This window comes from Coffea eugenioides, chromosome 6, assembly GCF_003713205.1.
Source record: "Coffea eugenioides isolate CCC68of chromosome 6, Ceug_1.0, whole genome shotgun sequence".
In the NCBI taxonomy this organism is placed as follows: Eukaryota; Viridiplantae; Streptophyta; class Magnoliopsida; order Gentianales; family Rubiaceae; genus Coffea; species Coffea eugenioides.
The window spans coordinates 18,524,796-18,656,798 of NC_040040.1; the positions used below are offsets into that span (position 1 = coordinate 18,524,796).

Below are 132,003 nucleotides of genomic sequence, written 5' to 3' on the forward strand. Positions count from 1 at the left end.
GATTTTGGGCCACGGTGAACAAAGGGAGACTTGGGGGGCCAGAGTGCAATTTTAGAAAGTTATTTTTGCAAAGCACATTTCTACAATCTGTTCATGCAAGGCTACGGTGAGAATTTATGCAACATCAACCTGCTACCTTCTCTAGTTCACTATCAATTCGAATATGTCACTCACAAACATCAGCTTTTTGAATCAAACAATCGCAAGACACACTCCTAATCACCACCCAAGCCAAATATTACCCTTTTGTTGCAAGATCAAATCAGAAAATCTGGTTTGGTGACAGCTAGCAAAAACAAAGGGGTAGCAGTGGTTTTCAAAATAACAAAACAAAAATGCAGCGAAAATGTTTAACTCTTGTTTGAAGTGCCGAACCAAAACATTCAAGAAAACATGCTAAAGATCAGATCTTGAATTTGAACAAAATACTAAACATGCTAATCCAACACCACTTATCTAATCCACCTTTTCAATATAAGACCAATCAGCAGGTTGGATGGCTGAAACTTGGTGAGCAATTGCAGAAAAAAGAAAACAGCAAAGAGGACTGCAAAAATTTTATTCTGCTGCAGATTTGATGCTCATCAAAATGCAACCAAAATGGCTTAGAGCTCTGCCATAACTTCAAACAAACTCACAAGATAAAAATCTTAGGCACAACCATAATCTTGCAATAAAAACTCAGTATTCACAGCAAAACAGCCTCGCAGATCATCGGATGAAGGAAACTAACAGCTTTCATTCAAAAATGGCAGAAATGAAACAACAATAGCCAAACTGAAAAACATATTCTACTAAAGGGAAATTGATACGGGTCAACTTATTCACATGCTAAGTGTAGAATCCTTTGAAAAGAACATACAAAGCCATGAGAAACTTTTCTTTTGAGCAACAAATATTCTCTGCAATAATTTTATTCCCAACCGTGGCTTTCTTCTAATTCATCATTTCAAATCTATTGCACAACCACAAGGGAAAAGCAGGGAGCTACAGCATACCATCAAAACCCAACCTCTTGCATAATTGCCAAAAATGTCAACTACCCAACTCTAGTAAACAAAATTTCTGGGATAAGAACACGCAAAATGCAAGCAAAATCGTCTTCAAGCAAGACTGTCGGTTAGGTATTTCGTCAAACACCACATGAGCATAAGAAATTTTAGCTAATCTCTCGCTCAATTGATGTAAAGCAGCACCCAAAATTATCAGAAATCCCAAGAAAATCCAACCAAATCAACACATAAAACACGTATAATCATAAAATTATGGGCCATCAACAGGGGAAACGCAACAACCAAGTCATGGCAGACCCATTTGAAAAACTTTCCAAAACTTGTGATCAAGGAAAAAAAATGAAATACAAATGAAAGGGATAACTTACGGTGGACTGCTAGCGGCGGTGCTCTTCTGGCAGCAGGACTGGAGGCAGTCGGGGATGGCGGTGTCCTTGAGATCGACTGAGATAGGCAGAGTAAGCCTTAGCGTTTGATTATAGGGGGTTTTCCGGCGGCTTGGGGGGGGCTTAAGCCCCCACCAGCCCCCCCTTAAATCCGTGGCTGATTGCACAACCACAAGGGAAAAGCAGGGAGCTACAGCATGCCATCTTAGCAAAAACAAAACCCAACCTCTAGCATAATTACCAAAAACTTCAACTACCCAACTCTGGTAAACAAAATTTCTGGGATAAGAACAACGCAAAACGCAAGCAAAAATCATCTTCAAAGCAGGACTTTCGGTTAGGCATTTCGTCGAACAGCAAATAGGCACTAAAATTTCACCGACTTTTTTTGCTCAATTAAGGTCATTTTCAGCCCCAAAAGTTTGCCAGAAACACAGCAAACAGTCCAATTAACACATATAGCATGCGTATTAAAAAATCATGAACAAACAACCGAAAATTGCAACCAAACACAGTCACGGCAGCCTGTTTCAAAGGCTTGAACAAAACTGAAGTTTTAAAGAAGAAAAGACAGCTTACCGTGCTCTTGCTTGATGAAAATTGGCCGGTGATGATGGTGGATTCGGTGAAGTGGCGGCGCTGGCGGTGGTCGACGGCAGTGGTGATTCTGGTTCTTACTCTCCTCTGCCTCCGTTTTGATTTTTCCCTAGCCCGAAGCTTCTTTCTTCCTCTTGTTCTGGTTCCTGCTCTTGTCTTCCTCTCAGAAACTCCCCGAAGTTCTCCCTTTCACTTTCGCGTCTCCCTTTTCTCTAACCCTAGCAGTCCATTTTCCTCTTAGTTTTCTGCTTTGTTCTGCCGCCCCTTGTCTTTCCTTTGCTTTGTTCTTTTTAGCCCAAACCTCTCTCGGCCTTCTCTGTTTTTCCCCACCGAAGCCCCCCTCTCGGTTCTCTCCTTTTTCTTCTCCTTGTTCTCAGCCCCTCTGTTTTCCCCTTGCGTTTTTGCTCTTTTTTCCTCCTCTGCCCGTCAGCCGCCACCCTCTTTTCCTTTTCTCTGTTTTTTGTTTTCGTTGAGCTTCCCTCTCCGTCCTTTTCCCTTCACTCAGCCGAAGCCTCTCCTCAGCCTTCAGCCGCTAAACTTCCCATTTTTTCCTTTCAATCTTTCTCTTTCTTTTTCTTTAGCCTCCGATGAAGCACCTCCTTTTTTTCCTTTTCGTTTTCCACGGTTCCTTTTCATCCGCCACCCCCTTGGTTTTTCTTTTACTCTGTTTTTTCCAGCCGTCCTCCCCTCTCGGTTCTCTCCTTTCTTTTTTCTCTTTTCGGCCACCAACCAGGTTCCCCCCCTACTCAGCCGCCAAACCCTCCTCTTTGTCTTGCCTTTTTTTTCAAGCCCCGTTGCCCTTTTCTTCTCTTTCTTTTCCTTTTCAAAATATCTATCCTACAAGTGTCTAGACACCTCACCATCTAGGTGAGGTGAGGTGTTGTCAAATGCAAAAAGGGACACTTGTCTCTATCCATGATCCCCATTTGTCATTATTTTTTTTTTGCTTTTTCTTTTTCTCTTTTTTTTTAGTACGAGACAAAAATAAATAATAAAATAAAATGAATTAGAGCAAAATAAAATAAAATAAAATAAAAATAAAAATAAAAGCCCTAGAATTGAAACAAATAAACCTATTAAATTAATTAAACAAAATAAAATGAAAAAAACAAAAATTTGGTGTCTACACATAGTTTCAATAAAAATAATCATTTTCCCAACATTTGAGACCAATCATCATGTTTTTTTTTTATTTTTAATTTGGTTTGAAGCATAGATTTTATTGCTATAGTATTATTCTTTATTTTTTAGTACAAAAACACAAATTTTCGTCAATATAGGTGGCAAAATTTGTTAATTACATATAAGTGAAAATATACTTTTATAATTTGCAAATATTTTAGCCCTGCAATTTTTTATAATTGCAGCACTAAAGTACATCATTAATTGAAAATAACGAAAGTCAAATTCTATGGTTATAACAGACTTTCATTAAAAATAATCAAATGCTATTAATAAGACATTATTGTTAAGTCAAAATCAAAGAAAATTTAGTGATGACATAATGTTATCACTAATTTATTCAAGATTATAATGACAAGAAAAGTCATCACTAATTAAATTGCTAGTTTTTAATATTGTCAATTGCTAGTTTTTAATACTTTTGTGAAAATATTGATAATGGTTGAGAAAATTTTGTTACATTACTGCAAGTGATAAATGTACTTTTGTTCTTTTTCAAACATTTATTTTAATGTTTAATTTTGTTTAAAATTATTGTACTAGTATAGATTTGCAAGACAAAACTTAAGTTCTCAATAGTTAAAAAATTCATTACAGAGAAAACACAAAGTAGTAGTTGCAAAATGTGTATAAATTACAGATATTTTGTTAATTGCTTTGTAGTACTTTGTTATTCCTTTGCTAATACTACTTGGCATGTAGCACAAAGGATAAATCTGCCATAAATTTCTTATTCCATTGATAAAAAGACCTGTCTGCCTTATAACTATTGTAATGAAAGATATATCTTTAGAATTTATAACAAATTATTACTTAAGTTTGAGAAAATTATAAAATATTTATGCATAGTTTATCAAGATACCATTCGCAATTTCCTAATAAAAAAATAGGGGCTAAATTGTAAAAGCTAGGGTGCCATAATAGAAATAATAAAATTGGTGTATTACATATGGGGGTTAAATTGCAAAAGTTAGAGTGCCATAGTAGAATTAATGAAATTGGTGAATTACATATGGGGCTAAATTACAAAAGTTAGGGAGTAATAATAGAATTAATGAAATCGGTGTACTACATATGGGGCTAAATTGAAAAAGTTAAGGTATCATAATGGAATTAATGAAATTTATTACAACATTTGGGGCTAAATCGCAAAAGTTAGGGTGGCACAGTAGAATTAATGAAAGTGACTTAGAAATAAGTACTTTAAACAGTGACGATTAATTCTTGTCACTAAATCCGAATCGGTAGAGTGACAGTGACGATATTAGAAGTTGTCACTATATAGATCATTTTAGTGACAACTTTTTCAAGGTTGTCACTGAAGACTTAGTTGCTTTGAGCAATTATGACAACTTTCCTTGTCGTCACTAAATAACCACTTTTTGTGACGACTTTTGTCATCACTAAAAAATGTTGTCACTAATGACCATATTTCTTGCAGTGTAGTTTGTGACGAAAATAACGGGTCGTCACTAAACATTTAGTTGCTTTGATGCAATTGTGACAACTTTAGGTGTCGCGACTAAAGAAACCCCCTTTGTGACGACTTATTGTCATCACTAGAGAATGTTGTCACTAATAACCTTTTTTTTAGTGATCAGTGACGACAACAAAAAGTTGTCCGTAACTAGGCCAAGCAATAGTGATGATGTTTTTAATGTCGTCACTATTGTGTGTTCCAAACACTCCCGCGCTCTTGCTAAATCTTGGCGGGATTTTACTAGTGACGACTTTTCTAAGTTGTCACAAATGAGTTGGCTCCCATTAGAGGTTTGTGACGAGTTAGAAAGTCGTCAATAAAGGATCCATTTTTGTGACAACTTTTTTTCGTCACAGAGAAAAGTTGTCACTGATGACCAATTTTCTTGTAGTGGATGACTTTTTCACAAATAATTATGAACTTGTAAATAGGGCAAGTAGGGTCGTATTGTGAGATCCCGTAAATTTTCTCAGTTTCTAAGTTTTATTTTATTTAATTGTATGCTTTTCTGCATTTTCTTTATTAGAAAATTTTCTAGATAATTTTTATGAGTAAATATAGTTTTTAGATGATTTTTCTAGTATCGGTTAGTTTTTGAGAAATTAAGGACGTATATCGGACGTGGGACCCGCTAGTGCGGAAAGTTCGGTAAAATTCGGCCAGTTAGGTTAAGTTTTGAATACTGGGTTTAATTTATCGGGTGTTATGAGATAATTAGAGGATACCATATGGATTAGAGTTGAGGAAACAAAGGGATATGCATGCATTAAATAGGGTGACAAGTGTCACCATATGATTAAGTCTTACTTTTGACCACTATTCACCTTTTACCAAATAAATCAAAAATTGATCCAAAAATCACCCAAAATTTGCAAGCTTGTGGCCGGCCCTCTCCAAGGAAGAAAGAAAGGAAAAGCTCTCCAATTTCTTGCTTCAATCTTGCTCAAATCCAACAAACCAACCGTTTAATCTTGCATTTACTCCATAAAAATCATTAAGTGAGTGGTTGTGAGGTGATTAGTGAAGTTGTTTGGAGGATTAAGGTGCTAAGTTGTTCTTGTTCTTGGGTTGTTAAGGTGAGTAACTAAGGGACCTTTCTTGCAACTCAATAATGCTTAATTATTGACATGTGTGAGGTGAAATGATGATTTTAGGTGTTGTTTCATGACTTTTGGTAGAATTTGGTGCATTTTCTATTTAATCATGATTTTTTCTGTTTTCATATGATTACTATTGCGTGGCCATATATGATGGTTGGAAATGATCTAGAATGAATCTAAAATGCGTAAATTGTGGTGGTTTGCGAAAAATTTCCGCATTGAACGGAAAAATTCGAATTTAGGGTTTCAATTCAATCATTCTGCCCGGTATTGTTCCTCATAGTTAGAGGCTGAATTAGCCTTGAGTTAAAACATGAAAGTTGTAGGGAATGATATTTTATAGTTACCTGCAAAATTGCAGGCCAATCGGGGCAACGTAGCCTGTGAAAAGACTGAAATACCCCTGCTGCCCTGTTTCTGTCCGAACTTGGTAATCAGCTTTGGTAATTGGTTAATTTGATTGGGAATACGATTGATTTGGTTATTGATGTCTTCTTAAGAAATATAGCCTGGTATCTTAGCTTTTGGATGGCTTTGGAATCACTTGAATTGGACTTAGGTAACCTGACTTATGATGATTTAACCAAAATGTGGTTTATTAACCTGTTTATGCAGTTCTGGTTTGGTATATTGATCTTTTGACCTAGTTGCACTACAAACTGGACTGAGTGGCCTTCTTCAACATTGTAACCCTATCTTTTAGTTTCGAAACAGTGTATAGTATACATCCATCCGATACTCGTAGTGTCAGTTGTGCCTAATACGCTTAATGGCGTCAAAACTATTTTTAGGTCTTAGAGCTTAACTTTCATTTCCGGATTTTCCTTAGCTTACTTTAGTACTTATACGTGCTAATGAAGCCTTATTTTCGGTAGTATGTGGAAATTGGTTTATAACTTGTAATCGAATCTTATTGTGCCTATTTGAATATTTTAGGGCGTGACGGTGATTCAAGACGCTCTTTGAGCGGAAGTATATGAAATATCATTTGCTTGCTTGGTGAGTATACTACTGACTTGTTTGTTTACAATGTGGCTTTGTTATAGTTGAACTTGATGCCTTGAAAGCTTATTTGCACCGGTGAAACTGATTAAAGTGAGGGTGTACTTGATCGCTCTCACCCCTTTTGTATTATATATGATTGTTAACTGTGGTACTTGAATAGTACATGAAATATTGGATTGGGTGTCGTATGGACGAGTATCCAACGGCTATTACTGTTACTACTGAGCTCAACCCCATTGGTAGTTGATTGGATCGAGCCGGCGAGAGTTTGGTCGTGAAAATTGACGAGTCATAGGGACTGTTATATGGAATCCTGCAGTATGAGACTCTCGATTCTGGTATACTCGAGTATTACCAAATTTACACTGTTTGGAGTTCGGGCCCGGTAGGGGAATGTTGGGTGGAAGGAATGGAAGTAAAGTGGAGCCTACGGTTGGTTACTTTGTAAACATTAACGGAGGGTCAATGAAGTCCGATCAAATATACAAGCGAGGAAAGGGGCTCTTGAGAGCCGTCCATATCCTTTTACCCGTTTTGTTAATGTGTGATCTGGGTTTACTTCTTATTGAACGCTTTATGCCTATATGAAATTGGTTGCTTGAGTGATAGTAACTCACTGGGCGTAAACTCACTCTATTCCTTTTGTTTTCCTTATAGGAATATAAACACTTTTGGAAAGTCCATGAAAGTTGGTTGCCGAGTTGAGTTTATGTGAATGAAATTTTGAATAGCTCTTTTTGAGCAAACTCTAAGCGCATTTTGATCCAACCAAAAATGTCGAGTTGTAATTTGCAAACCGTACTTGTATAAACTTGTTGGACAACTTGGGTATGCCCTTTTGGTATGTAAATGCTAAATTTCAAGATGTATATGGTTGATTGATACTTGGTTGGATTTTGACATGTCGGTTACTATTCATGGCCGACTCTGTTTTCATTTTTTTTTATTTATAATTTTGACTTGATTAAGCGCGCTTGTATGTTCCGGAACGTTTAGACCGTATTGAACTGTCCCGTTAGTCCTTGTGAGAGTTAGGCAGGCAGTCCGCGTACCCCCTTTGGTTCGCCTTATGGGAAGGTGGGGCTGTCACACGTATCCTCAAAGATTGGGAATATTTGTTCTCTTAAAAAATCCAAAGTAACACTGGGGGTGTTTTTATATAAACGATAACAATTAAAACAATTGAATTAAGAATAAAATAACCAACTAAAAATTAAATAACAATTCACTAAAATCAAAGTAATAATAATTAAAGATCTAGCCAAGAAATAACTTCAGCAATGATTCACCTAATTGATCATCGATGTACAAGCATTTCCAATTATTTATTAATAAATAAGTTATAATTGCCAAACAAGCGATGACAGTCAACCCCTCCTTACTGTGTCGGTGATTAAGGTACGCTCGTTGATCACTATTTTAATTGAGAAATAATTTTAGGTACGCCCGTAAGATTTAATTCTCCAATTGCATTACGTATTAGAGGAGCCCTATTCTAATCAAATAACGCACTACCAGGGTTATTTCAGATTAGCCCGCGTATTCCCCTGACACAATTCCAATCATGCTAGTTGTCACTATTTCAGAGCAATTAAATAATTACGAATTTAATGCCCTAATTGACAATAGATTATCCAATCAACTAATTATCTGAATTCAAGACAATCAATTAATCGAACAATCATAAGCACTGTAATTAGAGAATATGCGAATACTAATAAATAAAAGGAAAAGAGAAAATTAAATCGATCTCACAATTTTTAGACGAATCAAAGCATCCGTTGTTCCTTAACTAGAAAAGAGAATTTAGCTCATATTTCATGCAAAAAAACCCATCCAAAATTGAAGCAAAAGTCGCGGCCATTGTCTGCGTTTTGGAAAGCCCAATTCGTCCGAGCAATTGAAAGCCAAACGAAAGTTACAGGGAATCAATCAATGTTTCAATTGATCTTAACATACGAGTGAATGAAGCTACCAAGAGCCTATGCGAAGAAAAGTCAAAAGCTAAATCTCCATTCTCCTGACATGCATAAGAAGAAAAACCCAACAAGAGATTCAAGGGAAAAGTCAAAGAAAAACTAAGTTAAAGGAAAAATGATCTCTCCTCCCCAGCAATTACGAAAATGGGCAGAAGTTTTTCTTTGCCAACAATGTCCCTGGGATAAGCTCTGTGACTTGGACTTCTTTTCTATAAAATTGGCACTTGTTATCCTATTTTCGTTCTACTCTCTGAAATAAATGCAAAATACTAAAAGTGAGTAGAATCCAACAATTAATCCACATCAGGTCAGGTAATAAGGGAAAATAATAATAAAATAAATGATAAAATTGCAACCTATCAGAAACTGATGTGTTCAGCCCCAATTCTTAAGTTGTCAGATTTTAAGAAGGCCTTTGTAGTAGAAAAAGATGCCAGTAGGGGAGGCATTGATGCAGTCTTAATGCAGGAGGGGCACCCTATTGCCTTTCTGAGCAAGGCATTGTCAATGAAGAACTTAGGTCTATCAGTTTATGAGAAGGAACTTCTAGCTCTGGTAATGGCAGTCACAAAATGGAGACACTATCTGGTTGGGAATCACTTTATCATCAGAACTGACCATCAGTCATTAAAGTATCTACTGGATCAAAAACTGAACATTGCTCTTCAGCATTAATGAATGACTAAATTGATGGAATTGGACTATGAAATACTGTATAAGAAGGGATCTGAGAATCAGGTGACAGATGCTTTATCAAGGAGACATGAATCTATCCCTAAACCTCCACTTAATTCTTGTTTAGCCATTACTACGGTTAGACCTGGATGGATTGAAGAATTGCAGAAGAGTTATGAGACTGATGCACATTGTAAAGACATAATGGCCCAATTGTTGCTAGATCCTAGCTCTTACACTGACTATGCCTTGGTAGATGGAGTACTGAGACACCAAGGTAAAATTTATTTAGGAACTACTAATAATACCAGGAATCAGGTCATTCAAGTACTCTATGCTTCAGCAATAGGTGGTCATTCTGGACAAAGGAATTGTTGGCAGAAGATAAAAAGCTTGTTCTATTGGCCAGGTATGAAACAGGAGGTGATAACTTTTATTCAGAATTGTGATATATGTTAGAGGAACAAGTTTGAAAATGTTCCTTATCCTGGATTGTTGTAGCCAATATCAATTCCTAAACAAGTTTGGTCATATATTTCTATGGACTTCATTGAGAAACTGCCAAAATCACAAGGATATGATACTATATTGATAGTGATTAACAGATTCACCAAGTTTGGTCACTTTATTATGCTTACTCATCCATTCACAGCAAAAGTGGTGGCTCAAGCTTTCTTAGACAACATATACAAGATACATGGATTACCAGAGTCCATTATCACTGATAGAGATAAGATCTTCACCAGTGGATTCTGGAGGGAACTCTTCAAGGTAATTGAAACTGAACTGCATTATTCATCCTCTTACGATCCTCAGTTTGACGAACAGAGTGAAAGGCTCAATTAGTGTGTGGAAAACTACCTAAGGTGCATGACAAGAGAGTTGCCTTCACAGTGGAGCAAGTGGATGGCCCTGGCTGAGTAGTGGTACAATTCTTCCTATCATTCCAGTATTAACATGACTTTCTTTGAAGCCTTGTTTGGGTATAAACCAGTGCCTCTGCCATTGGGGTCATACTTGGATTCAATAGTACCTGCAGCTTCCAACATGATCCAAGAGAGGAACAGGATCTCAAATTGCATTAGGGAAAACTTAGTTAATGCTCAACAGAGAATGAAATACTTTGCTGATAAGCACAAGACTAAAAAGGAGTTCTCTGTAGGTGATTGGGCATTTCTAAAGCTTCAACCCTAGAGACAGCAGACTGTTGCAGTTAGAAGATGTCTAAAGCTATTCGCCAGATATCATGGTCCTTTCCAGGTAGAGGAAAACGTTGGATCAGTAGCATATAAGTTGAGGTTACCAGTAGGTACAAAATTGCACCATGTGTTCCATGTGTCATTACTTAAGAAGAAGTTGGGGCCAATTTAGAACATTTCACCTAAGCTACCAGAGTTAGACACACAGGATCAGTGTCCATTGCAGCCAGAAGCAATCTTGAAGAGAAGAGTTATTTTGTGAGATGAGAAGCCTGTCATTCAATTCTTGACTAAGTGGAATCATTTGGACTATGAAGAAGCATCTTGGGAGGACAAATCCTTCATTGAGCGACAGTTTCCTATATTCCAGACTTGAGGAAAAGTCTATTCTTAAGGGGAGGAAATTATCAGGAAAGGGAATAATTGTAATAAAGGCTGGAGTGATTAGATTTCAATGTAGGAGCAAAACGGTGTAGTTTTGAGCATTAGCTGTAATTAGGAGAGGTTAAGTCGGCTAATAACCAACTGGCAAGGTTGTTAGAGTTTGTTATATATAGTGGGACCCACAAGTGAGAATAACAAATTTTTGGCAATAACAATTTCATTCTTTCCCTGTCTAAATCTTCTCTAATTCCTTCTCTCTGATTTCCCTCCTCCTATTACTTCTTCCTTTTACTTCCCTTCATCATCCGATCCAATTAATTCCAATGATTCACTGTAGTTCCTGACATAGGGGTACAAATGAGTCGAGTTGAATCGAAATTTGACCTAATCGAGCCAATCCTCAATTTAGTTTTATGAATCTCGGGTTCAATGATCTCAAAATGTAATGCTCGAATTTTAAAAAATAATTATTTTTATTTTTAAAAAATGAATAAAATAATAATTTTCTAAACAAATAATAAAATATTATGGATATATATGTAATTTTACCATTAAAATAGCATATATATATATATATATAATCGAACCGGTTCGCGAGTTGAATATCTTTGAACTCGAGTTTGACTTGATCATCTTGAATTTGATGTTGATCGAGCTGGAGTCGATCTCAAATTCGACCTATTCAATTCGTTTGTAAGCTTACTCCAAAGCAAATTTTTGTACCCATCTCATCATGCTTACTAACTTACCCCAAAATCAAGGACCAAAAGCCTGACGAATTAAATACTCACGTTAAAGCCCCAACTCGTCTTGACAGTTAAATAAGACAATGAGCCCACCAAAACAATCTGGTAAGATTTAGAAACATGATAGTGAAGTTAGAACCTAGAAATGGCACAATTGTGAAGTTAGAAGTGACTCTGATAGTTTCATTAGCAAAGAAACTTCTTGGTTAACTACACAAGGCCAAATAAATACATATTTCACTTCAAAAAGAACAATATAACTGAGCAAGTTTACATGTTTCTCCATGGCACCTTTCTACCCTAATCATTGATAATCACCATTTCCCTGAATCCTTGTCGATCACCGCTGTTATACCAAGTTCTGTTACATATTTTATGTTAAACAAAGATATAAACGAGTATAATCAAGTTAAAATAATTCTAGCTTTTTGATAAGTGAACTTAATTTGTTTAGTGGTTAAGTCGAATTCAAGCGAGTTTAGTTTTGTGAATCCAAACTTTGAGTTTAGTCCTTGTAAGTTAAACTTTTTCACATACACATCTTGAATTCTATACCGAAAATTAACCAATTTTATTGGTCAAATCCATGGCACAACTGAACAACTGCCCTAACGGTTTTCATTTCCCCCAGGAACTTCATTCGTAAACCATATATATATAGCATAATACTCGATGAAACTTTACATTTACTGCAGGATCAACAGAACCCCATTAAAATCATCTCCCTATCTCCCTTTTCCTTTTCAAGAAAATAGGCAAGAATAAAAAAATCCAGTTTTCAGGTCAATCAAGAAAATGGAGAAAGAGCAAGAAGGTAGACATAGAACAGAGGAAAACAAAGCCCCTAGCTCTGGCTCAAAGAGTCCAGAGATTGTTCAAGTCGGAGTTGAAAAGAAAGGCAGTGATGAAGCTTCTTGTTCGTCACCATCTCCACCGCAAGAATCTCTGCAGATGGTTTTCAACGACGGCCAGGGTGGGACGTACAAAATCCAGGCTTTCATAGGAGATATGCTTCCTTTGGAACAAGTCTACAGAGCAGAGTTCATCAAGAATGAGGACAATGAAGACGATCATAGCAGCGGACAAGTTGTTCTTGTAGCTTTGAAACTGAGCCTTCCAGCGTATTCATTCGTCCCTGCAGACGGCGGCTATAGAGAAGGGCCCGCCTACGACGAGAATGATATCCTTTTTGGGATCACACGGGAATTCTATGAGAAAAATCTCCACTGTCAAGTCATGCCGTTCTTCAATCTGGGCTCCCTACGCTACATCATCTCAAGAACTCCCCTCAAGAAATTGCCTGAAGATTGCATTGCTGTCATATTGAGAGAAGTTCTGCGGGGCCTCTCCAATCTCCATCGCTCTAAGAGATACCATTCCCAAGTCAATGCGGGGTTCATCTTTGTTGCCGAGACTCCGAAATTATCAATCAAGCTGTGTAATCAGGAGACGAAATATTTCCACAATCCTGAAAAATACTGCCCAAGAAAGGTGTGGGATGAAGGATGGTCTTCAGCAGCCTACCCGGACAGGTTTCCGGTGTCGCTTGATCCTACTAATAAAACTTGGACATATCCACCGTTTTTTGAACCCAAGCTGAGAACGACCAACATATCTGCTGCAGCTGATATTTTCAGTCTTGGTGTTACAGCCATAGAAATGGCTTGGGGGCCTGTGGATCCTTCTTATGAGCAAAAGAATGTAAGAGTCAGTACTCCAGAAGAATTCCTGTCGATAGTTGAATTAATGCAATACACCAGCTATGATATCCCGAGTGTGAGCGATCTCTACCTTTATGGTTTGCTTGAACATCGTAATAATCGGCAGCCAAGCAGTGATTTCACTAGCACTACTGCTCTAGAAAATGCTGCTGATCAGACTGAGGCGACAGTAGAAGAAGAACAAGGAAGGATGAAAATTGTTATGGAGGCCGTCAGTGAAGAATTTAAGAATCTGCGCAAGAAAATCAAGAAATTCATTGGCCGTGGAAAGGCAGAGGGAACGCATGAAGGAACACCCGATCTCGCTGATGAGCGAAATTATCAGGTTTCAAATTCGTTCATTAAATTCGTGAAAAGATGTGTAGTTGTTGAACCTGTGGAGAGGCCCTCAGCTGAGAAGCTACTGAAGGATGCATTTTTCAAGAAGTACAAAAAAGTACCTCTGCAGCGCTTCGCAGATGTCGTTTTGAAGAACATATAAGATGATTTCTGTGCTCTTAATTTTTAGCTACTGGTAGTTTCTCTGACTGATGCAGGAGTGATTCAGTTTTCCGAGCGATGGTAATTAGAATTGTACTCAGCGTAGTAGTAGAATTGGCCCTTTTCATTCAGTCAAATCTGATTAGATATCATGATCAAGCGTTTAAGAGTAGAAATTGGCAGGTGGGAATTGGCAAATTGCCTCGTCCACCCTGATCAATTGTAAGTCTCCTCAGGAACTACTACTACGATATATGGCAATAAAAGTTGTCTCATCATACAAATTAAAGTGGTCAAATCTCCTCGTGACAGCATGCAGATTCTTAGCTTACAGAAGATTCAATGTGGTTTTTCCTGAACATAATTTGCCATGCATGCATACTCTAGATAAGAAGCATATACCAGTTGCACTTGCATATTCAAGAAAATGCAAACTTGTACTACACCACATCAGTTGTATATATTTCCTTGTTTTGGTTCGTTGCATGGGATGTCCAATAACGACCCATATGCGAGACTTGAATGCTTCAAGGAAAATGTAAAATGCATACTTCTTGTTTTCAAACGGCCCTAAATATGGTGCAACATTATGTAGACCATCCGGAGAAAAAAGACCTAAAATAAATGCTAGAAAAAAGTAAAGAAATGAAGGCAGCTATGGACATTTACGAGCAAGTAGTTCAAGCTGTTCCAAGTTGAACAAATTCTTCTATACTTAACCTCAATGAACAAATACACATTACAAAAAAAAAAGACAAAAAAGAGAAAGAAAGGAAAGGTTACAACTTACAACCTAGAGACCAAGAACAAAATAATGTTCAGAAATTCATGCCCAGACACCCCCCCCCCCCCCCCAATTTCTCTTGGGTCCGTTTGAAATGTGAATTTGCATGTAACAACAAAAATTTGAAACGAAGAAATTTCAGATTAATATACTTTAAAAATCTCCAGTAGTCAAATTTCTTGTTTGCTAGATAAACGAAACATTTAATTTACGTGAAATGGACTGTCTAAAACAACATCCCTGTTGATGCTTTTAGGAGCAAACCACAAACTAGTACAACATTTTCTTCCAAATAGCCTACCCACCACTTCTTAGAGGAAGAAAGGGAGGGGAAAGGGATTTTTTTTTACTAAAATATTAATCTTACTCCTGTTTTTTTTTCCTGAGAATTACTTGGACTTGCATCTTTTGGTCGGAAAATTATTTAAAAATAGGTTCTGGTCAAAATTGATACATTTGGAGGACTGTTTCATGTGAGGGATTATGAAAGAATCACTTCAAATTAAAGGTGGTCAGCGACCATTTTGATCATTTTTCCTTATCTTATTATCAGTAATGTAATTTGTTACTAATAATGTTGTTCGCTAGTACAATTTTAAGCTTTGGTGGCTAAAACCTCAAAAAGTAAATAGCCAAATGCTCACAAAATATGGGTTTGATATAAAATCAGAAACTGCAGTCACAGATTAATCCATTCTTTTTTGTTATGTCATATAGTAACAAAGAATAATATATGTTGTAAGTGTGGTGATTCATGCATAGTAAACTCGTTACTAAGAAGACTATAAAATAAAGGAGAGTTGAGACATGGTGATTTTTGGTCCGGTTTACTTGTAAATATTGGCTATATTAGGGTCAATCATTGTCTTTGGTACCGTAGTTTTTTTATGGTCATTTACTATTCTGAAAAGAGCAAATTATCTGAATGACCACCAAACTTTTAGAATCGTTGAGTTTTAACTATTGAATTATTAAAAGTTTGGTTTTAACTACTGAATTATATAAAGTTTAGATATCGAGCCATTAGATTTAATCGTTAAACATGACGGATTTGAGTGTTCGCACGATTCACGAGACAAAAGAAAGAGGCATAGCTAACGATTAAATTTGACGGAACGACCTAAACTTTAAACTTTAGATAGTTTAATGATCAAAACCAAACTTTTAATAGTTCAATAGTTAAAACTCAACAATTCCAAAAGTTCAGTGGTCATTCGAATAATTTGCTCTTCTGAAAATGTTGATGTTGATGTTGATTTCTTTTCCTATTTATGATTATTAGAAAATTCTATGGATTTTCTCTATGCTAATTTCCGAGCATTTATTCTATTGGAGCTACTTTGAAATGGTTTATTCAAGTATTTTTGCCTTTTCCATTTATTGCCCATTTGGGACTCTTTTAGAAATCTCGAAGACAGAGGATGGAGTTGACCACGCAAAGATTGGCCACCTCTCCCCGGTAGATTAAGATAGGATAAGTTATACAATTGTTATCGTTGCCAAAAAAAAAACTTAATGCCTCAAAATATGAAATAAAACTATGAAAATTAAACAATCCCACTTCTTCTAATACTCAGAACACGCTTATAAAATTCCTAATACCCTGAAATTAAAGGCGCCTTTTTGGCTGCCCACACATGCATAAATTTCATCTTATGATATTTTCTTGAGAATAAAATGAGAAATTATAAAGGAAAGAGGAAAATCCAAAATTACAAGAATTGAAAGGCTAAAAAAATTGTATTTTAGAAAAGTGATTTGAATATTTTTTAATCATTTAAGAAGAAGATATATATCTGCAATTCCTCTTTTTTAATTTCAATCATTAAGGTAAAGATTTTTGTGGGAAAGAGAAAGAATTAAATAAAGAAGAAAGAGAAAAAGAAATAAAAGAAAGGAAAACAAGGTAAATAAAAAGTCAAAATAATGCAAGGACAATTTTGTCCTATAGGGGGTTAAGTGAGCAAAATTAAAGGTTAGGGGGTAAACTGAAAAATTTGGTATACCTTAAGGGGATTAAATGTGATTAACCCTAATTAATAAGGAGAGGTATAATACTAAATATTAAACAATAAACATATTTAGTAATTAGAATTTAGATATTGGTAATTTGGTATATCATTCATGTTTGAACTATTGATATTTGAATGCGTAACTTGTAACTTGCAAGTATTAGTGTACTCTAAAATTATATTACATATTTAACATAAAAATTCATATTCTCTATTCACTAATCTTAAGGCTTTAAGCATAGACAAGACAACTAAATAGTCTAAGTGAATGCATGTGAATTGCAAATCAACGTATTAGTGTATTGGCTTTCACTATTAAAAGCAAATTAAGAAATTTGCATATTTTTCCAAAAAATCTATATAAGAAATAAGAATAAATGTAAGTATAATGTATTACATACTTTGTAATTTATAAGTAAATAAGTGACATTGTGTATATAACTACACAATAACATAAGTAAGTAAATAAGTTGTATTTTGATTTGAAATAAATTATAAGTTTGTAACTTAGTAACTTATCACTAATTATTTTAAATTGTAAGTTTGTAACTAATATAATTTATCACTAATCGTAATTTGTAAGTTTGTAACTAATATTACCTATTATTAATCATTATAAATTATAAATTTGTAAATTATTACTAATCATTGTACAGTCTAAGGTGTATTTTAGTTTATATTAATCACTTTTTATTTGTTCCTTAAATCATTGATTAAGGATTCAAGATATAACTAGGTATAAGTGATCAAATAAATACCAATTAAACCACAAAATGATTAGAACATGAGTAATGTATTAAATTATGAATAAATTTGGGGATCAAATCAGTAATAATTTTTAAATCATTGAGGAGCATAATGGATGTATAATAATTTAGAGCCCCAATTTGCAAATTAAAAACTACACAATCACTGCCTTCAGGTGAATTTGGATCGGAGACTCGCAAATTAACTCATTCCCAAATCCCAAATCAATCTGAGAAACAAAAACGAAGTCTTCTTCTTCTCCTCTCTGGGATTCTGCCTTCACAGCTTCACTCCCAAATCAGTCTCTTCTCCGCCGCACTCTACGTCTCCACCTCAGTCCTCATTCGACTCCAGTCCTTACTTCACCAGTTCACCTTAACCATTAGCTGACCTCAATTACCGCATCCATACGCCGTGCTGGTTCATCGCTGCCAAAGCCAAGTGCCAATCGCTGCTCATCTCTGGTTCATTGCCGTGCTGGCTCACGTAGGTAAGTTCGGTAATTTTTAGCATTTTAATGTACTTTTGGTTTTCTTTTCTGGAGAAGAAAATTTCTGGGAATTGTGTAATTGAACTCGTATGCATGATTGAGTGGCTTTTGGGATGAAAATGGGCTTTTGAATGTCGCTTTCGGGTGAATTTCTGGTTGTGAATGGAGCATTCTCTTGTAACTTGTGAAAGCTAACAATTTTAGTGCCTTAAGTGGTATGCCTTTCGGAGTTGATGGATGGAAGGAGGCATTATGTTGATGTTCCTATCTCGAGAGCGTTAGTAGCACTGAGCATTAGGACAGTGAGATCTCTTAGAGATCCCTCAACCAATTCACTGAGCAAGTTTTCTCCTTTGGTGGAGAATCTGAACTGGGAAACGAATTCAAACAATGCAATTACTTTGGCTTTTGGAAATAAGCCAAAAGAATTTGTCAATGTTGAAACATGCATGTTTGATTTTGAAGACCGGAGGCTAGATGATGAAAGGGATTGCCATGGAAATGGTCAACAGCTGTACTACTCGAGAAAATCTAATGCCGAGTTAGTCTCACATGAAGATTCTTGATTTTAATGAATTCGGTTAACCCGAATTCATTACCAATTCGAATTTGAAAGCGGTTTAGATTTCTGTAAGTTTAATAACCGAATTTACCGAATTCATATACCCGAATTTACCGAATTCATATACCCGAATTACCGAATATGCACCGTTTGCTCACCCCTAGTGGTAGGGGAAACTAGCAACTTAGTAAAAATGTGAAACAATATCTATGTGCTAGAGCTTACATTTGGATTAGTTTGGCTGGCTATGTTTAACAAGAGCTGATGGACAACCTAAACTGCTGATCGTGTTTGGGACTCTACCTAGCCCTTGATTTTGAGGCTTTTCCTCAATTGCATTGGTAAAGAGGATTGTTTTTGTTGTATATCCTTCCACAAGCACTTCATTTCATTAGTAATTAGCTATTATCAGAATTTTGTTTGAGAAGTTATTTTGGTGATGAGAAGTTGGCAAATTTACTCTTCATGTAAGTATGTTGGTTATGCGTCCATTGTGATATCTTGCTCAACTTTGGCATCATCAATATCTGGTTATATTATTTACTCAATGCTGTTCTTCCAGAATGATACTGGACTCACAGAAGAAGTTTTGAGTTCGATTTTTTTGTTCATTTCGTGTTTCATGTTTTTCCATTACTACTGACCAGGAAATGGTGATATTTTATTCTTATTTCATGACAGAAGTTTCTCCTCCGCCGTCTTTTAATTGTTTGTGATTTAATTGTAATTAAGGAGATAGACAAATTCTTCTTGTAGTTTCTATGACGTTTTTGTCTTTTTGGCATGTAATTATACGATAAATACTGTAATATGTATGTGTTATAATATGCATGCATTACAAATGGAACTGTGAAGAAAAGGCTATTTGTGTTTTCTAGACAACCCTTGTTAACTTCATACCTAAAGCAACTTACATGTTATCTTTTGAACATTTTTATCTTTAGCCTACAGATAATAAGTATGTCCTGCACAGGTGTGTATGCATCCCATTTTAAAATTCTTTGTTTTGAGTTGTACAGCAAAATCTTAATTGTATCAAGAATGGTTGCCATTGAAATGATGGCACTGCAGCTCCTTACAGATGTTTTTTTAAGAGTCAAAAGTGCATAAGATCTTAGCAATGAAGTGGAGTTCTAGCTAGCTATATGCAGTAGACACTTGTTTAGAATTTTCGTAATTGAAGTATCACTAAGGCGAAGAATCTTTCTCTGACAGTTAAAATGAAGCATATTCTGAAGATTCTGGCATTGCTAGTGGCTATTTCTGCCTGCTGGATTGGCCTTTTACAAGCGTCAGTAATTCCAGAGAGCTATACGTGGTTGGTGAGCTTCTTCTTCTTATCTTGGTTATTTCTTCACATATCTTCATTCTCTTTCTCATATTATGGGATTTAGCTGACAAATTGTCTTTGGTACCCAAGTTGCCGCTCTATTTCATTGTCTCTCTAGGATGCTATGGCGTCTTAATGGTTGGAGTTGGCCTGATGCAATTTCCAACTTGTCCTCAAGAGGCACTTCTCTTACATCAGGTATTTTTACATTATTTATGTTCACTAGACAAGTTGCGGATCATGCTGCTCTTGTGTGGATTATAATTGGCAACTGGTGGAAATCGCCAGCTTATCCCCCCAACATGCCTCTTTCCATTCAGGAAACCTAAATGAGGAATAAAATATTACACATCTGCTCTTTTTTTTTTTTTTTGGCTGAAGAAGCTTGGTTCCGGGGGCTGCAAAACAAGCAAATTTAGAGTCAGATGTGTAAATCAATGAAATTGTCTTTTCTTTTTCTTTTCGGATTTATGATATACAGTTTTTCCTCGTGTAGGATATCCTTGAAGCCAAGGACTTCCTGAAGAACAAAGGGGTAGATGTTGGTTCCAATTGATTATCATGCTGGAGTTTTAATATCAGATAAATATGAGAAGTTTTAACTCAAAGGAGTAAGCAGGCATATCAATTGAAGAAAGGAGCAGAGATTTTTGAGTTTCGCTGAATCAAGTTCTAATATTTGACTTGTCCTAAATGCATTGGTCCATGATAGATTTTGGCAGCGCAGTATTTGGTTGAGCTTTCTGTATGATCCGCCTGGTCATTTTCAGATGCCCATATGGATCATTTGGCTCTCCTGCCCCTTACTTGAAGCTTTTCTTGCTACTTCTCTATGTTAGACGTTTTTTTTTTCAAGGTAACAAAATGATTTTTGTTCTGTATTGTATACTAATTTGAGTTGATCATGAACTCTCCTTCTCATAAAATGCTTACTCCTTGCCGATGTTTTGTTTGGCAGAGTACTGTGTATTATGATTGCCAATAACAGAAATAATTGACTCAAAATTTTCATATTTATCAAGCCATTGCCAGAGCTAATTGTATGGTACTTCATCTGCTAATAATTGAAAACCATATAGCTCATAGTTTCGTCAAAATTCAATAGGAAATTGTGCATGTCCTTGTGATATAGGTTGACTTGTAAATTGTTAACACAAAATATGAAGATTGTGACTGTAGCCTTTTTTTTTTTTTTTTTTTTTGCAAATATGGTTGTTTGTCATGATGGTTCACTTTTAAACTGATAATTTGGGTCAGGTTCTAAGCTACAAATATAATCACATTACACAACAAAATAGAATTCATGCATATGTGTGTGCATAAATACTAGTACACATATCAGTTGAACTTCAAAAGAAGAGTATTTCTACTTCATTTGTGCTTATATGTATATTAATCAATCTTTAAAAGAACTATTCTATTTCTCTAATTTTGAAGTTGGTCAAATTTTATACCCCTGAAGCATTACATCAATGAAACCAAAACATTCTTTGGAATCACATATTCTACAAAATCATATTGTAAAATTCATTTTATCATAATTATCATCAACTAATTCCCTAGCTTGATTTATTAAATTTTTCCAAAATTTTTTTTTATTACAACAAGAAGTATATGTTCTTTCAAACACTACTATTCTTTGTTTGTGGTAAATTCTTGGATGGATCCAGTCTTCCACCTAGATATAGACCAAGTGGAATTAAACAGCTACGCTGCTCCTAATTTTATTTCATGTTTATTGGAGTAATTTTTATTTGTTTATTTTGGGTTTGGAGATCTTTATAGGGTGAGATGGGAGCTTTGGACTTTGGATAAAAAAAAAAAAAAGCAAGAAGAAACCTGGCTGTGAAACATTTTATTGACACTTGGATGTATTCGTAAAAGAAGGGGCAAAAAAAAGGGATAATTTTAGAAACCTCCATGAGGTTTGTAATTACTTCACTAGCCTCTCCTGAGGTTAAGATTTTGGTAACAAAATTAGTTCAGGTCATAAAAAAAGTAACATTAAAATACTACTTTAAAAAGATATGAAACTTTGATTCCATAAATATATCTTATCCATGTATATAAGTTGTATTAATAAAAAAATAAAAATAATTAAAAGTTAAAAACAATTAACACACATATATTTACTATTCAAAAAGTCCATATTCAATAGATTAGACAACACAAATAAGTAACAAAATTACACTAATTATCAAAAGATTCAGCAAAACAGACCAATCATATCTCTTAATATGAGGTTTGCTATAATTTTTGTGATTTTGAAAAGAATTTTTTTTTAAATTTTACTTTTCTTTTTCGCTCTTTTCTCCTTTAGTTCCACGAAATTAGTTCACAACTTTAAGTGTTTAAAAGAAAATTTGGTCGTGAAAATTCTTTTCCCTTGTATTTGTTTTTCTTCTACCAAAGGCCCTCGTGCTTGTTTTATTTACTGTTATTATTAGCATTTATTTTGCAAGGTCCGGTAGCGACTCTAAGCATTTATTTGTTCAGTCCTAATATGTGACTGTGGACCCTTCCTCCTCCCTCCTCCCAGCTGCCACCGCTGAGCAGTGCAGTCCAGTGCAGGGTCTAACATCTCAATAAAAGGTAACCCCCTCTCCCCCCCCTTCCCTCTCTGTATTTTCAGGATAACATTGGTCTTGTTTTACAAGACTTTGCTTCTTGAAAGGAAGAAGAAGAAGGGAAAAGAAACAATTGAAAGAAGAAGGAGAAAACCCCCCTGATAAATTCAATCTTTCTAAGCAAAGATGCTTTTTCTGGATGTTAACTAGTTGTTATTAAGTTTTCTGTTTAATTTTAACAGAAATAAAGTGAATGGTTGTTATCTTTCTGCCACTGTCCCTTTCGAGAGCTTGAATTTCTAAACTTTACCACCATCTTGATTGAATGTATGTTGATTTTCTCTACGTAATCATGTAGCTACTTTTTTTTTCCCACTTGTTAATTTGTGTTTGTATTTTTTTCCCCAGAGGAGGCTTGTTTTTTCTTGTTCCTTTTTTTTTTTTTTTTAAATTTGGGTTTTGGGAAGTTTCTGGTGGTGGGGAGAGGGGGTGCGGTTGGTTGTTTTCTGTGGTTGTGGTTAACCTGAGAACATTCATTTCCATGTTAATTTGATCCTCTATCTGCATTTTCTCTATGTTACCTTATCAGACTGTGCTTAGCTAAAATATTGACGTTCTATTTCATTCATTCATTCATTTGCATTAGCACATGTCTTTTTGACAATTGTGCTAATCATTACCAAAGTATGAATCTTTTTAGGGATGGTAAGTTGTTAAAGTATGTTTGCCTGAATTTGCATTATTAGGTAATTATTTACTTTGTTCTGATGTGATCACGTGGATCTTAAGTCCATTTGTATCAGAGCACAATCATTTTTAATTTGTTAAGATCCAGCTCAAATGATACCCCAAGAAGTAATTGAATTCATGCACTCACTAGCCATTTCAAGAATTCTACAACCATCATATGGTGATGATGAATGATTGTTTTGTTGTTCTGACATGACATGTTAAACTTAGAGTTTTCTGTAAGACTTAGACATTGAAGGCATTTTTTTCCAATAATCACCTGTCCTAATTTGGTTAACTGTTTTTCCCACCTGCACTGTCCATCTTGTTGAAAAGCCAAGCTTAAACTTTAGGCTTTGGTATTCACAAATATTATCCATTATCAGACATGAGGCTGGAGATTTAAGAAATTTTTGCATGCTAGCTAGTCACATCATTAGAATAGTGCTAGACATGTGGAAGGCAGTGGTATGAGTGCAATAATATCTGAACATGTTTTCTTCACTATTATTTTCTTTCTTAAGATCTGTCCAAATGCGTGATCTTTTGCTGGTTTAGAAAAATTAATCGCTTTTGACATGAGAAGATTGGTTCTTATTGAACAAGATTCTATAAGATAAGATTGTTCAATGAACTGTTGTTTTATTCATCTTTGCCTTAGAACCAGATAAATCTAGTAAGTTTCATAATGGATTATGATTTTATTACCGGCACTCAACAGCTGATAATTTGTCACCTTTGAAATCCTTTATGTTTTCTATTTCCTATTCGGAGAATATTGGTGTTAGTGCATTTTTCACTTACAGATAGATGGGAAAAAGTAGGGTCTTTTCATATAAGTTAACAGCTTCCTAAGGGCTGAGGCTCTCTGCAGGCGACCAGACGGGTTAGAGAGAGCATGGCTGCTGCCAGTGGCTCTGATTTATCTTCAGAAATGGAGGTGGATGCTTTTAGACGTCTTTTCCCTCTGAATTTTCATGAGCGCCATCTGCTTAAATCTATTAGACCTGATGGCAGGACCCTTGGAAAAGCTAGAGATACAATCATATCCCTTGGTCAGTCCAGGTTTTATTTGCGTAAAGCTTTCTAAGATTTGCGGATATTACTATTTTCACCTAATTGCAATTGGTTTTGTTGTAGGAGCTGTTACATCGGCAAACGGATCTGCACTAACAAAGATAGGCTGTACGGTAAGTTCTTATGCCACAGTGCTAACATGTTATTTTATTTTCTTACAGTTTAGGTTTTTGACGTAGAATCTAACACACGTCACTTGTTTGATGCTTAGACCATGTTGGCTGCCATTAAATTGGAGGTTATGACACCTACAGTGGAGTCACCGGATGAGGGATGCATAGGTTCCTCTTATAGCCTCTTATCATCCTTAATTCTTTAATGGTTAATTGAATACTTAAACGTGCAATTTTGTACAGCTATAGATTTTCATATGCCCCCAATATGTTCTCCTATTGTTCGGCCTGGGAGGCCAGCAGAGGCCGCTCCAGTTGTGGCAAAGCAGTTATCTGACACTATTTTGAGGCAAGTCATGGCAACACCTTGATACCTGCAATCCACTCCTTTTCTAATTGATAAACTACTTCCTCTTTTAACCTAGTTTTTACGTAGTATTGGATAATGATTTTGAATTGCCCATGTAAAAATGCATTTTCTCTTGTAATCCATTAGAGATTGCAAGAGGTCTTACACACCGTAAATTGCAAGCTTAGGTATTTGTGGAAAAAGTCAAGCAATTAAGCTTGGTGATTAGTATTTCAGTGCGTCGTTAAACGTTTCTTTTGGTAACATTAGAAACTTTTGCATTTTGTACCTAATACAGAGTGCCAGACCTCTTACATCTTCATGCATTCTGTTTCTGGATATCTATTTTCTTGTCTTTGCTGATTGTTTGGTTGAATAATTTATAGTTCTGGCATGATTGATTTGAAAGAATTGTCTTTGGTCAGTGGGAAAGCAGCTTGGATGGCTTACCTGGTAATGAATTTTGAGCTGCAACTGTTACATAACCTTTGTTTTTAGTCCCTTTAATTAGTCTTGTGTCGAACTGAACTTTGTTGTGATTTCCTTCATGAAGAAGTGTATTCTCAGACTTGTGGTTTAAGCGAATATAACCGCTTATTTTGCCAACTTATGATGGCACAGGACATATATTGTTTGGATGCTGATGGGTCCCTTTTTGATGCTGCATTGCTTTCTGCAGTTGCTGCCTTTTCACATTGTAAGTTTATCTCTTGATTTCCTATCCTGATTACTTATCAAAATTTTTCAGTTCTTCCCCATTTTCTCCCAGTAGAGTAATGACGCAAGAGAATATCTGAATGAGTAATAATGGGAAACAACCCTTGCTTGATGTGTTCACTCAACTTTTTTTATTTTTAAATTTTTTTCTGTCTTTCATGTTTGTCAACTTCAATTTGTGATTTGGCTGTGTGAGGAATTTAGTTTAATCATGATAGGAACTGCCATAAGTGTAGGTTTTAATCCCCCTAATTCTTTTGTTCCTTGAAATATAGCCAGCTTGCCCGCACTCAGCGTTGGTCAGATTTTATACATTTTATTGCCAAGTCCTGGTTCTCCTAGATATTTTTTGTTTGCTCACCTAGAACAGGGTCCTTAAATATAGTAGCCTTGGGATGAAAGTTTTCACCCACTGTCTCCTGCAATTGTTTTGCTCTTACCTACTCTTCATCTTCACACCTTCTGATATGCACAAAAGTTGGTTTTTATGGAGCTGGTGTTCACTAAAAGACGAGATTATTCATCTCTGTAATTGGATTGGATGGCAAAACTGAGGCTTCTGGTATTCCATCATAATTCTTGCATTATAGAAGATTGTGCTATGTAATTCTTGAGGTTCACATGCTACCTGCTTGTTTACATGACTTCCGTTGCTTGCAGTGCAAATTCCTGTAGTTTCTCTGAATGATGAGGGAAGGATTGTGCTTATTTCTGAGGATAATGGGGGAGGGAAGTTGGAGAAGGAGCCAGTCAATAAAGAAAAAAGGAAGCTCAAGTTGGCTACAATACCATTTTCCTTAACTTGCATACTTCACAAGAATTACATCCTGGCAGATCCTACAGCAGAGGAAGAATCCATAATGGAGACACTTGTGACTGTGGTATTGGATTCCTCCAGTCAATTGGTTTCTCTTTACAAACCAGGTGGACCAGTTCTTGCCCAAACGTCAGCTATTCAGGTTAGGCTACATCGCCTTGAGACGGGAAATAAGATTCCATAATGTTTCTGTAGCATGGAAAAATGTTTAGCTTTCTACTCATTTATTATGGCCATCCCTCCCACCTGCATATTCATCCTCTTTCCTTATACCATGAGAAACTGCTGATGAAGCTCACAACTGCAGGATTGCGTCTCATTAACAAGACAGAGACTGAAGGAACTTCAAAAGATCTTAAATGAAGCAATTTCTGATATGGAGGTGGACTAAAAGCAGGACTAATTTATGAATCCATCGGTATCTAGGTTTTAATGGTATTCGTTTCTTCATACCCTTTAGTTTCCTTGGTTGAGAATGAAATGAGCAGCAAAATATCACAGAGGACGGTGCTTTAGCCAATCTTTTTGCAGGGATTATAGTTGGAGAGGAATTAGACAAATAGCAATTTCATGGTGAGCTTGTAAAGGATCCTTGTGACTGAAACTTTTCTTGACCTTTTTCTAATTTTGTTCTATCTTCATGTCAGATTTACTGATATTTAGATAACACACATTCACCCAATTTGGCAATCGGTGATGGTAAATCTGAACGTTTGTCTTTTCCTTTTTTTTTTTTTTTTTGCACAAAACACGTGTGAAGAAATTTGGCACTATGTTAAGTTTTTCCCTTTAGTGCATTCAATAGAAATGCCCAATATGATTATTAACCACTGATCCACATTTAGCATTTGAGAAAACTGCAGCTTTCTTTAGTTCTTACAGCATAGTAACAATTTTCTGATATCTTGCAAGAAGGCATTTGCATTTTCTTCCCCCCGACCCGAAACCTGCCAAACAAATAAAGGATAATGCAGTGGTGAAAGTTTGTGTAAACTTTTTGTCAAGAGAACGGTCTCCTTCAGTCAAATCTTATCTTTTCCTTGATCGAAAGAAAAGAAATACTATATGGACATTATGTTTGTTTTACAGCTATATAAAAGTTTCTTTCATTTGTAATTTACTTTTTTTTGAGTAACAAATCTAGAATATCAACTAATACATAAACTCTAGAATATTAACGAAAACACGCTAAATTTACATATGTGAAAGTTTCTCTTTCTAGAAATTTAAGTATCGCAAAATATTGGATCAACGCGACAAAAGTAAGGGTGGGGAATGTTGAGGAGGGGAAACTGCCCCCCAAAAGTTTGAAGAATTTAATTTGGGCAGCTATTTTTTTGAGAAATTGTACAAATATTAAGTTCCCCACCCTCACACCCCTTCCCCCCCCCCCCCCACGAAAACCTTGATAAACTTGAGGATGAATTACACCATTAATTAAGTGGTTTATTTTCTAAAAAATTGTTTTGAAGTTTAAATTTTTAGAGATATTTAATATCTATCATTTCAAGTTCTATATTACATTATTATGGTAATAATTTAATATATTTGACTTTAATATTTATATTTTTAGCTTAGTATTTCCTTCAATTACTTGTACAAATTTAGCTTTAGTAATTGCTAATCTTGAGAAAGAAATTTTTGTACTAGCCCTTAATTTAAGAAAACTGAAAAATGTGTTAGGGACAAGGGAGAAAATGGGGGTCGTAGCATGCATGAATCTTAGAAAGCTTAGACAAAGGTTAAGGGAGCGGACGGCCGGGGGTTTGAGTCAGTGATGCAAAAACTGGAGGATGCTTCATTACTATTCCTGCAAAATACATACATTTCAATCGGCAAATGCACATCTGTACATATGCCACATTTTGTTTTTGAGCTTAATTTTTATCATAAAAAGCTCTAGATTTCTGTTTTTTTAATTAATGGACCTTTTTTTTTTTTGGTAGATTGGCATATGGGGGATGCAACTAGTTTTCGTCATGCATTTCATTTTTTGCAGTCCCAAAGTCTAAATCCTAGTTACACCAATTCCTTGCAGGTTAAAACTGTGACTCTTCCCGACTAAACTACATACATGGTATTCGAAAAACTTTTGCTCTTTTGTTCTTTGATTTATCCCCCGTCTCCATACAAAGACGCCAATTCCTACTGTGATGAAAAGCATATGGAATAAAAGATCAGTTGATATGCTTGATTCTTCTGCAAACAGAAGCCCATCTCAGAATATATATATTTTTTTGGGGTGAATGGAGGAACCAAAGTAGAAGTTTTTTGTTTGATGATGCCTTCTTTGCCTGCTAGGCAAGAGGATAGCAAGTTACAAATTCTGTCTCGGTAGGACATGTATTTCTATTACTATGAAATTCATAAATGAAGTAGCTAGTCAATGGTGGGAAAAATCGAAGACTTTACATAGTACTTTTTTATCGGAAAATCAATCTAATATATTTCGTACCCCTTGTTCAATGAGAAATGGGTCAAATTCTACAGGATAATGGACTAATTCACCTGTAAGTTTATCTTGAAACTTTTTTTGCCTTTGGGGATGGTCTCCTGTGTTCTTGGTATCATTCCTACGGCACATCACCCATATCAGGTAGAAATGTCTTAACTAGCCGGCAAAGCAATGGAGGAATGCTTCCGAGTTCCAATACTAATTACCCCATTTTGGGTGACAAATGGTCGGTCTCCTATGTAGTAGTACATTTTACCAAAGAAAAGGAAGTAAAAGTAGTGCATGAATAAATTAACTCCTTCAATATTTGTGGACAAAACGTTTGAGTGTCAACTAATGCGTTGAAAGATCATAGTGTTGACGGGATCAAGCTTATATTTCTAGCCAATTTCTTGAGGATTTATTCAAACATGTATGGAGTTTTTTTTTTTATTTTCATATTGAAGGAGACATGAATCGACCTAAATTAAATGCATTTGGAGGAAAATCTGTTTAGGGTTTTTAAAAGCTAAAGACAACAGTAAACAGACTTGCATGCAAATAAGTTACTGTAAATTAACTACATTCTTATTAAAAAAAATAAACACATTTAACAAGTACTACTGGACACCCGTTAGCTAAAACTCTTACAGAAAATGATTGGCATGCAAATAAGTTACTGAAATGAAAGAGAAATAAAAGGAAAAGAGCGAGTATATCAAGACTTAAATTGACAGTTAGATATTTTAATCTAGTTATTATAACATTTTTGCTTTGACTTTCAAATTATTTCCTTCGCGTTCTCCCTTGTAAAGTTTAAAGTCTCTTAAAAAAAAAAGACGATTTCTCCAACCAAATCTCAATCTTCAATATGAATTTACTTTCAACAATTGCTAAGGACCTCAATCCCATGGCTTCCGATCAGGCTAATTCGAATTTATTCAACAATTATAAGTATTATTTACATCAGACTATACATAGACACTAAAGTAATAAATTGATATTAAAATAGTAAATAGCCATAATAAGTATTATTAATTTGTTTCTCCGTGGGATGCAACATAATTTCAAACTTTCTTTAACTTTCATTTTCACCATGCAAAATACAAGCGGAGAGGTATTTCCAACAATTATCACTCAACTAATGTCTACATTTATTATTTTAATATATAAATCGTCTTGCACAATTGGTTGCCACAAGTCAGCACGCTACACAAATTAATCCCGACTAATTTGAAATCAAGAACCCTTCTGAGGGGTAACTCTCCTAATATTATTTTCTCTAAATCAGTGGGAAGTGAATCATCATTGACTTAGACGAGTGCACACTCTTTTGAAATCACTTTTATAATGTTTGGCTATATATAGTAGCAGATAATGGGAGGTTAAGAATTAAGGTTTGAATCATTGACCTTCCATCCTATCAAATCTTACAGGGTTTGGTGGTGACCACTGAACCAAGCTCAAACTTTTTATCACTTGACCGAATGATCGTTATTATGATTCTCAACCGTGTCCTTGTAGCCGTCAAAACTAGGAAGCAAGGTAAACTGAAAAATGCAAGACTACTTTTTATTTTTTTTCACCCTTTTCTTTTTCTTATGGGCATTTAGTGTTCTACGTGTCATTGTTAACCTGCCATGAGAACTTGGGAGGTTGGACCCATAGGAAATATCAATTTCCTTTCCCGCAGGGACACAAGGCTAAAAATCAGAATCTTTTCAAGCAAAAAGACCTTCCCTTCCTCAAGGATAAAGGATAAGTAAATGTTCACTCTATAATGACAACAAAAAAGATTAAAAATCTAGCAATCTCATCTGTCCCCCTCCTCTCTCTCCTCATCATAAACAATCCAATCTACCCCTCTCATAGACCTGTACTTCTTCCTTAGGAAATCCAAACTGGCCAATAGGAAGCCAAGAAATTCATCAGAACAAGCCCAAGAGATAGACAGAGACCACATTACATGCAGACAATGTCCACTCGCTAGTACTAGGTCGATCTCCCTAAATTGGCCTGACTGAATTGAACCTCAACCTCAGAACACGCACTCCCAAGTGGCCTACGCTGTTTTCCACGTGTCCTATTGTCTGACCACTAACAGATAATAACCAACTTTATTTCCTTTCATTTCTTCATAAACTCACTTCTCTCCACATGAAGGATATAAGCTCGAAGCCTTCTAATTTATTCAAGAAAACAGAAAGAAGAAGCAGAAGCAGAAGCAGAAACCTTCTTCACTGAATAATGAAAACGCTCTCATATCTGAAAGAGGGGGCAAGGTACATTTATTGATTCCTCCCCCGATTTCTGTTTCATTCTTTTTCATTCTGTTTGCTATTTTAGCATAGTTGTGCTTGTGCACGCATTTAGAGCTACAGTGTTTCCATTAAAATTCGTGGGCTGCTCTGTTTTCCTCTGTGCATTCAAGAAAATTAGGGAGCTTGAGCAAAATGGCTTCTCTGATTTCTTCACCTTTTCAAATTCCTAGCTCAACAGTTGACCAACTTTCATCAATTTCGCAAAAGCGTTACTTTCTTCACTCATTTCTTCCCAAGAAATCCAGCCCAACCAACTCAAACTCAGCTTTGAAATTCAAATGTGCTGCAATTGGCAATGGATTATTCACTCAAACCACCCCTGAGGTTAGAAGAATTGTACCTGAGAATAACAAGGGCCTCCCCACCGTTAAGGTTGTGTATGTAGTTTTAGAAGCTCAGTATCAGTCATCCCTTACAGCTGCAGTTCAAACCCTGAACCAGAATGGAAAGTTTGCTTCTTTTGAAGTTGTAGGATACTTAGTAGAGGAGCTTAGAGATGAAAATACTTACAAAACTTTCTGTAAGGACCTCGAGGATGCGAATATTTTTATAGGATCATTGATCTTTGTTGAGGAATTAGCCTTGAAGGTAAAGGCTGCGGTGGAGAAAGAGAGGAATAGGCTTGATGCAGTTTTGGTGTTTCCATCAATGCCTGAGGTTATGAGACTCAACAAGTTGGGGTCTTTCAGTATGTCCCAACTCGGGCAGTCAAAAAGTCCCTTTTTTCAGCTGTTTAAGAAGAAGAACAAGTCCTCCGCAGGATTTGCTGACAGCATGTTGAAGCTTGTGAGGACATTGCCCAAGGTTTTGAAGTACTTGCCCAGTGATAAGGCTCAGGATGCTAGGATGTATATACTTAGTTTGCAGTTTTGGCTTGGTGGTTCCCCTGATAATTTGGTGAATTTCTTGAAAATGATTTCTGGTTCATATGTGCCTGCACTAAAAGGGACAAAAATTGAGTATTCTGATCCAGTTCTGTACTTGGACACTGGAATTTGGCACCCATTGGCTCCTTGTATGTACGATGATGTTAAGGAGTATCTGAATTGGTATGGTACTAGGAGGGATGCTAACGAAAAGCTTAAGAGTCCAACTGCACCTATCATCGGGTTGGTTTTGCAGAGGAGTCACATTGTCACCGGTGATGAGAGTCACTATGTGGCTGTGATTATGGAACTGGAAGCAAGAGGGGCTAAAGTCATACCAATATTTGCTGGTGGACTTGACTTTTCAGGCCCAGTTGAGAAATATTTCATTGATCCAGTCACCAAGAGGCCCTTTGTGAATTCAGTGGTTTCATTGACTGGTTTCGCTCTCGTGGGAGGACCTGCAAGGCAAGATCATCCCAGGGCAGTTGAGGCGTTGAGAAAGCTTGATGTGCCTTACATTGTTGCGTTGCCTTTGGTGTTCCAGACTACGGAGGAATGGTTGAACAGCACTCTTGGACTGCATCCAATCCAGGTAGCTCTGCAGGTTGCACTTCCAGAACTAGATGGAGGCATGGAGCCTATAGTGTTTGCAGGCCGAGATCCCAGAACAGGCAAGTGACTTCTCTTCTTTATCATCATATCTTTATGTTTTGGTTTCAGCTCGAACGCCAAGACCTTGAAATTTGAATTCTCAAGCATTTTGGTTTATGAATTAGTTAATCCTGTTTTTGGTTCTTTATGCTTGCAAGTCAAGGATTGCTAGGCGCTTATAGTTCTTACCTGAACCTTAATTATTGAAGTTCCTCTCTGAATCTCCATCTGCAAATGTTTAGGCTTGTATTGGTTTACGGTAGTACTATATACTTTAAGCAAATGATGTATTAGCGTACTTATCTTTGTTTGCACTTGTCACAATACCATTGCAGGGAAATCACATGCTTTACACAAAAGAGTGGAGCAGCTCTGCACTAGAGCAATCAAATGGGCTGAGCTTAAGAAGAAATCAAAGGTATGGTCACCCTTGCTTCTGAGTTTTATGCGAGTATTTTTTTTTCTTTACAGAGACTTTGAAGAAAAGTAACTGTCGTAGGCCTAATGGCACCTGAATTTTTGCTTCAAGCTCCCACATCTGAAATGTTACTGCACTCTTCTCTATGAATCAATTATTTACGACAAGAGAATTTTAGGTTAGATTTCTGGTTTAAATATTACATTATGTCTGTCAAATTAGTGCAGGCCATAAAACATTTTACCTTTTCGGTAAGAGTGAGAAATGGACTGACAATCACAAATGCATTTTTTTTTCCTTTTTCCTCTTTGGTAAGAGTGACTAAAAGTAGTAAATTCGAATCTTATGTGCCTTGTCTTTGTTTTTTCTGAAATTACGCCAAAATAGGAAGACAAAAATCTAATTTTAGTACAACTAAGAACAGTGTATCCATGATTCCTGATTAGCAGCTCGCTTAGTTGGCCTACTAGTTCCTATTAATGTCATTATATGCATAAAGAGCAATGGGAGAGTTGCAGCGTATGCTAGATAATCTCATATTGCTTCTTAAATATGTACAGACAGAGAAGAAACTAGCCATAACCGTCTTCAGCTTCCCCCCTGACAAAGGCAATGTTGGAACTGCTGCGTACCTGAATGTCTTTGCTTCCATTTATTCTGTTCTCAAAGACCTTCAAAAAGATGGCTACAATGTTGAGGGCCTTCCAGAGACCGGTGAGGCCTTGATTGAAGACATAATTCATGACAAAGAGGCTCAATTCAACAGTCCAAATCTTAATATTGCTTACAAAATGAATGTTCGCGAGTACCAGAAGTTAACTCCTTATGCAACTGCTCTGGAGGAGAACTGGGGTAAGCCACCTGGCAATCTGAACTCTGATGGAGAAAACCTTCTGGTGTATGGAAAGCAGTATGGAAATGTCTTTATTGGAGTTCAGCCGACTTTCGGCTATGAGGGTGATCCAATGCGGCTTCTATTTTCTAAATCAGCAAGCCCACACCATGGATTTGCAGCTTACTACTCATTTGTCGAGAAGATATTCCAGGCTGATGCAGTTCTTCACTTTGGCACTCATGGCTCCCTTGAGTTCATGCCTGGAAAACAGGTGGGCATGAGTGATGTTTGTTACCCTGATAGTCTCATTGGGAACATCCCCAATGTCTATTACTATGCGGCAAACAACCCATCTGAGGCCACCATTGCCAAACGTCGGAGTTATGCTAATACAATTAGCTACTTGACTCCACCAGCAGAATATGCAGGGCTCTACAAGGGACTCAAGCAGCTCAGTGAGCTTATTTCCTCTTATCAATCCCTAAAAGACACTGGCCGTGGTTCTCAAATTGTAAGCTCTATTATCAGCACAGCAAGGCAATGTAACCTTGACAAGGATGTAGATCTTCCTGAAGAAGGGGAAGAAATATCAGCCACAGAGCGTGACCTTGTGGTGGGAAAGGTATATTCAAAAATCATGGAGATTGAATCCCGGCTTTTACCCTGTGGGCTTCATGTCATTGGTGAGCCTCCATCTGCAATGGAGGCAGTAGCGACGCTAGTTAATATTGCTGCATTGGATCGCCCTGAAGATGGAATTTCCTCTCTTCCATCCATATTGGCTCAGACGGTGGGAAGAGATATGGAGGATGTATATAGAGGAAGTGACAAGGGTATCTTGCGTGATGTGGAACTGCTTCGACAAATAACTGAGGCATCACGAGGAGCAATAACTGCATTTGTTGAACGAACCACTAACAAGAAGGGTCAAGTTGTTGATGTTGCTGACAAGCTCAGCGCAATTCTTGGCTTTGGCATAAATGAACCATGGGCCCAATATTTATCAACTACCAAATTCTATAGAGCTGACAGGGAAAAGCTTAGGGTGTTGTTCCAATTCGTAGGCGAGTGTCTGAAGCTTGTTGTGGCTGATAATGAGTTGGGAAGTTTGAAACAGGCTCTGGAAGGTAAATATGTTGAACCAGGTCCTGGCGGGGATCCAATTAGAAACCCAAAAGTTCTCCCAACTGGAAAGAACATACATGCTTTGGATCCCCAAGCTATTCCAACTACTGCAGCAATGCAAAGTGCAAAGGTTGTCGTTGATAGGTTGCTTGAGAGGCAGAAGGCTGATAATGGGGGAAAGTACCCTGAGACTGTTGCACTTGTACTCTGGGGTACAGATAACATCAAGACATATGGTGAGTCATTGGCTCAGGTATTGTGGATGATTGGAGTTCAGCCAGTGGCTGACACCTTTGGACGAGTGAATCGGGTTGAGTCTGTCAGCCTTGAAGAGCTTGGAAGACCAAGGATTGATGTTGTTGTGAATTGCTCTGGAGTGTTCAGAGATCTCTTCATCAATCAGGTATCAGATCTTGGTTCTTAATTTCATCTTAAAAATTAAGTTTTATTCTCTAATATTCTATTTTGAACTGAAGCAGTATCTCAATTTAATAGAGTAGGGTCAACTTCAGAAGCATCTTTGTTTTTCTTGTGCATTTTCTTTTGTTTTATGTCCTTTTAGTTCCTGCAGTGAAATGCTAATTATGATTTCCTCTTTTTCCTTCACAGATGAACCTCCTTGACCGAGCAGTGAAGATGGTTGCTGAGCTAGATGAGCCAGAAGACCAAAATTATGTGAGGAAGCATGCACTAGAACAAGCTAAAGAACTTGGGATTGATGTTCGCGAAGCTGCAACTCGTGTCTTCTCAAATGCCTCAGGCTCCTATTCCTCCAATGTAAACCTTGCAGTCGAGAACTCTTCTTGGAATGACGAGAAGCAACTTCAAGATATGTACTTGAGCCGAAAGTCATTTGCATTTGACTGTGATGCTCCTGGTGCAGGCATGACTGAGAAACGGAAAGTCTTCGAGATGGCTCTTAGTACAGCGGATGCCACATTCCAGAATCTGGACTCTTCTGAAATTTCACTAACAGATGTCAGTCACTACTTTGATTCTGACCCAACCAACCTTGTACAGAACCTCAGGACGGATGGGAAGAAGCCCAATGCATATATTGCTGACACAACTACAGCTAATGCACAGGTAACCATCTGACTTGTTAACCTGGTGTATTTCTTACCTGCGAGGCATCATTCAAGCTGCACAAGATTTCTTGATCTCTATGTATTAACAGCCCCCATTTGCATCTGTTCAGGTACGTACACTGTCTGAGACTGTACGGCTTGATGCAAGAACCAAGTTACTGAACCCCAAGTGGTATGAAGGCATGCTGTCCAGTGGATATGAGGGTGTTCGTGAAATTGAGAAACGCCTGACAAACACTGTCGGATGGAGTGCAACATCGGGCCAAGTAGACAATTGGGTGTATGAAGAGGCTAATACCACGTTTATCGAAGATCAGGAGATGTTGAACAGGCTAATGAGCACAAACCCGAACTCTTTCAGGAAGTTGGTTCAGACATTTTTGGAGGCCAATGGACGTGGATACTGGGAAACTTCCGAAGAAAATATTGAGAGATTGAGGCAGTTGTACTCCGAGGTTGAGGACAAGATTGAGGGCATTGATCGATAAACATTCAAGCAAAGCAAATGACTCTTGATTGCACATAACTCTGTCAATCCTTTACCTCTCAATATCTGCCACTGGTTCTCTGACTCTCCAAGGGATTTGCTTATGGACTACACAACATCTTGTGATGCGAATGTTCACCAATTCCCCACTGTATTTTACATTCATTTTTTGGGGTTTTGTTGTCATTGTATCGAGTGATGAGATACTGGTTTCGTAAATGGAAATTTCAACCTTGCCATTCGCTTGATCTTTGTTATTGGGACTTGGCTAGTGTGATCATACATCTGATACCCCTTTTCCCCCCTCAAATTTTAGGCTTCATATTAAACTAAGGAACAGTAAAGTTCTTTCACTAGTCACCGACAAAAGAATTATGCACCCTGAGCAAACAAGTTCTTTGACTAGTCACCAGCAAAAGAAATTCTGTACTCTTTAAGAAAATCCAATATTCTGGTGACTTGGGGTAAAGCAGTTTTAGGGGGAACTTTTTAAAGAACAAAATTATAATTTTGCTGCTAATTTGGGTAAGTGGATTTGGGGGGATTTTTTGTTTTTTGGGGGGTAAAAGAAAAACACCTAGAAAGAGGGGAAGAAAAAAGAAAAGATATTCCAGAAAAGCGGAAGAAAAACTTGTAAAGAAAGGGAAATAAACCAAAACATCAGGAAGAATTGAACAAGAAGATCTGCTAATCAAAACAGAGATCCTTTCTAGGCAATAGGCATAGGTCCCTTCAAGCTGATGCTAGAAGTGCACTGGCGAAACTGTGTGCCTCTTCTTCTAATTTTGGCACCAAGAAGATTCAATTTGCGGTATATCTCCCTACAAGTGTCAAATGCAGAAACGACGAGGAAATACTTCAAAAATAACCATTTAAACACAACCTTGATCAAGGGGAAAAGGTGCCAAACAATGTAAGGAAGTTTCATTTCTATGAATGTTAAGTACATGATTTACAAATTGGGCTGTTGAAGGAACCATGCTACTTTCCGGAGAAGAGGAAAAAGACGGGTAAAAAAAAGAAGCACGGCCACTCTCCATGACTTGGTTTTTTGTGTCAGTATATCTATCGCACAGGTAAACAATAATACATGAAAATCTACAAAAAGAACCCTTCACCCCTCCAAAGAATGGTACAAAAAAATTGCAGAAATTGGTGTCTGACATACTTATACATGTTTATGTATCTCTCCCTCTCGCAAGGGATTCGAACAATAGCAACTGCTTTCCGTTAGACTAGTTCCATTAACAAAGGGTCACCAGCTGCCATAATTCTTATCAATTTAATGAACTCTTGCTCACTTGATATAGTCCATGGATGAACTGCAGCTACTTCAGAGGAATAGAGCATTGTCAAATTACTAGGTGGCTTTTGCTGATATTTCATTGTGTCAAACACGGGGTCAAAATTTTGCTGAGAGTCCATTGCCATAAAGAACATGGGTATTGCAACCTTGTGATGGATATCTAGATCACCAACGAGATTAACGAGATCCACGAAGTCGGCAACAAAATGGTGAGGGACATAGAATAACTCAGAATTGCATATTGTCAGACTCTGCTCACTCTTCACAGATTCTTTGTAATTGACTTGAAGATGAACTGGCATGTTGGCAACTACTTTCTTTACCATGTCTGCTTGCTTTGCAAACCAATCATTGTCCCCAGTAGCTGAAACTGTGGTCCAAGACTTGGAAACCTATATGCAGTAAGTTATGGACATGGAAAAGGTGAGAAACCTACATTTACATTTAGTGGTTAAAAAAATAAAACTTCCCCCTCCCACCTAACATAGATTACACCTTGCAGCTCATCATAAGAAAAAGAATCACAGTAAGCTCATTCTTTCTTGGTGAGGAATTACAGAATGTAAGCATCAATTGATTGATATAAGATCTTTACATCTCATATACCTTATTTGTAATCCACAGCTTAGTCTTGTCTGCTTGCAGCAAGTTCCAATAGTTAAGGATTGTATCATCCTGAAGGAACAGAAAACCATCTGTGCTACTATATCTTTCAAACAATTTTGGCAAATACCTGGAGAGGAAGCAGGAGTATTATCAGAACACAATACAGAACTGGAATCGTCTTAAAAGAAAATGATTAGCAGTAACAGCAAAATCAGACGCACATCAACCTGAAAGTGCAAAAGGTTAGCTTTAAGAGAATACTTATTTGGAAAGCAAGTCTTGTCCCAGTGGAATTATAGATTCGGCATGCGAGGAAAAGGGAAGGGGGAAAAAGGCCATATTGACCAAGCACAAGTACCAGCGGAAATAGAAGTTCTTCCAAACAAAATATGCCAAAACAGCGCTTTCATCAGGTCAAAATCTCAGATAAGACATGGAACCACTAATAATACCCTACACCCTGGGTGTGTGTACGAACATCATATGTTCTGCAATATTATTTCAGAGAAATAAGAACTTTATCTATACATACTCAATGCATGTCCAGTATGTATGTATGTTGTGGTATAGGTTAAAGGAAATAGATGGTGAATTTTACAAGCCAAGATATCCACAAGGAGAAAATTTTCCCAATATTCTATGCGCTACTCAATATTCATTCTCAAGATTTTTTCCTATTCTACTTTTTCTGCTAGGAGCTATTAATTGTCCAAAAACCAGTATAAAGTAAGAAACAATTGACATATCCTCACAGCTTTGTAGCAAAAATAAGATAAAAGGATATTCTTGCCACAAAGAAGGTCATTGCTCAAAAATGTAGCACAAACAATTACAACCCCAAATTTGAAGGGCCAAAAATTTAGAAGTCTAATCATGCCACATTAGCCGATGTCCTGTCAAGACAAGCTATATTATCACTGTATGGTTGTCCTTCCACATTAAAGGTCCATAAGTAGAAGCAAAAGAAGACTATAGTGAGTTGCTCAGACTTTTTTTTCACTTTTGCAGTTAACCTGAAGGACGTATTGTCTGTTAAGCCACAACTTATCATCTCATGATTACGACATTCTAACTTATGTAGACTCTTGCTCCAGCTTTACCAGTCACGATGTCAATATAAATATCATTATAACAAGAAGTACATGTGAAAATATCTCTAAAAGCAGGGTACTCCATACAACTTTAAATGTCTCCAAACTATTTTAAGGTCCCCTGACTTTATGTTGCAGTGGGTGCTACTTTAACATCTATATGACGATTCCAAAAGTAAATACACTCACCTATCCTGAAACTTGTCATGATCAGCAACCTTCCTAAGATTTTTGCAATTAAACAGAAACCTTGTTTCTTGCAATCTACTAACCTGGCCACTCAGTTATTCTCCTTTTTCCATTGAAAAACAATTACCTTCTCCTAATTATTCCTAATGCTTGACAAAAGACCACTTCCTCTATCTATATTATCAGTTGAAGAAGACAACTTGAGTGCATGATAATAATGTTCTCTAGCTTAATGGCATATCATTTCAGATAAGGCAATTGTTCATGGCACTCCACTTTGCATAACGGCTCTCCCACTATCTTCTTTATCATATGCCATGGAAAAAAAGACAGTTGGAGTGCAATCATAAAAAAGTCGAGCGCCATTAACATCTCCTATTCAGATAAACCTCTTTATTTCTTGTAGTAAATCTTTCCAAAATTGCATTGCTCACAAAAGGTAGATATTAAGGCATCTAAAATTTTACCATATGTCTGACAAATCTTCTAAAAAAAGTATGTATTATTCTCCAGTCAGCTTGGAGATGCTGATAACCTGGAGTGCTCTAACCAAAATTGTATTGATGCAGCAGAACATGGTACAACCACAGGTGAAAAATGAAACCCTGGCAATGGAAGATAGCAGACTTACTTGTAAATATGGTCCAACTGGCCTTGTTCAACAGCAAGATCTACATTCTTCCGCTCTGACAATATAATAACCGTCTTAAATATCCTACCATACAGCAATCTCCACTCCAAGGCAGTACGCTCAACAGGTCCACTGCAGAACATAATAAGAACAGTATTCCCAAAATTTTTCCTCCACCTAATTAAGTTCCCAATTTCATAATTTACAGTCCCTATTTCCTCGACTCCAAGATGAACAGATGGTAACTTGTGAGGCACAAATTCCTTCCTATCACCATGACCAATATTTGCCCTTGGCCGATCCAATTCATGGGACATCAGCCTAGGCTGTTGGTACCCAGCAGCAAGCAAATCCTGAAGCCACGCAGCAGTGAATTTGACATCTTTTTCGGTCCAAAATCCTTCCTCTGCCATTACATAACTCAACTGCAAAACTTTCTCAAACAAGTTGTGTTTATCGGATCTCCAACTTACCAGGAACTTAATCAACCGACCCACATTCACGTGAAGATCTTTCTCCTCAGAAAAGGGATATGCTTCAATTCTATCATACCGATGAATTGTAGGAGGATATACCACCACATACCCACCAATCTCCCACAACAGCCTCTGTGCCCAGTAACCCCTCAACACATCCGAAGCCATTGAACTAACCGAAACAGGAAGCATCAAAGCCCAAAATGCAGACGAATGGAAAATTGTATTAAAAGAATTAACTGGTACCATCATCCCCTGCGGCAGTGCCACTTTCGGGGCATGCTCATCAAACCTTATATCAAATGCTTCCAGCCCGGTTTTCCTAGTAAAATAAAAAACCGAATCCACATCCGGCAGCCCATTCGAAATCCCTTGCTGAATAAACTGCCTCCCACCAAATACCTCAGTGTAATACTCCTCATGACCAATCTCACCCACATTTTCCAACGGCAATCCCCTCGGCCAAACTGACCGTTGGCCAAAATGGACATACGGGTTGACAACAGTCCTATTGAGATTCTCGTGACTATATTGCAAAATAACTTCCTGCTTAGCCTCTTCCCCAATTAATTCCACATCAAAATGTTTCCCAATATCATCATCCATCACCTCCCCTCGATCATCCACATCGAATATTTTCTTAGCACCATGCTGAATAGCAAATAAATATCCAACAGATTTTCTAACATACGAATCATAAGGCAAGTAATCAACAACTCGAAAACCCAACTGAGCTTGCATTTCCAAAGACAAGTAAATCGTACCTTTGAGCGCCCAATCTTTCGGTGTATTCGAATTCCCAACTGCCAGCAGCTGCCAGCCCTTAATCTTCCCCAATTTCCGAAGCGAGTCGGAGGGGTAATCAGAAACGGAGACAACAATCCACTTCTCCGATCGGAAATTTGCAAAAGCACTGGACTTGTCGGCAATTGGAGGGATTGAATTCCAGCGGATTTGGGGCAGCTGGGGATGGATGGCATGGGACTGCGTGGACTGGATGCAGAGCAAGGCGGAGGTGTCGCTGCCGTAGGCGCCGTTGCGGAGGAAGAAGAGGGCGGCGACGGTGGTAACTAGGATGAAAAGAATAATGATTCTATACAGATTTTCGCAAACCCGTGTGGAGAAATCAAGATTCTTGGTGGGATTGGAGAATTTAGCTGAGGTAGGGAGGAGCTGCCCATCTGATTCTTGGTGGGGTGGTTTTGGGGGTTTAGCAGAGGAACGATCTTGGACTTGCATTTGAACTCCTTTAGACTTTGCTCAAAGCTCCAGCCTTTAGTCTTCACTATCAGTACACTCACAACATGCACAAAAAACACACACACTCACACACAACACAGAGTGAGAGTGTAGAATGTAGATGGGGGTGTTTCTCCTTTTTCTGGGTTCAATTCAATGTTGACTGTAGTCTTCAGTGTGTGCTGTGTGTGTTTTTCCGGAGAGAGTGTCTGCCTTTGCCGACAGAGGCGAGTGATGTGGACCGGTGGTTTTGGCCCTTTTCCTTGGGGCCTGGGATGGGGTACTTGGTTTCCTTCCTTTTTTTTTTCGGTGTCGGTTTGAGGTTTTCTTACGCTTGAATGCAACTACAAGTAGGTGGCTTGATGGATGGGGCAAAGAGGGGAACGGGGCATGAGTATGAGGTCTGTTTTCATTGTCATGTAGTGTTAGAGGTTATTAGTAGCAATTTTCAATGATTAGTTTTGATTAAGTTTTGTGATGGATCTGGAATTTGGTGGGGATTTGATTGGGATTGGGGGAATTTGGATTTGGATGGATTAACTAACTAAATAATTAAGTTGTGGAAATTGGATGGCAAGGATTTTGATCTGTACAAGTAATACCCTCATGGGATGAAACTGTTAAAAAAATGGAGTATCCGTATTTAGACTCATTCGGCAGCTCAGCTGGCTGCAGACTCCAATTGCGTCCAGGCACAAGAATGCATTTCATTTTTCACCCCTTTTTGTTCTCTTTGAACTTTGTACTGCTAGTTTATGCAGATAATGTAATAGTAGAAAAGTAGGAAATTAGGAGAATTGTGGGTGTGGGTATTAAAGAAGACGGGTATACTAATAACTAACAAGAAAAAAGAGGAGAGAAATCTGGTTTCAGAAAATGGGGACATGATAACTTCTGGTAGAAAGAAAAATGTTAGCGGAACTTGCAAGGCAGAAGAAAATGGGAATGGGATACAATTATCATCACTGCCGCCCCACAACAACAGCTCAAAACTGGGGCTTTGGAGTTGGAATTGGATCCTCTTCCTTATCTATGATTCTGAATGGATGATGTTACTACTGCAATTGAGAAAGTCAGAGAGACCTTTAAAGGCTTGAAATTTGTTGTTCTGCTAAACAATCTTGTTCATGGATTCTGAACTGTGGAGCTGTTTTTAACTCTCCTAAATCAACGTTTCCCTTTCTTTGAATTATATAATAGTTTCCAAACTCACATGCAGAAAGAGTCATTGAAGACTGTGAGCTGATTGTGCTGTATACTGACTGCTTAGCTTACCCTCAGCTAGTTTCAACATTTCTATTCAATACTACTAGTTCTTGCTTTTGTTACAGATAATTCAATAAATTATTACTAATACTTTATGAGCACTTGGCCAGGATTTTAATTAAACATAAGGGTTGCTTTTGAATTGTTATATTTTTTGGAGTTTTTGTAGAATGACTTCAACTTTGCTTTCAACTCCAGTCTGGATTGTTGGGATGTCATTGACGGTGGTTATGAAGTCATCAGCCAACAACTTATGCTGCTGGTTAGTAGTTATAGCATTTAGCCAATTACAGAGCACATATGAGTCAGAGCCTTAAATTTACATTTGATTATCTCCTCGACAATACAACCTTATTACTACTAGGGGGAAAATTTTTTTTTCTTACCTCAATTGATCCAGCACACGTCCTTGCAAATAGCAGGTTATAAAAACTGAGGAAAAGGGAGTTTGATCCAATATACTTTGGAACGAAAAATCAAATTTGGAACATTTTTCATCGTCAACCTCATGAATTACGTTTTTACTGAAACGGTAGATTTTATTGATTGAAAATTAAACTGTACAATTCTTGAGCAAAGGCTCATGTTGAGTTTTACAAACGCGTATTTACAAACGTCTATTAAGACACGGAGGAAACCTACATTCCTCATCTTGTACTCCCTCCGTCCCATTTTGATAGTCCTGTTTCTTTTTTCACACAGTTTAAGAAAAAGTAGTTAATTTTGTTGGAAAAGTAAATTTAGATTGTTATTTTCCTAAAATATCCTCACATTAAATAGAGTACAACTTTATGGGAATTTGAATTGATGGTAATAAAAGAGTCAACTCTCATTAAATGTGGTAGGTTTATAGTAACAACAACTTACATTGAATAAGGATATTTTAGGAAAATTAAAATACAACTACATGCTTCAATTGAAAAGTGAACTACAATTTGGGACAGATAAAAAAGGAAAACAGGACTATCAAAGTGGGACGGAGGGAGTATTAAACTAACAGCATGATTGCTAATCATTCTACTTCTTTTACTACTCTCATTTGAGGACAAAATAAATGAGCATTTCAAAAACAGCAAACTTAATGTATGGATGTCCTCCATTTGAACAAAAAGTCTTAACATCCATAGTTTTCTTGGTCTTCAAAAGTTGTAGAAGCTCATGTGATGAAATTTCCAGTTTAATTGCTTGCCGGTGTTGCTCCATTGCTTTGCTCAGAGCCAGTTTAATGGCTTGTGCATAGTCCAGCAGCTTCTCGCCTATACTTCCTTCTCGTAAGGCCCACACAACTTGTGTATTATCTGCCTTCGAGGCTATTATGCCTATTCCTAGCGCTTTGTTTGCCTTCTAGCTGTTGATTTCAATGCTTATGGACATGCAATTGTCCTCATCAATGTTTATCTGTGCTTCCTATTCGCTGTTGTTGTTTTCTGGATGCTCACTCATTTATCCCTTTCCTGAGCTGCTACAAACTCCATCCATTCTGATTGCGCGTTCTATACAATTTCAAAAGGATGTTGATGTTTACCATTAAAAATACTGTCATTTCTTGCTTTCCACGGCTGCCAAAGAATGTTGACTGTAAGCACTATATGGTCAGCACCTCCCATTCTGCTTTTAGCTTCTAATAGTCTTCTCCACCATCTACTGAAGTTTCCTCTGTAGTGTGTTAAGCCTTCCCACTGTAATGATGCCACCCTCCAAACCTGCTATGCTTGGTTGCATAAGAAAAAAAAATGTTCTGCAGTTTCCACGTCTTCTCCACAGATGCTACATACTGGCTCTCCCTTCCTAGTTCTACTGTATATAAGTTCATTCACTGGCAATGCCTTATTCAGGCATCTCCAAATGAATGTCTTTAGCTTGCTTTTGATCTCCAGTTTCCACAACTGCTTCTACTCCTTTTCATCTTGGCCATTTGAGCTTGGCTCACCTTTTCCATTTGGACTCACCTTGTTAGCTTCTTCTCCCCTACTCAGAGCTTTATATGCTGAGCTCACAGAGTACTATCCATTGCTACTTAATGTCCAGAAGCTGCCATCTTCTCTTCCTGCTAGGCTAATTGGGATTTTCAAATTCTCCGAGACATCCTTGCTATTGAAGCTCCTGAACACTAGTGGTTTGTTCCATCTACATTTAATGATTAGTTCCTCCATTTTCTGGATGTTGTAGGTGTGAGGCTTCCTGGTCATTGGTTTGCCATTGTAACTGCCAGGTAGCCAGTTATCCTCCCATATTCTGGTGGTCTTTCCATTCCCAATCTTCCTTCTAATATCTCTCTGCACCTCCTCTCTTACACTCATCAGGCTTTGCCAAAACCATAAGGCAGTTTTAGGCACTTTGCAATTGAACAAGGAGTTATTTGGGTAGTACTTAGCCTTGAGCATTTTACTCACTAACAAATTTGGAAGTGTAAGTAGTCTCGAAACCTGTTTCCCAAGCAGGGCTTTATTGAGTTTTGTAAGTCTTTAAACTCCAATCCCCCTTTCCACTTGTCCCTAGTTAGCTTCTACCAAGAGTACCAGTGCATCCTGCCTTTTCCACTTTCTTCTCCCCACGAAAACTTAGCTATCATTAAGTTAATTTCATTGCAAAGCTTCCCTAGAAATCTGAAGCAAAACATTGCATACGTTGGTAGAGCCATTATAATGGCATTTAGCAGCACTTCCTTTCCTGCTGCACTTAGCAACTTGTTTTTCTAGTCCCCCATCCTCTTCTGACAGTTATTCCTAATAGAACCAAAGACTTGTTTCCTTTGATCTAGTTATAACCATTGTAGGCCCAAATATTTCCCTTGACTCATCTTCTGTATGCTCCCTAATTTGATGCATACCTCATCCTGCTTATCCTCAGTAACATTTTTGCTGAAAAAGACTGAGGATTTCTCAAAGTTAAACATCTGTCCAAAGCCTCTTCCATATTCTTCCAGGATTCTCATAAGTTCCTTAACTTGGCTTAGGTTTGCATTTCAAAAAATTAGTGTGTCATCTGCAAAAAATAAGTGACTTATAGATGGCCCCCGTCTGCTTATTCTAATCCTAGAAATTTGTCTGTTCTCTTCAGCTCTCTTTAAAAGATTAGATAGGCCTTTTGAGTACAACAAAAATAGATAAGGAGATAGAGGATCTCCTTGTCTAATTACTTTTCGTGGGATAACAAAGCCTTTCTGTTCACCACTGATTTTGAAAGAGTAGGAGACAGTGGAGATGCACCCCCAAATCCAGTTCACCCAGGTTTCAAAGAAGCTCATTTTTTGCATTATAGCTTTCAAGAATTTCTACTCTACCCTGTCATATGCTTTTGACATGTCTAATTTTAAAGTCATACTTCCTACTGAGCCTTGTCTTTTATTTTTCAAAAATAAAGATACTCATGGAAGATAATGACATTGTCTATAATTTGCCTTTCAGGAACAAAAGCAGCTTGATTCTTACTAATGCAATGATCTAGAACACGTTTAAGCCTGTTGGCTAAAACTTTAGAGATGATTTTATACACCACATTGCATAGACTTATGGGCCTATTGTGTCTAAGATTGAAAGGCACTTCAATTTTGGGAATAAAAAAGATAATAGTATGATTAATATATTTGAGCATGAATCCTGAGTGAAAGAAGCTTCTAATAGCTTGAACTATATCAGCTTTTACAATGTCCTAGAGCTTTTGAAAAAAAAGGGGTGTCATTCCATCAGGACCAGAGGATTTGTTAGGATTCATGGAGAATAATGCAGTTTTGATCTCCTCCTCAGTTACTACTCTAGTCAAGTTCTCATTCATCTAGTCATTAATTGTGTGTGGTATACTGCTTAGTATTCCTTCCAGATTCACCTCTCCCTGACTAGCAAATAACTGTTGGTAATAATCAGTCACCTCTTTCCCCAACTCCTGTTCAGATGTTGTCCAAGGCCCATCCTCTTTCTGGAGGTTCATCATTCTATTCCTCTTTCTTTTTTCTCTTACACTTGCATGAAAAAACTGTGTTTTTGTCCCCTTCTTTGAGCCAAGTGATTCTTGACTTCTGGCACCATTATTTTTCCTCCTCTTAGTAAGCTTTCTTTAGTTGTTGCTTCAGATCAACCATTTCTTTCTTATTATACTCAGCAGCTTCTTTAAGGTCCTCCATTTTAGCTTTTATACGGGTGATTTTCTTCCTCGAGTTTGATTGAAAGCTATTTCTCCATTTTAGTAAAGCCACCATACATTAAGAGATTTTTTTGGTGACTCTATGCATATTAGACCCTTCTATATCCAACTTCCAAGCTTCTGCAATGACATGCTCAATACCTTTCCTTTGAACCCATCTCTTGTCCAAAATGAAGTTTCTCTTTCTTTCCTCAGGGTTACTATCAATCAAAATCATACTATAATCAGAACTATAGTTATCCATATGAATGCATCTTGTCTTATCATAGCTTTGAAACCAAGGGGTACTACATAGTGTTTTATCCAGTCTTTGCTTAACTTCCCTTTCATTGTCCTAGTACACCATGTCCATGGATTCCCATCAAAACCAACATCAACTAGCTCATTTTTTGTGATAAAAGCCTTGAACTCCTTGAATGTTCGTTCCGCTCTCATTCTGCCTCCCCATTTTTTCTCATTATACACAATATCATTAAAGTCTCCTGCTATAATCCATCTTGTCCCCCAAAGCCTTTTCCTTTCCTTTGTCACCTTCTATTGATTCCTTCTTACCTGAGCTTCATAGCTAGCATATATGCCAACAAACCACCAATCCATCTATTTATTCTGATCAATTAAATGTGCTTCAATAGTGAAGGCTGTTTGAAGAACCTCTATTGCTTTTATATCCTTGTTCCACATCAAGGCAATTCCACCAGATCTATTAATTGATTCCACAACAGAACTATTCTCAAAATTCAATTTTTTCCTAATGTTTTCCACCACTTTTTCTCTATTCTTTGTTTCACATGAGAACAGCATGCTAGGAGAGAGGTGGTTGCAGGCCTCTCTCAACTGGAAAATTGTCAAGGGGTTCCCTGCTCCTTGACAATTCCATACCAGTGCTCTTATTGGGAGTGTGGAGACTAGGGAAGGCTGGTCTCCTCCCCTTCATTGAGCTCTGATCTCTCTTTAGATGAGTCTGTCACTTTATTCTTCTTGGGCACCAGTTCAGTTATAACCACATCCACCATCTTAGTATCAGTCTAGTAACTTTTCCTTTTCCCTCTTAGTTCTGATTTCCTAGCATTCCCATCAATCTCCGTCAAAGGTAGTCTCTTCATGACAGATGATTTTAACTGTCTTTTGATCCTTTTATTCATTTTTTGGACTGCTTCCTGCTTATTCTCTAGGCTTAATTTCTCAACCTCCATCGCCTTTTCTATTTCTGTAGTGTTATCCACTCTACTCTCTGCAATATTTTGCTAGTTGTTAGTCATCTTCCTCTAACATTTGCTGATCTTGAATTTCAGTCTGTTTCCCATAGACACTGCAGTAGGTCTTATCATGCTCTAGAGCATGATCTTACTTATTTCCCCCAATGCTCAGTTTGTCCATGCTGAATTTTTGACTTACTGGGGTTGGGGAGTTCACATTGCTAGTGCCCTCATTATTCTTCCTTGTCAACCTTTCAAATCTACTTGATCCTCCAACCTTACCTCTTCCTGTTTTTTCCTGTTCTAGTTTTGGAGTAGGCTCCACTATTTTCTTTGGCACCAGTTCCCTATCTTTGAAACCCCAAACAACTTTATCCTGCTTACCTTTACCTGTATATTGCTCTTTTTGTGGTGATCCCTTTCCCCAGTTGGCTCTAAGCCAAGGCCCATATTGGTTATCAGATAATCCTTTCTTTACTGTAATAGAAGCCTTACAATTCCTTTCACTATGGCCAATTACTCCACATTTGTAGCAGAAATCTGGTATCTTTCATACTTGAAGCTTATTCATTTCATTGTTCCTTACATCTTAACCGTAGTACCTCTCAGTAGGGAGGATGTTATATCCACTAAAGCCAACAGTTTCAGGTGTCTGCCTTCTTTCCCTCCCACTTGAGGAACTATTACCACTTTAATTTCCTGAAAGATGGATCCTATCTTCCATCCTACTTCTTTAGAAATCCAATGCATGGGTAGATCCATGCCTGTACCCATAAAGGGGCTAATATGAAGGCTAATTTCTTAGATTATAGATGAAAAAAAGAAAAATTGGACAATTGTAGGTCTGATAAGGAAGCTTAGATTATTAACCAAAAAGTGGCCCGCAGCACAACAATTGTAGGTCTGCACATGAAGCTTAGTGCTACAAGATCAAAATGAATTAAATAATTCATAAAAAAGAAGTCTAAGCAACTCAATGACTTTATCTCAATGTCGTAGCAATACTTCTTTTAAATAAAAGATCGAAATGCATAATGTAATTACATTTAAATGCATTTAGCAAATATTAAAGAAATAGCTATTTATTATGTTACAATTATTATATGTGTTTAAGAATTAATCGGGGATATTTTGGTTGTAAAAACTATTATTTCATCTTAACCCCATCAAAGAGTTGACCACAAGAGATAAAGGGTATATGTTTGGAGTTTAAGGGGATAAAGTGTTACAAAACTTTAAGTTGAAAGGGGCAAAGTATAATTAATCTTTTTTTTTTTATAAAACAAACACCCCCTGTTGGGCTTACTCAGCCCGGCAAAAGGCAACTTTCTATTACATATATATATTTATATATAAAAGCTTTAGGTTGCCTTTTTTTTTTTAAGGATCACCCTTGTAGGGCCAAATCAGCCCGGTAGGGGACAAGATTTGCAGGCTTTTTTTTTTTTTTTCCAGCATCTAACTTTATAAAAAAAAAAATTACTTCTTTCAACCGTGTTGAGTCAGCACGGCAGTTATAGTTTTGCAAAACCCCCTTGTCAGACCTACAATTGTCCGATTTTTCTTTTTTTTCATCTATAATCTAAGGAATTAGCCTAATTTGAAAGCTTTTTTTATCCTCTTCCACTCCTTCATACCACTCTTCCATCACCAGCACCTGAGTATCAATTATCCACAGTCCTCCTTCTAGAATTCTCTCTCTATCCTCAGTGGAGGGAATGAAAAATTGAAACATATTTGGTCCCAGTTCCATTACTACCAACCCTCTGGGGTAACCCTTGCCAGGTTAGCAAAATCTTTCACTCCAACAAAGTTGACAATTTTCTCTTCAACTATTTTCCCTACTAAGCTGTGGTGACACTTTTTGATACCTGTACCTACATCATCCAGCTCTAAAGCAGTCGCTTCTAACTCTTTTTCACACAGTGCAAACTTCTGCATAATATCTGCTAGCTCCTCCGCCATGGTATTCCAACAGAAATACACTAGTATACCGCACATGATTCTTAATCAGATGAATATAACTTTACTAGAGGGTATGAGGGGGAGGTGAAAACCACACACCCTTAGAGAGAAATAACAGCTAACTGGGTTTTTGAGCTAAAGTCAGCAACAAAGTTAAGAATATAAACTAGAAAAAACTACAACTACAAAGAAGCTCAATATGAAATTAAGCTTTCACCATACCTATCATAGCACTGACAAAGTCAAGTAGTGAATGTTAATGTTCTGGTGCACCAGTAAGCTTTTCCACATGATACTTAATGAAGCCAAAGGTCTTTCTGTTGCATAGATATTAATGTATATTGGAGTTGAACATATGCGCATTACAAGACCCAACACTTTAATTGCTTTTATAATTTTCTCCAGATTCATTGATAGAAGGTTTATGGTTGGCAAGGATTGGGAAATTCAGGTGTGAGTTTTTGAAAGTTTGAACTACCACACTTGGGAAGACAAGTGCAACTCTTAAGAGAGAGAAGTTTTTCCTAGTTTTTTTCGGACAATGTGCCTCATGAATTACTCAATATTCGATAAATCGTATTATTGCTCAATTTTTCTTGATTTGGTAAAAGTTCAAGAAAATTGAATAACTAGACATAAAATTCAGAAAGAGGAGGGATGTGATCAAATGAATACCTAGACTCTCAACATTAAATTAGGCTAAATATTTTAACTTCTTCATTTCCAATTTTTGTTTGACATTTATAAAACAGTTATTTTATTTTATGTTTTTCCATTCAGATATTTTTGTAAGTAGAAGGTCCTCGACTTCTCGTTCAACACGTTCTACCTACCAAAAATATAAAAAAAAAAACTTATAGACGGGTAATTAATAAACACAGCAAAAAGTCCACTGAACATGTGCAGTGGCCCACAACAATGAAATGTTCAGCCTAAGCTTCATGTTCCTAGCCCAGCCCATGTAAACAGACCTCCATAGTCCGTTCCAGCATTACCATTTAGCCCAAATCAAAATGACTCTCTCAAAGCCGAAAAGAATTAAGCACTACTCTATAAATACAGAAACTGTTCTTCAGTTACTTGAAAGAAAGAAAAATAGATTAAAAAATTACAAAAAAAGTTTAGCAACGATTCCCCGAAAATTAAAAAAAACACCGTTTCAATCTCCCGCCTTTTTCAAAAACCAAAAAATGGCAGCTGCAGAAGCAACAAAAGAAGAAGCATTTGAATTTCCAAATGCAGTTGAACGTGAAGTCGCCTCAGCTCTTCTCCTTCTCTCCGTCGCCATCACCACCCCGCCTCCTTCTCTCCCTCTCTCGCCGCCGCTGTACGAATCCGAATAATAATCTCAGAGCTTCAAATTTCATTTTATTTACCTGAATTTGAATTGAGTTTTCCGGAAAATCGTAATTGTTATTCTCATTGATTTGTGCAGTGAGAGAAGTTGTACTGGTAAGATGAAGAAGAATAAGTTGAGGTTTAAGCTTTCCAAGTCGCAGCAGTCGCATTGGACCTGTTCGTCTTCGTCTTCGTCGACGGTGACGACCAGCGAGAATGATGATCGGCGAGTGAAGGTGATCGCCGTGGTTTCCAAGTTTCACGACACGATGAAGCTGAAGGTGATCGTCTTATTAACTTTCCTAGCACGTTTCTGCTGAATTCTGGTTTCGCATGAATTTAGATTCAAACTGCGTCTTTGTACGAGCTTAGAAATATGATCACCTCTCAATATGTGTTCGTCAAATCTGGTTAAAAATGAGTAGACGTATGACGAAGCTAAAGTTTATGGAAGAATATTCTGCTTTATGATCCTAATTCTCTGAATTCAATGTGTTATCCGTTGTTCTTCGATATTGTTGAATTCGTTTTGAATATGATTTGAATTTGCATCTGGATTCATTTCGTTTCAATATAATTTGAATTTGCGTCGCGATTCATGTCAGTTCATATATTCAAAGTTCTAAAGCCATTGTTCGACTGAAGTTTGAATTTGGAATTGAACATTGGTCTATTATTGGTTTACAATGCATGCGACGATCGTCTTAAACTGTGAACTGCTATTTGTTTCGTTATTCTCGTGAACAGCGATGCTTGAATTATGGCTTGAATTATAATAGGTATCATTTTCGATATCATAATAGGTATCATTTACTTAGAAAAGAATTATAGAGCTTAAGAAAATTCGGTGGAGATTTCTACGTAGTTTTGCTCTGTTTCACCCTGTTTTCGAGCTTATTTGCGTTGTGACGAATGTACAGGTGGTTCGAAAGCGGCGATCGAAGAATTTGTCCATCTCCGACTGCCAGAAACGCAGCAGCTCAAGGAAGCAGGCGGCGAAGGTTGAATCATCGGCTTCTGTTTCAGCTTCGGCGTCGTCGTGCCTGTCCAGTGGCTCCAGCAGCGTAATTTCCAGTGCAGGAAGCAGCGGCAATGTGATCATGAACAGGCGCGGTGGTGGACGTGGAAGTTATCTGTTTGTTACTCCACCCGCTAAGGATCTGAAGAGGAAGCCGATCCTAGGCTCGACTCACATGCGGCGCCGAGCCGAAGCTATTCTGAAAGTTCTGTCATCTCACGGCCGCGCTTCCGAAGTTAAGATTCGTGAGTTGCTCGGCGACAGCCCCAGCACCAGCAAGGCCTTGAGAATGTGAGCCCAAACAATTTTCTCTCTCTCACACAGACACACACTTGACACGTATGAAGTTAGCAGCCACGTGGTCTAGTGGGACCTACTTGAACTATACCTCATATGTGGCCCGTTGTTTTGTGACCCGTCCCTAATTCAATTTGTCAAGGCAATCAGCGTGGTACTTCATGCATTGTTGGTTATACCTCTGACATGTTGCCTATTTAGTGACTCATTTTTGACAATTTATCTATGCTGGTATGGTATAAGAGATTGGTTTGAAGTAAAATTTTATTTAGTTAAGCTTGATTTTCAGAGCTAATAATATTTTGTTTAGTAATCAGTTATGGTAATCCATTACGCATTACTAGTTGTTGTGCCTTCTCTCTGAATCGGGCTATCAATCGCATAGCTACTTGCGAGCTGGTTTTGTTTCATACAGTTTACTCGGTAATCTGGTTTGTTGTTTTAACAGTCTAAGAATTTGATTTAATTAAGCTTGACTTTGGAAGGCTAATAATGGTATAATTAATTTCAGGATAATCTAATTAAGTTCAGTTTTGCAGATTGCTGAATCTAGAGCAGGTTAAGAGGTCTGGAGCAGGAGGCCGTACTGATCCCTATGTTTATATGGTAAATATTGCACCTTAGTATGCTACCATTCTTAAGTTTTTGGACATCTTGGACTGGTTAAATGATTGTTTCGCTTACCTTTGATTGCAGATTGCATGAGATCTTATTTAGTAGAAAGCTCTGTAGATTTATGGCTGGACCAAATTGACATACTTGGTAAAAGAAAGAAGGCAATAATGTTGGCTTGATAAAAGGGTTTAACTGTAAATTTGATTATATTTTCCCCAGCAAGTACAGGATTACACTAGGAATACTTAATACGGCCTACGAATTTGATGGCCAATTTTGTCTAGATTCTACAAACATGAGCCAAAAAAGGGCCAAAGTATATACATATATATATGTATGTATTGTTCTTGAAACTTCTATGCTTATGGTAGGTAATACAGCAGTAGTTATTATTGAAACCAAGCTGGAGGTTTCTTGTCCCGCTATTTTTTGCTTCTGAATTACTACACTTCATATGTTGTCACTGATAAATGAAGGACCTGATAATTTGTGCTTCAAAGATTGACTGTTCATAGGTAGCTTTTTACCTGAAAGGATTCGCAAGTAGTAGAAGTTTTATATATTGTAAACATGATGGCTAGTAGGGTACTCCATTGAAAAAAAAATGTTGCTGGTTGATTGAGACCAGAGGAACAGATTATGCTAATAGAAATTTTTGGATGGTAAGATCTTTAACTATAACGGTTAGACTATGGCGGTGGGATTTGTCATTGCTGAGATCTTGAACTGCTCCAAAGATTTCAAAATTTGTAACATGGAATTTTGAAAAGACTGGCAAAACAAGAGTTGTATTGGAAGTGATTCAAAAGAAAAAATTATTGCACTGCATAAGCTTATTAGAATTGTATTCCCCTGCTTTAGTTTGACCACAATAATTATGGCACCGGCTACTCGACATGTAGAAAAGCTCTCCACTAACACCAAAGTCTGAATCTAATCTTTAGGAAGCATGAAAATGCAAGTTCGTGTTTGAGCCATCCAATTTCATGTAAATATCCCCCAACCGATCAACTAAAAGTTTCTGGCTTTAACAAGCGCTAACAGCCAATTCAGTACAGTTTCTTTCTTGAGGGGGTCAGTTGCCTAATGTAATATATTGGTATTATTTCGTAGTATTAAATTCAGCCGACGGCTCATGATAGAGTGTATGATAGCTTAATAGTACTAGTGCATTACCCAGTAATGTCAACTGTCAAGCGATGCGCCAAAGGATGGTGTGTGTGTGGGCTTGAGAGTTATTTGAAATTTTTTTAAATTGTATATGTTTTCTAATTATTTTTATTTGTATAATCATATTTTTTTCTCTCATACATCATACTACAAAGAGTAATCCAGTATTATTTTATAAACAAAATCAAATAATCTTCAATTCAAAAAGAGATTGGGCTTTATGTTTCTAATTTGGGGGTACTTTAATCCGAAAAATGGTTTTACATGTTAACTGTACATGTAATTTTTAATATATATATATATATATATATTCCGGCCTAGAAAAACAAATAAAAAGAAGAAGAAGAAGAAAGACATAATAGTCTCTGTACTCTGTAGTGTTCTTGGTTTTTCTTTTGTTTGAATTGAAATGATTTCAAATAAAATAATTTGCTTCACAAATTTCAATCACCTTTTTATTTTTCCAATCACTTTTTTATCTCATATACATCACATCACAAAAAGTGCTACAATCGTCATTTCAAACAAATCATTCAAATAAACTCCTATCCAAACAAACTTTAGTCACGTTTGAACATTATTCACGTTTTCCTTTTTGGAACAATTTTAACTAGTACTTGATGGTGGGTGGATCCTTCGAATCTTTCACGGGAAGAAGTAAGAAGTCATTCATGTTACACGGTCGTCTGACTGTCTCTAGGTGTTTCAGAAAAGGCGAATACAGGCATAGTTGTCAACCGTTTCAGTTTTGAGGTCATCTATTCCAACTGGACTGGTCTCACTTGGAAAGCGCCTGAGCCAGATTTACAAGTCAAATGTGCGAAAGGAATGAATGACTGAAAAAGCTCATAAAGAAAGAACTGGGCAGAAAGCTGAGATGGTTATTTTATTTATGGGTTGGGGATGACTTGTGAGTTGTCTTTTTCTATGAACCACTGGAAGTCTTCCTCTTACCACATATTGGGATCTTCTTTAAAAGGGTCTCAAGTCTCAACTCCTATCTCAGTTAATCCCCATTGTTCACAATTTGATCAAACAAAATTGTAGGTAGAAAACACAGCATCACATACTATATTGTTTTCTCAAGGGGAGGAAGAAAGGCACTAATGGGGAAGTATTTGGAGATGTTGGATGTAGGGGTGAGAATAGTAGCCAGGTTTCATTCTCACTGTCCTCAGACTGCCCGCATGTACTACCATCCACCCTCCAACACGGAGGAGCAAAACCATCGCCACCACCCTCTGTTCCACCATATTCATGGGGTCGATAGCAGCAGAAGCAGCAACATGGCAAGTCATGGTAGAACCTCTATGGCCAGCTGTGGTTTCGAGACTTTCATGGATTTTGATACTGGTGATTTCAATTCTTTATTCATTGACCAAGATACGTACAGAGCAATGAACTAAGAAATTCTGATTATCAATGGGTTCAAGATAGTGATTAGTTCCTTTGCATTATTACTGATCTTATACTCTGAACGATCTAGGTTTCATTCTTAATCTCATAGGTAACATTCAGGAAGCCTCTTTGTTTCAGTTTATTCTTCAAGACTAATGGAAACAGTTGCGGAGAAAAATTTTGGTCATGTGAAAAGAATATCAAAGAAGAAAAATAGTGTGTCTGGTCGATCTGATTGAAGCAATGAAAGTGGCCTTGTAGTTTTATATTATTGTGTAGTGTATGTTGCATTTCTTTGGATAGTTTTTATTTGTCAAAGAATCTACCTCTTCGCATCACAAAACATATTTTTCAATGTATCATAATCACTTTTTTATTTTACATACATCACATTATAAAAAAGTATTACAGTAATTATTTTAAATAGTCTAATATCCAAACACACAATATGCTTTTGCCATAGCAATGGGCCACCAAAAATTTCCACATAATGTCGTAATTTTGGGCGTAATAAGCAGTACAATGATTATTGGTTAAATTGATTTGATTTCTAACAGGAAAGAAAGAATAGGAGGTAAACAATTGACTTGAAATTATCACATCTTTAACTAAAGAAGCAATTTCTTCATCACTTTTTGATTAGTTTCCGAAGGTTGATTTCAACTTATCATCGGACCTTCAAGATTCGCGGAAGTATATTTTGTCTTTTAAATTTTTTTAATTTGGAACGATCAGAGACAATAAAGAGAAATTATCTGGTAAGGAGGTGAACTACAAGCCTGCGTTAATTCCTAATATGGAAAACATACATAAATCTCATCATTTTCTAACCGATGTACTGATTTTCTTTCCATTCTACGTATTTTCTTAGATACTGGGATTGACACGACACAACCTATTTGACTAAATCATTTCCGTGATTAATTGCTTCTTGTAACATGAATTACTTGTTTACCCATGAATCTATTTGACCAAAATCCAACCAAAAAATTTACGTGTAATCATCTTCTTTTTATTTTACATATATCGAATCACTACAATGCATTTTTCTATAAAAACTTCTAAAAACAGCAATCTAAACGGACCTATTCAAAGTCTTTTTATACACTTTCCCTAAAAACGCATTTGATAAAAATGCGTTTGATAAAAAGTGAGCCGATGTTTAATTATATCACAAAAGTGTAAGTAGTATGATACTATGTGAACCACATAACATGCCATACAGTGTATTAGTATTAACAATTAATTACCAAGTAATGATGGTGAGATATATCATGTCTACTTCTTATTAGATGAGACATGCACATAGTCCACCATCCCTACTTGGTAATATGTTATCAATGCAAGTGTACCAAGTGAGAAATTCAAGGGGTGAACATGAAGCATTTTCCCTCTGAGTTATAACACCAACAAAAACGACTTAGACATTTAGCGTTGCAAAACTTTTGGTAATAAGTATTTTTAGGTACTAAAAGCACTTTTAAAGTGCTTGGTGAACATTATTCCATAAAATCATGAGTGAAACTTTTGGTGTTAAAAACACTTTTAGCAAAAGCTAAAATTTAGTGCTTTTAGAATAATTTTTGTACTTTTAAAATATAAAATATAAAATATAATCATTTTATCATGTATTATAAAGGGCAAAAAACCTGGGCGGCCATTAAACTTTTTCCAGGATCATGTTTTGGCCATCGAACTATTTTTTGTTAATGATTGACCACTAAACAACTTAATCAATCCACCCGTGCCCATTTCGTCGGTAATGGCTCTTAATTTCTGAAATTAGCATTACACGTGGCAAACCACAGGGGCAATTTTGTCCGTCAATCCACTGACTGTTCACTTACATTAATACATCAACTGAAAAGAAAAAAAGAGCGGTAGAAACAAGCCAATTAAACAAACTGAAGTTCTCAAAATCGTTGTAGGAAGATCGAAGAGAAGGGTTTTGAAGATCGAAGAGAAGGGAAAATCGTGGTGAATCTATGGAGTGGAAAATCAGGAGAAGAGACGTCGACATTGATCCATATGAAATTTACGGTAAGTTATTTTTTGGGGAAAATCATGTGAATGAATTGAAACTATACTTTAAACTAAATGTAATGGGTGTATTACTCAAGTTTGTGTCTGAAATTGAAGGTGCTTATTTGTGGGTTGTGAATATGTAGCAGCATTATGGGGTTTAAATGTTAGGGTTTTCATCCAACTGCCGGTTGTAAAAGTGGGAAATTTTGAAATAAACAAGTGGTTTTTTCAACCTTTTTTTTTCAAATGAAGTGATTCCTTTTTTTTTTTCCCATTTCATTGCAGTGCCTAATTCTGAACTATTCAATATTAGAATGTTTCATGGTGCTAGATTTAGTGGGCGTCAGTATAAAACATACGTTGGTGGTGAAATAGATTATGTTGATGCGTGTGATGCGGAGAGAATGTCTGTTCATGAAATAAATGACATGGTTGATAAATTAGGACATAATGGTACAATGCTTTACTATTACTTAGAACTTGGGAGTGATTTGAATAAGGGATTAAGAAAGTTACAAGGAGATGCAGATATAGTGGCAATGGGCGTACGAGCACAAACTGATAGATGTTTACTGTGACTATAGGCCTTTACATGAAATTCTTGACATCCAGTCACATTTCCCGCTGTTAGGTAGTAAGAAAAAAACAGGGGTTGTAATTGAAGAAATTGATGAACATGGTAGTGTAGTTGTAGATGAACATGCAGTGGAGTTGTAAAACTTGATAAACAATTGGTGGTTAGAAAAAATCTTTTTGGTAGCTCTTTTGTTAGTCCAAATATGACTGCCCCTGGACCAGCAATGGGAGGTACAAGTAGAGGTGAATGTGTAAGAGTAAGTGTTGTCATTGAGGGAGAAACTAGTGGGACTGGTGTAAAGAGTAGGAGTCAAGGAGATAAAACTGATGTGAATGCAAGGGCAGGTGAAGAAGATGATAAAGATGACAGCAGCTCTGAAGGGGAGCATTTCACTGATGACGAAGAGTTTTGCAAAGATGATCAAATGCTTGGGAGTGAAAAACTAACTCCCATAGTTGAAATTCCCCTTCCTGTTATGAGGAGAACTACTGAATCTATACTCTATGAGAGCCAGGATGTAAATGGCTTGAAAAGTGGTGCACATGGAGATGGTCAACATGATGCCCAAGCTGAAAAACAATCACAGGCAACTGATGGATCATCTGGTGGCAGCAAGAGAGCAAAGAAAAAGTATCCTAGAAAAACAACAAGAGGAAAAAGAAAGTGGTCAGCAAGAAGGGAGAAGACATCATCAGCACAGGCTGACCATAACACATCATCACAGGAAGCTGCTGAGGAAATGGAAGAAGCTGATGATGAAGATGTGTTGCATGACAACATGATGAAGGATGACCTGCATAGCATTGATGCTTCTTCTGATGAAGATGATGAAGTGCAGAAGGGAATCAAATATGTTGACTTCAATGCTGAAAAGAACATGAGAAATTCACATTTCCAGGTTGAGATGCGATTTGCATCATCAGCTGAGTTTAAGGCCTCAATGCAGAATTATTCTATTGCTAATGATAGACCTGTTTGGTATTACACTAATGAGGAACTGAGAGTAAGGGCAAGGTGCAAGAATCCATGTAACTGGGAGTGTTATGCTTCTCAAGAGAAAGCACTTGGGCCGAATGATTTGGTGATTAAGACCCTTTATGATATACATGAAAACTGCAGTCATGCCTGGAAAAATAAAATGATGACTGCTAAATGGGTTGCTGAGAGATATGAGGACAGAATTAGGGCCAATATGAACATTCCAGTCCATTCTTTAAGGCAGACAGTGCATGAGGAGTACAAGATACAAATATCGAAAACAATAACCAGAAATGCTAGAGGTATAGCTGTTGACAGAATCAAAGGTTGTGCAGTCGAGCAGTATAAGCATATATGGGAATATTGTGAGGAGATTAAGAAGAATCATACTAATTCTACCATGGTAGTCGAGTTCACTCCATTTGGAGATCCAGGTTCGAATCCTAGGTTCATGAGATTGTACTGTTGTTTAGGGGCACTAAAAGAAGGATTCAAAATGTGTAGACCTGTGATTGGACTTGATGGTTGCCATATAAAAGGGCCTTACCCTGGTCAACTGTTATCAGCAGTGGCAGTTGATCCCAACAATGGTTGGTGGCCTATTGCTTGGGGCATAGTGGGGAAAGAAGCTACAATACAGTGGAAATGGTTCTTACAACTTCTCCAAGCGGATCTGGAAATAGATAATCAGTGTCACTACACTTTCATCTCTGATCAACAAAAGGTTTGGATCTTATTATCCAACATTTGATGTGAGACTTGTGGCTGCTTGAACCAATAATTCATTTATTTTTTGTGCAAGGATTGGACAGAGCATTATCCGAGGTGCTACCCAACTCTGAGCATAGATACTGTGTGCAACTCATGTATCAAAATTTCAAGAAGAAATATCCTGGAAAGGCACTTAAAGGGATGCTGTGGGCGATAACTAGGAGCAGCACAATTGAGATGTACAAGAAAGCTGCTGAGGACTTGAAAGAGTATGACAATGAAGCATACAAGTGGGTGGAGAAGGCTCCTCATCCGATGCATTGGTGTAAGGCTTACTTTTCTCCTCACACTAAATGTGACATGATTGTCAATAATCTGTGCGAATCTTTCAATTCACATATACTAGAGGCCAGGGATAAACCAATTATATCTTGCTTGGAGAATATTAGAGAACTGATGATGGAAAGAATTCAAAAAAGAAAGGCTGCCATGACTAGATATCCACACTCAACTGGTCCTCTGATCAGAAAAATTGTTGAGGACAGAATTGAAGAATCTTTCCAGTGGTTCCCACAGTTCAATGGGATTGATGGTTATCAGGTAAAAGGTCCAAGAAATTCCCAGTTTGCTGTGAATTTGAGAATGAAGAGTTGCACTTGTCGAATCTGGGAATTATCTGGCTTACCTTGTACCCATGCCATTGCAGCAATAAAGCAAACTGAGGATGATCCACATGAAATGATTGTGGAATATTACTACAAGAGCTTATTTTTACAGATTTATAATAATGTCTTACAACCCATCAGCAGCCAAGTACTGTGGCCTGAGTCCAGCATGCTTCAACTTGATCCTCCAATTCCCACTGTCCAGCCTGGGAGGCCAAAAAAGGCAAGGAGAAGAGATGAGACAGAAGGGAAGAACCATGGAAGAAAACTTAGAAAAAATGTCACTATGCATTGCAGAAAATGTGGTAAAACAGGGCACAATGCTGCAACATGCAAAGAGGTGACTGAGCACCAACAATCTGGCCAGCCAAAGAAGAAAAAACATGTGAGTATACATACAGTTCAATGTATTTCAAATGTCATATAGTATACATACATATAGTCTCTAATCAACTTCCATTTGTACAAGGTTTCAAGAAGAAAACAGCAAGCAAAAGTAGTCCAGTCACAAGGTATAGAGACCCAAGGGCAACAGCAACAGGAAACTCCATCAGCTAGCCAACCAAGCCAACCAATCGCATCTGCAACTCAGCAATCAGATCTAATGTCCCAACACCCAACTCCACCACTTCAACAGCCAATACCAGTAGTTCAGCAACCAGATCCAGCAGCTACAAGTTCTAGATCTGGCAGGAAATTCAACAGAAATGGTAAACGGCCCTTGACTGATGCTGACAAAGGGATGATTAATGCTAACTATGCCTACTTGGGAAAGGAACCACCCTTCAAGGTTGGTAGGTGGAGGGGTAGAAGATGTGCAAATGCTGGTAGATCTAGATCTAGATCTACAAGAGGCAGAGGTGCAGGTGCAAGTTAGATGGAATTGGATACAGTTTTAGATGTGATCTGAGATGTTGATGATGGTGACTGATATGTACATAAGTCTTTTGACTTATAATAGTTTATTTAAGTTCAGTGGGCTGTTAAAATAGATGCATTAAAGTTTAACTGCAGGATCCACTTCATGTTGATAGTGGATGGCTTTTGTTTTGTTATGGTGGATGCCTTTTGTTTTTCATCCACTATCTTTTTGCATATTCAACAGAAAGCTGTGTACTTCTGCAAATTGGAAACTTTTGTAGTTAGTTTTATCCAATGGAAATACTCCTTTTGTCTTAATTTACTGTGTTATAATGCCGCATTCATAAGAAACTACAATTACAGCAATTCATAAGAAACGACAAAAAACTTGCATCCATTCATTCAGTAAAAAGTAACACAATTACAGCAAGGATTCCATTACATAAGAAAACAAACCAATGAAAAATTCACTATAAAATACAACATGGGAATCTTTGGTCTGCTATTGCTACGGACACTACCACCAAAAGCTGTATCCACTCAACCTTGCTACTTCCATTTCTTCACAATCACCAAACAACATTAACTATCCCTTGATGGCCAACATATGGTCACTCTTAATAACAGTCTTCAGATAGCAGCAAAAACAATACAACAATATAAAAGCCCATGTACCGAGAAGAGCTCTTTTGAGATAGTGCTCTCTGGTCTTGTGCTTTTTCACTTCACCCTCCAATTTTGCAACTTTAAGTTCCAATTTTTGAGCTTTATTTTCCCATCTTCTTGCTGAAGTTTCTAATTCCTCCATATTACTTTCCATTCTATTCATTCTTCGCAGCAAACCAGGAATCACTTGAGTTGATCTTTCGCACATTGTTGGATCATACCATTCCCAAAAACCACATCCCTCATCCTGCAATTTACATTTTCCAAGACTAAATCCTCTTGTTATAACATTTCCATTACAAATCTAACATCTTACCTCTCATCTTACCTCTCCTAAAGTGCAGACCACAAATCTTCTTGCTGGGTTCCAATTTGTCCATGAGGTCTTCACCATTGCTGTTAATCCACAGGAGCATCTAGGTATGGGTTTAGGAGAGCGTCTCGACATTCTTTGGCTTCTTCGATTTCTGACACAGAATTTAGGACTGAAAATTGAGTCCCTATTTTTTCCTCCACAAGACCAGACACTTCAGTTTGTTTAATTGGCTTGTTTCTACCGCTCTTTTTTTCTTTTCAGTTGATGTATTAATGTAGGTGAACGGTCAGTGTATTGACGGACAAAATTGCCTCTGTGGTTTGCCACGTGTAATGCTAATTTCAGAAATTAAGAGCCATTACTGACGAAATGGGCACAGGTGGACTGATTAAGTTATTTAGTGGTCAATCATTAACAAAAAATAGTTCGATGACCAAAACATAATCCTGAAAAAAGTTTAATAGCCGCCCAGGTTTTTTGCCCTATTATAAACTAAATAAATAGATAAATACATTTAAATTTTTAAAATTACACATTTATCCAATATAAATCCAAACATCATTGAACTATGTATCCAAAAAATATATTTAAAAGTACTTGAACACTTAATAAGTGCTTTTATTAAAAGTTCTATTAGGTAAAGTACTTTTCAATAAACCATTTCAACCCCAAATAGACCCTTAGTCAATAATTTGACCATATCCTTCAAAATGGTATCTAGCAAATAGCCATAGATGCTTAAATTTTCTAAGAGAAGGAAAGTTAATTAATATAGCCCAAATTTAGAATAAACCAAACAGGATAACGGGCAAGTGAATGACTTCGTAGCGTAACAAGTGATGTGGAAAATCTAACATGCAGGCAGCTCAAACTTTACAGTTGACAGATGAGCTTTTAGCCTTATTATGATAAATTGATCCGTTTGTGATGCAATTTGTTTCGAGTCACTTTTTTTAAAAAAAAAATTTTTTAGGATGAGAATTCAAACTTTCAAGAAAAAAAGGGTAAGGGAGAATTTGAAAGTCGAATTAGGTGAGATCACCTAATTGAAATCTCTAGTAAGCTGGATTTGGGGACTATTCGAGTCACATTTTGAACTCGTCTATGGGCCTGCAAGTGGTTGAAGCAGAACCGAAAGTTACTGGAACTCGAATTGCCTAAAACTCGTATATAGTTGCAATTGGTGCAGGTTTTGTGAAATGGAATTAGAACATTTCTTCAACTTCAGATCTCCCTTTTCTCTTTTTGGTGAGCCACTCAAAGATTGCAAACAACCTTTAGTTTACTCATTCGGTAGTAACATGAAATTTTTAAGCTTTCATGTGGCCCAAGCCTCCTTTAAACGACCCATAAAGAGGGCGAGACCTCCTGAAGCTGCAGATATCCTCAATCTGGAGGAATTCTGGTGCAACAAGCTCACTTTTATCTGCTTCATACTCGGACAAATGTGAGTTTCCGTAGACAAACACACTTACTGCTTTCTTTCTAGGGGCACCGACTTTTATACGTTCATTAAAGAAATCAATGAATTGCTCTTGCGTCAGCTGCTTCAGTGCTGCAACCTGTTGTAGCAAAGATGAAATACCATCAAGAATGCGCTTTGAAAGTAGAATAGCATTGGAAGCAATGTCTTATTCTCAACTAGCGTGTTTCTGCTGGATTATTCTAACCGAATTCAAGTTAGGTTTTACATTACACAATTCTCAAGTAACAAAAACTAGAGCAGAATTGACTGCCAATCATGAGGAATAGCCCAACTAGGAAAAACTTCAAAACGTTAAATTCACATTGTCAGAATGCTCAAGTCAAAATAGGAATCAACATACATTTATGGAAACAAACTATAGCATCCTCATTGTAATGTGTAAGAATAGTACCTCGTGTTCAATCCTATCAAATTTGAGGGTACCACTGGCAATTTCGCACCAGTAGAATGCAGATTCCTCGTGTAAGTTCTTGAACTTCTCAAGCTTCATTTCTATGAGTGCATTGACATTGCTCTGCACAAGACAAGAGACATCAAAGTTGCTTCTTAATGCAATAGATGTAAACAATGGACATGGCCCACTTGGTAAATAATTCTTCGAGTAATTCAATCAAAAGCAAGATACTACAGACAAATGAGCTAACATGTAGTTCATCACTCAATGGGGCATGTGATGTAGCACTTGTCTGACAATTTTTAACTGTATTCTCAACCGGACAAAGTTTTTCTGACCACCACTCCAGGTAAATTGCAATTTTAACACGGAACCAATTGAGGATGGCTGTACTGGAAGATAGAAGGCTGGATGCATTAAATAGTATTAATTTAACTGGATAGTGAAAGAACATGTGTCAATTTGGTGTCTACTATCCACGGGATTGAGATTAGACTAAGCCAAAAATTTTCATGCTTTAACAATTGCATGCACCTATATAGCTTCAACAATTCAGATGTGAGGAATAGAAAAATTGGTAGTAAGTAGCTATCTGATCATTAATTGGATAGTGAATTCTGCTTATGCACTAATCCAGAACATACTACCCCTGCTCATACATAAATTCATTGTTTGCTAGGCAAACAATGAATGAAGTAGATGCAACCAAAGAATGAGAAAGGCAAGGTAACAGCTCAGGAAATACTATGTGACAATATTAAACCCCTTAGGAGTCCTGCACACTCTCACCCCTTAAAGCAATGCATTAACATGTACAGAAATTAGATTATGTTTGCAACTAAAGCTCTAATTTTATAAACAACAGCTAGTTGAATTGCTCCTTGACAATCACACCAAACAACAAAGGTAAAGAAAAGAGATTTAAAGCAGCAAATGAAATAATTCAAGAAGCAGATAATGAATGCGTCTAAGCAGGATCAAAAAAATAAAATAAAATAATGCATAGCACCTTGAACAGATAAATGATCAAATACACAGGCTTCATTGTTTATATGAAAAAATTTGACAACTTTTCTCCAAATTCCATCTGATTACGTATGTCATACACTCTGCTTTTTCAATAGTGGTAATGTGAAAGTTTATAATCCACAGCTAGACATCTTATCATCCTTACATTATCAGCAATTTTGGTGGGTAAACACAATTAGTCCTCTAAAGTAGCTCTTCACCTGTGAGCTCTAATAGAGATTTGTTGCAGGTAGTGCAGCGTTACAATGACTAAGTTGTGATAAAAATTACTTAGATGTGCCCAGATGAGCTCACCTTGAATTCATGGCTGGACATTTCATATAATTTATTTTCAAACATCTTCAGAAAAGCTTTTGTTCTTGAATCAAGATGCCTGGGTCCCTGTAAATTTCAGAGAACTATGTTTAACAGTAAAACCACAAAATACTTTTTCTTCTCGATTTAATAGGGGGTAAAAGTTGTTATATGACCTTGATAGTGGATTGAACAATAAATTGCACTCCATATACACCAGAGAAGTTCCTAAATGGATGTGAAAAAGCAACGTAGAACTTTTAGAAAATATAACCAATTTGTGGAGAGATATGAGCTCTAATGAAACAAAAGTTTTGACGTACCGTAGTGCAAGTGAAGTAATATAACCAAGTTGCTCAACAGTCCTGAGCTGATGGAAAGCAGGTTGCTTTGCGATTAAAGCAAAAAGCTGGAGCATTATGTTCATCACTGAATCATCTTGATGCACCTATTCCACAATTTTGATTCAAATATATAAATAAGTCCGCATATCAATGTATAATCAGTGTGCATATCTATCTATATGCCTTTATATAATTGTTGCAAGTGTCAAAATGCATGTCTAATGTGAAATTTGTAGTCATATTAGAGAGACTTAAACTATAAAACGAATTTCTTAACAAAATTGCTTTATTGGAGCAGGCTTAAAGTTTCATGAACTTTATATTTGTTGCAATTCCCCTATCAAACCTGTACCTGGATATAATGGACAAGGGCAGAATTTTCATCACTTGGATTTAGGCCCTCAGTAGCATAACAATAATTTATACCCTTTTTTAGCTTAACAACTCTGTGTGTCAGATGCTGAGATGTGAACAGAGCGTCAGATATAGGCCGAGTACCACTGAAGAAAATATCTTCTGTATACTGGACCATTTTTTCTGCTTCAGTTGGTTCCAGATTTCCTGAGAAGGATAGAAGTGAGATGGAAATTTTGATTGGCTGAAGCAGCCAAGAGTTGCAACCAGAATAATAGTTTACTGAAAGAATAAAAAACCTGCTATAAAGCATTCTAAAAAGACCCTGGATAGCATCAGAGGATAAAATTGCACAAGATCATCAGCTTCAAGATGATGAAGAACTTCAAGTTCATCTTTCCAAGGAAATGTTGGGTATTGTAGAGCTAATGAACAGTAGTATTTAGCCAGCTGATATGGCTGTTGGAATTTTAAGTTTTGGTAATCCTTGATGAGCAATTCCTATGAGAATGAAAAGAAAATTTGAAAGAATATACTTTCCATTAGTAAGTCATTACTAGGAGCATCTTCAGGACACATATCTGGTTAATCATTAACTACCAAGGTAAACCAAAGCCAAAATCTCAAATATTAATTTTTTTTAATCTAGGGTACTCCTTTGAGACTTACATCTTGAAGTGGTCCAAGATCAATTAAGAAGTTATGCCAAAGCAAGAAAGTGGTAAAAAATAATTCAGCTTGCAACATTTTAATCTGAGTTTTTGCCAAACATTTAAACCAAACTGATCCAGAAAAGGACAAATAAAAGTATTCATGTATAGGAGTGTTACATTGAGGTTAAAAAGTTATCTATATCTTCTAATTAGATTCTATCACAAAACAAAATATCTCATTCAAATGACCTCTAATAAAAATATTATCACAAAATCTCCTTAACATTTTAGCTGAGTACCACTTATAAACCCAAAAACTTTTGTGCTCTTCCGTTTGACCAATATCAAATAAAACTACTATTAGATGCTGCACCATTGTATACATCAATCATTTAAAGTGAGTTTCAGCATCCCATCGAAGTTTTCAGAGGGACAGTCTGCTCCCCTTTATTCTGTTAATTCTCTTGATAATTCCCACGATCATATGCAACAATCTTAAGTAGCAGCAATATAAGTACAAAGAACCTATCAGGTTTTACTTCGAACAGTTAAAGAACATAGAAAATCTTTGAAGCAACAAATGTTAATTGCACTCTTGCCATTGTTTTATATCCCAAAGAAAAACCAAGAAGACTAAAAAACAGAAGTTGATATTGTTCTGCAGTTCATGGTAATTATCAAACTCACCTTCATTACAGAGAATCTATCAGGTTTTACTTCAAATTTAGCTATTCCTTCTATGATTGTTTCCAGTAAGATCCTCATTTTGTGGTTATATCCAACCAAAGTCACCTGAGAAGGAAGAAAAGAATGGAATAAAAATGAACAAAATGTTTTGTAAGTTTATGCCTACACTAAGGGAACAAAAACAAGTAAAACTGCATGGAGAAGCTGCTAAACAAAATTTGATTCCAGTTCAGAAAGCTTTCAAGCTTCCTAGATGAAATTACGACATTCACCAGCCCCCCTGCATTTGCAGCTATTCCAGAGAATGAAATTCCTTTTCTGTTTGTTAGCATAGAGACTAACTTTAGTTTGTCTACGTGCAATAGTCTCCCAGAAAGAAGTAAAAATTGTCACTTTCACGAAAAATATTTGTTGACAAGACCAAGGCATTTAAAACTAATGTAACATAGACAAGAAGTGTTTATTTACCTGAAAACCTTCATAATAGTTGGAAACTCCATAGTAAAGACCAGCAACATCAGCATAATAAGCTGAAAGATAAATGCAGAAAAATGAATTTGCTAAGGAAGATAATGTATGTAAAAGGCATATGCCCTTTTTGTTTCTTTGTTGTTGCATAGTAAACTGAAAGACAGTGAGTAAATAAATACTGTAGTTCCTCTAAGAAGGTATCTACATATAAAGGCATATTTTTCCTGGTTTTTGTTTGGAGATTGATATATCGTTATACCTAAGACACCTTAATACTGCATCACCACAGGAAAACTACACAATCGTGAAGACTTACCATATTCATTCAAGTAGTCCATTACCAAACGTGAAAAAAGGCACGTAAGAACTACTGATTCAGGAGAAACTCTTGAATGTGGACAGTTGAAATCTATCTTGATATATGCCTTTGGAAAGCAAAATGCTGTGTCAGGCTTATACCATAACCTTGAATATCGTGATTTCCTCAATAGGAGTGGAACACCTGCCTGTTGCAATAAGACAGACATATCAGACAATTACAACGAAAAAAATACCAAACTATGCTAAAAATTGATACCTTATCTAGTATATTTTTCAGAGACAGATCAGAAGGGATGAACATATTTGGAGCTGGCAGTTGCAATTGTTTCTCACAAACACTTTCCTTCCATTGCTGAAAACAGATGTACACGAACCTTGAAAGATCATTTTCGTTTTAGGCTTTATAAAGGATCTAAATCTTGAGAAAACAGGAAGTCTTCTATCACACAGCACCAACACTTACCTGAATCTGACTACTGGTTATTTTCTCCACAGAAAATGAGGTTCCATACCAGGGTTCAGACATGTCAGTATTCCCTTCAAATTTTTTAGATGCCCAGAAAATTCTGCAGCAAAAATATACTGTAAGCTTCAAAAGTTTATTCAAGAAAGTTTATTCAAGAATAACAATATGTTGAATACAGTAAGACGGCCCTCATATGCATCGAACGTGCAACCAGTAACTACATAGAATGGCCATAAGAAAGTTGAAAATACAATATTTTCCATCAATTTGTGATAATTTAAAGGCCGAACAGCGAGATAATCCTGATTGATACTTGAGGGTCAAATAAGAAGGTTTACTGAAAGGTTGGCCAATATCAAGAGGAGGAATGGGAATTCAGGTGGAGTGTTTTTCTCCAAATCTCTTAAGATTTTTATGGTTTAGTTTGTTATTCAAAAGAGTCAAATTATAGGAGGATTTCTGTAGAATCGGGTCCTAATACGAAGAAAAAAATGCACTAAAGAAGGAAAGTGACAATAAGATCCTAGGAACAAAGCCTCATAGGAAGTCTCTTCAAATGATCTTTAGATCTTCCCATAACTATTAGGTTGACTAACTGAAGACACTTCAGGAGCCATTCCAGGAGTATTAAGCATTACCAACTCCCATCCATCCTACGGATCATGATTGACGATTTTGGATTACAATGTTGTACGAGAATCAACTGAAGAACATGGCTTGGATTTAATAGAATTTTGGATGTTTAGACCAAGAGATGATATTTACAATGTATGCTGATTTACAGGAATCAAGGTTGTAGTCCTATCACGTATAATAAACACTGGATTTGTATAGAAAAGCATGGATGTGGTGAGAACTAAATTTCTTTTGGGCTTCACTTTCTTGCTAGATTAATCTGAAGTTTAAACTGAAACTGAAGGAAAGATGTTTTGTGTATTGTTCGCAATGAATATGGTTGAAGTAGATTTCCAAGGAAAGAAGAATTTAGTACACCATGAGTTTGTTCTCTATCGAGCAGCAAAACTTACCTTACATTGTTTGAATTGAGCTCATCCAATAGTACTTGAATAATGTCAGAATTAAATTTCTTAGGCAATGCTCCCACCAACCAGTCTTCTGGAGGATATAGCTAACAGAAATTTCTCACAAGACAAATTAATATGGCTGTTCAATAATCAACAGGTAATCATGCATAAGGAAAAGGCAAACTACTAGAGATGCTTAAAGACTTGATGGCGCTAAGAAACAATGAAAATCAATTGATGAGAAGATAAATTCCATGACCAAATTAGAAAGGAAAAACAGAGAGAATGGAAAAACTGGGGCAGAGAAAAATTCTTAAATGGAAACTACAAGCTGTTCCCAAAAAGTTGTTCTTATTTAGAACGACACAGAATGAGTTCACCAGTAAGTCAAAATACCAGCTTATCCCATATTCACCTGAGGAAATAGATTCACATATTACAAGGTCCAATATCCAAATCTTCACACAATGAATAAGGAAGCTTGCACTAAATTAATCTGATACAATGTGTTAATAACCATCAGCTCACCTATAGGCTACAACTAATCAGTGTCGATTACTTCATCCATCCAGAATTTCTCACCAAAAGGCTTATACCTTCCAAGAAATCTTTTCTTGTTTATGCTGCTGCAGTAAGAGCAGAAACATGCACTTTAAATAATGGAACAATAAATATTACCAGGCTGACCAAGGTCAACCTCAAAACTTGTTCGCTGCTGGTAGATTGGGTCAGAAATTCTTTGAACCATAGAAATAAACTATTTGCCGAAATCATCTTGCAACAAGTCCTTGTCATGCAAGCATGTCTAAGTAAGATGCAAGTTGCTTATCCATTTGCCTGGGAAGAGCTCTCTCTCTCTCTCTCTCTCTCTCCCCCTCTCTATCAAATCAGAACTAGTGAGGCTAAAACTGAGATTAGTGAGTCTTGATATGAGTATCATGGTTGGGCATTCACTTACTAAGCTCAACTTCAGTAGACAGACTGCAAGAATTCCTAAAAGATTGACAAATGCCAAACAAAAAAATACCTTAAGACCACCATTTTAACATCCAATTTGACACACTCCTAAATGTTCAAATTGTCCTACATTGAATATGTGAGTAAAATTTCACTTCACATTGGATCCTAGATAGAATACTACCAGTAATTTGGCTTAAACTATTTTAGGGTGGTGCTTAGAGCCTCAAAATTTTCTTGGCTGCCCTTCCAGGTCATTATAATTGGTGTCAAGGTGATAAACCAGCTGGAAATGTGAGATCTAATGCTAGGAAGGCTAATTGCTATAAAGTGCCACCTTTAGAACCATTAAGAACGACCTCTACATTCACATTGCGTAGTTTTCTCTGCAGCTTCATGCTAACTGAAATGAATCCATAGCAAGTTCTTAGGGCTTTAACTAGGGAAGAGCTGGTTTGGTTCATAGTGCCATAAGGTTCAAGTATCCCATGGTGGGTATGCAGATAATGTTTAACTGGTCCATAAGACCTTGGGAGAAGTAATAAGTACAATTCCAATTAATCATCAAAGCCACTGCATTGGGCTGCAAAAGTGGTTTCAATTAGTGCATATCCAGGTGCAAGAAAATTTGACTTATAAGAACTAATTTTCTAGTTCATGTTAACTTGTAAACAAAAAATCTAGGACTGCTAGGTAATAAGACATTTAAACAGTACAAAGTCACCATCGTTTCAGAAAACAATACACTAATAACAGTCTGACTTTAGGGCGAGAACTCCTCCTAATAAAATGAAAGATGGGTTATTTGCAGATATGAAAATTATGAAAGACTGTAGATGCATGAAGAGAATAATAAGTTATTTGCAGATATGAAAATTTCCAGACACAGAATTTCTTGCTTACCCGCATATTAGATGAAACGCCAAGTATGGAATCAATTGGAGGAATTTTGTCTTGATAATGGAAGTGTGTCTCACCCATACATGAAAGCTTCATAGACAATTTCAAAAGGGAAGTCAAAATCTGAGATGCATTATATAGAGTGAAAGCATGCATCAGGAGAAGAGATGTCTGGCCATTCTGCCAAATTTGCAACAACAAAAATTCTGCTACCTTTTTCTTTTCCTTTCTTTGATAAGCCAATTTAGGAACACAAGAAGAAGTTTTCATAACAAACCACACATAATTACTAGAAATAATTCAAGTTCCCCACCATTAAAAAACTAGAGAAATCCTTAACAGTGAACTTTTTAATTACCATCCAAACAATCACCACCAACTCAAATCATTTGAGCAGTATCTCCTGTTATTCAAGTAGTGGAAATTGGCCCAAAATCTTTCATGAAACAAAGAGGAATTAAACACTTCAATTCATGCTAACATTCAACAATCTTGCTTCTTGGATGGTAAACCTGCATATAGAAACCTGGTTGACCTTTCATCTTTCTGTGATCCATAATTTCCATACTGCAATTTACATGTGATACCACCGTACTTACCAATCAAAACAACTAAATACTTGGTGTAATTGTGAAGTGACACCAATGCAGAAGACAACATTGAGGTATTTAACTTTCCAATCTGAAAATCAATAGTTCCTTCCGCATATGACACCAGATGTGATTATCTGATATTTTGCAGGTTGTCTTCTCCAGATATATGATGCTTCATTTGTAGATATTTACATAAGAACATTTCTGGAGAAGTCATACTCAATAAGTTGCTTTTGTGAGCTGGTGTATTTCTTTGTTTCTTTGAGTACTAAAAATGAAATAAAAACATAATATTTTCTTTAGAAATACATCAAATTCTTTTGTCACCAGCAAAGAGACGCACAAGATAGGCCATGTCAATAGTACAAAAATAAAGTTCGCACTTCAATGGTATGAGGTGCAACTATTCACCTCATCAAAGATCCACTTCTGCGCTCCGGATTGCTGAAGGAGGTCAATATATTTGAAAACCAGCCCCACAATCTCCTGATAGTGCTCTGTGATTAGATTTAAAGACGATATCACAACTCAAAACAGAAAATTCTACACAAGTTACACCTATTTTTTCATGTGAAGGAAAATAAACTATTGTGTTAAAAATTTCAATATAAATTTCAAATGCTCAATCCAAGCCCTCTCTGTGAGGACCCGTAATTTTCTTAATTTCTAGGTTTTATTTTCTTTTAATTGCACGTTTTTCCACATTTTCTTTATTCGGAAAATTTTTATGAGTAAATATGATTTTTAAATCATTTTTCTAGTATAAGTTAGTTTATAAGGTTTTAAGAGTGTATACCGGATGTGGGACCCACTAGTGCGGTAAGTTTGATAAAATTCGGCCAATTAGGTTAAGTTGTGTATACCGGGTTTAATTTATCAGGTGTTAAGAAATAATTAGAAATTACCTAAATGGATTATCATTGGAGAGACAAAAGGATAGAGTTGCATTAAATAAGGGTGACAAGTGTCACCTTGTGATTTATTCTTGACTTTGACCATCTTACTTACCTTTACCAATTAATCAAAATTGACCAACAATTCATCACTTTCTTCATCCTCTTGGCCGAACATCTTGGAGAGAAAAGAAAGAAAAACCTTCAACATATTCCTTCCAAAACTTGCTCCAATCTTCAAATCTAACTGATAAAACTTCAAATCACTCCATAGAAACCCTTAGCTAAGTGGTATTGAAGTAGTTGGTGAAGTGGATTGGAAGAAAGTGGTGCTAAGTAGCTTCCTTTCTTGAGGTTGCAAGGTCAGTAGCTAAGGAATTCCATCTTTGGTCTTGATAATGTTAAATTAATGACTTGTGTTGGTTAAAGATGTGATTTGGTGGAAGATTTCTTGACTTTTGGTAGAGATTGGTGAATTTTTATATTTATTCTTGATTTTTCTGTTTTTATATGTTTAATATTTTGTGGCCATGGATGATGGTTTGGAATGGTCTAGAATGGACTCTTAGTGCGTAAATTGTAGCTAATTGCGGAAAATTTTCACTTTGTGCGGAAAATTCCAGATTAGGGTTTTAGTTCTGCCCGGTACTGTTTGGATAGGAAGAAGGCCGAATTAGCCTTAGGTTAAAACATGAAAGTTGTAGGAAATGATGTTTTATAGCTGCCTGTAAAATTTCAGCCCAATCCGACCTCCGTAGCCTGTGAAAAGACAGAATTACCCCTGCTGCCCTGTTTCTGTCAAAAATGATAATCAGCCTCTATAAGTGGTTAGTTTGACCAGGAATATTACTGAATTGATTGTCGATGTCTTCTGAAGAATTATAGCCTTGTATCTTAGCTTTCAAATGACTTTGGAATTACCTGAATCGGAGTTGTGTGTGCTGAGATATGCTTGAATGAATTAGAACTGCTAGTTGAATTTCACAGTGAGCTTCGAACTGGAAAATCTGGGATTGTTTTGGTAAATTTGACCTAGTTAGGGTGAGAACTGGACTAAGTAGTCTCCATCAAAGTTATAGCCCTTTGTCTTAGTTTCGAAACGGTATAACTTGCACTTCAATCCAATAAGCGTAGTTTCAGTTATGTCCGATACGCTAAGTAGCGGTGAATCTGCCTTTTTGGTTTCCTATCTTAAAGCTCATTTCCGGTCATTTTCCTAACTAAATCTTGTACTTGAATGACTTTGAGCCTATTGAACAGCTGTTGTGATGAATTTATATTGCGTATGACTTTGGGATTGATTGAGAAAAATAATGAAACCATAAGTGGCTGGAAAAATAGGTAAATACAGAGGGTATGCTGCCCAAAATTTTAGGGCTACGCGATTCCTTCAATTAAGTTGATCTTAGTAAAAATGAAGGGTTTTGAGGGTTGTTTGTAACCCTAGGACCAACTGTTATCTTTTTACTCAAAAGTCATATTTTTATTCTTCTGTACTAGTACTTAACCTGGAAAGGCGTACGACATGTAGTCGAGCCTCATTTATGCATTCCATTTACTGGGTTTGTGGATGTGCGAACTATAATTGTTTTATCTTGATTATTTTAGGATTTCTTGGCGATTAAAGCCACTCTGGGTAAAAAACTTTTGAAGTATTTGTACTGGAACCGGTGAGTGTACTACTCCCCTTATCTGCTGCTTAACTTGGTTTCTGCCCCTACAATCTGCGATTTAAATGACTGCACTATCTGTTTATTCTGTTTGAGACGATGGTGTACTTTATCACACTCATTCTCTTGTCTGTCTATATGCCTATTTACTGTGTATAATCTGTTAACTGTATCTGAGTCTGTTCGGACGTCGTTTGGAGGCTGGTATCCAACGACCTTTCTGTGGCCTCTGAGCTCAACACCTGTGGCTAGTTACTCAAGTCGGGCCGGCAAGGGTCTGATCGATTAGTTAACGAACCATGGTAGTCTGTTCTGGGAATCTTTGAGTATTGAGACTCTTGATTCCGGTATACTCGAGTATTACCATTACTGTTCCTAAATGGAGTTCGGGCCCGGTAGGGATATGTTTGGTGGACGAAAATTGGTATAAAGTGGGGTCTACGGATATGTTGGTTCTATTTACGTTGACGGAGAGTCAACGGGTTCGGATCAAGTACTACAAATGAAAATCTGGCTCCTGAGAGCCATTTGTATCATTTCCATTTGAATCACTGTGTCTAAATGTTTTCCTTTATATCTGGTATATGTATATGATAGATTAAACGTGAAAGGCCATGATTTTACCCCTATATGATTGGTACCTCATTGAGCGTAAACTCACCCTTTTCTGTTGCCTTTGTTTTCCTTACAGGGGACAAACTTGGAAATCACGATTTTGGAAGAAAAGGGTCAAGCTAGTATATATGTCATGTTGTTGAACTCTTTTGAAAACGAAACCCTAATTGTATTTTGTGTAGTATGAGTACCTCGGATTGCACTGTATGTTAATTTGTTCAAGACTCCAATGTAAATATATGTATAAGTGTTTAACCTTATCTATTAAATGTATTCCATTGAGACCATGATTTTATGGTTTGGTAGGCATGTTCTCACCTTAGTGGTTTCCGATTGTTCGTTTTTTTTGGATCCTATCGCGCGTACTATATTGGGTTTGTGTGAATCGACTCCGTAGTCCTGGCGAGAGCTGGGCAGGCGATCCGCCGAACCCTTTGGTTCGCCTTAGGGTGAGGTGGGGCTGTCACACTCTCCACTCACACTCTCTTCCTTCGGAAAAATGAGGGAATAAAGCAAACTTGTAATTATTTGCTAAAGAAAAGATTAAGAGCACTTACCATGACCAGCATCTGTCAATTCAATGTCTACTTGAAAAAATGCAAATTCATGTGCACAGTCTGATCCCCCAGCCCATAAACTACTTGCCCAACCTGCCAGAGTTGTAACTAGTTATTAAGAAGCCACAATCGGTGGTTATTAAACAAGAATATTACCCCCATAAGATATACTCTAATAATGAGCATCCCCAGAATCATAAGGGTCAAGATACAGAATAATGGTAACCAAATAGTAATAATAATGGATAATGGCATACGTATAGTGCTTGAAATTTTAGCCAGCCACCCCTCCGTGTATAACCAAACTCAGTTAAAAAGAAACTATTGCTCCAAACAGGACGGTGGAAAGGCCATTGCTGATGTTTGGACAAAATTACATAACCTTCATTCCTCACAAGAAATATGTTTTGCTGATCTAGAATTATGATCACATAAAGTATGGGAAGAAAAAAGGGAGCAGATAGTAAATTCTAAAAACGAGCCAATATCGGCACAATATCATTCAACAGCACCTCAAACTTGCAGTGCAAAAGATTTAAATTCTGGAGCATTATCAACTAACATTAACCACTGCCTATCTCAATAAGGTCTGCTTTTGAAGCCTTCAGAGAATTAAGGAGATTAGAAACTCACCCAACTTTTTTAAAATATAAAAAATAGATCCCTCTCCTTCATGGCCAATTAAGTGGCTCAGGTAACCACTTGGAGCCATCTTGTAGTGAAGTGTACCCGGAGTTATTGGCCATGTTACTCGCAACTTGTGGCCTTCTGTTATCGGAACAGCTTTCACAAAAATCTGAATTCAAGGGCATGCCAAAATGACAGCAACAAAGTTATCTCATTAATAAATCAGAAGAGTAGAAGAAAGGAACTTTATAAAATTAACCAATCAAGTTGAAAGTAGATGACAAATATTCATGTAAGTTCCTAAATACAGTACTATTTTCTAACTTAAGCATTTCGAGAATTATAGTATGCTTTTGTTCATAAAAGACTAAATGCAGCTATATCCTCAGCCATGAATATTCTCTTACAGAAAAATGGTCGAGAAAAAAAGGTACTCAAGACATCTTCAAGACTTGTGCAGCTTTAGACATGACAGCTATGCTTGTAGTAGAATACCGATATAGATCTCCATACAGACACAGATTTTCCAATATATGAATACAACATCTATCTTTAGAAAACAATGTCTATTATTGTTTCACTTACATAGTAACATAATTCTGTTAATCAAAGGAAATAAAAGTTTGCACTTAAAATGATGATTCAAAAGAAACTAGCATCTAATAATAGTATATAGCAGTCTTTGATGGAGTAAAATAACGAATTCCAAATTGCCATGAAAGAGAAAAGAAAGAAATAAGGAGAACAAGGATGCCTGACAACAAAATTAATCTATGCTATTTTCTATGATGGCTTTGAGATCAAATATCTGACTTAAAAGTACTAAATGAAGCACGAAGGAAAAAATAATACTACCTGAAGGTATTCTGGTGAGCAAGGCTGGCCAATAAAACGCACATGACTTCTATTAATATTGAGGATTTCCTGGAATTTATTCTCAACAAGCTTTTGGGAGATATCAAGGCTGTCTGCCTCGTAAAAAAACCATAAAAAGATTATGACAACTGTAATTGCAGAGCCGAAGAAACTTAGTATGGTAAAATCTTCATCTCACCTTTTCCATAGAGAACTAGATGCATAATGTTAGCTGAATAATATTCTTTATAGAACTTGAGGAGCTCTTGCCTTGTATCTAGTCCTTTTTCTTTTGGCCGCAACTCTAAAGTATTCCAGTTGCCTACAAGTTTGACGAAAGATAAAGAAAGAACCATATATGACCATAAAAATGTTTTATTCTCAGTCTACTACTTCTCTTCCAGATATTTTCTCAATGATCATGTCACTGAATGTTTGATTGAGTAAAACAAAGAATTAACAATGCCACAACTTTTGAATCACATTATTGACCTATAAAAACTATTCTGGTCTTTATTTTTTTTTCTTTTTTCCGAAATGAAATTGCCTAGTACTTCCATTGCAAGATCCGGAAGACACAGACATGAAAGTGGATTTCTTATCTTCTTGTGGAGCTTGGGACACTGTTTTGACAACTGAAATTTTAGATAAAGACAAAGATTGTTTAGAGGAACATATTAAAATAGGTGTTCCTCAAGCAGACATAATTAGGTCACATACCAAAAGGAAAATTGATTATATGCCTTCTTTTCAAGTTTCTCACATGGTATTCCTTTCACATAACCTAACTGCATCTCCACCTTATATACATATTCTAAAATATCAGTATCTCTCATTTTAATTTTGCTTTCATCTTAAGATGGACCAGATACTCTACTTTTCTATGCTGAACTTCTAGAACTTTTGGTATTTAAATTTCAGCACTATTGAGAGTGATATCAACAATACATACATCTTGAGCAGGAGAATTACAGGTTAAGCCCAATGTTTGTCTGTTAGATTTTCTAAGCAATCTTCAGGAAATGTTAGACACGAAAGATATCAATAAGGAAAGAAGGACGAAGCATCAAAACACAACACCAGAATTAGTGAAATTAAGTTAGCTTAATTTGGTATTTTACAAATCAACGAGATAAAACTTTAACTCCAAGGCATGCCCAAAAATTAGTGGTGCAGAATCAAATTGACAAAAATCATAGATTGGACTCCAAACCTGTGCTGAACTTATGGTAAGGATGATCTTTTGAACTGAGATGCTTTTCCAGCTGCATTAAAATAATTTCAAATAAGTTAGTTCCTTTTGCAATGGAAAAGAAAGCTTAAAAAACAGGCAAAATACTTTTGTGCAATGAAAATAGGACTACCAGGCAAAAAAATACCATAGAATACCTGGCTCATCCTCCAACCATCAGATAGAAGATTCTTTTGGTACTCTGAGGAGGGAGGGAGGGAGAGGAAGGGAGAGAGAGAGAGTCAGCATTATAATTTAGTGTTATGAGCTTGAGAGATATATGAGAGAAAGAAAGGAAGTTGCCAACCTGAATCAACAGCTTTTATTTCCCTTGTTGTAGCATCAGGCGACATCAATGGTTTGATAAAGAACTGTGCAAATCTGAAAAAATAAACCAGACTAAGGCTTCCAAAAGAGACATGCTATGTGAAAAAATCAAGGATACTGATTTGTGGTAAGGAAGGATCCTAACCTGTCCAGAGCTTCTTCAAATGAATCAGGATTGACATCAAAATAGTAGTTGGTATGCTCAGAAGATGTGAAGGCATTTGTGATACCCCCATGCTGGAAAGAAAAAGATAACAATCCCATGAAAATTAAGAATGGTCTCCTATGCTACCAGGTTTTTTATTTGTTTCTTGTTTCTTTTATGCCTTTTGTCCCTCTTTAAGTGTTGCATATCTTTTTTCTTCTCTTTCATAGGGTGTGGCAGACACAGTTTGCAATTCACCCGCTTATCTATAATCTCTTAGAAAAGCAAAACAAAAGCATAATCCAACTACTCCAGAAAAATGAGCATACTCACGTATCTATGCCTAATATTGGCCATAAAGCACAAAGAGAACCAACAAAGCAGAAAATTAGCCATGAGTTTGGCATTCAGTCTTCCTTATTTGATTTTCTTGTCACAAGTAAAAGAAAGTTATGTATTCAAGATGATAACTCATCGGCATTTTAAATGGCTTAGATTTTAAACCAAACATGATATATTAGCCTGCAAATGAACTTCATGGTTCAACCAAATTATGCACAGAAGAGAACAAACCATCATTTCATCTTTGTTCTTATATAATGACAACCAATAGCACATAAACTCTTATTATGGGATGGGGCAGTACTGAAGGTACTTGTAAAGAAACCCTGGTATACTTGAAAATAGATGTTAGTCCTAAGCTCGAATTTTTGTGAATACATTAAGCAATCCTTCACTTCATAAAACTGGTTTCATCCTTTCCCTTAACCAATCTCAGTCCCTATAATTTACCAGCCTTATTAGCTATTGGGCAGATGTCAAGTGAAGACACCTATTTATGAAAAATCAGTTGGAGTTTTCTTCACAGAAACACCACTTTATATGCATTTCTTTGTGAATAAATCATCTACTGACCACTGCACAATACTAGGAAGAAACCACCAAGTTAAGTGCCACTTTAGAGTTAGAATTAACCACTTGGCAACATATAGCAATCACCTTTTCCTTTACGAGTCTGACATGAAGATCACATTCATTGAGCATAAAAAAACCAGCACTACATATTTCTTGCCATCATGTCCATCTACTAGCAATAAGACTCTAATTTCTTACTCTAACTTTTAAATATCCTTAAACTAAAATGCACAGCAACATAAACATAAGAAAGGATAACACACTTATTCTCTTCATGTTCTTGCAGAGAGTTTAGGTCTTTTGAGCATCATTGCCTGTATTTTTCTTCTGCCCTCATTCTAATACCAATAACAACTTTTTTTTTGTTTAATTTTCATAAGTAAAACAGCAATTAAGCCAAAAGCAGTTCATATGACAATGTGCTATTAAAACCATAGTCAGGCAAATTTTCAAGTCTTAAATAACATTTTGCCTTGAAGAGAAACACGGATTGCTGAAATGTTTCGCATCTTGAATTGCTCATCTAGTTATTACAGCAATTTAGTTCCTTCCTTTATTTATTTATAAACCATGGTTCATCTATAAAAGGTTGAAGTACTAAAGATTCATCAGAATGGCATGCTGAACTATCAAGGCCAACTTGTTACAGGGGCTAACTGGATTACTGAACAAAGATAAAGCATATAAAATCAAAAAGAAACCTGAAAGTTAAGTACTTATAGTACAAAAAGAAATCCACATGAGCAATCTGATAAGTACCTCAGTGATGAACTTAGAGTAACTATCTTCCTCTGGATACTTCTCACTCGCATAAAACAGCATATGCTCTGTATTATTACAACACCACAATTCACATTTTACAATAAGCCCACATTATAATCTGAAAAATCTATTTTAATAAACAAAATTTTAAAAAAAAATGGCTTCACAGCATCAACCAGGTTCAGCCCTGCAATCAGGCTTCTTTGACCCAACAAGACACGCAGACACACACACACAGAAGACACTGGGTTCCACTATAGTCACTCCCACAGGAGAGGCCAAAAGATTGAGTAAACCATTTGGTGCGGGGCGTGCGTTTGACGCGCTGATGCGAAATTCACGCTCCGGCTAGTGGCCAGACTATCTTGTTGGAGTGGGCCCGTCGGTAAGCAGGATTAGGCTAAAAATCAAGTGTCTGCATTAGATTGGGCCAATAATGTCGGTCCAGTTCATTTGAACCTCTTATGAGCATTCTGCTGTGTTGGCCCTCTTAATTTACAATCTATACGCAGTTTTGCTCACGCATTACTTTTAAATTCTTAATTGATTTATGTTAATAAGGAACATATTAGTTTACTTCCCTTTTACTTATTATGCAGAAATCCTCTTTTAGTTCTCAAAATTTGCGGATTAGATGTAACCTTTATTTTAATATAAATTACACAAAATTTCAATAAAATAATTATGAAAAAAATAACTCTAGAAAATTAAAATAAGTGTAAGGTTTTACTTTTGATCAAACAAAGTGCATGTAGGTATGCCAATTTTTTATATGTATAAAAAAGTATACAAAATTGCATTCACAAATTATAACGTATATTTATTTTATTATAAAAAGCATGCAAAATAAATAAATAGAGCACATACACAATAGATGCTTTATTTCAGTATTAAATTGAATTTTTTAGATTACCTTACATTTATTTTTTTTTTTAAGTTATCAAAGTTTTTATAATCATTCTGTAGATATTCTTTTAATTTTTATAGAAATTTTCTAAAAGTGCGTTTTCCCTTACTTGATATTTAACTTACAAGACTGTTACCTAATATTTGAGAAAAAATTTGATAAGTATTAATTTTTACCATTAAGACAACTTAATCTTTGCTACTCTGATGAGAGAATGTTCCAAGCAATAATCTCCTTTTGGGATAAAATTTGACAACCAAGGTATAAGTTCTCATTCCTTTGTCAAATCAGCTGGTGAGAGTATATTAATCTAAGCATTAAGCGCTTGCAGACGGTCAACAATTCTTTAATAAAATTAGTTAAGTGGATAAAATATTCAAGAACATACCCACATTATTTTAAGTGTTATCTTTAAATAATTAAATTTGGTCATTTGGTCATGTTAAATTTTCCTGTTAATGATGTATACTAGCCTCACTTCTTGACCATAAGAGTTGCCATCATCATCACTATGATAAGAGTCTTGAATGAGGATCCTCATTAATCAAGTCAATGTTTATTTCTCAAAATTTTACAAAATTATCAAAATTACCAGGGTCATTCAATAATTTATCTCTGTTTTTGCAGGTGTTTTTGAAAAACTTTGCTGTAGCAGAGTTTTTAGAGTATATTTTAGAATATTTTTAGAAAAAATTTTGGGATATTTAAGAGTAGAAAAGTTTCTAAAATATAGTTTGAGATAATTTTTAAAATTTTAAAAAAATTTAAACTAATTTTTAGATTATCTTTTAGAGTACTTTTAAAAAAAATTTATTATATTTGAAAAACTAGTTTTTGAAAAACACTCCAAAAACAGGGAATCCAAACAGAGCACCAATAATGTCACCTAATGTTGGTGATATTTAACTCAGAAAACGAAAAAGAACATGATAAAGGTGAAATATCAAGTCATCAAATGGAGGAATCCATATTTTTGTAGTTGAGTTTTTGTTATATCACTCGTATATAATTCTCAAACGAATCATTATTTTCATATCGTCAACATATAAGCACAAAGCTCATATAATTAAGCTGCTGAAAGGTAATATATTCTTCTCCGTTTAATCATAAATAATTGAAGGAAACCAGAACACAAATTGAGCATTAAAGTTATTAGGCCAAAAAAAAAGGATATAAATGTGAACTCTCGAAGAAACAAAGACATGACATCAAGTAGAATTCTATCAATCAATCAAGACCTTTTTCTTTCATTTTATTCCTGACAAGATAGGGAAGCAACTAGCTAGACTAGAAAATGGCAGTTGGTACCAAAACACCAAAAACCCCAATATTAATGCTATGCTTTTTCAAGACTTAACTAAAGGACGAACACCAAAGTCATGCTCCATATTTTACGTCAAATATAAAATAATGCCACCAAAGTCTTCTTAAAATTAATTACAAACACAGAGAGTCTTTCTTCTTTCTCCTCCGGTTACTATTTTTTTTTTCCCTGGTATTTCTTGTTTTCCTTTTCAATAGCCGACAATTGAATTTTAAGACAAACTTACAAAATCCACGTCAGCATGCAAGAAGGAAAGTGGAATAAAAACTTCCACGTCAAAAAAGTCCTCCGTTAAAAAAAAATAAAAAATAAAAGAAAATGAGGTGAGGAACTTGTTACCTAGAAAATGGGCAAGGCCTTCTAAACCTTCAGGATCGCTGTAATTGCCGACTCCAACATCCATTGAAGCAGCACACTAAATTAAATTCCACCCACAAAACAAAAAAACAAAGAGAAAGATTAAAAAAGAAGAAGAAGAAGAAACTTTAGCATCAATAAAATAATGGAGGAATCCAATTCCCTGTGCAATGAATCAAATTAGCAGAAAATGAAAAAGAAAATAGTAAGAATAAAGGTGGATTTAGATGAAGAAAGACTGCAAAACCTTATCGGTTTCAGGATCACTAATCAGTAGGACTGTCAAAGAATTCTTGAGGATAATCCTTCGGTACTCTCTCTTGTCTGAACGAGCTTTAACTATCTCCAACGTTTTCGTTTCCTCCTCCATTTTTCCTGCGATATTCAACTCTATGCGTAGCTGCAGATAGCTTTTCACGGGGAAGGGAAGGGAAGGCAGAGTCGAAAGAGAATATACTAGTACTTACTAGTTGATTAAGGCATTTCGAGTGGGAATATTACTATTTATAGTTTACTTGAGCCGCCAGAAACAGACAGTAGTCACTACTTGTCTTCATAGAATTTCAAAGGATATGTGCAAAATCTGAAATTGGATATTGGTTTGTTAATTAAATGGGTTATATGTCCTTTGTTGCCCCTAGGCTGCAAGCGAGCCGAGTTGAGTTTTGATTTAATTGAGCCAGAGTTTTGATTTAATTTTAGTGAACTCGAATTCAAACTCGAACTCGACGAGCCGGACAATTTAAAACTCAAGCTCGAACTCAAAAAAAATAAAAAATAATTATTTTATTTTTTAAAAAATAAAATAAATAATATTTTTCTTAATAAATAATAAAATATTAAGAATATATATGTAATTTTACTATTAAAATAAAAAATAAAAATATATATACTTAAAATAAAAAATATATATATACTTAAAATAAAAAATATATATATACTTAAAATAAAAAAATATATATATTTATATACTCGAACTCGCGAGGCAGCTTAATATCTTGAACTCGAGTTCGAGTTTGATTTCGACTCGAGCCAGTTCAAGCTCGATCAATATCGAGCTCGAGTCGAGCTTGACTCAGCGCAGAGCGGCTCTATTCGTTTGCAGCCTTAGTTGTCCCCCAACCTATAGTGCTTTAATTCTTATGCGAGAAAAATAGCACAATTTGTATTAAAAAAAGGGCAAGTAGCGAGAATCGTAAGCAAAGGAAAGTATTGCGCAGGGAGGGAACAAAAATACAAAAGATGTGGATCCGGATCCTTTGCGGCTACAATAGTAGAGGATTTTTTGATGGTCAATATTAATCTAATCGAACTCGAGTTGGGCTCAATTGTTAATTTAAAATTTAAATAAATTTTAATTTAACAGCCAAAGTCAATCCGAATTCGATTGGACCAATTTCAACTGTCAAATCTATTAATCATTCTTTCCAATTGCACTTACAATCACAGAGGATTTAGATCCAAAAACTGTGGGGTTAAGAAGCTGTACTTTTTAGGATAGAGTAGGTACATGTATCGTTGCTGACAAAAAAAAAAAACTGTACTTTTAAATAGAAAAAAAAAATTTAGGATTAGAAAAAGAGTAGCCTCCACTCCACCTTGATTTCCTAAATTATGCAAAATTTGTGTCATACGAACATAATTTCCTTCTTCCTTAAGGTATCTCAAGAAAATGATTTATGTTCAGTGATGCTCCTAGAATATTGAGCTAATATTACAAGTTTCGGGTTCAAATTTGTTATAGCCTAAGCAAGGAATTGGAAGAGAAATGTTGTGATGGTACCCGAGATTGTCGAGGGAAGAAATAAAAAAAAAATTCCAGAAGAAAAGGAAAAATCCAACACGAAGAGAAAGAATTCAAACAAAGAGAAATTCAAAATCAAATGTGGATGGGATAAAAATACACTTTTCGCATTTGATCATGTCTGTCCATGCTCGAGCTAAGGTCCTAAGAATTAGTCTTCAATAATTAAAAATCGAGAAGAAAAATATGATCTTTGATATATATATATATATTTGGTTAACAGCAAAAAGGATATACATTTATAAGATGAACACAATCGGACTAATAGCAACATGCTACTATTAGTCTACTAAAACGAGAAAAATCAGAGAGTTAAGGATTAACCAATGAATGTGTTTGCAGGGATCAACTTTTACTACTATTCCTCATGGAGCATAGGCCTTATTGACAAGAACGTTCTTACAAATATTCAAAAATGAAGGTTTAATTCGTAAAGAAGTGCTATGATGGTCACTGAAGAAATTTTGTTTTGATGTTTAAAGTTCATAGATTATATTAATACCTTATAAAACTTATATTTTATTGGTGCAAGAAGTTGTAAATTTACTTATGTAAATTGCTACATCTTATTAAACGTGTGGAGAATTCACAGCTCACAAAGAGAAGCAAAAATTAGAATTTGAATTGTTCCCACATTTCAAAAAATATTATGTCAACAAATTTCATGCAGAAAATCTATAAATACTTAAACCTTTACATGCTTAAAAGGCAATAATATTAATTCCCAATTCTACAATTTGAAATAAGTTATAAGTAATCCAAACTAATATGTTTGGATCTTTTTAATATAAGAAAAATATGTATAAAAATGGTAGAATGTTTATAAGCTAACTCAAAATTGAGGATACTCTATAATAGCTTTTATGGTTTTAAACAATTTATGTTAGGAATGGCAAAAGGGCAAGGGTGGAGGCAGGAGACCCTTCTGTCGCCTCCCGCCCCTTGCCCAAACATTCCCCCTACCCCTGCTACACCCCGCGTCACTTCCTTGACGGGGCAAAAAAAAAGTGTACAATTAGTAAAAAGTGTAATCAATAATTTAGTATAAATGTATTAGTATAACTAATCAATAATTTTGCATTAATATAAATATATAATTATTAGTATAATTAATAATATTAATTATATTACATACACATAATCTAATACTTATAACTAATAAATATAATATATATACAAACATCATTAGTTGTACTAATTATATATATTATTTATTTATTTAAATAATGATGGGGTAGAAGTGTACTTTCCAGCCCCTAGCTCATTTTTTAACTGGGGGGAGAAAATGACCTCTAACGAGGTGATTTCCGGACGGGCGAGTCGAGTCGGCAGCACGAACTCACCTGTTGAGATATAAGAGCGTGCGGCGTCTTATCCTCCGATCCCACTCCGATGTTGAAGTCAGTTACGGATCAAAAGTTACAAGTAAAACCAATTGGATTTGAGTTTTTGCATACCTTATTCACAAATAGTAGAAGGGTATTTATAGTAGAGAGACCTATGGGAAAAATGATAAATTCTACTTCTGGTCAACTGCAGCACGACAGTGTAGGGTGGCGGTGTCAGAAGTAGGTTTAGACAGGAGGGCGGCAGTGATCATATCAACTTGCCAGGTATCAATCAGCTTTGCCTGCGAACGTCATACATCAAGGCGAGTAACCATGCTCGAAAGCGAAGCCGAATCGATAAAACCGAGACAATACTCATCTCGAGAAGGCAAAGATAAGGTGCGTTGGAGCCGAGGTAATCACCTCGACAATGGAAATCCGAGAAGGGCCGAGGTGAGCGCCTGCAATCCCCGAGTGGTTGGCCACCAAGAGAACTTTAAAACTCTACTTGAATGTAAGTTAATAAATCAACTCTCTTGATTTGCATTCTAATATCCAAACATTCTGAAAATTTCGCCAGTAGGTGCGTAGACATCCGTCTAGACCAATGGTAGCTCATTGGGTTTCTCTTTGACCTCTTTAGATCCCTCTCCCTCTAATATATAGTAGAAGTAGGTTTAATATAAAATCCATCATGCTAACAAAAAAAAAAGAAAATGACCCCCGGCCTCATCCTCCCTCCCCTGCCCCATTAACCTCCTGGAGAGTGGGTGCCCGCCATCCCTAAATTAGGCGGTGCCTGATAAGTGATTCTTCAAACCAACCCCCTTTAAGAAACTTTTCATCGTGTTCCACGTTAGTACTTGCTTAATTGTTACCATATTACTACGTTACAATGCAAAATCTTGTGTTTAAAACAACTCAACTTTGCATTAACTCTGTGTTTTGACCATTCAGTTTGCTTAAGTGAGAAGTTTTAATACTACATGCATGATGTAATCTATAAGACGAGTTTACTTTTGTTTTTCTACATAAATAGAGACATTAAACACCTACATCAAAATATACACACGGTCAATATCATTATCCTTTAGAGAACTAGGCCATTTAAAAGGTTAAGGACTACTTTTTTAATTATAAATAAGATGTATATTTAGTATAAACAAGAATAGATTTCGCATAAAATTTTTTTAAAAAAGAATAGATTTAGCAAATTTTATATACTTTTAGTATATCACATAGTTCAAATCACATAAGAACAACAAAATTCAAAACCTACCTACTTCTATACCTTAGTCAATACAATACTCATGCAATTTGAATTTAATGAGTATTGATAGAATTGTTAAAAAAAGAAAATACTACCTACTAATTACTATAACACAAATACATGGTTGCACAAGTAGCTCCACAATAAGTTATGTATGATAAACTGGGTGCAGAAGGAACTAAGATCGAGTCTAAACTAGAACAAGTATACTAGGAAGCACCAAACAAAAAGTGTGAAATCTCTGTTTTGGGATCGTTATCATTGCTAATAAGAACATCACAATGTTTATGTCCAAGTCTCTTCCGGGATTGTGTCATGACTCCAAATATATTGGATAATCGATGTTTTACTTGTTAATATTGCTAGTTTTAGAAGTGTAGTTTTGGTGGGAATTTGAGCGAGTGAGCATATAAACATGGACATATACTAGTAAATGATGGAAGGATAAGGCAGGCAACAACAGATTACAATTTCCATTTCTCAATTTCCCTCTTTCTTTAATTCTCTCCTTCTCAGTTCTTTCAAAGCTTCATTTCTTTGTTTATCTTCATCTACTGGATAGCTCTCATCTTCATCTTCTGGATGCTAAACCCAGAAGAATATCACTAATTCAGTTAGGATTCCTGACAGATTAATGATGAGCAATCCATATATACTACATGTCTGGATCATCCTTGTGTCGACATTTTAAGGGAAAAATGTCAAATATTCAAACAAGTTCCAGAGGGAAAAAGGTCAATTATGTGGGCAACAATATGAACTAAACTAAATTAAAAAGTAGTAACAAGAGTTGTGCATAACCTTAATTCTCATAAACACATCAATACATCATCATCCATGCTTATGCCTGATCTCCTGCCCTCATTTTGTTGATAAATTGGATGGCAAATCCTTTTTTCTCAATGATATCTTGTACATAAACTTGTACAATTGAACAACCAAAATTATAACTTTACAAGACCAATGCCTCCTTTAAATGATCCAAAGAGAGGATGAGATCTCTTAAAACTAAATACATCCTCGATTTGATGAATGCCAGGTTCAACCGACTCAACTTTGTACTCAGAAGAATAAGAACTTCCATAAATTTGCACACTTAATGACTTCTTTTGAGGGGCGCCAACTCTAATGTGTTCATTGAAAAAATCTATGAGATCGTTTTTGGTCAAATGTTTCAATATTGCAACCTGTTTCAACAATAACCAAGGATTTCAAATACTTTTCAGAGTCTCTGGAATAAAAAACACATATGCAGACACCGGAGCAATCTATGTCCCATTGAGTAGAAAAAAAAAAAAAAAAGAAGCACTTCCACAAGTCAAGTAAGAAGATAAGCAAGAAGTTTGAGCAACTCATAAAGAAAAAACTTGTACCTCACGTTCTCTCCTGTCAAATTTGAGGGTTCCATCAGAAATTTCTCGCCAATAAAATCGAGATTCTTCTTGTAAATTCTTGTATTTCTCAAGCTTCAAATCAATAAGTGCATTAACATTTTTCTGCAGCATAAACAAATCAAAGGTTCTTTTTCATAAAATCATCAAGGGGAAAAAAATCTAAGCCACTAGACTTTGAAATGCCTTCCGGAATCTCAAACCAATAATACAGTAAATAACTAAAAATACTTCTGTTGCTGACCTAACCTAAATGAGCATGAAGGAACATTAGATATTAGTCCAAAGCCAACTTTGTCAGTGAAAGAATGGCGTAAGAAAAAGATCAATAGACAAGACATCATATTGCCAAAAATGTCTAAACCAAATAATAAATGAATATAACATATTAACAAATATCATTGCCCAAAAATGTGTGAACTGCAGAAGCTATGTCAAAAGCCCGAAAGAGCCAAGTGAAGAAATTGTAATTCTAACTTAACCCCAGTCGTTATGTCCTCGAACATTCTTCATATAGCCAAGGCTTGACCATAAAACTGATGCAATTATATTAGAATCCATGAAAAATACAATTTTAGTAACCTCAAAACAACCAGATATTAGGGGGGATGATCAATGACGAATGGTAGTTGTAACTAATAACAATAATTTGGGAGAAGGGTACCATTCCCCACCACCTACCTCATCTGAACAATTTATCCCCCCTCCCCCACATCCCCAATGGGCCTAACTTGGACGTTAGCTTTCAGCGTGTGTTTTTACAAAAATCATTAATTGAAAGAATATATTTTTATGTAAATTACTATTCAGCTCAAATATCCAACTGTGACATAAAATATGAAAGTATCAGTAAAGCTAAAACATAATGTTCACAAATTAAACACAAACATACCAAAAACAACAACAAAGTTTGGAAATTATACACAAAAAGAAAATCATGAAATTTTTAAAAAATATATATATGATATATATACTTTACTAAATATGCCTACAATGTGCGACAGAAAGAGTCTTTCAATAACTTCATATGTCTATATTAGACATGCATAAATATACGTCTTTCTGTATGTGTGTGCATATAAATGCATAAATAACATCTGGCACGACACAGTGTGTAAATTTATATAAAAATTCAGCTATGTCTGCACATATAAGTGCACATAGAACAATCCTACTTAAGACTAATATGTGTCATTTTATCTGGGAGATGCCTGAAACCATCTTGATCCCAATAAGGTTGGGGGAGCTTTTCTTCATCCATCCCTGTCCTCGCAGATTTCTCCCACGGCACCAGGCCAACCTCCCATTGCCAATATTTTTTAACCCAATATGGCAAGTAAACCGGCCAGTAAACCACTAAAAATGAAAATTAAGAATCTTAGGTTGTAGGTGTAAACGGTAATTATTTGGCTATTAGGTGCTATTAGAATAACAATGGAAGGAAATTTCTGTTAACTATAGTATCCTTTCTCATCCTTTTTAATCCAAACCTGCACGTGGATTACTCTCAAAATTTGCCATCAATGGGCTTTAAGTTACTCTTATAATTTCAATCAGGTACACGGAATAAGTTGAGAGGAATTTAAGTATCAATGATCCTCAATCTCAAGACAAGGAATTCATGGGATGACTAATGCCCCTTAATTTTGTCAGCAACAAAACAAATCCTACAAGTTTGTTAAGCTTACCTTGAATTCTTCAGGGGCGATCTCATACAGTTTACTCTCAAAGATCTTGAGAAATGCCTCAACTCTGGAATTAATATGTTTAGGACCCTGCCAAAAGAGTTTGTTGTGAGTAATAAATATATCAATATCCGTAAAAATGAAAAAGGGCTTAAACATTGTTGAATAAAATAAGATAAGTCTATGAATACCTTTACTGTAGATTGGATGATAAATTGTACTCCTCGAACTCCCAAATCATCCCTGTTATGGAAAAAATATTAAATAGTACAGAACATATGATCGGAATATCCTCCTCCATGCAACATGTTGCATACCTTTGCATAAGTACAGTGATGTAACCAAGCTGCTCGACTGATCTAAGCTGGTGGAAAGCTGGTTGCTTGGCTATCAAACAAAACAGCTGAAGTTTAACATTCAACTTGAAATCATCCTGATGCACCTGCACTTTCAAGAACTTTTTGCATTAGAACTTTAGCAAGACATATAAAAATGGGTCAACCTACATAAGTCCTGAAAGGACACATAAAAAGGCAAAAAGCATATCTTGAGTAGGGGAAGAAATTAGATTTTACAAGATTTATATACTATTACAGAAGCTGATTGCCGAGCTTGACAAGACACCAAAAACTTAGTTCTGATTGCCAAAGGCCTTTTATTTTCCTTCAAGAGCTTTTGGCTTAAAAATGCACCAGCAGAAGATGTTTCAGGTTAGTTCTTAACTCACTGTCTGTGAATCTGCAAAGGCATCTCCTGTATGCTTTTCACTGGAAATTGGTGCCTTTCCTTTGCTCCACAAATTAATGGATTTTCACACAACCATGTCTTTGACATAAAGACAGACTTGCATACAACATGGAAATAACAAAAGAACATACACAATCTTTCCAAAATAATACTTCTTTTTTGACCCATAAGTAAATGTATCGCCTGTGTCTAGAACAAAAGCGGGGATCTCACGAACACTGATTAAAAAATTTACTGCTTAAACAGGCATACAATAGAAACAGTCTCTCTAAAGGTAGAGGAATGATCATGAGCAGCAAAAAATAACTCTGAAAGATCACTTATACTCCAAGTGAGCAGGCAGCTTAATATGAGTTGTCGATCCAGAATTTACAAGAAGAAAATAGGATGCTAAGAGACACATTTTGTTTAAAGTAGAAAATTCAATAAATTTCACGTTGTTGTTAACTTAAATCAAACCATTTTCCTTTGAAAAAAGGATTAACTAAGGGTCTGTTTGGTTGGAAGTAAAATGTTTTCCTTGAGAAAATATTTTCCGTGGAAGTAATTTTCCATGAAAATCATTTCCCTTTCATCATTTTCAGGTGTTTGGTTAGCTTATTGAAAATATTTTCTTACTTCATTTTTCTGGTGTTTGTTTAACTTTTGAAATATTTTCACTTTTATCTATATATATATCTTTACTTTCTACACATTATAACTACATACTTCTTCCCATGCAAAATAAGAAAATTTATCTCATTGTTTAACTTTAAAAAATCTTGGAGAAATGTATATATGAATAAAAAAATCTCCTTAAGCAATAAACAAATTGCTGGCCATTTAGTGTCAAATATCAATCACATGCAATGCTTATTGTGACATATATCTTGCACTCTCACTGCTGAAAATTTCTCTAGAAAAGAATGTCCTTATTATACATAATTAATTACTAGCATAGGATGAGCAGGATGAGGTTTTTTTTTTTATTTATTTTGAATATACTAGGGGGAGGGTTGGGTTGGGTTGGGTTGGGTGGTACGGGGAGGGAGTGTAAGGAAGAGGTCTTGGATTCGAGTCCTCCTGTTTACACTAAAAAAAAAAAGAACATACTACAAGATGTTTTCAGTAAGTTTGGAACATACTACAGGCGGGATGCATGCATTTCGGAAAACAACTTCAGTAAGTTTGGAAGGGAAACTGAGTTTGTTTGGATAAGAGTTTATTTAGATGATTTATTTGAGATATTTACTGTAGCACTTTTTGTGATGTGATGTATGTGAGATAAAAAGGTGATTGGGAAGATAAAAAGGTGATTGGAATTTGTGAGGCAAAATTTTTTTTGCCAAATTCTCTTTGTCCAAACAAACTCATTGTTTTCCATAAGATGAGTGAAAATATTTTACATAGGAAAATGTTTTCAGTAACTTTTGTGCAACCAAACACGGGAAATTAGGAAAATATTTTCTTGGAAAACATTTTCACCCGAAACAAACGGACCCTAAATGTAAAATTAGTGGGACACATTCAGACAAATGTACTCAATACCTATAATTACTATCTGAAACCCCACTATCTACATATTCTGTCTGACGCTTGAAATTCAGTGGTAGAAGTAGAGGCATTGGACTTCCTACATATGGGTGTGGCTTTGGTTCTTTCATACATCCAGAAGAAAGCTTGTACTAACTCAAAAACTTTTAGCAATATTTTTTCTCAGTCCTACACAGATGGAAAGGATCAAAATATAGTCAAACAATTTTTGCTCAGACATGCATATTTTAGTTTATACAAATCTAGAATTCTATTAGATTCAGAGGGCATTATGGTAGTCATTACTATTTCCTAAGGCTTTCAAGACATGTACCTGAATATAATGCAGAAGAGCAGAATTTTCATCACTTGGATTAAGACCTTCTGCATTATAGGAGTAATTTACGCCCCTTTCAAGCTTGACAACTCTAGTAGACAAATGCTGAGATGCAAATAAAGCCAGGGATAAAGGCTGGGGACCCTTGTAAAAGACATTTTCAATGTGTTGTATGATCGATTCTGCTTCCTTTGGCTCAATATTTCCTGAAAAAAGGTGACAGTTATAAAAGTTCGGTTCATAAGCTAAAGCCAGTTAATAATCTAGAAAAAGTCAATCTATAGTAACCTGCAATATAGCATTCCAAGAAGGTCCTTGATAGCATCTGCGGATAAAATTTAAGAAGGTTGTCAACTTGAAGATGTGGAAGAACTTCAAGTTGCTCAGTCCATGGCAATGCTTGGTCATGTAAAATCAATGAGCAGTAATACATAGCCTGCTGATAAGGTTGTTGGAACTTGAAATTTTGATAATCTTTTGTCACCATCTCCTATCAGAAAGTAAAAGAAAGAAGTTATGGTGAAAACATCTGATAAAAGTGTTTCAAAGATCCAGCTAAACATCAGAAGCATTTGCTGTTTTGCAGCTATATTATCACCACCTTTGTGCTTATTCATGTCAATTCTCCCACTGTTTCTGATGTATGTACATCATTCAGTACTTTATTTCAACATTTTAAACAACTCAACTACCAAATTTCAGCCATTAGGGAGAACATTTAAAACAAGAGAGAATAGAGCCAATTCCCCAGTAGTTCCACAAGATTACATGCAACTGGCCACATCTACCAGCAATGCTGCAATACTTGATATTCTGCAATGTATAATCTAGCTGATAAAAGTTGGCAACCACTACCTAGAACCAACAAATCAATTAGCCAATGACCATAATTTGAGAAACAAGTCTCTGACATTAAATCAGTGCTATAGAGGTTCTTTTGTATGGATTGCATATTCTGCTATTATCAGAATGCATATGTTTCAATTCCTATAACAAGTGCCATTAATTCTTTTGGTATATTTTTTATCAGCTTAAACTTATTGCATGTAGTTTATCATGTTAAAGTGAGGAAAATTTAGTTCTATTCCTGTATCATACCGACATTTGTCAATCCTTTACATTTTTGTTTTGGTGAATTTCTCGAATAAAAGACATAAAAGAGCTTTCTTTACCTTTACAATAATTTTGATCGGGGAAAATTTTACTAGAGGATGACTAGATGACTAGAAGATCAAGGTAACCGATATTGCATTAGCTGTTCACAAGACTTGATAAACAATTGAGACTAGTGTGTGTCAACATAGATAAAAGTTGTTTGACTAACAAAAGGATAATGGAAATACAAACTATACTTCTCAACGCATAACACATTCCTTTCCCATCATTATCACTTGATAGACAATCAACCGTATCTTTTGTTTTGAAAAAAATATTTTTGTCGCAAATGTTTATGAACCACTAGGTTCCAAATCCAACAAGCATAAAAATTTCATTTTCACCAGTTAACATGATTTTCCAAATGATGATGCATATGATACTATTCTAAATCATCTCCAAAAAACCAGCAATCTTCATACAGCACAGCTAAGTCGACTCTTTTTAATGACAGTATTGAGAAAATAAACTGAAAAGACTTGAGCTTTTGAAAGACAAAGAGAAGAAACAGGCAGAAGCAGATAATGATAGAAGTTAAGCTGTAATAAGTGGTTGACAGTATATACAGAAAGAAAGTTAGTTCTGACCTTAATTACAGAAAATCTGTCAGGTTTTACTTCAAAATTTGCAATTTTTCCAACAACAGTTTCGAGCAGGACCCTTAATTTGTGATTATATCCAACCACTGTCACCTATGAAGAGGGATACAAATGAATAAGAAGTCAAAGATCATAAGTAATAAAAACATCATATGCAACTCGAATGGGAAAAATTACTATGGAGCAATAACACAAATCTGGAAGTTTGACAGAAATGTGACAAAATGCAATAGCAAAGGTCAAGAAGATACTTCATATATTTCAAGAATGCAAATTATCGGAAAAAAGCAACTAATGATATGAATCAGCAGTCAGAAGGAAGAATTACTTTCTAGCTCAGGTAACATGATTAATGCATCCCTTTTATTATCTACTATAATCATTTGCCTGTGCTGACAAGCCTTTCAGAAAAGTTCATTGAATAACCAATGAAGCATTTAATTCATATGCACCTCAAATGTTTAAATAAACTTCAATCTTGATATCATTAACAATCAATAGAGTAAATCAATGAACAGACACAATAAATAAACTACCATATGAGTGATTCAAATTCTGAAATCAAGTGAAACTCATATAAGAGAGGGAGGACAAAGTGCAACTTAACTTCTTCAAACCAACAAAGCGATCAAAAACCTTAAAAACAGATAGAGAGGCATAACAAGCACCTGAAAACCATTGTCTGTATTACTGACCGCATAATAAAGGCCCGCAACCTGTGCATCATAGGCTGAAAATTGCAAATTAACATAAGATTTTCTTCTAAATTAAGCACATGTGCAAGCACCAGTGCAATATGAGATAACAAACATCACAAGACATGTACAAACAGGTATAGACTAATGAGAACAAAGAAACATAGACATTTGCCAGACAATAAAGGGTGAAGCTGTTCAAAGCGAACAATGACTTTTACATAGTCAACTTGGCAGAGCTCATCTTTCAACATCAAGATTGTGCAACATACCATATTCATTCAAGTAGTCCATTAATAGACGTGTGAAAATGTCAGCGAGAACTATTGATTCAGGAGAATTCCCAGAGCACGGACAGCTGAAATCTATCTTAACATATGCCTTTGGAGTCAGAAAAACTGTATCATGCTTGTACCACAACCTTGAATATGGTGATTTCCACAAAAGTACAGGAAATTCTGCCTGTTCCAAAACTTAAAGCAATTCGTAAAGTTCAATGACTCAAAATCTAATCAATTAAGATGTTAACTTTAATACCTTGTCTGATACTTCTTTTAGAGATAGATCAGTTGGAATGAATAAATTGGGGGAAGGTAGACATAGATGTTCATTAGGAGCCTTTTCCATCCATTGCTGCAATAATACAGGTGTTTTTACAATCCTATGAGTAAATTGTACAAGTTCCGACAGCAAAAAATAAAATGGAAAGCGAAGTTATCTCCAATAACAGATAGCCAGCAGACAAACCTGAATCATAGAACTAGTCAACTTTTCAACAGAAAATGCAGTTCCATACCAAGGCTCAATCATGTCTGTATGCCCCTCAAAATTTGTTGACTCCCAAAAAACCCTGTCAAATATAGGTCTAATTTTAGTGGAAATATACAGATATTTAAAGATAGACGGATAATGCAGCATTCACCATTATACCAACAGGTGTTTATAGTTTAACTCAACATACCGAGACCATAAGATTTAGAAAAATAATAATCAGAGATCAAACTGATCTTTTAGAATAGGTTTGTAGCATCATAGTCAATCTTAGGGTACTATGACAAGGGATTTTCAAAAGACACCTTATGGTCGAAATACTGGTCCCAGAGAATGGTGATTGACCTCTTGCTAAACCATGAAACACTAGTCAATAAAATATCTTGAACTTCGGAAGTAGTATGATATTGTGGACCTGTACAAGTATTTCTCTGTCATCTTAATTGTCATGGACTTGCTAAACAGTAATAGTTTTTGAAATCTAATTCTCTATATTACAAATTTCTCTATGATTTAATTTGATCACCATACTTGCAATAAGTTATAGTTGCAATTTGCATTTTATTTGTGTTATGTTAGAAGATGATCCAGGTTAAGCTTCAGCAGCTTAGGGTCTCTTTGGCAACTTCTAAGAAAAACGTGCACAAAGTTACCTTGTGTATCAGTAGACTAGTACTTCTGACAGTGTAGCCCTCAAATTGGGTAGCTTTGACAATTTGGTGTTTATTCAACTCTACCTATAGCACCTGTATAAGCTAACTCTGATGAAAAGAACAGAAGTCTCATGCTTCTATTTCCATGTTATGTTGAGAAAAAAAATACAACCATCATCATACCTAATAATTGGAGAATATAACTTTAGACAGCACAGGTTTTCCCATAGTTTTCAAATTTACCAACTTTAATCATTGGATATTACATGGATTACACGGACCAAACAGAAGCACTTGAGAAACCATGAGAATGAAGTAAGAGAGAACACAAATGCAAATCTGAATAGTCACTAAGCCCTAAAAGCAAGTGATGGAACCCTATGTGCTCAACATGTAAAAGGCAGCAGACAAACATGAACATGTAGCCTCAAGCTCATTCTTGCATCAGCCACCATGCAACAAAGCAGGTAAAATGCCCCTGCCTATTTATGTCACCCTGTAGGGAATAAAACAGTTCTATACCTCTCTAAAAAGTCCAAAGGGGGAGCACCACAAGCTGCCTCTCACCTAACGAGTCTCTCTACTAAGATTTTTTGAATGGGTAGAGGGGCTCTGCAGTATAATTCTTTGCCAAAAAAAGGTCTTTTTGCCTACGTAAGGCCTCCTTAAATAACATAACTTTAAGAGTAAGCCGACAACGTGAATAGATCTGGAGAATAACTTAACCTGAATCAAATATTATATACTGTATACAGAGAAGGAGCACGATTTGGAATGTTGTGTCCATCCCTTTTCAACTCTTTTCTTTTTTCTTTCTTTTTCAATTTTTCTTTTAACTTGACTCTTATATTTAAGCTATCGGTCCCAGTGTCAAAGAAACCAATCATAAATATGGCTACAAACAAAATAACTATCCAACTAAGAGATCCATAATCTTACTTTAACAATTTAAAATTAAAATTCATGAATATGGCTTAAACATTAACTAATTTTGCCTAAATTCAGAGACCAACGTGCCTTTTCTGGAAGTATATCATGAAGCAGCAATCACCCACCTGACATTACATGGAGTCAGTTCATCTAACATTGACTGGATGATGCCTTGGCTAAAATTGGAAGGCAGAGATGATCCCACCAGCCAATCTTCTGGAGGATACAACTGAAAAGAAACTCACCAACACAATTGGAAATAAAAGCAAACATCAGTCAGGGTAGATGTAAGAACTTATTAGCGAAGAATGTCCCTTTTCCATCTCAACTCTAGAAGCAACTAAAGACAACATGTAATTGAGTGAAGGTAGTACCAAGGATCTATACTTATATTCAAAAAGAACCATCAAGACTACTAGCCACTATTCAGCTGAAAGCCAATTTTAAGTAAACATTCAGTTCCTACTACCAAGAAACTTTATTCATCACCTATGCAGAAGAACTTTCTTTTTATCAACACAATCTGGCTTCTCATTGTATACCCATCAAAGTACAGAATTAGCAGCTACTAAGAAATTGCTTTACAACATGAATTCTATATTATCATTCCATAATACCCAGAAATTCCAAGCACTTAAACAAGAAGCATCTAAGGTGAGAGAGTGAAATCGATTCCGATTTGGTGTTAAATTTTCTGTGAAGGAAAATCAGCACATCAAACAGTTACACTAGCTGCATGCGCAAAATGCTATCCCATAAAGAAAAATTAAACAGTACACTTGCTAAACATCTGAAAAACTGCCAATACATCTCATATTTCAAGATCCAGAACAATCCAAACCAAAACTTCAATTATGCATTCAGAATAATCAATCAATTGTACTGCAAAAAATAACCAAGAAAGGCACAAGCACCAGAGATCATTATAATTACCTGCATATTCATTGCAACATGAACGACATAATCCACAGGACGAATTTTATCTTTATAGTGGAATGCAGTCTCGGAAATAGCTGAAATCTTCAATAAAAAGGAGAGAAACAGATTATTAGTGCTCCAAAATGCCTTTATAGCTATGTCTCAGCGCAAGAATTCCATTTTTTATCAAACAATAAGATCCAGAGAGTGACATCACCAACAATAACATGGACAATAATGATATAATTCATAAAAGTGAAAAATAGGTTGTAAAATGGCAAAATTCATGCATCTTCAAGTTGCCACACAGTCAATGAACTTCAAGAAGAAAAAAAAAGTTCTTCTGGATAAGTTAATTAGGAGCTTCCTTCTGTGATCTGCTATCTCAATCAACAGTAATGTAAAAACATTGGCCATGGTATATATGAAAAACAAAATTAAAAAGCAAAAGCAAAACCAACTTGATCAACCAGTTTAAGAAAAATAACAAAGAACTTTCACTGAACTTCTCCCTAAGAAAATATTCCTAGCTAAATGTCTGAGAACATAAACGAACATAGTATGTGATGCACGCCACAAATTCTGGGGCTATCCATTAAGATAATTCGTAATGGAGCCCAAAACTATAGACCAACGCCTAAAAGTTGTAGTGTATAAATTAGACAACAAAAACTTCTCTTTGGAAGAAAAGTTCAAACATGCAACAACAAAGAGACCTAAAGTAATCCTCCAATTTAAACTTGCATCAAGTTGCTCGTGCCGTTAGGATCATTTGTCCAACGAGAAACATAAAATGGGACAAGTGTAAAGCTGACCACTAACTTAACAACAAAATTTTCTTTAAAGTGGGAAAGCATAAGATGTACTCAACAGTCCATGATCAATAAAGTCAAAACCCATCCCAGTTTACTAGTTAGAGCCATTACCATGGCAGTGCCGCAAATTGGGAGTCTGGCTTAAATGGCGTCCTCTTTATATAGTACATGCATTTAGAAGGATCTTGACAATTCTCTTCAACTTAGAAGTAGATTTCCGAGATCCTCATGGGTAGCATGCCATTTTATGGGTCTATTCTATTTTTTAAAAATTGTGTCCATATTGGTATCTGAGCGAGACATAAAGCAGTTATTTGTGGGAATTCAGATTTTTTTGTACATTCGGCTAGCCGCTCAGAGTACATAGACTGCCAACTTGTAAAGCAGGAGGTTACCTCATCAAATATCCATTTGCAGGCACCAGATATTTGCAGAAGTTGAATATATCTGAATAGTAGTGCCACAATATCCTCAGAATGCTCTGCAGTTATATCAAGAGTTGAATATAGCATGGAATAAGACCTAAAGTTTCAGGTAATGGAAGAGAGAGATGAATTTCTAATGATTATTCTTTGAAAAGTAAAAAGTTCTATCACCTGAATTCAAACCCAACAGAACAAGAAGTCCACTAGAATAATTGGAAAAATTCCTCCCCCCACCCCCCGACCCTCAAAAAGAAGGAAAAGAGAAAATACTTACCGTGGCCAGCATCTGTCAGATCAATAACTACTTTGAAGAATGAGAATTCATATGTCCAATCTGGTTCACCGGCAGACAAACTTGTTGCCCAACCTGCAAAAGTTGTTTCTGAATCAAAATACCTTCTGTGAAAAGGAGAAGAAAATGGAATAGCATGTGCTCTCTGACACACAGAAAAACCAAATAACAGGAAAAAATTAGTATAGAAACTTGCAGCATCAGCCAAAGTCAGAAATTGATAGTAACTCCAGAAGTTTCGATTTGAAAAATTCTTTTTTTTTTCTGAAAACTAAAAAGTATACTTCCAATTTTCTTTTTTGCTTGAAAAAATTAATTTTACAAACTCATTAGGCATGATTGGACCAAAACAATAAGTTTAATCTCATGTCATGCAAGCGTTAAATAAATCAATCATGGTATTCAAGTAAAGGATTCAGACAGTTTACACATTATACACAAGTAACTAAAAACTAAGTCGATATTCTGATATCTGCTTGAAGAGTTTGATAGTGCTCCAGGTTCGGTTGAATATCACATAATGAAAAGGTAAGAAATACAAGTTTACTCTTAAGTTACAAGGGGCAGGAGAAAGGAAGGGGAGGTTATGGTCGAGAAATAGTCAAATTTTTCTAGTGCTGTTCGAGAACCCACCCAATTTTTTCAAAATATAAAATAAAGATCCTTCTCCTTCATGTCCAATCAAGTGACCCAGGTACCTGCTTGGTCCATCCTTATAATGGCGTATGCCAGGAGTTATTGGCCATATTATTCTCAACTTGTGACCTTGTTTTATTGGAACAGCTTTGACAAGAATCTGAATAAAGGAACACAAGCAAAGAACAAAGTAACAACCTCAATAATGAGAAAAAAGGAAAAAAGAACTCACATATTTTCACAAATTGAATGAAAATTATAGAAGACAAAAGGATTAGTTAAAGTTGTTATTGATGTTGCATCCAGTTCCCATCATTGCCTACGTAATCAACTTTTAAATTTCAATCTCTGATTCTTGGTTGGGTAAAAACACAGCATCATTGAAGGGGATTTTACTTGACTCCAAAAAAACCCAATAGATGTGGTGTAAAGCTCTTAAATAAACTAGCCACACAAATTTCATCAAATTAGATTTAGCCATGATTCTCTATAATTTTAAGTTGACAACAAAGGACTTGACAAGACAACCAAACAGAAAACCAGCACCAGAATAAAACAAAGCCTTTTATTGTTCCCGAATAGAAGTTAATAAGATAGACACTGAAGAGAAATTGGTGATCCACTACATCAAAGAACATTGAAAAGCTAGAGTTTACCATGGATCAATGCATTAGAAAGAAACCAATTATACTGTGCAAAAGAAGCGAATTATCTTAAACTAATTCTCCACAAGTTCACACTCTCAATCCCTGCCATAAAATCTTTGAAGACTTTACAGCCTCAGAATTGTCCCAAGGAAGTGAAAGTCTTGTAGCTGAAAAAAGATCCTGTGTTGTCATATGTATAAACATGAGTTCTTTTCACATTTTCTATGCTTTTCTTTTCCAGGCCACATTCTGATTCTTCTTGCATCTGAGATAACTATGTATCATCCGAATCCTACCCCCATAACCAAGTATTTAGAGCTTGTTCTCAATTGATTATTTTAGGTGATTATAGATTCTGATTTGGATAATCAATTTTAATGATGTTCTCGTTTGCTTTCATATTTAGATTATAGATTTTTAATAGATAAAATGCTAAAATCTATAATTAAGCAAATAGTAGCTTTTGCCGATGCTGATTGTTCTTTATGATCACTTTCCATAATCAGGTATTGCAAAATCTAAAGCATACGAGAACAGGGCTTTAGTATCAAATGATGTTTTAAAAGGTGGAGGCATTATGTAATGCAATTCTCATTGCACATAAAGGGCGAGCCCCTCCTGCTCTTCTCTCCAGTGACCCACGAATAGCTTTACCTATTTTCTTGCCCAAGAGAGTCCACCTTTATGCCCAAGTGCTGAGTCAACACTTGGAATTTGCCCAGTGTTGTTCTCATGACACTTATGCCACCTCCTCCATGCTCCTAATAATTTTCACTGCATTGCCTTGCCTCATGGCACACCTTCAATTTATCACTGGTTTTGATATAGCTTTATTTTAGCAGCGAGTGAGTCCATGTAATTCAGGAGCATTGTAAGTGTAGAAGTTTGGTCAGTAGTATCAGTTCTAATTTTGGTCAAACTCTAAAACTATCACTATCAATCACAATAACCTGGCTGGACTCTTCCAATGCTCTAACCTAAAAGAGGAGTTATCCAGCAAGCTAGACCCAAGGTCAAATTTTGGTCTCGCAACTAACCAAAATTATGGTAGAGTACTGTCTTTTAATATAGTAGGGGATGTGCCAAAGCAAGAAAAATGAAATGGCTTGAGAATCTCCAAAAGTGCAGCTCCAACGAGTATAAATATGAACATTAAGAAATATTTTTATATAAAATGTTAACCCTGCATTGAAAATGATAGCTATTTCTATGATAAAATAAATTGGAAGTGTGATACAAGAACCAAATAATTATATATATTCCTGTGAAGAAGTTCTTTTGTCATAATATGCTATCACATTATCCATTGAAACTTAACAGAATGAAAGCAATATCCAACATTCGTGCAATCCAATTGGCAATCAGTCATTCTTTGCTTCTAGACTGAAAAATCATGATAGAATTGCTTAATTTGTTCAAGTACCTGAAGATGTTCTGAGGTGCAAGGCTGACCAGCAAAACAGGGAGAACTCCTATTGATATTTCGAATTTCCTGAAACTTGTTTTCAACCATGGATTGAGCTTTATCAAGGCCATCTGAACATATTCACATGAATAAAGTTCAATCCAGCTGATAGTGAAGTGTTTTAGTAACAAAAACATGCAAGTAGTTCTTTACCCTTTGCATAAACAACCAAATGCATGAGGTTGGCTGAATAATTGTCTTTGTAAAATTTTAAAAGTTCCTGCCTGGTATCCACCCCCCTTGTTTTTGGCCGCACCTCCAATGTCTCCCAGCTCCCTATTCATGCAATGATTTATCAGTGTATTCAAGCATAGTAAGCACTAAAAAAAAGTCATGTAAATCTTGGAGAATTAAAACGAAAATGAAGAATTTGCACAGCAAGATTAAGTACAATGTCTAGTACAAAAGCACAATGCAAGATGTATAAAGATCATCCTCATTGAAAAACAGATACATATTTATAGAAAGCATAAATTTTCCCTGAGATACTAATCGCAACTAAACAAGTTCGTTGAGTTCATAAGCAAAGCTCCATAAGAAAGGACAAAACTGAAAAGCTGCCAAATTAAAACAATCAGCAATATTTAAGGGGCATAAATAAAGAATTTGACACCAACACTGCCTGCTAAAGCTGCAAAAGAACTATAATGTAGTCTGTAGGAAGTTATCCAGCAAGAGAATATGTAGAAAAATCAACTAGATGCCAACACAAGAAGCCACAATTCACAAGAAAGACTGGAAGCATAACCATATCAAACATGAACCCATCTATGGCATCAAATCTGCAGTCCTTGAATCTGGACGTGTGCTGCTTTTGCTAATCTCTCCACCATTCAGAAAAGTAAAGTTACTTACACCAGAAGGCACATTTGTGTCAATTCTCTCTACGATATAACAATACAACCTATGTAATATGGGTTTTGCTAAACAGCCATCCAAGAGTAATCTCAGCATATAAGTCGAATAAAAAAAAAATCCTTAGTATAAATCACAGTAGGAAGAGAGTAAAGAATGATAGAACATGCAATCGTTAAACTTTTAACGATATAATTAATCAAAGTAAAATTAAAGAATTTAGTGCCATAAGCAAAACCAGAGAGTTCAATTAGTCAGCTAACAACATTACCTAGAGGAAGAGGACCAAAATATACTCTCACGTTTAAGCAATATATTTGTATAGAGCAGCGTAAGCTTCATGTAAGAAGAAGACATTTGAAAAGAATGTGCAAAAGCTTAACAGAATGTCAGAATAGAGCACAAATGAAAGATGACAAAGCTAACGAAGGAGAATCTTATCAAAGTTTTTTACAGAACCAAATGAAGAATTGTGTTATGCTTAGCACTGATTTACTTCCTAAAGCTATATAGCCAATAAATTCGCATGTACCCAATCATTTATTCAGGATAATATAAACAGAAGACACCAGCTGGCAAAGATGCACTTCCTTACAGGACATGACATCAAAGAGTAAAGCTTCACTATAAACACCTAGTTTTAAAGCAGACATCAAGACTAGATAAGCACGCATAAGCCATACCTCACTGATTTGCAAAATAGACAAAAAAAAACGTACAAGGAAGGACAGATATTATCTTCCTCTAGATGTAAATTCCCCTTCATAATATGGGTAAGGCAAAAGAGGTACAAGCCATGCTATTCGTACATGAGTTCAGAACAGTCATAACAAGAAAAAGAAGAACATACTTGTCTCCCAAAGCCTCTGGCCCAAGCATATAAACTCATGCATCACACAATAAACATACTCAATTTGGTGTTTCTAAATACGTGAAGCAAGGACATTTGGTAAATAATCACTTGAACCCCTAATCATTTTCCATACCTGTGCTGAATTTATTGTATGGATGATCTTTTGAACTCAGATGTTTCTGGAGCTGCACAGTGATATTTTAAGAAGGAAAAACATTTGAATTATTTCCCAAGCTACATAAAAGGGATATCCAAATAGTTAAATGGAATAAAAACAATTCAATAGGTTTGCTACATCATTGCTCGAAAGAACTTAAAAACAACTCATATTTGGTCTTTCATGGTGCAAACTTCATGTTTGAATGAGAGACTTAGCAAATCACTTGCAGTCTTGCCACTTATCCACCTCAACCAACGTATTCTACACTACCTCTATTAAGATGTTGCTGTTAATGTAACAACTCAAATGAACATCTCGACAGGCAGCCTTATGGAAAGTAAGAGTGATATAGAACTGGAGGAGTTTTTCATGTGCCAAAACGAGGCTAGAGTCCAGTCACTTTTTATAACCGATAGCCTAGCACAGGCTGGAGCCTATAGTGGTGGAGAATCATGCCATTTTTAACTTGATTGGAACCACTTCACTTTACATAGCACAAAAGGCTAAGAACAGCCTTTTTTTTTTTTCCTGGGGAAGCAGATCTTCATCACCAATTAAAAAATTGGAAAATAGTCCAATTTCAAGAAGGTCCTTTAAAGAGGAGAAAGTCATGGTACTTCACAAGTTTCATTGCTCAAACCAGATAGAGATGTCAATTGGCTGTTTATAGGGTAGAAGAAAAACAGACAAGGCGCATACATGAACAACCAAGACCACATGATACTATGGCTCTTGACGTCCTTGAGCTCGAGCTCATAAGCAAATTAGCAACTAATTCAAATGAATGTTGCAGTTATTTACATCCCAGGAAATTGAAATTAAGTGGCCAAGATGTATTGGCACTGGATTAATAGCAATGAAAAGACACAAAAAAGAAAGGGATTTACCAAGTATATCTAGCATATACCTACCATGCATCCATTCCTATCAAGTGAACAGTTAGTCATGCCCAACGTGTACCATACCAGTAGATAACCAGTAATATCCAGGGGCAGAGAAAAGGAAAACTACCATCCCATGATAGACTTCAAAAAGTAGTAATGATGGTACTCTAATTGGAATACTAACACTACAAACAGTTGCAATGTCAAAGCAACATCCCCTCTAGATGTAGGATGTGGAATAATTCACCTGGTTCATTCTCCAAACATCAGATAGTAAATTCTTCTGGTGCTCTACAAGAGAGTGTGAGAGTAATTCAGCAATTATCTTATTGACTAGATATAAACCAAGAAGCGGAAAATTAAAAGCCTAACCAGAGTCAACAGCTTTTATTTCCCTCATTGTAGCATCAGCTGACATCAATGGTTTGATAAAAAACTGTGCAAATCTGAAGAAACAAAATCACATTAACAAAAAAAAAAAAAAAAAACCCATAGATGTAAATTAAAAGAAACCAATATTAGGATGTAAACGTCTTACCTGTCCAAAGCTTCTTCAAAACTGTCAGCATTTACTTCAAAATGGTAGTTGGTCTGCTCAGAAGATGTGAAAGCATTTGTACTTCCACCATGCTAAAACAACAGAAACAAAACCATATTGTATATCACGATTAATTTTAGACCGAGTTCAGCTACAAAAAGCAATTGATAACAATCAGATGCCTAAGCAAAGGCACAGATGTGGAAATGGCTAAAAATTAGGAAGTGGGCCATCTTTTACTTTGTTTCTATCACATAGAGCTGTGTGTTGTGTAGAATATCATTTTCCCAAGTGCTTGATTAAGAAAGATAATAATCAGCCTTCACAGAGCAATTAAGTTACAAAGGAAGACATCTCACTATTAATTACTTTCCTCAACCATAGCTCACTCATGTCCTTTTAATTGCTAACAATGTTTGATAAGGTGTACCAATTCCAGAATAAAAGAGTTACTTATTCAAGATAATTAAGCAAGCCCCAATCTTACTTCAACAATTCAATTCACCTGTATAATTCCTAAGTTATTCACCACAAACAATGTAGTGCTAGGATCAAAAAGATTAAGGCCTCAACTGATACTGGAGCAAGATATGGAAGCTAAAAAGTTTCACAAACTGATCTACATGAGATTCTAAATTCCAAGTTCACTAGAAAGGCACAAGGGAAGGATTTAGTACTTGTTCAATATTTTTACAAGCTAAAAGCACCCCCCCCCCCCCCCCCCCCCAAAAAGAAAAAGGAAAAAAATTTCAAGCTATCCAGGTTTTGCTTGATCGTGTTTTATACTACAACTATTTTTTATCAAAAAAAAAAATTGCATACTACAACTAGATGAACGTATGTGAAGAGAAATCTTTTCCACACAGTATTATCTAGACATCACCTATATAGTTACATGAGGTCTAGTCAAAACATGGTGATGAAAACTGAAAAGGATGTGTAGTTTTTCTTAATGAAAAGTATTGGGAGCATTGTAATTTAAGCTAATGTCTAAAGTTCCATTCCTCAAATATTCAGATCAATCTTACCTTGGGGGTTCATTCTTAAGGAAATATTGAATAGAAGCTCCAAGATTTTTTCCTCTTAACTATTGGTCTTCTCAATCTTACCTTGGGGGTCCATTCCGGGACTTCTTCCTCATCATAATTTCAGAATCTCAATAGCGGCTTTCTTTAACTTCTAACACTAGAAGGGCTCTTGCCTCTCCTTTCTTCCTCTTTTAGCAATAATACCTTATCAGGGATAATATTCACAGTGCCAAAGTAGAAACCAAATTCCTCAACCTTTGTAGCAAATTTAAGAAGAGTTCTCCCAAGTTCTACCCTCATCATATATGTTTGATAGTAGAGTCTCTTATGGTTCTCTTACAAAACTGTTATCAGTACTGCCCTACTCAAATGGGCTCGCCCACCATAAAAGCAGCTAATGAACAAAAAGACCTCCATTTAATGGTTAATATCTCCCCCCCCCCCATCCTCTCAGGGGCAACACAACCACTACAAAGAACCAAACAACTGTAATAAAAACAATAGTTACTATTGTGTCATCAACCTATCCAGAAGACATATACAAATTTAACTATACAATCCATAGAACTGAAGTCGAAGTTGAAATGTATACAATGAAATTGAAGCCCCAAGGTCAGTACATGTTTCTTCAAATAATCTTCAAATCCTTAACAAACTTAAAACAGTAGAATCCAATTGAGATTTAAACAAATTTTTACGTACTTTTATCCTAAGAATACAAAAATGTCTTACTGTTAAATTCTCAAATCAGGTAAAAAAGTGCTTGATATTAATTTTCTTGTCAGGAGAACTGAAACAATTCAATGATTTTCAAAAGCCCAGGCTATAAATTTTGGCAGGAAATCAGTCACTCGTGTTCCCCTATTAATTATCAGGTTTCAGTTCGTAGACTAATTAAGCTGAGGATGCATCACAAGCAGGACAAAAATACACAAACACAGAGCATATATAGAAATTACAAAATGTGCAATTCTCAAACTCAAGAACAAAATCATATCAGTAAGACTCAAAGACTAGAAAAAGGAGTCACAATTTCAACAAGTAGGAAAATGACAACCTACAACATTAGGCAAAGAAAAGGTACCTCTGTGATGTACTTCGAGTAACTGTCTTCCAAGTGATACTTTTCACTCGCATAGAATAGCATATGCTCTGTAATCATTAGTCGACAACATTAAAAACCATACAAAAACCTTAAGAAGTTATATTTTGAAAAACCTTCTACTAGAAAACCATGAGTTCGGGACACTGAATGAGGAAAAGATTTCAGCATAAATCACATTTTGTAGAAGCACAATTGTAAGGCCTGAGAAAATCAGATTATCTGGAAAAACTTGTATAATTCATGGAATAACTACATCACAATGAGGGAGAAAAGTACAACTTCACCTGCATAATAAAATCTACATGATGATTCCAATTTGATTAAGTTATGCAAAACTACAACAAGTGCCGCTCTATAATTAACAAAATACAACATCTTTGTATAGGGAAGTCCCCAATTTCTTTTCCTTTGTCATTTATTTGCTTTAGTAATTTTACTAATTATTTCTTTTGTTCTTGTGGGCAGGGAACAAAGAGAACTTGATTTGACAGCAGAAAGAAAGTGACAAATTTGATTAAAAAAAAAATACCATCTAGATCATAAAAGGGGATATGAGTACAACTTCACCTATGGAATCAAATATTTACAAGAATTCAATTTGAGTAAGTTAAATAAAACTAAACTGCCACTCAGTACTCCATTAAATACAACAGCTTTCTAGAATGAAGCCCCCAACTTTTTTCACTTCATTTTATTTATGTATTAGATTCGATTATGATTTCTCAGTTTTGAGGTCGAGGAGGGGATGATGGGTGGGGGGAAGATTCCATCTTTGTTATATTCTTTTTGGGAATTGTTATTAATAGAAAAACTTTTTAGTCAAAAATTACAGCAGCCACTCTTGGTGTTCAAGCTCTCTACATCGAAAATCAGTCCAACGAACTCAAAATCTCACAGCAAACACCCCTTCCCCCACCCAAAAAAAGAAAAAAGAAAAACCAAAATTTTAAAAATAAAATACCAAAATGAACAACTTTAACTCCCCTAATATCTTATATTCACGGATTACGAGTCAACAATATCTTTACTTCTGTTAAAACCAAAATTAAAAAAAAAATTATCAAGAAACTATTTGTACACGTCATCCATTTTCATTCAATGGTAAGTGTACAATTAGAAGCAACTACAAGCAAGAAGTCGAAGTGCATATGTATATGCTTGTGGAGATTATACAATGAGAAATATAAATTTATTTGCAATAATTAAAGACTGAGAAAATAAATCAAAATATCATACCAAGAAAATGCGCGAGGCCTTCAAGACCTTCTGGATCACTAAAAGAACCTACTCCAACATTCATCGAAGCTGCGCACTGAAACTCCAACAAAATACGCATCAATGACAAGGAAAAAAATGACCAAAAAAGCAGTAGAATTTTAATAAAAATAATTTTCGCAAGAAAATTTAATACTAAATCAACAAAATAAATTAAGCAGGGGGAAAAAGAGGAAACCGGATGGATGGATTGAAATTTAGTACCTTGTCGGTTTCTGGATCGCTGATGAGGAGGACCTCGAGAGCGTTGTGAAGAACAATTCTTCGGTAGTCTCTTTTGTCGGTGCGAGGCTTCACGATTTCTCTGACTTCCTGCTCGTTCCTGGCTCCAAACGCCATTTTTCTTCTCGGAAAGAACCAGATAGAGAGAGAAGAAGCTGAGAAGAACAATGAGCTGGAAAGCGAGCAAAATGCTGAAAGTGAGAAGGACCGACAAAGTTGGAGAATATATACGACACGAAGTTGCGAACGTAAAGACTTGGAAATTATTTTTGAGTGTGGAGTGAATACTGAAATCCAGTTGGACCGTTTTGTTCAGTAAAAATCGGTCTGCGTTTGGCCAGTCGGGTAGTACTCAATGAATCTACAGTAAAAGTAGTCGAGTAGTTTCACCATGCATATAGCCAACTCCATCTACATAAACTTGTGAGGAGAAGTATTTTTACCATATATAGCCAACTCAATCTAGGAGTCCGTGAATTTCACGTAATGAATCTACAGAAAAGTAGTCCCATCCATAGATCAAGCGGTATAGAATTTGCCACATCACCAAACTATGGTAAATATTGAGGAATTTGATTTCATGTGGGACTGCAAGATCCTAGATGATCTAACCATCGTTAAGAGGGTGTTTGTGAGAGAAGAAAAACTTTTGATGAGGAAGCTGAATTTAAAGATTAAAGAAAAGTTTAGCAGAAGGTTTTGATGGTTGTACAAAGGAAGGGCAAGAAGACAGCCATAATGATTTGAGAGACGGGCAGGGAGGGAGGAGGGAAGGAATAGTTGTTGTATTGATATTGTCAGCTGTAGGATTAAATACTTCAGTGTCCTTCTTTGTGTGAGAAGACACGGAGCCCACAAATCACTTTCTTGCTTTAATTAATTGTCTGAGTCCTTCTTTGTGTGAGAAGACATGAATGACACGGAGCCCACAATCACTTCCTTCTTTAAATAATTATCTGAATTTGCAATTCCTCTCGGACTCCAAATTAATGACAATTAATTTATGACAATTAATAACAATTAAGGGTAAAACTTGGAAATCAAGGAATAGCTTTTTGCTGTATTGAGTAAGTGACAAATATTATGGACTAATCCAAAAAGAAAAGCATGAGAGACCAGGTTAGCGCTTGGTAAATATTTGGATAGACTTGATCTATGATCCCACTCATAGATCGGGTGACCCAAAATTTATTATATCAATATTAATAGGATTTGAATATTCAAAATGGATTTTTTTTTTGTGATTTTCCCCCCCTTAACTTGATGCTATCTCTCATTTATCCCATATTTTCTCACTTCTCTCCCAAGCCTTTCGCTTCCTCCGTCATGGTACCACTCCCTATCTCCTCCACTTCCCTCTTCCGTCTCATCAGATTCATCTATTTATTTCAATAGATTCAGGTGATGGTGATCGTTGGTAACGTTGATCTGGTTAAATATTTACAACCCTTTTCTCTTGCAACCCTAATTTTAAAAAAAAAAAAGAATAATGACAAGACTATTCATGAATCCACAAAACTCATAATTACTCACTTCTCAACAAATTCTTCTACTCTTATTTCATGATTTCATCGAATGGGTTCAAGTAAGGGGTAAAATGGGAAAGAAGCAACAAATGGGCTCAACTTTTTGCTACTATATATTATTATTATTATACATAAAAAGCACGGATTTCCAAATGTGACAAAAATATCATGAGACGAATGAAATAGACTGAATTTGTTTGGATAGGAGTTTATTTGGATGATTTATTTGAGATAATTATTGTAGCACTTTTTGTGATGTGATATATGTGAGATAAAAAGATGATTGAAAAGATAAAAAGATAATTGAGATTTGTGAAGCAAATTTTTTTTTTTCAAATCATTTCAATCTAAACACACTCAGTGCCTTTCAGTTATGTACAACTCATGAGAACAAAATTCATTTACATCACAAAAACAATTTGGAGGTGCGTGGGTAGTAGCTAAATGGTATAGGAAGAAAAGCAAATTGATTTATGCAAGACAAGAATTTATGAAGCTAAATGAGTTTTTGTGTTTTCCACCGTTGATTGAGGAATGAATGACTTTTGCATATATACGATAAAAATTGAGACGCATGAAGAACATTTTCTGCATCATAAAGCCTGTCAATAAGCATTTGCCAAACCTTTACGGAGTCAAAGAAATTGTCATCTTCGTTTAGTGAAACTTTTTCCATAGAAAAGAATTGATCATCTTTTGGGAATCCAAAATGCTTGACTTTGACGGGTAAAGTTCTGTGTAAAATTTCCACTGGATGTGGTTTTACCGATGGAAACACCTCAACAAAAATGTATCCATCTTCCTCTCTTTTTCTTGGGTGATAGAAAAAAGAATTGAATCCATGGCTAAAGACAAAGACCACACCATTTATTGAGAAAGTGGGACTGGACGTTATAGCCACGGCAAAAGACAAAGACCACACAATTTTTGGAAAAATTTGCTATCCAAACATAGAGTCTGTATCTATTTCCCATTTATTCTTTGTCTTTATAGATGACTGGAAAATAAGAGCAGGAATATAGCAGGAAGGCGTTTACGTAGTATCATTTAGTTTTGAAAGGTATTTTTGGGATGAGCTCCGGAGCCCGGCGAGCACCAAATGTCTCGTCTCGAAGCATTTGAACGGAGCAAAAGTGTTGTTGGGCGTTTGCCTGTTGAACGTCAGCCATTTGGGACGTTCGGGTAAAGTTCTGTGTAAAATTTCCACTGGATGTGGGTTTTACTGATGGAAACAGGAGTTTTTAACCTCCAAAAAAAAAAAGTGTTTAGAATTGAATTTAGTAGCAGGTAGGTATGTCTTTGAATTCTCGCGTGGGTAGAATTGAATTTGGAATACTATTTGTGAGAAGAGGAAGAAAGAGACAGATTCGTGTTTATTGGGAAGAAAGTTTAAGTGGAAAGTTTCCACCTTGAATTAATGCCATTGACTAAATTTGTCCATCAATCAAAATTTTGCTTTAATTAGCAGCTAATAGTAGTACTTTCTCTATCGCTTGCCAAAAATTTTAATTACCATGCATGGCGATATTCCTCTTTCTTCACCCACTTGCTTTTCTTTCAGATATTCTATGATTTCCTACCTTTCTTTCCTTTTGTAAAACACTGATAAACATAATATAGTTCTAAAAGCAGATTCAATTAGATTTTCGATGACCAAATGACAGGAGATAACTTATGCGTGCACTCTCCTTGTGTCTTCACATACAATCCAAATCATCCTTATATTAAATTTTCGTGACAAAACTACGCTTCGCTGAAAACTGAAAAGATGGATCGATTCTTGGCTTGTAATCGTGCAAAGAAGTAAAGGATAAAATTGTAAAAAAATCACAACAAAAAAAATATAAATTTTATTTATAGATTAATCTAATATACACTGACAATCAGTGTGTACAAACTTTACTCATCCTAAAGCTAAGGTATTCTTTAGGATAAATCTTGCATTCTTTTTCTAAGTCTTCTTGTTTTCCTTGGAAGTTTGAGGTCTTTTGGTCTTCGAAAGTCTTGATTAGAATGTGCCCAGTCAACTTGAAAATTTTTAAAATTTATGAAGTTCGCAAATAGGTTGTTGTATACAAGTCATGGACTCAGAGCCATTGGGTTTTGTCCAGTTTCATCCAGTTGATGAATTTGTTATAACATTAAATGTACATTTATACATATATTATTATTATTATTATACCGAATATTCCTACTTTTTTTTTTGGGTAAATAGAGGATTGCATAAGTAAATCAGATGTGTAAAGTTGTCCCTTAGCTATTACCAGTGACAGAGCCAAGATTTTTTTCTAGGGGGTAAAAATTTTCTTAATATGCTATGTTCAAAATAATTTCTATCCTTTTAAATATATGACATCTAAAAAAAATCAAATATTAACTTTAATTATAAATAAGTATATATATATATATATAAACTTTCATAATAAAAACTAAAATTATAAAAAATTAGGGGAGATCAACTTTATTTTACACATATATTTACACATTATAAATTAAAATTTTTAAAATTTAGGGGGGCCATGGCCTCATCAGCCCCCTAGCTCCGTCACTGCCCTGTTACAATTCATCTTAAAGCGTAGGGGGAAAGCAGACACCTTTGTTGTTCACATCAAAAGCAAAAGAACTTTCAGCTTCAGGAGGACATGGTTCAAATATCACAGAAGACAGCGGTGAAAATTTAGCACAAGAAAGAGAGCGGTCAAACTTAAATGGCTTCATGCAGGAATTATGATGATACTTTTATGTGCACAGAAGCACTAGCGGAACCAGAGCTTGGGATTTACAGGGCAAGATTTATGAAGATGTATGCTTGAGGGGAATTTTTATGTTTTTGTAAAAATTTGGAGGACGGAGAATAATATTTACAAGAATATGAAAAGGACTTTTAAAATTTTGGAGGGGCAAAACCTAATTTCTAAAAAGATTTATGTAGAAGATTTACACATTTCTTTTCATAGAAATTGTCATTTTCGTTTATTGAGGTGGCGTTTGGTAAAAGGGTTTCGGAATGGAGAATTGAAATAAACTCTATAATTGTTATTTGGATTATTACTATCGGAATCGGGATTTTGGAATCATATCTAAAAATTTAGAATTCCTCAATTCCCTAGTAACTTGGAGGATTTTGGACAAAACTCAAGTCTGATTCCTATTTAGAAATGGGGCCTATCCAGTCACCAATTAAAAAAATAATATATAATTATATACATATATATAATTATGTATATAATATATATTATAATTATAATATTTTATTATAATTATATATTTTATTATAATATTACTATAATTATTATATACATATATATTATATATTATATAAATATATATAATAATTATTTAATTAAATATAATTATATTTATATTATATATATTATAAATTTATTTATATTATATATGTATATTTATAAATGTATATTATATGTGCATATAATTATAATATATACGTATATATAATATTAATAAATTAGATTATTATATTTATATTATTATTAAAAATATCATAATATTTAATAATAATTATATTTAATATATAATATACATTATAATTATACAAAATATTAGTATAATTAATATTTATATGTATTATGTAATTATAATTATATATTTATATTATAAAATTTGTATAATTATATTTATTTATATATAATATTTAATTTAATTAGTTACAAACTTATAATAATGATAGTATTAGTTATATGTATTATATAATGTATATTAATCTATGTAATATAATTGATATTATCAATTATACTAATAATTATACATGTTTACTAATAAAAATTATTAATTAGTTATACTAAATTTACTAATACATTTATAATAATATATTTAATTAGTAAAAATTTCTTATATCCTATTTACAAAAAGTCAACACACCAAACATCAACTATAAGAATGATATATACTTCTAGTACTGAACCAAACAGATGTATTGAAATGATTGACTCCATTGATAGGGTGTTAATTGTTGGTTATTTTATTGTTAATTTTCCCCTTTATCCTTGCCAAATATTGTTTTAATTATTAATATTTACTTATATTTGGTATTTGACTCAATTTCAGGAAGTGAAACAGAAAACTACAAAAATGGGAGACTTTTTGGAGATAATTAGGATTTCAAACAATCGGGCCCACATGGTACTACAAAGAGATTGCATTTCCTTTGCTGATTAGGAGATTGGAGTCCTACGGGCAATAGGAAACTAAAAGCAAGGAATTCGATAGAGTCTCACTTTTGGATTGATTCTCAATTTCAGCAGGGGACCACAGGGATAAGAAGTTTTAGTCATTGTTGGCTTTAGGGAGGAGACAAACATACAGAGAACTCTTATCAATCAATAGTTTTAGCTTAGTTTTTAGCATAGTTTAGTTTTTATTCTTTCTTGGCTCTTTTGATGGCCTGGACCTCAGTGGAATTACTTGAAGATTTTCTCATGAGGCGTGGCTAAATTTGTCTAGTCAAGAACAACGAAGGATTTGGTTCTACTAAATTTGTGAGGTCGAATTAGTTTTTATTTATTTCCATTATTCACTGGTATTTGTCTATCTTCTGCTTTATGTTCATATGGTTGTTTTATTATTCGATTATCCAGGGCCCGGATTCTAGATTAATTCAATAACCTGAAGCCAATTAGGGTAGTTAAATCCGTAATTGTTTAATTATTCTAAACTGGTGGCAACTGGCATGATTGGATTTGTGTCAGGGAGATAGACAGGCTAACTTAAAGAGACCCTCGTAGCGTGTTGATTGGTTAGAATTAGGCTCTTCTAATTATTCATGCAATTAGGGAATTGAACTTCTATGGTCGTACCTAGGGTTATTTCCTGATTAGAGAAATAGTCAACGGTCGTACCTTGGCTATCGACAAATTGAGGAAGAGTTGGTTGTTTGTCGCGTGTATGACAACTATAACTAATTTATCAGATAGTAACTGGAATAATCCTTGCATCTGTGATCGAATTAAGTGAACCATCTCCGAAGTTGTCTCTTGGCTAGAGTTCGTCCATTATTATTTTTATTGTGATAATTAGTTATTTGAGTTGTAGTTATTTTATTTTAATTAATTTATTCCAAGTAATTTAGTTACTATCATTTTCAAACCCCCCATATCTGGAACTTGAGAAGAAATTAAATTATCCCCAATCCCTGTGGATTCGACCCTGCTTAACGCTATATACAGAATTTGTATGTTATTTAAGCAGGTATTTATTATTGCACAGGTTTGACGCCTGTCAATTTTTGGCGCCGTTGCCGGGGACTGGCGCTAGTTATTTGTTTCTTTTTAAGTTCATCTTGTTTTCATTTTTTTTTTATAGTTTATGGCTGCTAGCATTCCATATTTTGATGATAGACCGGACTTTGTTCCTGAATGGGGTTATGAGACTCATGTTTTTCCTAATGATCAATGGGCTGTTGCAAATTGTGGAACTTATTTTGACTCAGGTTATTCAACTGACACATGCCCCGCATTTCAAGACAATCTAAGTGCTCCAATTGATACTTTCGGAGATTTTCCACCCCAATATCAAATGCAGTATGACCCTTATTCAAACGGGTATGATCAAGGATGGTGGGATAATTCCAGTTTTGATTATGCAACCGGGCCAATGGATTTTCAACAGCAAGAGTCTCAACAACCATCGTCCCTGTCAGGGTATCAGCAGCAATACCAACCCCGACCACCTCCGCCCCCTCAATCTGGTTCATCTACGGAGGAGTTGCTGAAACAAATGATGACAATCATGGCGCAAAATCAGAAAAGGACGGAGGCAGTTATTATGCAAAATCAGCAAAAGACGGACTCCGAAATGCAGGACATAAGGAATCAGATAGGTCAATTGGCCACCAGAATGAACCGTTTGGAGTCCCAGAACCAAGGGAAGCTGCCATCTCAACCGGAGTTGAATCCGAAGAACGTGAGCGCAATGATCCTAAGGAGTGGGAAAGAAATTCAAGGGCCTGAGCCTGTGATCCCTATGGACAAGGATGACGAGCTGCAAGATTTTCAAGAAGAGAGATGTACAGATGCAGTTGAAAAAGAAGCTGAAAATGAAAAAATGAAACCCCAACCGCAACCCATTCAAGTGAAAGAATCCAGTGAAGAATCATCAAATGTGGTGACACCACCTCCATTCCCTAACCCGCATTTTCTTAACTCTTACTCCGTGATTTCTGTTAATGAGATTGATTTTGTTATACCGGAAGTTCTTGAGTCTCATGGCAGGAATGAGTTAAGAGTAGCTATGGTCAAATATCTTGAACCGTCGAAGGCTCTTGATGGAGGAGTGGATGAAGAATTGCGATCAATGCTTGATTACTTGGCGCCATCAACTAGTTCATGGAAGACCGTAGCTCGTGTGCTCAAAGATTACTCCATCTATGAGGGTTATCAGGACTATATAGAGGATGAAGCATTAAGACGAGCTACAAGATTTTATCCGCCATGAGCAAAACGTGATAATGTCTAGCCAAAGACATTAAAGAAAGGCGCTCATTGGGAGGCAACCCAATTTTTTTAGTTGTTTGTTTGATTTTATTTGTTAGTTTAAATCTGTCTTCCTTGAATTTGACTGATTTTGGGTGTTAATTTTCGTTTTTGCTGCTTTATAGGTGCCATTCAGTCATGACGTGCCCGCGTGGTGACGAGCAGGAAGCTAACGATCAGAAACTTCAAACTTCTGGGAGCTCTCTTGCCCTCATGACGTGCCCGCGTGGTGATATGCAGGAAGCTCACGACCTGAACTTCTGGGAGCTCTCTCGCCCTCATGACGTGCCCGCGTGGTGATATGCAGGAAGCTCACGACCTGAACTTCTGGGAGCTCTCTCGCCCTCATGACGTGCCCACGTGGTGACGTGCAGAGAGCTCACGATCAGAAACTTCTGGGAGCTCTCTTGCTCTCTTGACGTGCCCGCGTCACGTTCGCGGGAAAGGTAAGGATTCAAAAAAAAAAGAGAAAAAAAAAAGAAGAAAAATTTTTATTTAAAAAAGTCGAAATCAATTTTTCGAAAAAAAAAGGGGAAATATTTCCGTGGCTCAAAGAGCCTCATAATTGGAAGAAAAGAAAAGAAACATTTTTGCCAAAAAAAAACAAAAACAAAAACAAAAACAAAAACAAAAAAAAAACTATTTTTTTTTCTTTTTCTTTCTTTCTTTCTTCTTTTTCTTTCTTCCTTTCTTTTCTTTCTTTTCTTTCCTTTTCTTCTTCTTCTCTGCCGTTCCCCTGTTTTTCCCTTTTCCTTCCTGTCCTTCATTCGTCCGCCGCCGTCGCTAGCTCCTCCTCCAAGCCCGCGAGCCGCGTCTCTGTCCCTCCACCAGACGCCGCCGCCACCTGCAGCCCACAGTGACGCGCGCCGTCCATCCCGCAGCTCCGCCTCTCGTCCAACCCAACCTCCCTGGTTCCAGAATGATGTCGAGAGTCCATGGTGAAGCCACGAATGGCACCAGCTCCAGATGTGAGTTGGCCCACAACTTCCACCTGAACCGCCCCTATTTTGATGACTTCAGGGAAGTACCGTTGCCCCTCTCATTCCTTCTGCTTTTACATTATCACATTGAGGGCAATGTGTCATTTAGGTGTGGGGGGGAGATCAGTTGGGGTGCTAGTATTTTTGTTTTTAGTTTCTAAAGGCTTTTCCTTTGTTTTAGTTTCTAAAGGCTTTTCCTTTGTTTTAGTTTGATATTTATCTCCTTTTTCGTTTATTTTCTTTTCTTTTTTCTTTCTAGTGGTCAGTCTTCATATGAATACCAAGTTTGATGCTGGATTGTTGTCTCTAATTCTGTTATTGCCAAGTTTATTAATAAAAAGGTATCAAGTTGATGTGGTTGAATTCAGGAACATCTCTTTGGTGAATATCAATAATTGCTTAACTTTTCCAATTTTTGGTTAATTTTTCTAGGCATAGGGAATGATTGTTGGCATTTTTCATGTGAATTGGTCCAGTTATTAATTTTAGTTCTCCATGTCTGGAAATTTGAGGCTGGCTGCTGTTATTCTTGTGTTGCTTTTAGATATCGTGTTATATGATGTAAATAAGAATTGACTGTACTCCACTAGTAGTTACTACTGAGTAACCGGGGATCTTCACCTTAAGTGTCGATTCTCGCGTCAAAAGGTAGTAGTTACTATGAGTGCGTGGTCCCGTAGCGATTGGAGCTGAGTAACCGGGCTCCTCCATCTGTCAAATGTTGGAGTTCGCGTCAAAAGGTTCTAAGGGCTATAGACTAAGTCTTTTGTTATTCAAAAAAAAAAAAAAAAAGGAAAAAGAAACAAAAACAAAACAAAAAGAAAAAAATAAAATAAAGATTGTGTTAGTATGTGTATAAGTCAGCTTGCCTATTTGTAATCTTAATGTCGAGATTTTGGTTAATAGATGAACCATTTACTGATAAATATGAGCAACCATTCCTTTTTCTTAGATTAGTTTGCTTTAAAATTGGAGGAGTTGGTAGTTTAGATGCTAACCGGGGTGATTTTTCTTGGATCTTGACCTGTGTCGCTTGATATATGATTTTCTTGGTGTCTTGACAATACGGTAGTTGGAGTAACCGCCATGGTCAAATTTGGGTGTTCAATTGTTGTTCCCATGCTTGAGGGCAAGCATGATTTAGGTGTGGGGGGAATTGATAGGGTGTTAATTGTTAGCAATTTTATTGTTAATTTCCCCTGTTATCCTTGCCAAATATTGTTTTAATTATTAATATTTACTTATATTTGGTATTGGACCCAATTTCAGGGATTGAAGCAGAAAATTATCAAAAAGGAAGGACTTTATGGAAAATAGGGAGACTTCTAAGGGCTTCAATTCTTGGGCCCTTGAATTGGTGGGGGACCACAAGCTAGTGGAAAGCATCTAGTCATTTGGGCTCTTAAAAGAAAGCTACGGGAAAGAGACTTGGAACAAGAAGTACTTGGAGGGCTTTGTCCGCATGTGTGGGGACCACCTAGATAGCCTTTAGTCATCTTCCTCTTGTTGCTTAAATAGGGATAACGTAGAGTAGCAGGGACATCTCTAGTTTTAGTTTAGTTTTAGTTTCTTTTCTTTCTTTCCTTAGACTGGCCTCTGACACACGCCAGGTGTTCGACAATATTCCCCAACGGGGAGATTTTCTCATGAGGCGTGGTTAAGCTTTTCTAGTCAAGGGGACAACTGACGATTTGGTTCGACAATTACTGTGAGATCGAATCTGTTTTAATTATTTTCTTCATTTATTGGTATTTATATGTTCCTTGATTTTAATTGCTATGGCCTTGTGTATGATTGATTAGTGCGCAATAATTTAATTATTCATATAGGCTATTTTTGCTAAATAGGGGTAATTGAATCCGTAATTGTTCGTTATCTCTACCTCAGTAGCAACTGGCGTAATTGGGTTTATGTCAGGGGAGCATATGATCTAATTTAAACAAACCCTCGTAGCGTGTTTGTTGGTTAGGATTGGGCCTTTCTAATTATTAATGCAATCTAGAAATTAAATCCTACGGTCGTACCTAGGGTTATTTTTGGATTAGAGAAATAGCTAACGGTCGTACCTTAGCTATCGAGAAATTAAGGAAGGGTTGGTTGTTTATCGCGTGCATGACAACTATAACTAATCTATTGCTAAATGTTGGAATTATTTCTGCATCAATGATCAGTGCATGAACCATTTCTGATGTGTACCCTTGGCTAGAGTTTCCCCAATCATTTCTTTTAATTAATTATTTTCTGCAGTTAATTTATTTAGTTAGCATTTAATCCAAAACCCCCCATACTTTGGACTCTAGAAGAAACGAATTATCCCCAGTCCCTGTGGATTCGACCCTACTCACCGCTATATACAAAATCTGTATTTTTCTCGAGTAGGTATTTATTATTGTACAGGTTCGGCACCTGTCAATTTTTACTTGATTCACCCTATTCCCGAAGAGTTTGCTTAACCCGATATACCAGAATTCATTAATTGACAAAAATTACTAAATAGTAGACAGTGGCAAGTAGGGTCGTCTCCTCAGGGACTGGAGATATCTGTCTCTTTCAAAGTCCAATTGATAAAGGGGGATTTCACCGGAATGCAACTAAAAACAATTAAACAATTTAACTAAAAATGAATAAATAACTAGCGCAAATATAGCAGGAATTTAATCAGGAATAAATAAATTCTAGTCAAGGATACAACTACTCAGGCACAGTCCATTTATCCGATCATTGATGCAGGAGAGGTTCACTTAATGTATTAATAGGCTAGTTATAGTCTGACAACCAATTTTTCCTTAAGTTATAGGTGACCAAGGTACGACCATTAATCACCCCTAACCAGAAAAGTACTCCTAGGTACGACCGTAGGAATTAATTTTCTAATTGCATTAATAACCAGAAAAACCTAGCCCTAATCAATAACACGCTACGAGGGTTATTTAAATTAGATTGCACATTCCTCTAATGTGTAAACACACCAGTTGCCACTAATATTAATCAATCAAACAATTACGGATTTAATTGACTAAATTGGCACGAGATTAATAAATCAAGTTGAACATCGGGCCCTTGACATCCAATTAATAAAATAATCCCATGAAAATTAAATCAGACAACATGCAAATATTAATAGATAAAGGAACACGTGAAAACTAATTAGATCTCACAGATTTTCGGGACTGCGCCGTCGAGTTGACCCTTGACTAGATGAAAGACTTAGCCACGCCGCATAATTAAATCACCACACGAGTTAATAAATTGCGAAGGCATCGTTTTGTACTAAGAAATAAGGAATGAAGGAGGTTTTCCCCGTTGGGGAATATTGTCAAACACCTGGCGTGTGTCAGAGGCCAGTCCAAGGAAAAGAAAAAAACTAAACTAAAGACTAGGCTAAAAAGCTAAACTAAAAGCGGTCCCTCGCCTCTGTACGTTAGCTCCCTATTTAAAGCCAAAGGAAAGATATCCAGTGGTCCCCACCAATTGGACACAAGCTGCCGAATTCATCTCCTTGTTTTGAGCCTCTGCGCGGTCCCCACCAATTGGCCACAAGCTGCCGAATTACTTCTTGTTCCTAAGGCTTTGTACGTCGCCTTTACTAGCTCTTGTCGCTCTTGTGGTCCCAGCCAATTGAGGCTTTCTGCTGGAGTCTCCCAAATTTGCATCCAAAAGTCCCTCTTTTTGTAGTTATCTGCTCCACTCCTGGAATTGGGTCCAGATATCAAATATGAGTAAATATCAGCAATTAACACAATATTTGTCCGGGATAGAAGGGGAAATTAATAATAAAATTACTAACAAATTATACCCTATCAATTCCCCCCACACCTAAATCATGCTTGCCCTCAAGCATGGGAAAAACAATTGAACACCCAAATTTGACCATGGCGGTTACTCCAACTACCGTATTGTCAAGACACCAAGAAAATCATATATCAAGCGACACAGGTCAAGATCCAAGAAAAATCACCCCGGTTAGCATCTAAACTACCAACTCCTCCAATTTTAAAGCAAACTAATCTAAGAAAAAGGAATGGTTGCTCATATTTATCAGTAAATGGTTCATCTATTAACCAAAATCTCGACATTAAGATTACAAATAGGCAAGCTGACTTATACACATACTAACACAATCTTTATTTTATTTTTTTCTTTTTGTTTTGTTTTTGTTTCTTTTCCTTTTCTCTTTTTTTTTTTTTTTTGAATAACAAAAGACTTAGTCTATAGCCCTTAGAACCTTTTGACGCGAACTCCAACATTTGACAGATCAAAAATTGACAGGTGCCGAACCTGTACAATAATAAATACCTACTCGAGAAAAATACAGATTTTGTATATAGCGGTGAGTAGGGTCGAATCCACAGGGACTGGGGATAATTCGTTTCTTCTAGAGTCCAAAGTATGGGGGGTTTTGGATTAAATGCTAACTAAATAAATTAACTGCAGAAAATAATTAATTAAAAGAAATGATTGGGGAAACTCTAGCCAAGGGTACACATCAGAAATGGTTCATGCACTGATCATTGATGCAGAAATAATTCCAACATTTAGCAATAGATTAGTTATAGTTGTCATGCACGCGATAAACAACCAACCCTTCCTTAATTTCTCGATAGCTAAGGTACGACCGTTAGCTATTTCTCTAATCCAAAAATAACCCTAGGTACGACCGTAGGATTTAATTTCTAGATTGCATTAATAATTAGAAAGGCCCAATCCTAACCAACAAACACGCTACGAGGGTTTGTTTAAATTAGATCATATGCTCCCCTGACATAAACCCAATTACGCCAGTTGCTACTGAGGTAGAGATAACGAACAATTACGGATTCAATTACCCCTATTTAGCAAAAATAGCCTATATGAATAATTAAATTATTGCGCACTAATCAATCATACACAAGGCCATAGCAATTAAAATCAAGGAACATATAAATACCAATAAATGAAGAAAATAATTAAAACAGATTCGATCTCACAGTAATTGTCGAACCAAATCGTCAGTTGTCCCCTTGACTAGAAAAGCTTAACCACGCCTCATGAGAAAATCTCCCCGTTGGGGAATATTGTCGAACACCTGGCGTGTGTCAGAGGCCAGTCTAAGGAAAGAAAGAAAAGAAACTAAAACTAAACTAAAACTAGAGATGTCCCTGCTACTCTACGTTATCCCTATTTAAGCAACAAGAGGAAGATGACTAAAGGCTATCTAGGTGGTCCCCACACATGCGGACAAAGCCCTCCAAGTACTTCTTGTTCCAAGTCTCTTTCCCGTAGCTTTCTTTTAAGAGCCCAAATGACTAGATGCTTTCCACTAGCTTGTGGTCCCCCACCAATTCAAGGGCCCAAGAATTGAAGCCCTTAGAAGTCTCCCTATTTTCCATAAAGTCCTTCCTTTTTGATAATTTTCTGCTTCAATCCCTGAAATTGGGTCCAATACCAAATATAAGTAAATATTAATAATTAAAACAATATTTGGCAAGGATAACAGGGGAAATTAACAATAAAATTGCTAACAATTAACACCCTATCACATTCTAAATCTAAAATGAATTATTTCAAATCTGATTCCGATTCCAATATGCGAACCAAACGCCACCTGAAACTTTTCCATAGAAAAGGAATTGGTCATCTTTTAGGAATCTAAATGCTTGACTTTAACTGGTAAAGTTCTGTGTAAAATTTCCACTGGATGTGGTTTTACTGACGGAAACAGAGAGTTTAACCTCCACAAAAAGTGTCTCGAGCAACAACCATATCCATCATCCTCTTTTCTTTTTTTTTTCTTGGGTGATAGAAAAAACTAAAAAGAATTGAATCCATGGCTAAAGACAAAGACCATACAATTTATTGAGCAACTGAGACTGGACGTTATACTGTTTCCCTTTTATTCTTTGTCTTTATAGATGAGGGGAAAATAGGAGCAAGAGTATAACAGCACCGAACGTCTCAAAGCGTTTGAATGGGGCATAAGTGTTGCTGTGCATTCGCCCCATACCACAGGGTGTACGTCAGGTATTTGGGATGTTCGAGGCATTTTTGATTTTTTTTTTTACTTTTGAGCTTTGATTTTACTATTTTATCTTATCTTATCTTTGTTTTCTATCTTTATTATTGTTTAATAAATTTGAAGAATGATTCCATTTATTTTCTCTTTGAAAATAGTTTGGAAAAATATAAAATAAAAGCATACATGACTTTGTTTCCTATATATTTTTTCCTTTTCTTTGATCTCAAAATATAACTATTTTTATTAACATGCTTCTAGATGGCTAATGTATGGGTTAGAGTTATGTTGTGATTTTATTTGTTAAAAAACAATAATATTTTTGTAATTTTTAAATTTTATCAAATTTTTATATGTATTAGTAATATAGACATACATATATATGTATGAATATTATTATTTTGTAGTATTGTTGTATATTTTCTTTTTTTTTATATATTTAAAATGTTAAAATTTGTGGGACATATGCCCCAGTCTCGGTCTTTCATCCCGTTTGGACAGACATAAAAGGGAAAATCGTTCAAAATGTCCATCACATTTTGCAAAATGACTTTTTTCGTCCTCACTTTTAAAAATGTATTTTTATGTCCCTTACAAATTTACATTGATCAAATTTGGTCCTTATTTAGGTTTCCGACTAATTTTTTGTCGGAATCCACTACGTGCCTTGCACGTGATCATTTTTGAAAGGCAAAATTGTCACATCAAAATTAACATCATCCAATCCATAGTCTCTCATATTTCACAAAATGAATTTTTTTATCCCTCACATTTCACAAAATGAATTGTTTCATCCCTCACATTTCACAAAATAAAGTTTTTCATCCCTCATTATTCTTGTGTACGAATAACTTTTTTTTTAAACTAATGTATATATCTATTTGATCTCACCTGAACAATACGAATAGCATGTAATATATCTCTATTTGATTTCTCCTGAACATACTGTTCATGTGAAATTAAAATAGATATATACAGGAGTTTAAAAAAAATTGTTAGTTTTTCACTCATGTTCATTCTTTTTACTTGAAAATTGAAAACAAAGAAGACATTTAATTCTAAACATTATTAAGTGTTTATATAGAATTAAATTTAGACAAAAAAAATAAACAAAGGAAAAATATGACAAAAAGAAGTAAGTAATTGACACTTTCAAATTTTAAAATAATTATAAGACAAGAAATTCAACTATTGGTCTTAAAAGTAGCGAATAAAACTTCAGATTTAAACTGCAATTTGTTAACATGACTATAGAATTCGAATTAACACCTATTAATTAGATACTCTTATTAAACAACTCAATAAATGAATTATTACTAAAATAGAAAAGGTTACAAATATTAAATAGATTCACATGGTGAAATCACAAATATATATATATGTTTAAAACAAAATTATTAAATTTAAACCCATGTATATATCGATATATTTAGGTGAAATCAAATAGAGATATATTACATATTATTTGTATTGTTTATATGAAATCAAATAGATATATACATGAATTAAAAAAAAAACTATTCGTACACGTGGTCAATGAGAGATAAAAAAATTCATTTTGTGAAATGTGAGGGATGAAAAATTTTATTTTGTGAAATGTAAGGGACGAAACAATTCATTTTGTGAAATGCAAGGGACTATAGATGGATTATGTAAATTTTGATTTGATAATTTTGCCCCTAATAAATGATCACATGCAAGTGATGAATTCCGGTCAAAAACTAGTCGAAAATCTAGATAGGAACCAAATTTGACCAATGTAAATTTGTAAGGGACGTAAAAGTACATTTTTAAAAGTAAGGGACAAAAAAAATTATTTTACAAAATGTAAGGGACGTTTTGAACGATTTTTCCGACATAAAATGCCCTAGCCTTTTAAAACAGTGCGTACTATAAAAATTAAGGGAAACAATTTTGTAAAATGATTAAAGATAACTGTGGAATATATGAAATACTTTTATATTCACAAATTAAAAAGATTGTAAAGAACATTTGAAGTTATTGGGAATGGACAAAAGAAACTAGGGATAATTTCAGAAACCTCCTTTGAGGTTTCTGATAGTTTCACTTAAAACTCTCAAACTTTAAAAAATCTCACTTGGCTCCCCTGCTTTAAACTTTTTGTAACATTTGAAATCCATTTCAAAATATAATATTAAAAATTTCATTTTGGGAGAGAGAATACAGTTTCATTCCAAAATTATCCTTTTCTTGTGATTTCTTAATTGTCATAATACACCAAATTTATTACTTAACTTTTATAAATTGATTGATATAGTTCTTTAATGAAAAATTTAAGATTTGATAACAAGATCAAAAAAACTCTTTAACAAATTTTGTGTCATTGGTTCGGACAAAAAAAGTTAAATTACTTAAAATTATGAATGATTTACAGTACTCTTAAAAATAACTTGCAATGATTTATAATCATGACAATAACTTTTTGGACTAACTTTTTAAAAAATACAAACAAGTTTATATGTAAATTTTAGCATGTTGTAATGGTTAAATTACTTAAAATTATAAATGATTTACAGTACTCTTAAAAGGTAACTTGCAATAATTTATAATCATGAGAATACCATTTTGGACTAACTTTAAAAAAATACAACAAGTTTATATATAAATTTTAGCATGTTGTGAACAAAATAAAAAATTTAAAAATCTGTAAATGATTTATAAATTAACTTTAACAAATGATTTAAAAATCTGTAAATGATTTAAAAAATATTATGTTTGTAAACTGGAAGAAGTTCAATAAACTTTAAAATACATACTCTTGGCATTTAAAAAAACTATATTTTGTCACATTAGAATAAACCTTTATACCTTTTGTTTTATTTTTTATTTGTTATTAGTATACTCATATTTTGATAATAAAACAACAAAAGGATGAGTTTGGAATAAAATTATATTTGCTCTCTTAAAATGAATTTTTTAATGTTATATTTTAAAATGGGTTGTAAATGATGCAAAAGGCTTAAAGTAAAGGAGGCAAGTGAGATTGTTTAAAGTTCGAATGCACCAAGTAAAACTGTCAAAAATATTGGGGGAGGTTTTTGAAATTATCCCAAGAAACTAACCCCATCAGAATCTCTGATGAGGGACTTTTGGATCTGAAACTACTGCAACTCTCACTCACAATTGCTTTGTATGAACTCTGAATTGATATTTGATACAACGGAAATATATTAAACAAACAAATATAGATACTAAAACAATAAAATATATTTGTTGCATGTCGTATCCACAATCAATTTCATACATTCAATATCAACTTAGCCTAATCCCCACAATTAGGTAAAGGATCTATATCCATGATTTTTGGGTCGAAAGATAGTAAATATCATCTCTGAAATTTCTTATATTTATAAAAAAACACTTTTGAGTGCTAAAAGTATTTTTGAAGTGTTTGATGAATACCATTCCAAAAAATTAGTAATAAACTTTTTGATATTAAAAGCACTTTTGGTAAAAATTCAAATTTGGTGCTTTTAAAATGGCTTTTATGTTTTAAAAAGTAAAATTTAAATTTTTTATCCTATATTATCAACTAAATAAAGATATAAATAGAATTAGGGCTTTTTAAATTACATGTTATGTAGTACAATAAGTAGCTATTGAATTATATATCCAAATGATATACTTAACCAGTTAATAAGTACTTCTTTTTATTATTATAATGCAACTAGGGTTGTCAATCGGGCCTAATGAGTCGGGTTTTCATAAGTTCAAACTCAACTCATTTAATTTGTAATATTTTCGGGTTTCGGACTATGAGTTTCGGATTAAAAAATATGAAACTCATACTCAACTCATATAATATTCGGGTTGTGAGGCTCATTCGGGTTTAACCCAAACTCACTTATTACTCTTAATTTTCTATCTTAATATAATTACTATAACTATTAAGTTGTAAAACTAATTTAACATTTATAAGACTACAATATTAAAACTAAGCATGAACAACTAATAATTCTTAAAAAGTATATAAACAAAAAAAATTTCAACAATATTTATATTTAATTCATTCAAAATACATGAAAAATAGTAATAAAACATGCAGTCATAAGCCAATACATCTTTAAAAGTTGAAACTTTTTTATAACCTTGTAATTTGAATCCAAACATGTTTGATGATTAGTGTTTTTAGACAAAAAAAAAAAATCAACCAATAAGAAAAGTTAGATATTCAACCAATAAGAAAATTTATTCAACCAATATTATGCCAATACAAAAATTTATTCAACCAATAAGAAAAGTTAGATATTCAATTATGCATTACTAATATTGACTCTCAAAAAAACTTATAGAAGAGTTTTCAGATATATTTTTGTGTTTTGTAATTTATATATTTTTAGTATGGGAAAATGGTCATTTTCGTCCCTAAACTTTTTTCTAGAGTCGATTTAGTCCTTAACTTTTATTTCTGGCCAATTTAATACATAAACTTAATTTTCGGATCCAATTAAGGACTTCTGTGGCTGCGCCACCACCTAAAAGCAATTTATCTCCTAATTTAACATTAAACAAGGGCATTTTTGGAACTTCAGGTATGAATTGTAATCAAATTGAGTAAATTAAAAAAATTATTAGTATTTGGGGTATTTTTAAATTTAAAACTTTTTAAAGGGATTTTTAATATTTTTAATTAACTTCTTAATTCTTCCTCTGCCTCACCCCTCCTTTCTCCTTGCCGCCACCGCCACCGCCTCCCCTTCCTTGATTGGAGGCTGCTGCTGCTTTTGTTGGCTGCCTTTCCCAGCCGATTGACCTGTGGTTGCGGGGTTGTTCATTCTTAGTCTTTCATTGCTTGCCTGCTACAGAGGCTTCAGCAGAAGCAAGACAAGAAGAAGGTGCCGAATCACAATTGTTCAAATGCTGAATCAAGATAAGAAGGTGCCGAAGCCGAAGCAAGACAAGTCTTTCCGTATCAAGTCTTTCCGAATGCCGAATGCCGAATGCCGAAGCAAGACAAGAATAGCGTTGGCTGCTAGAACAGCGCTGGCTGCTCTTGACAGGTTTGTTCAAAAATGTATTGGGAGTGAGATTCTCCAAGGTTTTGTGGTTAATGGGCTTGTTCAAAAATGTACTGGGAGTGAGACTCTCCGAGGTTTTGGGATTGATGGGTTCGTTCAAAACCGCAATGGGCATCTGAATCTGGGGTGGTTTTGAAATGGTTTGCAATTGAACTAGAATCGTGGGATTTGTAGTAGTAGAAATTTATGGACCTCAAACGTTGGAGAACAGAGGGTGATCTAGCAAGCTTGGGTTGTTGAGGATGAAGATCATTTTGGGAGTTTTGCTGGTGCTGATGGTTGTGGTGCTGTTTCTGGTTAGCTAAAGTCGAAGTAATTGCAATGGTACCAATCATGAGATTGAGGAGAACAAAGAGAACAGCAGGAGTAAACCAGCTGTTCATGGATGCCCAGATCGAGGTATAGTGATTGACACAGATTCCTTAAACATCGTGCAACTTTTGTTCTTCAGAAATGGAGGGCTGGAAGATTGGGGAACCCACTCGCCTGCATTTACAGATTTTCTCTTGTACTTTCTCAATTACAATGTAAACTCAAAGGTGGATGAAAAGAGAAGGATAAGAGGAGGAGGAGGTGGTGGGTGGCTGGTGACGGAGGTTGACAGTGGAGAGGAGA

General features: G+C 35.7%; 7 protein-coding genes across 9 annotated transcripts; 4 read left to right on the forward strand and 3 right to left on the reverse strand.

Annotated features, from left to right (window-relative positions):
• Positions 1-17,708: 17,708 nt before the first annotated feature.
• On the forward strand, positions 17,709-20,889 carry LOC113775323 (dolichol-phosphate mannose synthase subunit 3-like). Its single transcript, XM_027320150.1, has 4 exons — positions 17,709-17,980; positions 19,758-19,864; positions 19,963-20,070; positions 20,369-20,889. The coding sequence occupies exons 2-4, from the start codon at positions 19,763-19,765 to the stop codon at positions 20,426-20,428; spliced, it is 270 nt and encodes an 89-aa protein (XP_027175951.1). The 5' UTR covers positions 17,709-17,980; positions 19,758-19,762; the 3' UTR covers positions 20,429-20,889.
• Positions 20,890-22,368: 1,479 nt separating this feature from the next.
• On the forward strand, positions 22,369-26,955 carry LOC113774914 (exosome complex component RRP43-like). 3 transcript variants are annotated; one of them, XM_027319566.1, is made up of 9 exons: positions 22,369-22,464; positions 24,025-24,223; positions 24,309-24,358; positions 24,457-24,526; positions 24,602-24,707; positions 25,094-25,160; positions 25,329-25,404; positions 26,085-26,383; positions 26,549-26,955. In XM_027319566.1, the coding sequence occupies exons 2-9, from the start codon at positions 24,067-24,069 to the stop codon at positions 26,630-26,632; spliced, it is 909 nt and encodes a 302-aa protein (XP_027175367.1). In that variant the 5' UTR covers positions 22,369-22,464; positions 24,025-24,066; the 3' UTR covers positions 26,633-26,955. The 3 variants fall into 3 exon arrangements, with proteins under 3 accessions (XP_027175367.1, XP_027175366.1, XP_027175368.1); XM_027319565.1 differs by having other exon boundaries at positions 24,043-24,223; XM_027319567.1 differs by having other exon boundaries at positions 24,043-24,223; positions 25,133-25,160.
• Positions 26,956-30,862: 3,907 nt separating this feature from the next.
• LOC113774913 (magnesium-chelatase subunit ChlH, chloroplastic) lies at positions 30,863-36,723 on the forward strand. The gene is made up of 5 exons (XM_027319564.1): positions 30,863-32,536; positions 32,852-32,934; positions 33,495-35,297; positions 35,504-35,980; positions 36,093-36,723. The coding sequence occupies exons 1-5, from the start codon at positions 31,129-31,131 to the stop codon at positions 36,468-36,470; spliced, it is 4,149 nt and encodes a 1,382-aa protein (XP_027175365.1). The 5' UTR covers positions 30,863-31,128; the 3' UTR covers positions 36,471-36,723.
• A 643-nt stretch (positions 36,724-37,366) lies between these two features.
• On the reverse strand, positions 37,367-42,304 carry LOC113775851 (probable glycosyltransferase STELLO2). The gene is made up of 3 exons (XM_027320887.1): positions 40,293-42,304; positions 38,382-38,508; positions 37,367-38,167 (listed from the first exon to the last, which is right to left on the reverse strand). The coding sequence occupies exons 1-3, from the start codon at positions 42,005-42,007 to the stop codon at positions 37,700-37,702; spliced, it is 2,310 nt and encodes a 769-aa protein (XP_027176688.1). The 5' UTR covers positions 42,008-42,304; the 3' UTR covers positions 37,367-37,699.
• A 6,290-nt stretch (positions 42,305-48,594) lies between these two features.
• Positions 48,595-53,932, forward strand: LOC113773754 (the record flags this gene model as incomplete). Its single annotated transcript, XM_027318370.1, has 6 exons — positions 48,595-48,727; positions 51,772-51,901; positions 52,010-52,193; positions 52,833-53,221; positions 53,767-53,833; positions 53,924-53,932. Coding segments are annotated over 6 exons (912 nt in total), but the record flags the coding sequence as incomplete, so codon positions are not given.
• Positions 53,933-64,329: 10,397 nt separating this feature from the next.
• On the reverse strand, positions 64,330-84,845 carry LOC113774922 (insulin-degrading enzyme-like 1, peroxisomal). Its single transcript, XM_027319580.1, has 26 exons — positions 84,616-84,845; positions 84,351-84,426; positions 81,778-81,845; positions 80,104-80,195; positions 79,939-80,012; positions 79,790-79,833; positions 79,614-79,665; positions 78,600-78,722; positions 78,401-78,513; positions 77,552-77,714; positions 76,919-77,011; positions 73,595-73,680; positions 72,594-72,680; positions 70,737-70,837; positions 69,706-69,808; positions 69,499-69,594; positions 69,238-69,427; positions 68,919-68,980; positions 68,451-68,555; positions 67,410-67,611; positions 67,109-67,317; positions 66,736-66,860; positions 66,589-66,640; positions 66,413-66,499; positions 65,087-65,209; positions 64,330-64,771 (listed from the first exon to the last, which is right to left on the reverse strand). Exons 1-26 carry the CDS (start codon positions 84,736-84,738, stop codon positions 64,520-64,522), a joined length of 2,901 nt encoding a protein of 966 aa, XP_027175381.1. The 5' UTR covers positions 84,739-84,845; the 3' UTR covers positions 64,330-64,519.
• Positions 84,846-89,509: 4,664 nt separating this feature from the next.
• LOC113773236 (insulin-degrading enzyme-like 1, peroxisomal) lies at positions 89,510-112,099 on the reverse strand. The gene is made up of 27 exons (XM_027317836.1): positions 111,807-112,099; positions 111,346-111,535; positions 111,103-111,178; positions 109,846-109,913; positions 107,734-107,825; positions 107,568-107,641; positions 107,443-107,486; positions 106,285-106,336; positions 104,597-104,719; positions 104,402-104,514; positions 102,329-102,491; positions 101,678-101,770; positions 101,374-101,459; positions 100,179-100,265; positions 99,371-99,474; positions 97,639-97,741; positions 97,429-97,524; positions 97,164-97,353; positions 96,865-96,926; positions 96,185-96,289; positions 94,731-94,932; positions 94,440-94,648; positions 92,164-92,288; positions 92,038-92,089; positions 91,850-91,936; positions 90,144-90,266; positions 89,510-89,957 (listed from the first exon to the last, which is right to left on the reverse strand). Exons 2-27 carry the CDS (start codon positions 111,478-111,480, stop codon positions 89,715-89,717), a joined length of 2,907 nt encoding a protein of 968 aa, XP_027173637.1. The 5' UTR covers positions 111,481-111,535; positions 111,807-112,099; the 3' UTR covers positions 89,510-89,714.
• Between the last annotated feature and the right edge of the window lie 19,904 nt (positions 112,100-132,003).

Coding starts and splice junctions, on each gene's coding strand:
- LOC113774913 (XM_027319564.1), top strand. CDS start 31,129: ATGGCTTCTCTGATTTCTTCACCTTTTCAAATTCCTAGCTCAACAGTT. Junction 32,537..32,851: donor AGGCCGAGATCCCAGAACAG/GCAAGTGACTTC, acceptor ATACCATTGCAG/GGAAATCACATGCTTTACAC. Junction 35,298..35,503: donor GAGATCTCTTCATCAATCAG/GTATCAGATCTT, acceptor TTTCCTTCACAG/ATGAACCTCCTTGACCGAGC.
- LOC113774914 (XM_027319566.1), top strand. CDS start 24,067: ATGGCTGCTGCCAGTGGCTCTGATTTATCTTCAGAAATGGAGGTGGAT. Junction 25,405..26,084: donor AGTTGCTGCCTTTTCACATT/GTAAGTTTATCT, acceptor CGTTGCTTGCAG/TGCAAATTCCTGTAGTTTCT. Junction 26,384..26,548: donor CCCAAACGTCAGCTATTCAG/GTTAGGCTACAT, acceptor TCACAACTGCAG/GATTGCGTCTCATTAACAAG.
- LOC113775851 (XM_027320887.1), bottom strand. CDS start 42,007: ATGCAAGTCCAAGATCGTTCCTCTGCTAAACCCCCAAAACCACCCCAC. Junction 38,509..40,292: donor CAGTTGGACCATATTTACAA/GTAAGTCTGCTA, acceptor CTTCCTCTCCAG/GTATTTGCCAAAATTGTTTG. Junction 38,168..38,381: donor AGCTGTGGATTACAAATAAG/GTATATGAGATG, acceptor TACTGCATATAG/GTTTCCAAGTCTTGGACCAC.
- LOC113774922 (XM_027319580.1), bottom strand. CDS start 84,738: ATGGAGGAGGAAACGAAAACGTTGGAGATAGTTAAAGCTCGTTCAGAC. Junction 80,196..81,777: donor ACTCTAAGTTCATCACTGAG/GTACTTATCAGA, acceptor TTTTCTTTCCAG/CATGGGGGTATCACAAATGC. Junction 78,514..78,599: donor TCTAGTTCTCTATGGAAAAG/GTGAGATGAAGA, acceptor TTTACGAGGCAG/ACAGCCTTGATATCTCCCAA.
- LOC113773236 (XM_027317836.1), bottom strand. CDS start 111,480: ATGGCGTTTGGAGCCAGGAACGAGCAGGAAGTCAGAGAAATCGTGAAG. Junction 107,642..107,733: donor TTTGAAGAAGCTTTGGACAG/GTAAGACGTTTA, acceptor TTGTTTCTTCAG/ATTTGCACAGTTTTTTATCA. Junction 96,290..96,864: donor ATACAGACAATGGTTTTCAG/GTGCTTGTTATG, acceptor CCCTCTTCATAG/GTGACAGTGGTTGGATATAA.
- LOC113775323 (XM_027320150.1), top strand. CDS start 19,763: ATGAAGCATATTCTGAAGATTCTGGCATTGCTAGTGGCTATTTCTGCC. Junction 19,865..19,962: donor CAGAGAGCTATACGTGGTTG/GTGAGCTTCTTC, acceptor TTGGTACCCAAG/TTGCCGCTCTATTTCATTGT. Junction 20,071..20,368: donor AGGCACTTCTCTTACATCAG/GTATTTTTACAT, acceptor TTCCTCGTGTAG/GATATCCTTGAAGCCAAGGA.